Source organism: Patella vulgata, chromosome 7 (assembly GCF_932274485.2).
Source record: "Patella vulgata chromosome 7, xgPatVulg1.2, whole genome shotgun sequence".
Taxonomy (NCBI): Eukaryota; Metazoa; Mollusca; class Gastropoda; family Patellidae; genus Patella; species Patella vulgata.
Window position 1 is genome coordinate 25,567,339 of NC_065885.2, and position 116,624 is coordinate 25,683,962.

A 116,624-nucleotide genomic window follows, 5' to 3' on the forward strand; every position below is an offset into this window, starting at 1 on the left:
CATGTGTCCCAGTTTCTGACAGTTTTTACACTGTCGAATCTTAGGGACATACGGGTGAGTGTGTCTACGCATGTAGACGATGTCAATCGACTCTGGCGTTTTTCCCTTGGGGAAGGTCGGGACGACCGTACCGTGTCGGCAACCCTCTTTGACCTGGAACCTATGGTTCCCTTCGACCTCATATCCACGAAGTTTCGGGTCGTCGAGAATTTCTTCGCCAGAGTATTCTACCGGTATACCGTGGACCACGCATTTCTCAGAGCTGAGAAAGCGTGGTGAGGTAATAGACACTCTTACGCCCGTGAGGGTGTCATAGGAACGGGCCCGTTCCAGATCCACTTCATTCCGGAAAGCCAAGCGTAGCTCTCCGGTTTTCATTATCGTGATCGTGGGGAGGCAAGTCACCTTCCACACATCTCTAATCTCTTTCCCGAGGACGGTGGCCTTCTTGCCCAAGAAGGTTGACCCGTCCAGGGACTTTACTATCAACGGGTGTTGATAGGGAGCGGGTACGTTCCGATGGCGAGAAGCAGCCGGGGGTGGCGTGGTTTTTAATACGTCCGAGAAGGAGCGCTTAAGAGGCGAGACTGGTGGGGGACCCCACCTTCAAGGACCTCTATCCCGTCCATGCCGGTGCTAGTGTTGGACATAGCTGCCGTATATCGTTCAACCAAAATAATAAGTAAATAAATAAACAGGTCAGAGGCAGGTCAGACACAGAAATCAGGCGAGAGTTGGGAACCGTGTTATCCTCGCTATGTAAAATAGGAGGACCCCCGTAAACTCTCGTCTAAGTCTTGCCTGAGAAGCGAGAAGCAGAAAACTTCTCTACCGCCGCCGACGTGTTACCTAAGTATAAAAATAAATTTATTTTATTATAAAAATACGAGTACCCACTCGCTTGAGAAAGATTGGGGGGACCGCCGCAATGAACCACAAATGATTTCCAGAAAGTTAGGATCACTAACTCAGGCAGACAAATTCTGAAATTAATTTGTGAGGTATTCAAGATGGCTGCCGTACCCACGCCAGGTCAAACTCCGTACAAAAAATATAAAAATACGAGTACCCACTCGCTTGAAATTGATTGGGGGATAGCCTTAGTGAATTATAGAAGCTTTCCAGGTAATGAGGATCACTAACTTAGTCCGAGCTGGCTAAGTCCGTTCAAAACCTGTACTAGATTTTCAGAAATTCAAGATGGCCGCCAAACCCACGCCAAGTCAATTTCCGTCCTAAAAGGTATAAGATATAAAATATAAAACAATATCTCGGACCACAAAGAGGTATAATTACCAGAGCAGTAATAAATGCCACTCGTAGGTCGGTATATCCTTGCTTGAATCCAAAAAACACTGATAGTTCACACAAGTAGTAGAGAACACAAAGTTGATCTGAGTACTTCGAGAAAAATCACACAATGCACGAGCTGAACTTCTTATGACCGCCTAGCTTCAACAACCAAAAGTCTCTTGTTTTTGGGAGTTAAGATGATGATGAGTTAGTTGTATTTTACGTCCGCTTCCACCGAGGTGATATCGCAGACAATGACATTATGTTTACAAGGTGCATTAATTTACAATGTGATTAATGAGAAAAAAAAAAGAAAAAAAAATAGGATAATTAGGTTCATATATATGTACATAGGACAATAGACATGTGCAAAGGACGAGAGATGTGCCAGTAGACGTTCACAAGCATGCGAATTGACGGAACAGACATGGACAAAGACGGACATTTTTACAGACATAAACATATTATGTACATATATATATATTTTGGGTCGTTTGGGTTAGTCTGGTCGTTCTGTCCGGTAGAATGGCAGGACGGTGCAACTCTTCCTTGGGGCTTTGTTGGTGAGTATGAGTCCTGGTCCATTCTTCCTTCCATTTGGTTTTGTTGTCCGGTATGGTGGCGTTGTTACATCTTTATTTCTGTTATTCATTCCTTTTATTGTTGGTTCTCTGAAGGAAGAATCCAGCACCTGAAAAAGAAAGCTAGAGAAAAGAGAGTATCTGATCTTACTGCGGTTTTGTGGTTATTTTTATCTAGTAAGGCTTCGGGGGGGGGGGGGGGAATCATTATAAACTAATAATAAAAAATAGTAAGTGAGAATAAAAGAAAATAGAATGTTAACTGAATTGCAGATAAATAATACGAATAATAAATTACTCATGAATTATATTAATGGTAATAATGAGAATAATAAATTACTCATGAATTATATTAATGGTAGATTAATGGTTTTTGGTTGATCATAGATTTAAAAGATACTGGTTGATTCATGGAAGAGACTCAGACAGTTGTCAATCTTCCATGGTTTACCTATGCACTGGAAGGGCTTATCTATCCCATAGTAGTATTGGGCAGTTTCGTCTATCATAATTCGAATCATGTCCAGTAGATTTTGGTGTTCTCTGTCGTTCAGGTGGATCATATCTTTCTGTAGCATCTTTTCTGGGGCCGTTTTCCAATTCTTTTTCTGGTAGGAGTAAGTTCCCTCGTAGTGCAACATGGGGTATGGGGCCAGTTTCCTCAGCATGTGCTGATTTAACTTTTCTTGTATATGAATATACTCGAGAGGACCAGCGAAGTATCTGGGTTTTAGCCTTGGGTAAGAATTTATCCAAATGACAGGAATCATTTTGATTGATGGATGATTGATGTAAACCTTGTCTACAAGATTGCTATCAATTTGATAGCGATGAGTATTCGCTTGTTTTAGACGGGTCTTCCATGCATTTTTAATTTTATCTTTGGCTATGCTTGTGAATTCCTGACTGCTGTATTCTAAATGTTCTATATCAGTTAATGCCAACCCTTCCTTGGCTAGCTTGTCAGCCTGTTCATTGCCGAAGATATTGATGTGGGAGGGGATCCATGCAAGGACTACCTCTCTTCCGTTATTTTTGATTGTTTGAATAATATCCTTAATTTGGTGGATTATGTCTAGTGTTTTACATAAAGTGGATGTTAGACTGACTGGGCGATACGACGTTGTTTCGGTTTTGTCTTTATTGGGCTTATGTAGGGGAATTACTGAGGCAGTTTTCCATTCTTGTGGAGTTTTTCCCTTCGACCATGAGAGATTAAAGATATCAAGGACTAACGCCAGTGCTTTCTCGGGTAGATTTTTCAGCATTGTGTATTTTACACAGTCTAGCCCTTCTGCACTGTCGGTTTTAGTCCGTAAAGCTTTTTTCAACTCATCTATATTAATGGGATTATTGAGATCTGTTTCGTTATCCGCATCTTGGTGTATTATTGGCGGTTGGGTTTTTAAACTTTTGCCAGTTTTCTTTTTTGGCTTGTTTGATTTCTGATTCTGCGGACAGTTTAGCCTCATGGTAGTCATTTTTTGTTTCCTCGTTCGGCCTACGTTTGTATTTTCGTAGTGTCGTTTTTCGGGTGTTGACTAGAGTCTGAAGATTTTCTGACCACCAAGGTTTGGGGGATTTCCTATTGGTTTCTTTAGTTCGGGGGATAGCTTGCTCTGCTGATCCAATTATTGCCTTAGATTATTTGAAAAGGTATCGATATTGTCATGTCTTATTGACTCGAAGTCCCAGCCATTGCATAATTGTTTGTATAGTTCCCAGTTTACCTTGTCCATTTTCCATTTAGCCTGACATTTGATGTTTTCTGAGTTGGCGGTGTAGGCTATGGCGGTGTGGATTGCTATGTGATCGCTGCCTAATGTTTCGTCTCCTACTCCCCAATTGCAATGAGGGAATAGTTTTGTTGAGGCTAGTGTCAGATCAATATGGGTTCCTTTTTTACAGTTTTTCCCTATGAAAGTTGGCTCGCTATTGTTTTCATTGAGTAGTAGAAGGCTGCTGCCTTCTATGTACTCGTACAGTTCCTTCCCATCTGTGTCGCTCGCTGGTGAGCCCCATGCCTTATGATGGCAGTTGAAGTCCCCACATATGATTAGGTTGTCTCCCGGAATTTGTTTGAAAATCCTATCGTAGTCTTTGTTTTTTGTTTTAGTAGCTGGTGGGTTGTAGACATTTACTATGCTTAACGTTTGGTTATTTCCTATAGCAATGTCAATCGCCATTAACTCTAATTTACTTGACTCGAAGTCCCAGCCATTGCATAATTTTTTGTATAGTTCCCAGTTTGCCTTGTCCATTTTCCATTTAGCCTGACATTTGATGTTTTCTGAGTTGGCGGTGTAGGCTATGGCGGTGTGGATTGCTATGTGATCGCTGCCTAAAGTTTCGTCTCCTACTCCCCAATTGCAATGAGGGAATAGTTTTGTTGAGGCTAGTGTCAGATCAATATGGGTTCCTTTTTTAGAGTTTTTCCCTATGAAAGTTGGCTCGCTATTGTTTTCATTGAGTAGTAGAAGGCTGCTGCCTTCTATGTACTCGTACAGTTCCTTCCCATCTGTGTCGCTCGCTGGTGAGCCCCATGCCTTATGATGGCAGTTGAAGTCCCCACAAATGATTAGGTTGTCTCCCGGAATTTGTTTGAAAATCTTATCGTAGTCTTTGTTTTAGTAGCTGGTGGGTTGTAGACATTTACTATGCTTAACGTTTGGTTATTTCCTATAGCAATGTCAATCGCCATTAACTCTATTGTGTGTGTGAGTTTTATTTAACGTCCGCTTCCACCGAGGTGATATCGCAGACAATTACGTGTTATATGTGCATGGTGATAGTATTTACAACGTGATTAGTGGATTAGTGTGGATTAATTAGGTTTTTTTTTTTTTTTTTTAATAGATATATATGTGCAACGAATATACAGAGACGAGACGTGATTTAACAGGTGTAACAAGTGCAAACTGGGACGGTTACAGACATATGGTAGGACAGACATGGACATGGACGAACATTTACACAGACAGAGACATTTGTATACACACATTTTACAGACATGAAGGTGGACGAACATATATATATATCTATTTTGTTATCTTGGTTGGTCAGGTCGTTCTGTCCGGTCGAATGGCAGGGCGGTGCAACTCTTCCTTGGGGCTTGTTGGTGAGTTTTAGGGCCTGGTCCATTCTTCCTTCCATTTGGATATGTTGTCCGGTATGGTGGTATTGTTTGTATTTTGTTTCTATGGTTCATTCCTTTGTTGTTGGTTCTCAGAAGGAAGAATCCAGCTCCTGAAAAGAGAGAAGGAAAAAGATAGTATCTGGTCTTACAGTGATATGTGTGACGGTTTCGTCTGGTTAGGCTTCTGGGTGGTGGGGGGGAGGGGGCTAAAAATAATAATAATAGTAAAGAAGATAATAAGAGTAAAACAAAAATGAAAGTAAGAGTAATTAGATAAGAATAATAATAGTAGTAATTTACTGTAGAGTAAGATGAATCTGGAAGGTAATAATATTGAATGATGTTAGGGGTATTTAGGTTTTTAATACAATAGTAGTAAAAGAGTTTTAAAAGATACTTATTGAGTCATGGAAGAGACTGAGGCAGTTGTCGATCTTCCATGACTTTCCTATGTACTGTGGTGGTTTTTCTATCCCATAGTAATATTGGGCTGTTTCATATATTAATATTCGTATCATGTCCATTAGATTTTGGTGTTCCGTGTCGTTTAGGTGGATTCCGTCTGTCTGGAGCATCTTTTCCGTAGCCTTTTTCCATTTGTTCGTCTTGTAGGAGTAGGTGCCCCCGTAGTGCAGCATGGGGTGTTCGGCCAGTTTCCTGAGCATGTGCTGATTTAACCTCTCTTGTATACGAATATACTTGAGGGGATCAGCGAAGTATCTGGGTAATAGCCTTGGGTATGAATTTATCCAGATGACAGGTATCATCCCCACTCTACCCTGGATGGCAAGCATGACCTCGATGATGTGGTCAGCGAGTGTTTCAGGGTCAGTGCGGGGTCGAATGTCGTTGCCCCCGATATAGACAAGTGCTATATCTGTGGCTCTGGTTATTTGGCTTACCCTACTTCTGCATTTGGCAACTGTGGCCCCACCTACTCCGTAGTTCTGAATGTTGTGGTGATGGTGGATTGGTTGGTTGGTTTTCCTGGCGTACCTCTGGAGATGCGTCATATACGAAGATCCTGTTAGTGCGACGTTCAATTTACTGGCCATGACGATGAATGATTTGCATTTTTTCGTGAGTTAATTTATACCATCTGTTTGACACCCTGGGCGTGATTGATTTGTGTAAGCTGGGTCTCGGCTGTTTGTTTGATTGCCAAGACGCTCGGCTTGCCGTAGAGTTTTTGATTGAGAGATGATAAATCGATAATCACTTGCAGTATTCGTTAATTACTAGTGGTAGTACTAGGGGTAATGAGTTCCGTTTATATAGTCAATCTTTATTAATAGACAATCAGTTACAATATTTGTTAATTACAAGTGGTATAAATCCGTTTTGGCATATATGTTAATCAATATACAATCAATATTTATTTAATCGACATGAAGTAATAAAAAATATGATCTATAAACTAATTTTATTCAAATTTCATAAGGTACAATAAAGCATATATGGTTGATTATTTAGATCTACAATCAATGTTTTGTTTAGTCGAATTAAAATAAAGATGATATAATCCATTGAGTTTTCAGGGTATGTAGCGTTTCCCTCGGTGGGGACAGTTTTGCGCCAATACCCTGCTGCCAAGTATTTTTAGAGGTGTAGAATGAATGAGCTTCCTTCGAGAGGACGTTTTTACTCATCATCCTGCTGTGTGATTTTGTGTGAATGTGCTTGGTTAATTAGTTTTAATGTAATATTATCTGTGTCGTAGAACGATTTGCGCTTCCCTCGAGGGGACATTTTTGCGATTTCGTTCTACTGTGTTGATATTGGTTGGTTTTGTTTGTTATATGTATTTTGTCATTCCTATTTTTTCAACAAAGTCCCAGATAAGCTGAGATGTCCAGTATCTCTCATTAGGTGATGGAGAGAGTAGGGATTTAAGACAGAGAGTTTTTCCCCTCTCCGTTAGTTTTTTGATCATTGGTTGACGTTCATCGTATAGTTGATTACAGTTGATTAGCAGGTGTGGTGTGGTTGCAATTTGTCCACACGGGCATTTTATTGGTGTATAGGTGAAATCTCTGATTACATTTACTGTTTTAAGCCTAGTGATTAGTTTGCATATTTTGATGGAAGGATGGTTGATGTAAACCTTGTCGACAAGATTGCTATCTATTTGATAGCGATGGGTGTTTTCTTGTTGTAGACGGGTTTTCCATGCTTCTTTGATCTTTGTTTTAGCTATGCTTGTAAATTCCTGGCTGCTGTATTCTAAACAGTCTAATTCCTTGAGTGACGTCCCCTCCTTGGCTAATGTGTCGGCTTTTTCGTTGCCGAGAATATTGATGTGGGAGGGGATCCACGCAAGGATTACCTCCCTTCCGTTGTTTCTAATTTTTTGGTTGATATCCCTAATTTGACCGATTATGTCCTGCCTACTTTTTGAGGAATCTGATTCTATGGATTTCACGCTACTCAGGGAATCGGTCAGGATTACGGCTTTTTGGTGCGTTTGCGTGGCTAGCCATTCTAGTGCAGTTTTAATGGCCATCAGTTCAGCGGTGTACACAGAACAGTGTTCTGGTATCCTTTTCCTGATGTTTAGCTTTGCTTTGGGTATGTGTATGCCGTACCCTGTAGATCCCTGTGTGGTATTTTTGGATCCATCTGTGTAGATTTTGAGATGATCTGCCCATTTGCTGTTTATCAGTTGGAGTGCTAGAGCTTTAGCTTCTGTGGGATTTACATGTTTGTTTGTAATGTTGCTTAGGTGCGTGTTGGTGATTGGATTGCTTAGTTTCCAAGGTGGGATGGTAGGATATGTTTTTGTCTGTATAATTGTACCTTTCAAGCTATGTTTGTTTAAAATATCGTTGGACATTTGTCCGAATGTCATAGGACGGGTGTTTTTCCTGAAGCCTATACGTTTGAATTGATTGAGGCACTTGTATGTTGGACATCTCTCTTTTAACATTTGTAGTTTTCCCCAATACTTGAGTGACAGTTCCTCCCGCCTGAGATCAAGCGGGAGTTCTCCCATCTCTTGTAATAGGGCAACTGTTTTGGTTCCTATGGCGGCTCTTGTTATCAGTCTTAGTGCTTTGTTTTGTATTATGTTTAGTTTGTTTAGTTGTGCATCACTTGCATTGGCATAAGCCAAACATCCGTAGTCGATTACCGAGCGGATTAGTGATCTGTAGATTAGCATGAGTGTATTTCTGTCTGCGCCCCATTGCGTCCCTCTGATATATTTCATCATGTTGAGTGTTTTAGATGTTCTGTTTATTAAGCCATCAATATGAGGTTTCCAAGATAGTTTTGAGTCGAATGTCATGCCAAGAAATTTGGCCTCTGTTTTGAATTCAATTCTTGAGCCATTGAGGTTTAACTCGATTATCCTGTTATTGTCTGTTGGATGAAACAGTATTGCTACTGTTTTGCCTTCTGAAATTTTGAATCCCCATTCGTTTGCCCATTTTGAAATTTGTTTTAGTGTGTATTGAAGAGATTTTTTGATTATGCCTAGGTTGTCTGAGGCTTTCCAGAATGAACTGTCATCAGCAAAGAGTGCGGATTCAGTGCCGTTCCCTACGTAGCTAATAAGATCGTTAATCATTATATTGAAGAGTATTGGGCTGATGACGGATCCCTGTGGCGTTCCGTTTTCCATTTTAAATTTGTCACTTAAGCAATTTCCTACGCGTACCCTGATATGCCTATCGTTGAGGAAGTCTTCTATCCACTTGTACATTCGGCCTTTGATTTTTGCATTATGGAGTTTGTGTAAAAGACCATCCACCCATACTAGGTCGAAGGCCTTTGTTAAGTCGATGAAAATGGCACAAAGGTATCTGTTATGTGTAAATGCTCTGGAGATGTCATGTTGTAATCTAATGATGTGGTCTGCTGTTGATCTTTCGGACCGATAGCCGCTTTGTTGCTTTGTGAAAATGTTGTTGCTTTCGCAGTGAAATTTTAGCCTATTTGTGATTATTGTCTCTAGTGTTTTGCATAAGGTGGATGTAAGACTTACTGGACGATATGACGATGTTTCATTTTTGTTTTTGTTCTGTTTATGTAAAGGAACGACTGAGGCAGTTTTCCATTCTTGTGGTGTTTTTCCTTTGGACCATGAGAGATTAAAGACATCTAAGACTAATGATAGTGCTTTCTCGGGTAGATTTTTTAACATTGTGTATTTCACACAGTCTAGCCCTTCTGCACTATCGGATTTAGCCCGCAATGCTTTTTTTAGCTCATCTATATTAATGGGTTTATTTATATCTGATTCATTATCTGCTTCTTCGTGTATTATTGGCTGTTGATTTTTTAAGAATGTATTTTTGGTGATTTTGAATGTTTCATTATGTTGGCTGTTGCTAGAGCCATCAGCATAAGTCTGTCCTAACAAGTTTGCTTTGTGCGTGTTGTTTAAAGCTGTTTCGTTTTTATAGGTTAATAAAGGAATGTTTTCTCTTACTTTTTTACCGGTGATTCCTGATATTTTGTTCCATACTGTTTTTATATTTGATCGGTCATTCAGGGAGGTACAGAAGTTTTGCCAGTTTTCTACTTTGGCCTTTTTTATTTCTATTTCTGCGACATTTTTTGCTTCGAGGTAGTCAGTTCTAGTTTCCTCATTCGGTCTACGCTTGTATTTTCGTAGCGCCGATTTTCGGGTGTTGACTAGAGTTTGTAGATTATCTGACCACCAGGGTTTAGGGGATTTCCTGTTAGTTTCCTTTGATCGGGGAATAGATTGTTCTGCTGAACTTATTATAGCCTCTGTTAGATTGTTTGAAAATGTGTCTATATTGTCATGTCTAATTGATTCAAAATCCCAACAATTGCACAAGTTTTTGTATAGATCCCAATTTGCCTTATCCATTTTCCATTTAGCCTGACATTTGGTGTTTTCTGTATTGGTTTTGCAAGATATTGAAGTGTGTATTGCTATATGGTCACTGCCTAAAGTTTCGTTGCCTATTTCCCAATTGCAATGCGGGAATATTTTTGTTGAGACTAATGTCAAATCTATGTGGGTTCCTTGTTTACTATTTTTCCCTACAAAAGTTGGTTCACTGTTGTTTTCGTTAAGTAGTAGAAGACTGCTGTCTTCTATATACTCATATAATTCCTTCCCATCTGTGTCGCTTGTTGGTGAGCCCCATGTTGTGTGATGGCAGTTGAAGTCCCCGCATATAATTAGATTGTCACCCTGAATTTGTTTAAGTATCCTATCATAATCTTTACTTTTTAATTTGTTAACTGGTGGGTTGTAAATGTTTATTATGTTTAGAGATTGATTGTTTTCTATAATAATGTTAATCGCCATTAGCTCTAATTTGTTTGTTTGTTTTACTGTTAGTCTGCTGTAAGAGATGTTGTTTTTGACGTAAATGGCAAGGCCGCCTCCGTTTGATTGACCCGGTCGATCGTGCCTTGCCATTGTGTAATTATCTAGATTGATGTCTTTGTTTTTGTGAGTGAGCCGTGTCTCTTGTAGGCATAGTATGTCTGGATTGTTTTGATGGACATATTGTTTGAGTTCAATCAAACGAGACCGCAGCCCATTCACGTTGAGTTGAAAGATTGTGAGTGGTTTCGCCATTGTGACAGATAGTGATTTGTTTGTTTAAGGTATTAGTGTGTTTTACAATGCGTCTTCCCTACTGCTTACACTACAGCTGCGTTTGTTTTGATTAGGTATTTCGGTTTCTGTGATCATTGGATTAGCCCCGTGTCTTAGTGAATTGTCTTCGTCTTCTGTGACTACTAAATTTATGTTCCTTTTTGCCGATTGCTTTGTTTGGCTTCTGCTTCTGCTTCGGTCCTTTGTTTGTTTAGTTTCGGAGGGTGGGGGCATTTGACTGTTTGTTGGGGTCTTCTCTGCTTGAGAAGGCTTTCCCTTATTTTTGGGGGTTTGGCTAATTTCAATTATTTTCGATGTGTTCGACACATGGGTTAGAATGCACTTCCCTATCTCTATATTTCTTTCATCCTCGTTTTTAATGCTTCCTAGTTTTGTTAGTTCCCTGCAGAAATTTACAAATTCTTTTGTGTTTTTGAAGGTCGGTGTGAAGTGTTTTTGTTCTTTTGTGTGTACCTCTTTGCTAGGAGGGGTTACCTCTTTCTTTTGTTCTGGTGTGGTTTTATTATTGACGTGTGAGGTCGCTTCCTTGTGGGATATGCCATGTACATATTGCATGGTCAAGATGGATTTTGTATTTATGTATTTAGGGCATTTTGGAGAATCAGCTCCGTGATTCCCTTTACAGTTGACGCATTTTGCCTGTGATGCCCTGCATTCTTCAGTTTTGTGGTTATTACCACATTTGCCACAGATGGCTGTACCCCTACAAAATTTTTCTAGATGCCCTATTCTTTGGCATTTAGTGCATCGTTTTACCTTTGGAATGTAGGGGTGGACAGGCCTTCTTTCGTAAAGCATGTAGATGATGCCCTGCGGGGTATCATCTTTTTTAAATGTTAGTTGTACTGTTCTGATTGCTTTACCCTGTCTTATCGGGTATTGGTAAATTGCTAGGGGATTGTAACCTCCCAGTCTAAGATTTTCCAGTATCTCGTCGTCCGAGTAATCCTTGGGAATGTTGTAAATTATCACCCTTTCAGTTTGGTTGAACTCCGACATGGAGATTTCAACCTTGAAGTTGCCTAGCCGTTGGATGTTGGTTGCTAGTTGGGCATCCTCCATGTTTTGAAAACCTAGTTTTAGGTTTCCGTTAGCCAGTACTCTAATGTCGGGGAGAGCTGCTGTTCCCCATTTTTGTCGTATTTCGTCTCCTATTTTGGAGACTTTTGTGCCCTTGAAGGATTTCCCCTCTTTAGGCGTACATAGCACTATATGCTTGTACTCTCGCACCAATCTTGATGCCAGAGCCGGTTGGGTTTGTCTTGGTGAGTTAACCAAGGCGTTTGCATAGTTCATGGCCATTATGATGATATTCAATACAGTAAAAAATAAAAAAAGGAGAAAAATAGAAACAATAATAAAAATAAAAGGAATAGGAGTGGTATAGGGACAATTAAAGTTGTAAAAAAGGGTGGGAGATTTGGAGAGGGAGTCGAAAGTGACGAAAGTCTGAAGCCTAACTTTGTTGAACAACTAAGATTAGCCCGCCCGCTAACTTGAGTTGTTCAGATGACGAATTATTTAGTTAAATTTTAGAACAAATAACAAATAAGATAAGAAGAAAATAAATTTGACTTACAGTGTAGAGTAATCCTAGTAATCCCAGTAATCCAATAATCCACTAAGCACAGCTAGTTGTTAACTCGCCAGAAGCTAATTAACAATGGAGTCAGTGACTCTAATTTACTTGTTTGATTTATTGTTAACCTGCTAAAAGGGATGTTGTTTTTGACATAAATGGCGAGACCGTCTCCTTTTGATTGGCCCGGTCGATCATGCCTTACCATTGTGTAGCTGTCCAAATTGATATCATTGTTTTTGGGAGTTAATCGTGTCTCTTGTATACATAGTATGTCTGGGTTGTTTTGATAGACATATTGTTTGAGTTCTATCAAACGAGACCGCAGCCCATTCACATTGAGTTGAAAGATTGTGATTGGCTTCTCCATTGTAAATGATAATGATTTGTTTATTTAAGTTATTAGTATGTTTACAATCCGTCTTCCTTATTGCTTGTACTGCAAGTACGTTTGTTTTGATTAGGAATTTCGGTCTCAGTGATCATGGGATTATCCCCATATCTAATTGAGCTGTCTTCGTCTTCTGTAGCAACTAAGTCTATGTTTCTTTTTGCCGACAGCCTTGAGTGGCTTCGGCTTCTACGATCTTTAATTTTAGTTTCGGAGGTTGGGGGCATGACAGTGTTTATTGCCGTTTTCTCTGTTTGGGATGGTTTTCCCTTATTTTTGGGGGTTTTGGTTATTGTAATTACATTAGATGTGTTTATTACATTGTTTAGTATTACTTTCCCTATTTGAATGTTTCTTTCCTCCTCATTTTTTATTGAGCCTAGTTTTGTCAACTCTTTGCAGAAGCTGACAAACTCTTTTATTCCTTTAAATTGGGGCGTGAACGATTTATCTGATTCAGTGTTGCTTAATTTTTGGGGGATTTCCCTATTATTAGTGGCTGATGCTGTTGTTTTTTTTAGGAATGGTTTTATTTGCAACGTGTGCCGTTGCTTCTTTGTGGCTGATGCCATGCGTATATTTTGGACATGTCGGTGAGTCGGCACCGTGGTTGCCTCTACAATTGACACATTTTAACTGAGGCCCTGCAGTCTTTGGTGTTGTGGGAGTTCCCACATTTCCCGCATATGGCCTCACTCCTACAAAATTTCTCAACATGTCCTATCCTTTGACACTTTGTACATCTTTTAACCTTGGGGATGTATGGGTGTACGGGACGTCTTTCGTACAACATGTAGATTATTCCCTGTGGTGTCTCATTTTTATTAAAGGTGATCTGAATGGTTCTTATATTTTTTCCCTGCCTTACTGGGTATTGGTAAAGGGCTAAGGGATTATAGCCCCCTAATTTTAAGTTTTCTTTTATTTCCTCGTCGGAATAGTCTTTAGGAATGTTGTAAACAATTACCCTGTCCGTCTGGTTATGCTCCGACATGGAGATCTCGACGTTGAGGGTCCCTAGGATTTTGACATTGGTGGCCAGTTGGGCATCTTCCATGTTTTGGAAGGCAATCCTAATATTTCCATTAGCAAGGATCCGTATGTCTGGGAGAGCTGCTGTTCCCCATTTCATACGGATTTCATCTCCTATTTTGGACACCTTTGTGCCCTTAAATGATTTCCCATTTTTGGGAGTACATAATACAATAAATTTATACTCCGGCACCGATTTTGATACGAGAGCTGGTTGGGGTTTTCTTGATGAGTTAACCAAGGCTTTGGCGAAGTTCATTGCCATGATGATAAAATGTAGAAAGGAAGAATAATAAAAAAAGAAAAATAAAATGGAGAATAAAACGGAGTGAAAAAAAAAAGAAAAAAATGAAAAGTCAATTTCAAAATAGAAGGTGGGAGATTTGGGGAAGGAGTCGAAAGGAGACGAAAGTCTGAAGCCTGACTTTTGTTGAACAACTAAGATTAGCCCGCCCGCTAACTTGAGTTGTTCAGATGACGAATTTGGCTAGATACTTAAAAACAGATTAGAAATAAAAGCAAAGAGAATAAGAATAACTTGCAGTATAGAGTGATCCTAATTATCCAATAATCCACTAAACACAAAATAGATGTTAACAGGGCAAACGCTATTCCGGTGAGTGAGTAGTAGTGAGTGGGAGTTAACCGTGTCTCTTGTATACATAGTATGTCTGGGTTGTTTTGATAGACATGTTGTTTGAGTTCTATCAAACGAGACCGCAGCCCCTTTACGTTCAGTTGAAAAATATTAATTGGCTTCGCCATTGTAATTGTTAATAATGTTTTAGTATATTAGCTTATTTTAGAAAACTTCTTCGCTGTTGTTTACGCTGCATTTGCGCTTGTCTTGGTTGATTATCTCATTGTCAGTAATCATGGGATTGTTTCCATGGCTTAACGAATTGTCTTCGTCATCACTGACAACTGAACTTATGTTTCTTTTGGTAGGTCTTGAGTGGCTACGGCTTCGATTTTCCTTTGATTTTGTTGCGAAGGGTGGGGGCATATTTGTTTGTTCTGTTTCGGGGGCCCTTTCTGCTTGTGAGGGTTTCCCTTGGTTTGATTTTAGGGGCGTTAGCATATTTTTATTAATTTTAGTGGTATTTGATACATACGTTAAAATGGGTTTTCCTACTTCTACATGCCGTTCATCCTCGTCTTTTACCGACCCTAGCTTTGTCAAGTCCCGACAAAACCGGACGAAATCTCCCGCGCTCTTGAATTGCGGAGTAAAGAATTTATTATTGTCTTTTTTGGATTCTTTCCTGTTGGGAGTGATTGTCTCCGGCGCTTTTTTTTTTGGGGGGGGGGGGGCAGTTTGACGAATCCGCCCCATGATTCCCCTTACAATTCACGTATTTTGGTTGAGCTGTTCTACATTCTTCGGTCTTGTGGGTGTTCCCACATTTTCCGCAGATGGCTTCGCTCCTGCAAAATTTTTCGATATGCCCTATCCTCTGGCATTAAGTGCACTTTTTGACCTTTGGGATGTAAGGATGTATCGGCTCTCCTTTCATAGAGCATATATATTATGCCCTGTCAGGTTTCATTTTTTTAAAAAGTGACATGTACTGTTCTGATTTTCTTTCCCTGTCTGACAGGGTATTGATATATGGCAAGGGGATTGTACCCCCCTAGTTTTAGGTTATTTAAGATTTCCTCGTCCGTATAGTCCGAGGGTATGTTGTAAATTATTACCCTCTCTGTTTGGTTGAACTCCGACATAGAGATCTCAACTTTTAAGTTCCCTAACGTTTTGATTGTGGTTGTAAATTGGGCGTCCTCAAAATTTTGGAATGCAAATTTGACGTTTCCATTTGATAGTATCCGGATGTCATTTGATAGTATACGGATAGTATCCGGATCCGGATATTGTCCCCCATTTCATCCTGATCTCATCACCTAACTTCGAAATGTTGATGGCCTTGAAGGATTTTCCTTCCTTTGGTGTACATAGTGCTATGTATTTATTTTCAGGCACCGATCTTGTTGCCAGAGCAGGCTGCTGCGTTTTTGGGGCGTTAACCAATATCTGAGCGTAGTTAAGTGCCATAGTAATGCGAAAGATTTAAGGAGAATAAAAAAATATACTAAAATAGACGATAAAAAAAGAAAAAAAGAAAACAAAGTAAAAGTAGATAATTGTAGGAGCAAGAGAAGGGAGACGAAAAGTAAACGAAAGTTTGAAGCCTTAATATGTGAACAACTAAGATTAGCCCGCCCGCTAACTTGAGTTGTTCAGATGACGAAATTAACTAAGTAATTTAAAACAATTAATAGCAAAGAACAGAATGAAGTATAACTTACAGCATGAGTAATCCTAATAATCCGATAATCCACTAAGCACGAAGAGGAACGCCCAACTCCCTATATACCATGGCGTTTGGGGTAGATTTCTTGACACCTAACACTATTTTGCAGAATCGTAGTTGAAGTCGTTCTAACAATTGTATATCAGTTTCCCCAGACTTCACAACCATATCGCATAATCAGGATAACTAAAGTATTAAACAGTTGAAGCTGTGTGTCAATATCTAAATACAGTTTCTTTGCTTTTTAAGAAAAAAAAAAAAATTGTAAACATCGCATTACTTTCTTTAACGTACATCATTCTTATTGCTTTGGTAAACTACAAGTAATATCGCTCAATAAATTATTTTCGGCTTGTTTCTAATTTTACCCCTTGAATTAAGGATGACTTTGTTTTTAGGGGTGTTTATGTCAAGTTTCCATATATTACAATAGTCATGCATACAATTTATTGGGGCCTGAAGATCAGCCTCAGTTTCAGCCAAAATAAGTTACATTAGTAGTGTAGGGTGGTTGGCGTTACCCTCTTGGGAACATATTTGCGTTCCATCCTATGTTTTTGAATTGGTATGTTTTTGCGTATCATGTGGTTTTGGTCATACCTATTTTCTCAATGAAATCACAGATAAGCTGAGAGGTCAAGTATCTTTCCATCTGGGGTGGAAAAAGGAGAGAATTGAGAAACTGTTTTTCCCTCTCTATCAGTTTGTCAATCATTGATTGGCGCTCTTTTTTTTATCTGATTGTGCAATCGATTAGTAGGTGTGAAGTGGTTGCAATATGTCCACCCGTGCATTTGATTGGTGTATAGGGGGGTTGGATGACCGAATGGTTAGCACGTGCGTGCTGTATCATACGACCTGTCATTGAGTCAACTGGCGTGGTTTCGAATCCCCGGTTGTACGTGACAAGGAGTAGGGTCGCCTGTCCAACCCCGTCGTTTTTCTCCGGGTCCTCCGGTTTCCTCCCACTAACGACCCCTCGTGATGAGCTTGCATACTTTGATTAGAGGATGATTGATGTAAACCTTGTCTACAAGATTACTATCTATTTGATAGCGATGGGTGTTTTCTTGTTTTAGACGTGATTTACATGCATTTTTTTATCTTTTATGCTATGCTTGCAAATTCTGACTGCTATATTCTAAATTATCTATTTCTGTGTAAATTGAGATGGTCACTTTATCTGTAGTCTAATAATTCCATTGCTGGTGCTCTAGCGTCTATGGTGTTATTGTGTTTATTTGTGACTTGACTTAGGTGTGTGATTTTTGTTTTTTTTTGCTCAAGCAAAGGTTTCGAAAACCTTCTATCCACTTGTACATTCGGCCTTTGATTTTTGCGTTGTGAAGTTTGTGTAAAATACTAGGTCAAATATCTTGGTTAAATCGAAGATGACAGAGGTGTTATGTAGTGAATGTTTTGGAAATATGTTGCAGTCTAATATGGTCTGCAGTAGACCTGTCGGAACGATAGCCACTTTGTTGATTTGTGAAGATGGAGTCTGTAATAATTGTTTCTAACGTTTTGAATAGAGTTGATGTAAGATTGACGGGGCGATAGTATGTTTCATTGTTGTCCTTATGTTTATGCAGGGGAATAACTGAGATAGTCTTCCATTCGTGCGTTTTTTTTCCATTTTGACCATGAGAGATTAAAGGTATCTAGGATTAACGCCAGTGCTTTCTCGGGTAGATTTTTTAAGCATAGTGTATTCCAGTCTAGCTCTTCTGCACTGTCAGATTTAGTCCGGAATGCTTATTCTGTTCATCTATAGTGAGGGGACTATTGAGATCTGACTCGTTGTCTATCTTCGTGCACTATTTTTTTTTCCTAAGAACTTATTTTATATCAACTTATTTTTGTTTACCCTAAAAGCTTGGTTGTGTTTGTTGCTACAGCCGTCTGCATAAATTTGCCCTAGTAAATGTGCCGTGTGCGTATTAAGACAGTCTCATTTTTGTGTGATTAAAGGTATATTTTGTCTTATCTTTTTTCCCGATAATGCTTACACCAGTCGCAATGCACAAATCTTTGTATTGGATGGTGTCAAGTTTACTTAAGAGTTTTGGAGCACAGTTCATGAAGGCCAGCGAGCCGTAATCTAAAACAAAGCGTATTAGACCACGATACACCATCATTGATATAACTCTATTGGCTCCCCATGAATTGCCCGTTATTTTTCTCATTAAGTTTAGGATTTTGGACCATCTTTCTGCAGTCCAGTCGATGTACGGTTTCCAGATCAGCCTTCGGTCAAAGATTATGCCAAGGAACTTGATTTGGTCTTTAAACTCGATGGTTTTCCCGTTCATACAGTCATTCTGCTAATCCCCACTATACATACTCACAAGCATGCCGACAGTTGTCTTGAGGTTTTGAATCCCCACTCGTTTGCCCATGTCGTGAATTTTTTTAAGGGTTTTTGGATGTTCTTATGTAGTTCACAGTAGCTTGTCCCTCTCCTCCAAATTGTATTGTCTTCAGCAAATTTTGCTATCTCAGTTTTGTAGTCGAGGTAGGACGGTTTCTGTATGTCGTTAATCATGATGTTGAAGAGAGTGGGACTGATGATGGACCCCTGAGGCGTGCCATTTTCTAATGTTTGCTCGGCACTCAGGAATCTACCAACACTCACCTGTATCCTTCTATCGCTCAAAGCTATCCTTCTTGAGGGGGAAGAGTCTTATTTAACTTCCTCATAGAAGGGTAGGTTGATTGGTTCAGCCTCTTCATTAGATTCAATTACTAATGAAGGGTGCTGCGAGTAAAAGATTTCCTTCCTCTTCAAGAATTCTGGTGATTGGTTTTCATCCATGCTTGCATCTGAAAATGTTTTAGCAAGTAGATCTGCCTTTTCATTGTCGTTGGTAACGTACTTTCATTTTCCAATTTGGTCTCCCGTTATAGATTTCCCTGATGGTTTCAGCTTGGAGGTTGAATTCTATCATTAGATGATCACTGCCTAGTGTTTCATCTTCGTGTACTTGCGAATCGCAGTGGTTTGCAATACCAGGCGTGCAGAATGTGAGATCCAGATGTGAAGGTGGGGCATTTCCTCCAACAAATGTAGGACTCTCATTCAGTACACATAGGTCGTTCCTTTCTATTGAGCACAGGCTAGTCCCCCTGCAGTCATTCCTCGGCGGCCCCCACTAGAACCGTCCGCCATATGAATTACTACGCCCTGTCATTCCAACTCCGTTACATTGAGCGGTAGCTCCTCGTGAGCCACGCCTACTCGAATGTACATAGCTAGTCCACCGTCTCCGCCTTTTGAGACGCCAGGTCGATCTGACCTTAGACAGTTTAACGTCACGGTTACTCGGACCTAGTTTTGTTTCTTGTGAATACAAGAGGTCATAGGACCCCTTGCTAAGATGGTGACGTAGCTCGGTCGCCCTGGCCCGAATGCTATTTAGGTTAAGTTGAAGTACCGTTAGTTTACCCTCCATTTGAGAGCCGGAGAGAAACTTGGTGACTCAAACAGTCTAAATTTCAGTCCACACCCTGTATATTGATAATGGCCTCAACATGTTGAGGTTTGTCCGAAGGGCGGACCCCCTTCAGGGATGACGTCACCGTCATTTGGAACTGCCTCCGGTGTCGTTGTTTTTGACATAAATGGCGAGACCGCCTCCTTTTGATTGGCCCGGTCGATCATGCCTTACCATTGTGTAGCTGTCCAAATTGATATCATTGTTTTTGGGAGTTAATCGTGTCTCTTGTATACATAGTATGTCTGGGTTGTTTTGATAGACATATTGTTTGAGTTCGATCAAACGAGACCGCAGTCCATTCACATTGAGTTGAAAGATTGTGATTGGCTTCTCCATTGTGAATGATAGTGATTTGTTGTTTTAAGTTTTTTGTTGTGTTTTTTAATGCATCTTTCCTACTACCTGCACTGCAATTACGTTTGTTTTGATTAGGTACTTCGGTCTCAGTGATCATGGGATTATCCCCATGTCTGAGTGAATTGTCTTGGTCTTCTGTGACAACTGAGTGTGTTTCTTTTTGCCGCTAGCCTAAAGTGCCTTCGGCTTCTACTTCGATCCTTTGGTTTAGATTCGGTGGGTGAGGGCATGATAGTTTGTTCTGGGGGCCTTCTCTGCCCGAGACGGTTTCCCTTTGTTTTGGGGGGTTTGTGGTGTTCTAGGCATATTGGATGTATTTGTGACATAGCCCAGTACATTTTTCCCCATTTCTGCGTTCCGGTCCTCATCATTTTTAACAGTTCCTAATTTTACCAAGTCTCTGCAGAACTTAAAAATTCCCCCGCGTTTTTGAAGTGGGGTGTGAAAGATTTATTAGTCATTGTTAGTTTTTTGGGATTCTTCTCTGATGGGAGTGACTGACACTGGTGCTTTGTTTGGTATGGTTTTATTTGTAACGTGTGTCGTTGCCTCTTTGTGACTGATGCCATGAGTATATTGCATGCTTAACACTGATTTTGTAATTTAAATACTTAGGACATTTCGGTGAGTCGGCACCGTGGTTACCCCTACAATTTACACATTTTAATTGTGAGGCCCTGCAGTCTTTGGTGTTGTGGGAATTCCCGCATTTCCCGCATATGGCCTTACTCCTACAGAATTTCTCTACATGACCTATTCCCTGGCACTTTGTGCACCGTTTTACTTTGGGTATGTATGGGTGTACGGGACGTCTCTCATACAGCATGTATATTATTCCCTGCGGGGTTTGATTTTTATTAAATGTAATCTGAATTGTTCTAATGTTTTTTCCCTGATAAATGGCTAGGGGATTGTAACCCCCTAGTTTTAAGTTATTTCCTCGTCGGAATAGTCCTAGTCTTTCCATTCATAGCATTAATCTTCTGCCACACCTCTTTAGAGTTTGAATTTGCATTCAGGGACTCGCAGTAGGCGTGCCAATGTTGGGTTTGACACTGTTTAATGACGTCTCTTGCCGCATACTTTGCCCTTAGGTATGCGGACCACGTGGCCGGGGAGAGGTGGCGTTGGCACTTACGAAGGCATCTACGACGTTCCCGTACTGCGGTTTGACAAGAATCGGACCACCAAGGTTTTCGAGGCTTAACAGATTTGGAGCTTGACATGGGGACAGAGGCCGTAGCTGCCTCTATTATAGCACTGGTTACGTTCGTGGCATACTTTTCAGTATCCTCCGTAACCAGTTCTTCTCTCCACTCACGACAGAGTAGGTTGAAGCTGCCCCAGTTTGCCTTAGACATAATCCATCTTGGACTCCGTTCTGTATCGTCCCGATGTGGCGACTTGCTAAGAGTGATCGTTATCGCCACACTGTTTAATGACGTCTCTTGCCGCATACTTTGCCCTTAGGTTTGCGGACCACGTGGCCGGGGAGAGGTGGCGTTGGCACTTACGAAGGCATCTACGACGTTCCCGTACTGCGGTTTGACAAGAATCGGACCACCAAGGTTTTCGAGGCTTAACAGATTTGGAGCTTGACATGGGGACAGAGGCCGTAGCTGCCTCTATTATAGCGCTGGTTACGTTCGCGGCATACTTTTCAGTATCCTCCGTAACCAGTTCCTCTTCCCTCCACTCGACAGAGTAGGTTGAAGCTGCCCCAGTTTGACTTTGACATTATCTATCTTGGATTCCGTTCTGTATCGTCTCGATGTGGCGACTTGCTAAGAGTGATCGTGATCGCCATATGATCACTGCCAAGCGTTTCGTCACACCTTGTGGTCCAGTCGCAGTAATTTGCAATAAGTGGGGATGCCAACGTTAAGTCTAGATAAGTTGGGTTGCAGCCCGGCCTAAAGTAGGTTGGGCTGCCGTCATTTAAGGCACCGAGTCCATTGTCTTCGATAAAGCTTTGCAGAACACCGCCTTTACGATCAGTTTTCGATGAGCACCACAGAGCGTGGTGCGCATTGAAATCCACGCAAATCAAAATACGATTGTATTTGATTTGGTCGTACAGGATCTGAAATCCGTTATCTACTACCCTTTGTGGGGGTGAGTAGATGTTTATCACAGCTAATCTAAAGCCGCCCGACATATGGATTACTGCGCCCTGTCCTTCCAACTCCGTTACATTGAGCGGTAGCTCCTCGTGAGCCACGCCTACTCTAATGTACATAGCTAGACCACCTTCTCCGCCTTTCCAGACGCCAGGTCGATCTGACCTTAGACACGTGTACCCAGGAAGTTTAACGTTGCCGTTATTCGGACTCAGTTTTTTTCTTGTAAACACAAGACGTCATATGACCCTTTGCTTGAAATTGATTGGGGGATAGCCTCAGTGAATTATAAAGTTTTCCAGGTAATGAAGATCACTTAGTCCGAGCTGGCTAAGTCCGATCAAAACCTGTACTCAATTTTCAGAAATTCAAGATGGCTGCCAAACCCACGCCAAGTTAATCTCCGTACAAAAAAGTATAAAATATAAAATATAGAAGGTTGATCTAAGTACTCAGAGAAAAATCACAATATGCACGAGCTTGAACTTCTTATGACCTCTAGCTTCAACAACCAAAAGTCAATTATTTTTATTGGCCCGAACGTTCGTTCGTTTTGTTTCTAGAGTTTTACGTCCACTTCCACCTAAGGTGATATCGTAGACAAAGATGTTTCCTAAGAAACTTACTGGAGGAAGCCGTAGGGATTAGGCTTTGTCCAGTTTAATTTGAGACATAGTGTCTTAGCAGGGAATGCCCAAGTTAAAAATCTCATCGAAAGGAGAGGAGAAAGTTTAGGGGGTAGAAAAGGAAGGATCGTGAGCGGGCGCAGTCTGGCCCGCTTGGCCATTAATGCTACGATCTTGATTTGGGTAGGTAGGTTGGTCTAACGGTCAGCCGTGCCCTTAAGCCCGCCGCCTGTCCGACCTAGATGTAGGGCGCATAGATGCTGACCTTTTGGGTAGGTAGGGGTAGGTAGGACTGTCAGCCGGACCCCAGGGCCCTGCCGCCTGTCCGACCTAGGTTCAGGGATGCAGCGATGTTTCTGGGCCAGGCATTGAGTGCCGTAGGCCTTGGAACCGAAACAGAAAACGGCCCTCCACAAGATACCGGACGTCCCTTCACGTAGGGACGTCCGACTAGCAGTAGCCCTCGGGATGATCACTTATGGATCCCGTCCGTTGGGGGTTGGGGTGGGCCCCCAAATCTTCAGAGTAGAACACTCTTTTCGTCCCTGCGGGTTCACATCATCATATCTAGGATCGATCTCACACACGAATTCGTAGATTAACTCATAGATTTCGTGTTTGCTTACTTTTGGATACTGTAAGTTCGGAACACTGAGAGCCGTGTTAACCCTTTTAGGGGGCAATTTTTCGCAACTGGTGAACCACTGTGGGGGAATTAATTTTAGTGAATAAATTTTAAGCCAGGATCAAATCTAAAATTATTATATCTTTACAACTATGTTATCAAAATTCACCAAACTTGGTGAGACATATGCTTATACACCACATTATTTGAAAATGCAAAAACTTGGAACAATTTTACCCAGGTAAATACAGGTGTGGCTCAGGTAAAAATTATAAACCAAGATAAAAGTATTTTGTTTTCTCAAAAATTTATTAATTTAAGAAAAAACAACATAAATAATGAATTTTGGAAACAACAAGTTAAAAGTTTAAAAAATAAAATGGAGTATCACGGGTGAAAATACAGGTAAATTGAGGTGTACTAAGAAATATACAAATTGTCACTAAATGTTTCACTAACCATTATAAATTAAAACATTTCAAATGATAATAACTGTAACAGCAACAACAATGGGGAAAACTGCATTTACAGGTAAATACAGGTAAATTCAGGTGCAATGAATAAATAGGCAACTTGTGTATACAATTTCTTCAATTTAAATGAAACCTAACAGGATAAAAAAAAAAATTGAACAAATCAATATTTAGTTGAGAGGATTATTTGATCAAAATTGCATCACAGGTGGAATACAGGTAAATAGACTTACAGTTCAGGTGTATTAAAGCAATTAGCATAGACCTTTATAGCAGTTTCAAAGAAACCAGAAAAATTTACAGAAATATCAACAGACAAATAATACTATTTGATCAAAATTGCATTACAAGTGAAATTCAGGTGCAACTAATGAACACATTTTCAATCACCAATTACAAAAAAATATCAACAATCAATAATATCATTTGGTCAAAGTAGTGTCACATGTGGAAATACAATTAAATTGAGGTGTACTGAAAAATGTACAATTTGTCCCCAATTTTTTCAGTAACCATTTTAAATTAAAATATATCAAATGGTAACAACTATATAATCGCAACAACAATGGTGAAAACTGCACTTACAGGTAAATACAGGTAAATTCAGGTGTAATAAATAAATAAGCAACTTGTGTACACCATTTCTTCAATTTCAATGAAACATAACAGGATAGAAAAAAATCAACTTTTAATAAATTCAATATTCAGTTGAGAAGACTATTTGATCAAAATTGCATCATCTGGTGAAATACATATAGGCTTACAATCCAGGTGTATTAATGCAATTAGCTACATATTTTCAGCAGTTTCAAGGAAAACAGAAGAACCTGCAGAAATATCAACAATCAAATTATACTATCTAATCAAAATTGCATTACATGTAAAATACAATTGCAATTAATGAACACATTTTCAATTACCAATTACAAAACATATCAACAATCAATAATGTCATTTGATCAAATTGCAGCATTACAGCTATAATACTCATACCAGTATATTGGTAATACTAAATGTTTTCTTCATTTTCAGATAAACTATAAGCTTTACATTTAGCAAAATATTGGCACTCTTTTACAAACTGAAGCTTTCAATAATTAACATGTTTACTTTAGTTTAAATGATAACCAGGAAAACATCTGCGGCATAGACCCACTCCACACTCTCGACACCATGAGGTTATACGCGTACCTTTAAACCCTACATCCCTTGATTGTGCACAGCTCACACACTGTTTACACTTTTTATCAGGAATAGATTCTAGGTAATGCTGTATGCTAGAAGGGGGGTTGGATGGCTGAATGGTCAGCGTGCGCGCGCTGTATCATAAAGCCTGTCATTGAGTCGACTGGCGTGGTTTCGAATCCCGGTTGTACGTTACAAGGAGTAGGGTCGCCTGTCCAACCTTGTGGGTTTTCTCCGGGTCCCCCGGTTTCCTCCCACTGCTAAAGACCCCTACGCGCAAGCGAATTATTGAAATAAAATTAAACCATATGTTAGTCCCGAAATGACCTAGTTTGTGTCGAGTGGACGTTAAACCCCATTTGTCTCTCTGTATGCTAGAAAGTACTGTTTTGAGTTGTGAGGCTGGGACGACCAATTTTTCGGCGTGGCTGTTTATAGCCATTTATAAGTCCGTCTACTAACTGGATCATGAAGTTGAGATGATTTAGGTTTTTTTTCCATTTATATTCTTATTGTTCTTATAGCACAAATATGCATTAGTAACTGTTCTGCCTATAAGATGAAAAACAACTTTCCGCCAGCACTTTATTCTCAATTCTGCTGCGTAATGATCTGTCATTTGATCACTGAGGTCAACCCCTCCCATACTGTGATTGTACTCGTTCACTAACTGAGGAACGAGTCTGTTGTCTTTCTTAGTTAGCTTGACATCATTAGCGGAACCATGCGTTGTTAAAAACCTAACTTGTCTGCGATCGTACCAATTGACTGCCAACAACTGACCTTTGCGTACAGCAATAACTTCATCTTTTTTTTTAAAGTTTGTTTGATTCCTGGGGGCAATCCCTTACGGTTTGAACGAACCGTGCCTGTAACATATATTTAGACAACATATTATTACATAAGTCTATACTTGTATAGTAATTGTCTACAATTAAATGATGATACTTTCCACCGTGGTTTCTCAACAATTTATCACATACATCATACGGCTGTCCATATTGTGAAGTTTTTATACTTGATGTGTGGTATAAGGTCTGATACAAATATCCAGTCCTAGAATCAGACAGGTTATATTCCCTTGGTCCCCACTGATGATGTTTTTTAATTCTTATGTAGTTCACAAGATCGTGTCTGCCCTTAAAACCAACTATGCTTTCATCTATACTTATGTTACATGACAGAAGATATGCACGTGCCCAAGACGTATTAAAACGGACTGAAATTTGTAAATGGGATTATAATTAAAAGTTCCTTTTTTCGGCTCCATCGAACTGTCGCTGACATGAAAACAACGGAGTAGTTTAAAACTTTCATACGTGAAAGTGTTTCTAAATATTGGTGTCTCTTGGGATAAGTCTTTCACATTTCAATACTGTTCTAATGTATGCTTTCGTACCAAGCCCATATTTATGATCAACCCGATAAACGCTCTCATTTGATGGACATCAGTTGGAATCCATAAATGCAGTCTATATCTGGGCGGTATATTTTCATATTTATCATATCTATATTGAAAGTATTTGTTTCGTCTACAAAAAACTGCCAAAGAGATTTATTATTTGTAAAATTGGTTGATTCAAAAAATTTATCAAAATACTTCACAGGTTCATGACAGTTCTCTGGATTCCACACAGGACCGGACTCGGCTGTAAGATTTGGGGCCTGTCATTTTGCCTATCATTCACATGTACCCAAATGTCGTCTAATTGGTCTTCTGTACCAAAATATCATCTTGATGTACTACTGTTTCAACGTCATTAGGCCTAATATTTATCGTCGACTCCGTCGAGCATCTTCTTGGGTTTTTTTTACATTATTTACATCTCGTTCTTGACAATCTCGATCTGATTCACTTGAATCTGACTCGTATGCAGACAGTTCATCAATGTCAATATCGCTGCCACTGTCAGACGAACAATTTTCTTCATCAGAAATATGGATCATGTCAACATCGTCTACAGTAAACGTATTAGGGCGAGGACGCTTACGGGGTTTCGTGGCAGACGCCATGTTATTGACAGCCCGAGGCCGTCTGTTTATGTTATCGCTAAGTAACGGTAATATCCGGCTTCAAATCAAAACAATATAAGAGTTACCGTTCTTATAAATTAGATCATGCATTTCTTTCACCCATTAGTTGATAAAAATAGAATTATCTCATACAGCCAATCGTGTACATTGTTACTTTGGCGACTTACGGTGAAACGACATTAATGTCGCTAACCCGTAAAGCGCGTGTGTCGGAAAACGACATTAATGTCGTTATCCCCCTATTAAGGGAACTCAGTTTATCCGTGAGGGGTTTCCTTCCGGCTGTGAGGATATGAGTAGGAGACACGTCCGAGCCACAACTGCATCTTATAGGCTTAAATGTGCGATATCTGAGCGTTTCTTTCACCTTCAGCTTTGTTATTAACCGGCAGATTTTTCTGCTGGGATGATTTACTGATAACTTAGCATTTAAGGGGTCGACACAATCTTAGTCGGGATCTGACAGTGAAATGTATTGAAATAAAATGAAATGGGGGTTTAACGTCCTACTCCGACTGGGTTACTGAAGGCAGTATGCCAGAAGGGAAATTTTCCTCGGTCAGCGGCACGAAATGAAATTTGAACTGTCAAGAGTTATTTTACATGCTCGCCAATGTACTAGGGGCCTGGGTATTGATATCAGCATGCATCCGTCATAGACAACGCTACCGAACATCCAGACAGAATTCAGCGTAGTTTGTTGGAAAGAGATAACAAAAAAAACTTGGCCTATGTGCTCTAATGAATGATGGGTCACACGCATGGTTCTTGACCTTACTACTGGAAACAAACACAGATAGCTTTGCCATGAAGTCAAAGGGCCTCTTTTCTTACAGGACACAGAGGGTCTCTTTTCTTGGACTTGGGGCACTTCAACTGGATTTGGTGTTTCCTTTTAGTTTAATTTTTGGATATTTTCAAATAAAAAAAGTTTAGTACACTTTCCAATATAGGCCTATTTATATAATAAATCTCCCCAGAGAGGTTCTCGCAAGATACTTGAATCGATATTTTGGTGCGTAACATCCACTCGACACAAATTAGGTCATTTCAGGACTATAACTCATTCATTTCAATAATCAGTTTGTGCGTAGTGGTCTTTAGTAATGGAAGGAAACTGGAGTATTGGACGAACAACCCTACTCCTTGCCACGTACGAGCGGGAAATCGAAACCTTGACACTTGAATTATGATGCAATGCACACACGTTAACTCCCCCCCCCCTCCTTTTCAATTCTGAAAATTTAATGAAAGTCAAGATTCTTTTGATTTAAATATTGTGATAATTTCAGTCCATAAAGTATAAATCAAATATAATTACAGGCCTCATTTCTGGCTCTGATACGTTGACAGGTCTGCCTGTGTTCACATAAAAAGACATCATGATATAATATCAAATCTTTATTACAGGAGTAATGGCTTTTCTGGTGACATATATAATTTAAACAATAACTGATAATTAAAGTATGAGAAAAATATCTATTTGATATAAGGTAAAACATAATCTATTACAATCTGATACATGTAATTACAGAATGAGAAAAATATCTCTTTAATATAAGGTAAAACATAATACATTGCAATCTGCTAATTACAGTATGAGAACCAGCGGTTGCCAGGCAAGATACGCCGATATTTTGCAAGAGATGGATTGAGAACAAGCAAAAAAAAGCTATTTTTCATACAATCAGGGGCCATAATCCAGGAAGTTATGGTCTGAAATGCGCGAATATCGACATGGACTGAGATATTTGGGATATATATTTTAAGTTTCATCAAAGTTTGCGTACGAGGGGCGGCCATTTTGTCCGACAGTTTCTATCAGATTTTCAGAAAATTCGAACTCAATCATCATAAGGGCGTAACGGTGATATATTCAAACTTTTTCTTTTTAAATTGGATAAAAATTATGACCTAGAGGGACCACAAGCTAAAAACGAGATTTTTCGTACACTCAAGGGCCATAATTCAGAAAGTTAAGATCCGATAAGCGCGAATATCGAAAGGAACCAAGCTCTTTGAGCTATAAACATGCATTTCAAATTTCATCAAAATCAGATGATAATTGTGACCTAGAGTGTCCACACGCTAAAAAGGTGACTTTTCGTACAATCATGGGCCATAATCCATGAAGTTTCAATCCGATACATGTCAATATCGAAAGGAACCTAGATCTTTTGGAGATAAACCTATATTTCAAGTCTCGTCAAAATCGGATAAGAATTGTTACCTGTATAGTGTCCACAAACAAATTGTGAATGGACGTCCGAACGGACAGGGGTGACGACAATATACGTCCACATGAAAATGTGGGCGTATAAAAATATCTCTTTGATATCAGGTAAAACAAAAACTATTACAATCTGATTACAGAATGAGAAAAATATCTCTTTAATATAAAATAAAACATAATACATTACATTGGAAATGAGGCTAATTGAGATGACATCACGCGCTGGGTGGAAATTCAACAGATTTGAAATTATATTACAAATGACTTGGGTGAAAATTAAAATTGACTTGGGTGGAAATTATATAAAAAAAATATTATAATTGACTTGGGTGGTAATTAAAATTGACTTGTGTGGAAATTAAAATTGACTTGGGTGAAAATTATAAAAAAACAAATTATATTAAAATTGACTTGGGTGAAAATTATAAAAAACAAATATTAAAATTGACTTGGATGAAAATTATAAAAATCAAATATTAAAATTGACTTGGGTGGAAATTATAAAAAAAACAAATTATATTAAAATTGACTTGGGTGAAAATTATAAAAAACAAATTATATTAAAATTGACTTTGGTGAAAATTACAAAAAAAACCCCAAATTATATTAAAATTGACTTGGGTGGAAATTAAAACTGACTTGGGTGAAAATTATAAAAAACAAATTATATTAAAATTGACTTGGGTGAAAATTATAAAAAACAAATTATATTGAAATTGACTTGGGTGGAAATTAAAATTGACTTAGGTGAAAATTATAAAAAAACAAATAATATTTTTTCATGTCCCTTATAAGCCACTGTAGTTACGCTAACGTTCGTTCTAAATTTCGGAATTATCTACTCATTGTGATGAGTGTTGCCCATTTCGACCCTCGTTCCCGAAAGTAGACTTCCTTGTACTTTAATTGGAGTGCACGGGGTTGGATAATTATCCGAATCAAGCAAACGATTTGTGTGAAAAAGCTGTATTTAACGCCGCCTTCTACCAAAGTGATATCGCCGAATTGACATTTTAAGCGACAATAACGGATTGGCGAATATCTATATTTAAAAGGACTGAGATATAAAGAAATTGGCAGAAATTAATGGTGTTGCTTTTATAATACAATTACATGCATATATAAAGTGGGTTTGATTAAAATATAAATTAAAACAAATAAATAGATGGTCTGAACGGGGGATGGCGTATGAATGAAGAAATTAAAAGGGGTTTAACACCTATTTTGTTCTGACTGGGTTAATGAGGACGGGATTTACGAAAGAACTATTGGCTATAGAGAACTCGATTAGTCCAAAAGGAAACCCACTGTTTCGTTAATAGACTAGAATTATCAACAGAAGAAAGGGGAGCGGATGTTTAAACACTTGAATAGACTTATTAAAGCGAAATGTTCAACGAGAACTCTGTCATTAACTCTTGGAAGATCCAAGTACGAAAATGGCCTTTCCGCCCCCTTAGCTACTTTAACCCAATTTTGAAATAGAGCTTCGGTAGGGTCCACGGAGGCTTTTCTATTCATTCAGTAGATGTGATCACCTCGAGGGATTAGGCACTGATCAGATTTACTTGATGAGTTGTATCGTGCAAAACACAACACAACACTTGTGTCACGTGCGTGACCTCACACAGCGAGTGCCATATGACCAAATACCTCCTTATAAAATAGTCCACCCCTTTCTTCGTTAACAGAAATAATATGATAATTATAATAAACATTTTTATCTTAAGTTTATTGGAGTTGACCTACTTGCATAATTTTACTTTTTAATGAGTTAATACCTCGTTATAAAATAATTCACCCTTTCCATTGTTAGCAGAAATAAGCTGATAATTATAGTGTTAAAAGTTTTTATCTAAATTTCTTTTGGTGTTGACCTATTTGCTTAATTTTACTTTTACTTTTTTTTAATATAATGAGCGAATAAATTATATTTGAATACGTCAGGGCGGCAATATGACGATTGCTTCAATATAACATATTTTTTCGTCGTATACAAAACAGTGAATTGGTTGCCGTCTTTGTGAAATAGAGAAATATTCAACCCTGAAACATGCGTTGGGTATAATTTTCCAATGAGTTACGTAGACATTTTATCTAGTTGACTGAGAGCCTCGTTTTAGTTGCGAACCTTCAATGGATAACGGTTACAAAACGGCGGTTCAGAATTTTCAGCTATATATTTTGGAATTTAGAAATGGTCACACCTCGTCATATTGAGTGACGCGTATGTGTATGGCGTGAAAATATCTTAGGGTGGGTATGGTTTATTAACTATTAGGAAGTTATACTTTTTTGCCAAAATTATGTTTTAGATTAGTTTTCAATTTTAACCTTCTGGGTTAGTCACGGCTCTAGCAACCTTCAGCAGACGCACGCTAGATCTTAGTATGTGGAGTAGACAGTACTGACAACTAATGGGGTGACAATTTTAGTAAAACTTGGGATAAACACATGAATATTCTCGGACAATATTTTTCGAGGCTACGGTCTTATAACATAACGGCTAGACGTAAACATTGGTCGTAATATGCTAGAAATTTTCTAAAATGCCAAAATAGAAAAAAAACTACCTAAATGTTAAACCATCGGCATCGAAGACTCCTTAGGCCTGGTTGTTTCTTGGAGTAGCTTTGATTCTGTGGTCTAATGTCAGTGACACTGGATTTGGCACCATTGTGCATTTACAATTAATATTTGCCTATGTCAGTAACATATATTACTGAGGAAGCAATATATTATCTTATATTAATATCACTTATTCGCTTTTTATGAGGGATAAATAATTTTATTGTTGAAAATGATTATATTAAAGATTTAATAACAAAATAAGGAAATGGACACTAATTTGCTTTACATCAACTCGGGTCTCAGAAAAGCGGAAGGAAATTCTGGAGCAGATTATTATATATTTTTTTAACAAAGTTCCGAAATTCCTTTTGAGTTGGTGCCGTACGTCAAATGATTAATTAGTGTGACTTGCCAGTAGTTGTATTACAAGTTCACAAGTAGTTTATATTTCGGATGAATGATAACATTTGCCAAGATTGAATGTTTTATGTTTACATGTAGGATTGCATTGTGTGATTGGTTGTGATTGAGACTGGTGTAAAGATACATTATTGGAGATTAGATAGAGAGCTGGTAGTTCTCACTACGATAGTAAAAAACTAGATAATGTAAAGGGAATTTGCTGAAAATTTCAGTCAAATTGATCCACTCTGAACCGAGATTTTTGCGATTGAATTTTCGGCCTAGCCTCGATCATTACTAAAGTGGGTACAATAAAGTTCCGATTATCCATTTCATGATTAAATCGGAACCTAATCCAATAAACATCTCAGGCTAGCGATGACACAGAGAGTTGAGTTGATAATGGTCTGGATAAGTTCATTAATGTCTAATTTAGATAACTTTTCAGGCCTAAAGAAATACCTGTAATAGGCAGATTTAGCTCTTGCATAATTTATGTTAGGTGGTGAGATATGAATTGTTTTTATCACTATAATGATTGTTGAAAAGTTTGTCATTCATATATGTATTAAGATTTCAACTAATTTGTTAGACGGTCATAATTATTATAGTGATCTTGCTGGGTAATATAATAGTTTATCAGTTCTGTGATTATTCTATGATTTTGAAATGTTGATATTATTGGAGATGGAGGATTGATTCTTTAGTTATTTGTTTTAAAATTGCATCATATTTTGTATAATCACAATAAAACAAATAGGTCACCAATATGACCATGTTTAATTCATCTTGTAAAAATGTGCAACGGGGATTCGTTTCATCGTTATCTCAGACATAAAAATGGATTGCGTATGGTTTCGTGTATTTTGGCGTAAACTACATTGCAATTAAACAATATATATATGTCATGTTTTCCTAAGTATTATTTATTGTATTATATTTTCATAAAAATATATTTAAAGTACTGTAAAATGTGTTTTTCTTTATGTGGGTTAAATAAGTCCGTCGATTTATCCAAACAGAGCAGAAAATCCAATTTTGTCGCACATGTTTGTTTAGTACTATGAATTTCTACTTCTTACTGATATAAAATTTGAGAGCACTAAACAAAGCCTGTTTTACTGGATTACTGAACTTTGCAGTCCTCGTTTACCGTCCTCTGGCCTGAAATAAAGAAACGGGACATCTCATTACGAAAATCATCCGATACTACAATAAAATCAAAGGTTATAATTCCCAACTATAGTTTTGGTTTTCTTCTGTGTTACACCGCTCATGACTGAATACAACAATTTTTCCCAATGTTGGATTATGACGCTTTATGATCTAAAGCATACCCATTAGACCACCGACCACCCGAGTCACCCCGTACATTTAGAATGTAGTGTTTGAGGGATTTATTTTAATCTAAATCGTTTTAGTTATAGCATTCGATGTTTAGTGGGGTATTTTATTTTGCGCTCGGTGGTCACCGTGGATTCGGATTAAAACTGGTTCGGTGACAAAACCTATTAAACTTTCGAACAGTAAAGAAAGCCCTGGGTACCTATCAGTCAGGTCGTTCATGGGGGGGGGGGGGTAACATTTATGGATAACGCAAACAGTTATGCGACCTTCCAGGATACTAAATCTGAGCAGGTTTGTTTCTTAAGTGCCCCCCCCCCCCCCCCATACACACACTCCAACGAATAACCAGCGGCTGCCAGGCTGGATATGCCCGAATTTTGCGAGATATGGATAAAGAACAAGCTAAACAAAAACCGATTTTTTGTACAATCAAGGGCCATAATTCAGGAAGTTGCGATCGGATATGCGCGAATATCGACAGGAACCAAGATCTTTGGGTTATAAGTTTTCATCAAAACCGGATCAAAATTCTGGACTTCCAGAGGGTCCACAACCTTGATATACCATATATTTACACTACATAAGTACGAGGGGTGGCTATTTTGTCCGGCAGTTTTGGTCCTATTTTCTCGAAATTCAAACTCAAGCTTCATTGCAGTGTAACGGTGATATATTCGAACGTTTTTTAAATCGGATAATTGACCTCTAGAGGGACCACAGCCTTGATATACCATATATTTACACTATTTGCGTACATGGGGCGACGATTTCGTCCGGCAGTTTTGGTCTGATTTTCACGAAATTCGAACTCAGCCGTCATTAAGGTGTAACGGTGATATATTCAAACTTTTTTTTTTAAATAGGATAGAAATTGTTACCTCTAGAGGGACCACAAGCTAAAAACGCGATTTTTCGTACAATCAGCTGCAATAATTCAAGAAGTTACGATCCGATATGCGCAAATATCAAACGGAACCAAGATCTTTGCGTTATAAACATGCACTTCAAGTTTCATCAAAATCGGATGAAAATTGTGACCCAGAGTGTCCACAAGCTAATCCACGAAGTTATGGTCCCATATATGCCAATATCCAAAGGAACCGAGATCTTTGGGAGATAGACCTATATTTTAAGCTTCGTCAAAATCGAAAAAAAATTGTGACCTGTAGAGTGTCCACAAATTGTGGACGGACGGACGTCCAGTTGTGATTCTGGCTATAAAAAAATGTAATAAAAATACAGCCTTCACGCGTCTGTCATCGTGAATCGGGTTAAATGTGTTCAGCGACAAAATTTGTTAAGTTTTCGAACAGTGAATACTACTGAATCAGTTGAGTCTTTCATGTAGAGGTTTAACATATCACGCAATCTGTGTATTATGTGAATTTTCATCTGTCCTGGTTTGTTTCGTGTCCTCAATCCCCCCCCCCCAACAGCTTTCACATGCCGAGTGGTAGCACATCGGGTCAACCTAGCTGAAAATTGTACAAATTTTCTCCAATCTGATATCAATGCATGCATATCTGGTATCATCAGAATGTAAGTCTGCCTGGTATCTGGCGGTGGGTGTGGTATTCCACGCCCAAAATGCCATGCCCCCAACTAGGCTAGATTAGCTCAAAAGTGTACCACATACAGCAGTATACCGTACATGTTCAGATATTACAAAAACACTGACAGACGTTGAAGTTGTTCAGTACAACTGCCAGACAGTTTGTGCAGTGGGTTACCACACAGGCACTTGAAGGGATTAAAATAAAATTTGTTACAACTGTTTGACTTGAAGGGATTAAAATAAAATTTGTTACAACTGTTTAACTATATATTACAGTATTAAGAAGGTGCATCACCCGACATTTTGTTTTGACTTGTTGACGGCATTTCGTCTGCTATCATTTCACAATACTTACTAGTTCGAGCGCTTCCCGTCGTTTTTATAGCCATCTAGACTTCATTTAATCCTTATACAGCTTCCAGTGTATTTAAATTTGTCATTTTACAACGTTACAACGTTATTAATTACAAATCAACCCCGAAGCGCTATCACATGGTCATTTCAAACTTCGTTGGACCGGAAATTACACGAAATGAGATCTCTGATGTCGCGTTGGGGAAGCCCTTATTCTTGATTGGTCGAGACGTGTTACTAAAACTAAAATTAACATTCATAGCTGACCGTGAATTAGGAATCTCAAAATAACAGCTGAATACTCTCATTAGTATGCACAATACCTGTGAAAATTGAATTGATCTCTCGTTTAGACAGGTAGTGTTAAAAAACTATATAATATTTTTTTGGAAAAAATATTTTGCCTTTTAAAATTTTAGTCAGCAAAATGAAGCGTAAAAAAACGATGTGTATAGTGCCACTCTAGTGTAGTCACTCTGCTTTACGCCCGCATTTTTTGTTTGTATGCACAGACAGCAACAACACGATGACGTTCCATTGCAACAAAATTGTGGTCAGTTTTTATAACCTCAAAAGCCTGGCTTTGCTCTGGAATTAATACCTGGCATTTTCACCCGACAAACACGCGGGTTTGTGTCTTGGTGCAGTCTGGGTCATCCAGTCCCTAGGCAAATTTCGCACAACGGATAGGTTAGTGAAGGCACTGGGTGAAACAGACTTACTAATAAAAACAAAAGGAAATTCTTTTGACCTCAATTCGTGCAACTTTCGGTCCAACGAAGTTTGAAATGGACATGTGATAGCGCTTCGGGGTTGATTTGTAATTAATAACGTTGTAAAATGACAAATTTAAATACATTGGAAGCTGTATAAGGATTAAATGAAGTCTCGATGGCTATAAAAACGACGGGAAGCGCTAGAAGTAGTAAGTATTGTGAGATGATAGCAGACGAAATGCCGTCAAACAGTTGTAACAAATTTTATTTTAATCCCTTCAAGTGCCTGTGGGTTACCATTACCAGACTCGCTCAAAGTGCCACGTCCCCAACTAGGATATATTAGCGGGCACAGTTCCCGTCGTCCAAAATTGTGCCAGGATGCGTAGAATGTATATATCTAGCACGTCTGGAAGAAGCGATAAACTGCTGTTGCGGGAACTTTTATTTTCAAAAACGCATTTTTAGCCCCAAAAACCGTTTTGCCCCAAAATAATTTCTTGCAACCGCAGTTTATTGCATCTTCCATACGTGCTAGGTATCAATATTCTACGCATCCTGACATTTACTTTTTTTTAGAACACGGGAACAGTGCCCGCTAATCTATCCTAGTTGGAGGCCTAAGTTTTTAGGGCGTGTCTGTTAGGGGTAACCCACCGCACAAATTGTCTGGCAGTGGGCATTCATGATTCCTGTGGTGATACTGAAAAACCCCAAAGCTGTTTTAGGTGGTACAGATTTCAGCTAATCTAGCCTAGCTGTGGTCTGGAAATTAGATAACTCTTGTCAGGGATACTCCCCCACTACAAATTTCTGGCAATTACATAGCTTTGTCAGGGGTACCCCATCACCAGAAATGTCTAAGTGTTTTTGTAATACCTGAAGATGTACGGTACACTTCTGTACGATTTTCATGTGGTACACTTTTGAGCTATTGTAACCTAATTGGGGTTTCTTTTTGGGGGGGGGGGGGCGTGGAGATGTCATTTTAGGCGTGGAATACCACGTGACCACACCCACCACTAGATACCCGGCAGACTTTTATTCTGATACCAGATATGCATACATACCATATAGGAGAAAAATTGTATACTTTTAAGCTAGGTTGACCCCCTGGGTTCCTGGTCTGAGTTCCAATCGGATTATAGATGCATTAAGTGTAGTTTAATGGTGAGTGCAGACATTAAGTAATATATTGATTATTGCACGAGTGCGTTTAGCTCGAGGGTTATATCTATATATATTACACACGAGACCATTAAACAACTTAAAATACAGCCACTATCCAGCACGTGCATTTCAATGAAATACGTCACGCGGGACCAATATTTCAACTAGTATAAATAATGTACCCTTGGCACATTGCCCGTACCATTATGTGCAATAATGGTACGCCATCAAAGGATGACGTCACATCTGTATTGTAAATTATCAGATTTCCCAGGGTATGTATAAAGGACAACATTGGTGTCAGTCATTACCACATATGATAGAACTGGTTTAATAGTTCCAAATATAATTTTAACAGATCATTGCTACGATGCGTAATCAAGGTTTCAACAAACGGAAGTGACGAAAGCAAAAGGGAAACAAGAGTTATCCTTCTATATAACTGACTGAAGTGACGAGTGATAACAGATACACGGGCGAATATCTGCTCACTAATAATTCCTTCGAAGACCAAAAGTTGTTATATGAGACTGTGAGAGGCTATAGGACAATTTAAAACAGAAATTGACTGCCACTAGAAAAGAAACTTTTAATCGTCCAAGGAATTATTAGTGAGCAGAAATTCGCCCTTGTTATCCCACTCGTCACTTCAGACAGTTATATAGAAGGATAACTCGTGTTTTCCTTTTGCGTTCGTCACCTCCTTTTGTTGAAACCTTCATTACACATCTATCGTAGCAATAATCTGTGTTACAAATTTATTTGGAACGTGTTTAACGAGTTCTATCACATGTGTGATAATTACTGACACAAATATTGCCCTTTAAGGTGTGGGCCAGTTCAAAATTCCCTTTGAATAAAACTGTGGAAATAAAACACTAACCCCGTCCACTTCTAGACCGTAATCTACGCTCGATACGCTGTTCACACATGGGACACTTCGATATCTTTAAAGCACATCTATCACAGACACACGTATGGTCACATGGCGATAATGTGATATCTGCTACTTTGGAAAAACAACTGGCACATGGCATTAGTGTCTGGTTTAAAAATAAACTGCGTGAAACTTGAGTAGTGGACCTGTGAATAATAAAAATAAGAACTCCTTTTTATAACATATTATTATTCTGGAATGACTTGTTTCAGCAAAATTGATTTCAACATCCATGACAATTTTGTTTTCAACTGTATCCGTTGTTATATTCCGCCTAGGGCACCTTTTATGCTCCATTTAGAATGTAATTAATGAAATAGAATGAATCTATTTCTATTGTCGGACATTTAGCTATGATTGTGTTCCTTCGAGGTTAGTAAGGTCACCTAGTGCAATCTACATATCATGACTAATCAGAAGAATAAACTAAAGGACACTTAAAATAAAAATAAACAGATCCTTATGTCAAGAACTAATTTGGAAAATGTTAGCAGGTATTAACTACATTGTGTACAGTGTAGCTTGTGGGTCAATCTGTAGTTGTATATGGACCCTACAAATGAAAATGGTATAACCGAGATAACCGGTATTTTTAATCTTCAGAAATTAAAAAAATTATACCTTTGTCGTACAAAATTTCTAACTCTGGCTTTAACCACCTCATCATTGCACAAATCTAACGGCGTTCTGCCAAATATATTCCGTTTTTCCAAAGATGCACCTTTCTGTATTAACAAACCAGCAATCTTAATACGATTCTCTCGCTTAGGTGAACCAAGACCCAATAATCTCTCAAGCTGTGAAAATAATGAGAAAAACATTATTTCCTGTTAAAAGATAGCCACATACGGTGTGAAAATGCACCCACAAAACATCTTTGTCTTAAGAAACAAGTCATTAACAGCAGCTTATCCGAAAGTAAAACTGGGTTGTTCATCAAATTTGACAAGAAGCCTTTATGCCTTCTAAAAATGTAGCTCGTGTCCGCGAGCTTATCGGAGGAAAAAAAGGGGGGGGGGGGGTTAACTCTAGAATTGAAGGTTACGGGTAGGGTTCAACCTTTCATTACTTCAAAACAAATTTGAAATTAGTCCGTAAAAACTGTTATCCATATCCCATTCTAAGTTGTCGCGGGAAAAGAAGGGCACGCAGTTCTGAATATCGACATGGTTTATCCCCCCATGACCCCAATGATTCATACCAAATTTGAAGTAAATCCATTTAAACTGTAGTTTCTGTCGCATTAAAAAAAATATTGAGTAAGTAACGGACAATATAGCAGACGCTATATTGAATAGACAGTGGTCCGGGCCACTTTTTGTTCGGGTGATATTTCGTGGTCATAAACACGACAATAATTTACTGCCAAAGGTCACCAAGAATATTAAAGGACAATATTGGTGTCAGTCATTATCACATATGTGATAGAACTAATTAAACACGTTCCAAATATAATTTTAACAGAGATCATTGCTACGATAGCTGAGTAATACAGGTTTCCTGAATCGGAAGTGACGAACGCCAAAGGAAAACACGAGTCGCCCCTCTATATAACTGACTGAAGTGACGAGTGATAACAGATACATGGGCGATTTCTGCTCACTAATAATTCCTTCCAAGACCATTCTTGTGCAAGATAGACTCGCGGGAACACGCCAACAGATAATTATTTAAATCTTTTTTAAAACAGAAATTATATGTATATATAGTCAATATCCATGGCTGCTGTGTCAGGTGAATATATGATAAAGATATTGTGACGTACCAGGTCTTCTCCACTGTCTCTGGAACTTCTATTTTCATGCAATGCCATGTGAAGAGGAGTGCTACCATTCATGTTCGTTGCATCAACTCTTGCGCCTTTTAATTAAATAAAATCGTTTTCAAATCATGAATGTCATATGAAAATATATAAGCCATTCTAATGTCTATTTTTTGCGGACATTACCGAAGTGGGCTAAAAGTTCTGTCATATATGACCAACCTGACCAAATATGCACGCCCCTACCTTAGGACTCATAAGGCTTGTAGTCCGGTCGCCAAACCCAATTTTTCGAGTGAACCTGGAAATTATATACAAAGTTTTTTTTATGATTGATTTTAGTAGCCTATGGTGTCATCTTTCAGAATCTGCCGGGTGAACCTCGGTCACCCTTGAGCGTTTTGAGAAATTCAAGATGGCGTCCAAGACGGCCGCCACATCAAATAATCCCCTATAGCTCCCATAGTATTTATTCTAGGATGATAATTTTGGTGTCTAACCGTATGTTTTTGGGGTCAAGGAATACACTGAAATCATGTATTATGTTGTGGGGTGATTAGATGATATTAAAACCAAACAAGCCAGAGAATATGGCCCTTTTACTAGTTAGCGGCGGTTGGGGGCAATTATTTCACCGAACCAAACTATATCAGGAGATAAACTATATATTTCTGGACATAAGAGCGTATGAGTGATAGGATAACACCACATTCATCCCTATCAGGGCATTCAGGGCCACATGGGTCGGTCCTGAAAAGGGAGGCACAAGCTGATTGTTTAAAATTAAAAAAAAACAAATTCTACCCGCAAAACAGGAACGTAACTTCCACAAAACTAGATAATATCCAGTTTAATACTTTAGTCGTGTTTCTGGCTGCAACCTGTGAAAGCACAAGCGCAATTATTGTATATTCTAAGCCCTCCCTAGTGCAGCTACAAGCACACGTACTACATGAGCTGTCACTATTGCATCCACATCTGATGAGCCACATGGCAGACTCCGGACCAAGTTTACCGGTTGTGATGTTTTCAATTTAGTGTCCTTCTCCCAGCAATACAGTTCCGGATCAAGTTCCGACGGATTCCGATCTTCCAGTGAACGCCACTCAATAGCTTAGCGATGTCGTATTGTTATGTTCATTGCAAATGCATCATTCGTTGGAGCTAGACTACATGATTTAGGTGGGGATGATGTCGATACATTTCCAGTTTTAGATGCCTGATACCTTCCAGCGTGTTTTAAGTCATCGGTTTGCAAGAGCTCGGTCCAAAATCACCAATCCAGGAAAGAACAGCAGTTGACATTGGTCAAACTACGGAGAAACACATGTCAATTATCATTGAAATCCTGCCAGCTCATTCTCTTACTGGATGTGACACGGGTACATGCGGCTACGTCGTGTAGAAATCAACAGTTTTTAAAGTGGTTAGAGCTTGATTGTATTCTCTCTCACCCCACTCGTCGGAGTAATAGACACTCCAATAGAATCATTGCTCACACAGTTACACAGGTCACTGTATTTATGTCAGCTTTTTTATGAACAGAGTTCTAAAAATCTGTCTGAAACACGCTGGAGGGTGTGGACATCTAAAGCTGGAAATGTATCGTCATTATTCTCCACCCAAACCATGTAATCTTGCTCAACGAATGATACATTTGCAGAGAACGTAAAAAGAGCTCATCACCAAGCTATTGTGTGGCGTTCACTGGAAGATCGGAATCCATCGGAACTTGATCTGGAACAGTATTGCTGGGAGAAAGATACCAAATTGAAAACATTACAACCGATAAACTTGCTCCGGAGTCTGCCATGTGGCTCATCAGATGTGGATGCAGTAGTGACAGCTCATGTAGTACGTGTTCTTGTAGCTGCACTAGGGATGGCTTAGAATATACAATATTTTGCGCTTGTGCTGTCACAGGTTGCAGCCAGAAACACGACTAAAGTATTAAACTGGATATTACTTAGTTTTGTGGAAGTTATGTTCCTGTTTTGCGGTTAGAAATAGTTTTTTTTAAAATGTTCAACAATCAGCTTGTGTCTCCTTTTTTCAGGACCGACCCATGTGGCCCCGGAGCCCCTGATAGGGCTGTATTTGGTGTTATCACTCAAACGCTCCTATGTCCAGAAATATATAGTTTGTCTCTAGATTTAGTTTGGTTCGGTGAAATAATCGCCCCCAACCGCCGATAACGAGTTAAAGGGTCATATTGTCTGGTATGTTTTATTTTAATATCATCTAATCACCCCACAACATAATAAATGATTTCATTGTATTCCTTGACCCCAGAAACATACGGTTAGACACCAAAATTATCATCCTAGATAAATACTATGGGAGCTATAGGGGATTATTTGATGTGGCCGCCATCTTGAATTTCTCAAAACGCTCAAGGGTGACCGAGGTTCACTCGGCAGATTCTGAACGAGGACACCCTAGGCTACTAAAATCAATCATAAAAAAAAAACTTTGTATACAATTTCCAGGTTCAATCATAGGTCTGCCTGACTATTGTCAAAGATGTCTCATGTATCCACCCCTTCCGCCACATGGGCATTACCTACGATGGAACCATTGATCAATGGTTTAAATTCCCGGCGATAAATTCTCAAGTCAAAGTATTGGTTTCTCAAGTATTGGTTTGTTTGTCAAGACATTACTAATTAGAGAGAAATGGGGTATAACGTCCACTCGACAAAAACTAGGTCATTTCGGGACTAACATAATATGGTCCAATATTATTTAAATAATTCTCTTTAGCGTTGGGAGGAAACCGGAGGACCCGGAGAAAACCCACAAGGCTGGACAGGCGACCCTACTCATTGTTACGTACAACCGGATTACTAATTAGTTTGATACCTTTCTCCAAGAAAAACTGAACTATATCTAACCGGGCTTCAACACACGCTACATGTAATGGAGTTGAGCTCGCATTATTTTGGCTATTCACAGCACCTCCCTAAAAAAAAAATTAAATATTTTTGTATTTACTGTTATTAAAATATTAAAACAATTACTGAATTTCAATCGTTTTGAATGTGTTTGCGGGCGTGTTATACCGCAGAAAGGCAGATAAAATCAGAAAGAAATGTCGACCTACACCCATTACTATTATAACCCTTCACCTCTGAACTGCGTTAAGGTTGTAGAGGTACCAGAGACACACACCCGATTGGGTCTCCACGGACCTGGACCACGAATTTGCTTTTTGCCCATTCACCCCCTTGGTCTTCAACTGATCATTCCTAGGAAGTCTTCTAGGAATGACATGGAGGTTGAAACACTACTACTGCTACAATAGTGTACTGCTACTACTGTTAATGATTTAAATAAAAGGAGAAGAGAATCACCGACGAAGCATCGAACTAACTAAATCAATGTACCAGACACGAATCATAGATCCTGTTTAACAAATATTAACTGTTTTTATTTGAGTTATAGTTGTTAGTGTTGCACAAAGCTACAACCACCATCAAAGAGCACTAACGATACATGTTAAAATTATTATTTAGTCTTATTACCTTTCTTACCAATATACGAGCACAATCCGTATGATTATTGGCGGCTGTGATATGTAAAGCCGTAAAACCATCTACTGCTTTAGAATTTACCACTCCCGGTTTCTTTTCAAGGATTCTTTCAACAGCTCTAAAGAATAAAATTTTGAAAATGAATATGTGACCTTTTTTAAATTAAAATAAATGTTAAAGAGGATCTTCACAACATTCTGCATTAGCTACATTTTAACACATCTGAAAGTTTACCGTTATGCCAATAATTTTAACGGTACAATCCTCGTCAATGTTGCGATATCACATTTCCAGTAAACTAAACCTGTATTCTCGGTAGTCTGGATAAGCGAGATTGTTCCCAACAGACGGGTATAATATATACTAAATTCAGAACAGTTTATTGGAAATGTTTCAGCTTAATACATTATCAAAATTACGTACACGGGGCGGTCTTTTAGCGCAGCAAGATGGAGAACGTTGAAACCCTTCTTGTTGTGGAGAGTAGCATCATAATTCTCTGATTCACACAGGGATCTAACCGCATCATCACATCCTTTATATATTGCAAGGTGCAGGGCCGTATCGCCATCGCTGTCCTACAATTTATTCAAAAAGGAAATATATAGAGAATCTCCTACCAGTCTTTTTTGATATCAAAAAATATCAACATAAGTTGATAAAGTAACAAAAAACGAGGGCTCTGCCGATTTTTTTTTTTACTTTATCAACGGGTGTTGATATATTTTGATATCAAAAAAGACGAGTAGGAGATTTTATTTATCACCCAATCCCTTCTTACATGCACAAATATAATTCTTTGACGTAGATTTCACTTTTACTGAACATTACGGCGTAGTGATACATCATTTTTTGACAGCAATTCAACCATTGCAAAGTCCTTTATATTGACCCAGTGTTTCCATCAAGGTCAATTGAATAACTAACAACAGTTCATTTTTAATAAAAAAAAAGTTATTTTTAATAAGAAATGATCTGTTCTTTGAAAATAAAATAAGGAGTTCCCTTTCAACTGGCCAAATTCACGTAAAGCGATATCTCCTAAGGATTATGAAATATATCATTATAAAATATATCACACAAGCGATATCTACTGTAGAATGTATTATTGGGTGATAAATCACCGTTACACCATTCATGAAAATCGGACCAAAGCTGCCAGACCAAATATCCCTGATTGTACGAAAAATCTCGTTTTTTGCTTGTGGTCCCTCTACAGCTCACAATTATTATCTGATTTAAAAAAAACTGTTCGAATATATCACCGTTACACCGTAATGTTGGTTGAGTTCGAATTTTGTGAAAATCGGACGAAAACTGCCAGACAAAATGGCCGCCCTTCGTACGCAAATAGTGTAAACATCTGGTATATCAAGGCTGTGGACCCTCTAGAGGTCACAATTATGATCCGATTTTGATGAAACTTGAAATACATGTTTATAACCCACAGATCGTGGTCCCTTTCGAGATTTGCGGATATCAAATCGTCACTTCTTGACTTATGGCCCTTGATTGTACAAAATTTAGGGGTAACAATTTTGATCCGATAAAAAAAAAACCTGTGATCTTAGTTCCTTTTGATAATCGCGCATATCCAAACGTAATTTCCTGGATTATGGCCACTGATTGTTCGAAAAATCGCATTTTTAGCTTGCGTAGGCTATGGCGGATACAACCAGGGTGGTGTAAGAAATTACGGCGCACTCAACCAAGCACTACCGTGGTCATTGGTTGATAAGCATAATCAGAGCAATAAACCATAAAATGAAATGGGATTTAACGTCCTACATACAGTGTGCTATGAGGTAAATTTTGCCCGGACAGCGGCACTACGGCCTACTCTTATATCGAATTCCAGCTGTCAAGGGATCTTTTACGTGCACGCCAATGTGTACACGGGAACTCGGTTTCTTGTTCCATCCGAACAACTTGTCCGGCCCTCCGTCCTGTATCACTGACAAGGGTGAACCACGCCGGCTGGATGAACGTTCTCGGCCAAAGCAGGGATCGAACACCCAACCTCCAGAATAGCGAACCAGCGTCTTACCCACTTAACTGAATGGAATGAAATGGGGTTTACGCCATACTAATTAAACAAACGTAATCGCCCACCATATTACTTTGAATCGTTGAAGATATTTCGCCTGCTATCAGCTTCAATGAAATACTCCACAAAATCCTCTGTTGGACACAACGTGAATGTGCTGGGTGAACTGTACATGCGCGAGGTCGGATGTTCCCCCTAAACGTGAAAATTTAAAAGTTCAACTTAAATTATGTACACTATACATTTAATGACTCGGGTTACACACCCACAGCCGAATGTAAAGCTTCCATAAAGCTGTCTAGTGAATCCAGTTGGGGAACTTGGTCCGATAAACGATTCCAATGAGCGATTACGCGTGATACGCGTTAATTTTACAGTGGTATGGTATGAACTTTCTACTTTGACGAACTGGTGGATCTGGTAGTATAAATGTTGGTACTGCTTATGCATAACTTTGTACATAAGTACTAAGTCCGAATATTGTCTACGTTGTTCCAGAGATGGCCAATTCAGGTGCTGTATCATAAGTGTAACACTACTAGGGTTTTTATAGTTATATGGCTTCCTAAGTACGGATGTAGCTGCATTACGTTGGATCTGTTCTATTTGTTTCACTTGTGTTTATTGTTGCGGGTTCCAATTGTTAACTATACTCCAGCTTCGGTCGTACTGATGTCTGATAGGCACGTTCCTTCACGCCTTTTGGACAGTTTCTAAGATTACGTTTCAGGAATTCTAAGACACTTGAGGCTTTTGAGGTTATGTTGTCTATATGTAAATTATATGGATGGTTTTTGACGACTTCCAACGATGTTCCTTCCATTTTTGGAATCAAAATGGGAAACTTTCCTTTTTGTTACGTTCATGACTGCACATTTGTACTGCATCTGCCAGGTGTTACTCCATTCTACCAGGATGTTTAAATCTTTTTGAAGTGATAAGTGATCTTCTGGAGATGTTATGTGGATGTAAATTAATCAGCCGCAAATAGGCGAATGGCACAGGAGGATATATTAAACGCAATGTCGTTTATAAATACAGCGTGACCGGAAGTAGGACGAAATGGGGTCAAAGGAATTCCCTTTTGTTTTTGTTTGCAGCAGTCTGGGGTGTTGGATGGCCGAATGGTTAGCAATGGCCGAATGGTTAGCACGTGCGCACTGTATCATAAAGCCTGTCATTGAGTCAACTGGCGTGGTTTCGAATCCCCGGTTGTACGTGACAAGGAGTAGGGTCGCCTTCTAACCTCGTGGGTTTTCTCCGGGTCCTCCGGTTTCCTCCCATTGCTAAAGACCCCTACGCGCAAGCGAATTATTGAAATAAAATTAAACCATATGTTAGTCCCGAAATGACCTAGTTTGTGTCTAGTGGACGTTAAACCACATTTCTCTCTCTGCAACAGTCTGTATCATCCAGTCCCATTTATTAACCTATCCGTTACTGGAAATTCGCAAAGTGACTGGCTGATTCAGACTGCACCAAAACACAAACCCGCGTGTTTGTTGGGTGAAAAATGTCAGGCTTTTGAAGTTATAGAGTGGCACTAGACACCGTTTTTTACACTGATTTTTATACGCCCACAATATATTGTCGTCGCCCCTGTCCGTCCGTCCACAATTGGTTGTGAACACTCTAGAGGTCACAATTTTTATCCGATTTCAACGAAACTTGAAATATAGGTTTATCACCATAAGATCGCGGTTCCTGTCGATATTAACATCTATCCGACTGTAACTTCATGGATTATGGCCCTTGATTGTACGGATTGTAATTTTTATCCGATAAAAAAAACTGTTTTAGTATATCACCCTATGGATGGCCAAGTTCAAATTTTGTGAAAATCGGACCAAAACTGACTAACAAAATGGCCACCCATCGTTCTCGCATAGCGTAAAAATATGGTATATCAAGGTTATGGACTCTATAGAGGTCACAATTTTTATCCGATTTTTTTGAAACTTGAAATGTAAGTTTATAACCCAAAGATCTCAATTCCTTTCGATATTCGCGCATATCGGACCTTAACGTCCTGAATTATGGTCCCTGATTGTACGAAAAATTGCGTTTTTAGCTTGTGGACCCTATAGCGGTCATCTCAGTTCCTTTCGATATTCGTGCATATCGGATCGTAACCTCCTGAATTATGGCCCCTGATTGTACGAAAAATGGCGTTTTTAGCTTGGGTTCGCTCTAGAGGACACAATTATTATCCGATTTAAAACACCGTTTGAATATATCACCGTTACACCATAATGAAGGTTGAGTTCGAATTTCGTGAAAATCGGCCCAAAACTACCAGACTAAATGGCCGCCCTTTGTCCGCAAATAGTGTAAACATCTGGTATATTTCATTGAAATCGGATAAAAATTGTGACATGTAGAGTGTTCACAATTAATTGTGGACGGACGGACAGGGGCGACGACAATATACAAAATTGAAGTAATGATCGATGCCCAAAAAATCTATTATAACAGATATCGGCCGAAACCTGAGATGTTCGGTTTATTTCTTTGTTACGGGCACTTCATTTTTGCCTAATAAAATGCAAAATATTCCCCCCTCCCTTTCAAAAAAAAATATATTAATTCTGTATTACTTTACATGACTACTCGAAAGATATGCCCCCCCCCCCCCCACCACAATCACACATACACACACTTTTACGTCTGCAAGTTGCAGAAATAAAAAAAATTAATTATAGATATTATAGATATTTTCCTAATTCTGAGTTTCTTAATTCGCGATCAGCTATGAAGGTCAATTTTAGTTTTAGTAACACGCCTCGATCAATCAAAAATCGGGGATTCCCGAACATGACGTTGTTGACCTCGTTTCTTCTTACTTGCGGTCCGTCGAAGATACGAATATCCAAGTGATAACGCTTCAAGTTTGATTTGTAATTAATAACGCTGTATAATGATCAAATAAAGTCTCGTTGGCAAAAAAATGGCGGAAAGTGTTAAAACTAGTGAGTATTGTGAGACATAGCAGACGAAATATATTCAACGATTCAAAACAATATGGTGGGGATTCACCTTGTGTTATTAGTAACACTAGTCAAACAGTTGTAAGAAGTTTTATTTTAATCCCTTCAAGTGCCCGAACCAACGACCTGCGGCATATTTCTATCCTCTTTCCCCAACGAACAAAAATTCCTGTGTCGATGGAGGTGCTAAAAAAAATAGACTTATAATAAAACCAATCATGTCAATAAATTTGTAGGGATAAGAACAAAAGCTCCGCCAATTTCAGTTTAGAATATGTGTATAGTACAAGACAAATACCTGGATGTTCATATCGGATCCTTTCTGTAATATAAGTCTAACTACGTCTCCATAATCATGTGCAGATGCACAATACAGGGCTGTTTTCTTATCCTCTGGAACAGTTTTTACATTAATTCCTCGAGAAATCAATAATTTAGCAATGCCCCTCTCTTTTCTGAAATTATCAAGGTTAAATCTAAAGATACACCAACATACTTCTTCAGATCAGTGCTTGCATTGCCTATACGTTAAACCCAGGGATTATCCTTCCCTAGAATATTATAGATGAAATGAAATGGGGTTTAACGTACTACTATATTTCACCAACCGGTATAATGAAGATGCCCCGCCCCGTAAATAGCAAACATAATACCGATACAGAACCATGCCAACGGGTCCATTGATATCTTAAATGAGAAGTGTGAACATTATTTTGTAATTAATAATAAAGTGAGCTATATGGCATAATGTTCTAATGCTCGCCATAATAAGATCAATCATTTCTGGGTTCAATCCCGGGTGTGTGCGGGACAAAGTCGGGTCACCACCCTACATTCAAGATTTTCATTCAGGTATTCTCCTTACGCCTAAAGACCGCATATTCCCCGACTTCATTTGACCCATGCGCAAAGGTGAATTCTTGCGAAAATATAGCCCAGTTTATGTCATAAGGAATTCTAACCCCATTTACTTAACAGTATCTGGAAATTGCTAGATATTTCCCATTGTTTATACCTATTTTAAGTTGTTTTGATACTCCATGATCAAACCTTTCGAACATTAGCATATTTGATGGTTTATCCAAACATTACCTACCCAACTAATGCTGCTATCAGGGCCGTGTTGCCTTTGTGATCTAATTTATTAATATCAGCACCTTTGTTTAATAATTCGTCAACAACACTTGTAACTCCTTGGTGGCAGGCTAAAACTAATGGTGTCACGCCTTTAAATTCAACATTTACCTAAACATATTACAAGAAAAACATGAACCTTAAACATCCACGGGTTAAAAGATACACTGATGGGTTGATAAGAACTCCAGGTTAAAATGATTTACAATCGCCAGTTAAAAATGAATGAGAGAAATGATGGAAAGTTTGTCTGGACCGTAACACCCGCATACTCTCTATCGAATTCCAACTTTTGCGTGTGCGGCAACGAGTACAGATGGACCTCCGGTTTTCTCCGCAGTTGAAATGCTTAAACGGGAATGGAATTTTCTCGATCAACACCGGGATTGAACCTGGGACCTACTGGTTAGTGATACAGCGACATACTACTGTCAAAATACTGTTTGTAGCTCTTAAAGTAAAGAGTGCAATTCAAAATAGTATCCTATTTATTCATCGGGTCAACCAAAACAGTGCTTACACTGGTCTGTTGATCACCATTTTCATCTATTGCGACATAAGTTTCGCGCCCCCTGTGAAAAAAATTGTCGACCATAAAAAATAGATATATGTACATATGTAGATTGTCCAATTTTAAATCACCCCTGAGAACATTTCCCGGACCCCCACCCCGCACCCCCCGTTGCTCTGAGCTAGTTACGGCCCTGGATTAGTGTCGATTAGTATTTACGGTTAGAGCTGCAATAAACTATTTAAGGTAAAAAAATATTTAAACATTTATCTTAAAGGAGGCAAGTCTTTAACTCAATATCATCCACAGTCTTCGACATTGCAAACACGACATATTGGTCAACTGGTGTTATCTTACCTTGAAAAGAAGGACGTCTGATATCTAATATTTAAGACGAAATGAGAATTTTAAAATTGGCACACGAATCGCGTGCCAGAATGATTTCGAGTGCCATTACCAAATATTCTGCGTCTGCCACTGTATACTAACAGTAACAGTACAGTCAAATGTATAGTGAATACCAACATCTACCCCCGTCGCGAAAATTATTCGCCACAAGCACCACGACCAGTGCGGCATGTGATCTTATCTTAAAACAGTCTTACTGCTTTTAGTTAATATTTTGCCATATGTCCTATCTTACTTACCACTTCGGGATGCTTCCGTATCAAACTTATAGCTTCGGATGACTTATTTTCTGATATGGCTCTGTATAGTGCATTGCTCATTAAGGTGGAACCAGAACCACCTGTCTGTTGTTGACCAAATAGACCTCCCATTAATCTCAATAAGGCATTGTTTAAATCTATCAAATGTAATGTTGTAGAATGGTTAGTTTAAATGATTTCTAAGTTTATTAGTAATCTGGCAGAGTAATATCACATAGTACTGCGATGCGAAAGAATAAGAAAAACCCGTGACGTTCAGATTGGACGTTAACGTGAAGACTGTTCTTCCGTATGGTCAGCTGAACAATACCATGTCCGTGAAAGATATGTTACCAGGTAACAAAACATGATCTTCGTCACCGTCGCAGTTCACAAAGGTTGTCGCATATTTATTATTTTATAGGTGACATGAGATTTTACAAAACATTAAAGATTGACCAAGAGTAAGAACCCATGAAGTGGTTAATAATATGTACATTTATACCGCGCACAGCTCCATGCTAATATGCATGCTTAAGGCGCTACACGGCCAGGGTGCCATAATAGGTCATAAATAGATGAGGTTTTAAATTAGTTCAGAATGTGTCTAGGCTGGATGATAGTTTAACGTTCAGGGGTAATGAATTCCAAAGAACTGGCACACTGAATGTGAACACACTATCTGTATCCAAATGATTTGGGTTTATATTTTGGGATTTGAGTCAGCTATTTTCAAAGTTGATGTACATGTTTCTCATTTTATAGTGAGTGTTTTGATCAATCATGGTTAACATATTGGTGGACATCCAGCTTTGTAAAGTTTGGTCTGTTTTCATTAGCCCAACCGGAGCAGAACAGTAGGACGTTAAACCCCATTTCACTTCATTTCATTTTATAGTTTGTGTGCATTTTGATGTACGTTAAAACATTGGTCAAAGTCACATGGATAAAAAGTATCGATAATCTGATTGTCGTTGCCATAAGAATGGGGTAATAGGCTGTGTTAGCTGATAATGAGATTCCCTAGTTGTGTACAGAGTACCGATCCTTGGAGAACTCCCCAGTTTAATTCAGCTGTATCTTACTTAGCATCGCCAATCACATTTGATTGGATTCGATTGATAAGGTATGAGGCGAACCATTTTAGACAAGGTATTGAATGCCGTGCTGCGTCTCGAGAGTCTTCAACCTTAAATGTTTTCTAGATCTTCATATATCGGTAAATCAATATGCACCTTCGTCTCGTGAGCCTTACCACTATGTATACATTTCACGTAAATTAAACAAAACATTTCTTTCTAAAGCATCTACAGGCATTTTCAAATTGATAAAGGTCAACAACGTCGACAGTAATAAAGAGAGGTCGTTAGAAAAGACTTTCTATTCGGGTGAAAATAAAAATTGTATGTGAAGATGACGTCAATCGAGAGATGACTTTAGCCCGTAAAGCGTATTTCAAATTCGTACTGGGCCATAAGTTTGACTGTAATTATCGGAAATCGTTGAACAGATATTGTTGAAAATATATGTTATTGCTATGATGATGAACATTAAAACTGTATTTGAATTTTAAGTCGGACGAATGATACTTTCAGCTCCAGTGTGTCCACAATATTTTTCAATTATCGGAAATCGTTGAGAATCCAGAGGCTTCTTTTTTATGAACTTAAAATACCGTGTGTATATATCAGGTCAATCGGATAACACGTTTTAGTTTTCAGAGCGTTCCAAGATTTTTCAAATTGATCCAGGGCGACAACTCCGAAAGTAATTATCGGAAAACGTTAGATAACAATCCCATAATAACTATTAGCAATTGTGGATGAGGAAAAATATTCTTAACAAGTTTTAGAAGTCGAACTGTTTATAAAATGAAAACTTTAGTGTATATGTAATACCTGACATGTCAACAGTATCATCATCGTCATCTTCGTCATCATCGTCATCTTCGTCATCATCGTCATCTTCGTCAACTTCATCAATCAATTCTCCTGGCGCAGGTGTACAACAAGCAGGGTTATACACCCAAACTCTTCTACCAAATTTTACTACTACGTCACCATCTGAATCTATCTTACTGACTCGTCCAACCTTACCTAGATACTAACATACAGATAATCATTTTATAAGCAACCTCCATTACAGGTGTAACATTTATTATAGTCTGCAATAAAAGTTTTCTTTGTTATAAAGGCACGATTCTAAACCACTTAAACACCGCGAAACGATCGTCAGAAAGTAGGAGCAAACCAGATAGTGTAACAACAAAAAAGAACAATACACTGTGTGTTCAGTCATTGTTTAATTACGAAAGATAATATTCGATAACGAAAAACATAATCCGTATTGCGATTTGCCAAGAGACCAGCGAACGTCCTTTGTGGAGTTTTGTGGAGTGGGCCCTTTGGTCTACTTGTGTAGATATGACCGGTATAGTACCTGTGTGATTATCTGTATATTCCTGATAATATATTTATCACACCATTAAGGAAGGATATGTTTAGTATCGTCGAACATCTTATATGTACAGTATCTAATTCAGATGATTTCACGTTCGGAATCCCATTTTAGTTCGGTGGGGAAGGATCAATTATAATATCGAAATGTAGAAATGACAAATTACCGATTTCATTTGAGGTTGGTATCCGCCATGATTTTCCAATAAAATCTTCACCTTTTCCTCGTCCGAGAGAATGCGAACAACATCCCCAGCATTAACGTCATAAACCTTAAATATGCAACATGATACATTACATCATTTCATATATAAATCAAACGAAATAAAACAGAAACTAACTTAGTCAAGAGAATACAAAACAGAAAACTATATTCCAGCTAAACCAACTTTGTATTGACGTCGATTTACTGTGGACTAAAAAAGCATGCGATAAAATCACTCACCTTTTTCAGTACCCCCGGATAAAATCGAAATTTACAATCCCCAAATTCAACTAGAGCATGGCCATTTGGTGCAAATCCTTTAATTTCACCAGTTTTTCCAGCACACTAAAATGAATAAATAATAGGAATATTAGATTTAATGGTAGCTTCATAAATCCACTATATGAGAAACAATGCAAAGTAAGTCCAAAGAAAGAGTGAAACTAAATTTCTTTTACAAGTTTCCCTATTTCATTTGAAGAAAAATTATACATGTATTTCATCGGTCGTTACATATTTTTTTAAAAATGGGTTCTGTTCTCACAATTTTTAGTACTAGATCCTATATTTAAGTTTTGGGAGCATGCAATCAATGACTTGATGCCGGACATCACCAAACCTCTGTATTTCCTTGTAATGTTACACACAGTTGCGTTTGGAAACTGACTAATGTTTTCTGATTAGTTTTATTTTTAATTACAATTTCAATGTTTTTAAAACTTACGTCTAACATGCTTTTAGTAAAACCCCCATGCCGTTTCTGTAGTTCTTCTATTTTTTCAGTTGACACCATTATACACACAGAATCGCCTTCTTTTAAAACCTCTTCATTGGTAACTAACCCGCCTTTTTCAGAACTCGCTTTTGGAGTAGTGACCTCTTTCTGTTTTTCTGTAGGTATATATAAGTTACATATATTATAATCACCGTGAACTCCCATCTAGGTTCTTAAAGCATATATCGCATAAGTAGAAAAATAAATGATAAATGTTAATCGAAGGTGTTAGAACTGAAGTAATCTTTGTTATACAGGTAGATTCGAATACACGTTTGTTACAAACAAGCATATGTAGAACCCGAATAGTTTTACAACCGACGTGACAACTAATCTGTTTAAATACATACCACAAACAGGGAGGTGATCTCGATAGTAATATGTACCACGTGATTCTTGAACAAACTGTAAATCTATTTTACCACCTTCAGCTCCAAGTCGGTAGACGCTACTAATACCAGACGACCACTTGACGCTTATTGTATTTCTAGTGGAATTTGAGGAAGTGTCGTGTTCAGTGGCTATCACTTCACCTGTACTACCATCGCCTCCTATACGTAAACACAAAATATTTGAATAAAACGTTATTTAGGCAGAGTGCACACTTATGTGTGTGAATAAAAATAAAATGTCGATATTTGATTGAAATTGATACAATATCGTTTTAATATATATAGTAGGAGGATACCACTTCCATATGTTTAACGAAAAATACCAAAATGTCAATATAGTAAGAGATGGGTGGAAAAAACAAAAATCGCTGATGTTTGATTAGGTTTGGTAGAGTGCCGCTTTATTTGGGGAAAATAAACTAAACGTTGATAATAATAGGATTTGAGGTAGGGTAAAGGAACTTCATCTCTAAAAGAAAGCGCAGCTTAATTTCTCATCAAAATACGATTCCAACCACACGATATGCACCCCGCCCCCCCCCCCCAAAAAAAAAAGAACAGTAGCAAATGGTATCAGTTTTTCGAGACGGATTAATTGTTGATGGTAATTTTTGGGCTTTCAAGATGTGCTCACATCACAATAAACAGCTGCAAGCCAATTTCCCTAATGTGAACAAAGTTTAATACCGTCTTGATCACCCCATTTCCAATCATTTCCTCTCTTAACAATGGCTCCGGCAAAAATACCCATGGCTTGAAGTTTAACACTTGTTGCTCGTTTGCGCACCAGTGTCCTGGAGGAGAAACGTATTAATATTTCATTACTTAAAGATATATTATGAAAGATTAGATAAAGAGCTGACAGTCCTCACTACAATAGTTAAAATCTAGATAATGTACAGGTGATATGCTGAAAATTTCAGTCGAAGTGCGTCACTCTAATCCGAGAAAACTTTATTTTAAAATCACTATAGCCTCGATTGTCATTGTTACCGCTGTCACGATAATATTGACAAAGTCTCGATTATCCATTTTTGCGTTTTATCATCAAAGAGAGTTGAACAGAAGATCGGATTCAAATCCAAAGAAAATCTGATACATAAGATGGCACCAAGAGTTGATTATAGTCTTTTCTTTTTAATAAATACCTAATTAATAGTTTATATAACATTTCATGCCTAAAAAAGACCCGCAATAGGCAGATTTAGCTCGTACACAATGCATGTTTAAAAAGATCATTCAAATGCACAACACAAATTGAATGTCTACGTATATTTGCTTTTCTTCATAACTCGAAAATAGGCGTAGTTATCGAAAATATAAGCCCACATTATAGCTGTATGAATTCAATTATCAATTTATTTTATTTCCGAATCAATTATAATTAAAGAAATATTGCTGATGTCGCCTTACCCTGGATCATTAGATGTGGTATATCTTTTAAATTCATGCTGTATAGTATGTTTGTCAGTAACGTAACACGTATGACAAAGATGACACTCTTTGCAGACGTTACAGGTCCATCTCATCCCAAATATTCCTCTTTCAGAACATACAGTACAATTATACTGCGTATGCCGAACACCTTTTAAACAGTAAAAAAAAAGTATAAATCGTAAGCCATGGCACCTCAGCTACAAGAATCCTAATGAACTGTGTTGATTTGGTTGCAGTTGTATTCCACATACCAAATCCGATTCAGGCAATAGTTTTTCAAATATTTTGAACGAATACAGTCATATTCCTGAGGCAATGGCCCGAGAAAAATCCCTCCCTAGCCTCTCTTAGACTGAAAACTTGAGTTTTTGACGGAGTGTGTCCATTCTCATCGGGGGGGGGGGGGGGGATGGCTGAATGGTTAGCGTGCGCGCGCTGTATCTTAAAGTCTGTCATTGAGTTGACTGGCGTGGTTTCGAATCCCTGGTTGTACGTGACAAGGAGTAGGGTCGCCTGTCCAACCTCGTGGGTTTTCTCCGGGTCCTCCGGTTTCCTACCACTGCTAAAGACCCCTATGCGCAAGCGAATTGAAATAAAATTAAACCATATGTTACTCCCGAAATGACCTAGTTTGTGTCGAGTGGACGTTAAACCCCATTTCTCTCTCTCTCTCACACCATTCTCATCGTACAATCAAATCTCTCCTGAGTACAGTAAAATAAAGGGAATTTCATGACTGCCGCTTAACGGGGGTATCCGCTTTAAAAAAAATCCAGTGTTTGTTACTGCTGATTTCAAGAAAATTTTTACCCTGGCCTTGGGTGTATCGTGAGCAAAAATCGATACTCGCATCGGTAAATTTGGCCGTCGCTGAAACTCGCTATTGGAACGAAAATTCGTTGACCCAAATCTCCGATTTTAAGTATTCGCTAATATTTATCCATTTTTGTGAAGAAAATATATGAATTATTTATTTTATCAAAAAAGCACATGTAGGCTATTTCTGTCCAGCTTATTGGGTGAAACACAATACGTAACATAACAGCCCTTCTCTTTGATCTGGGGTCTTCGGACAGTTGATTAAATGTATTAAAAATTGTGAAAATTTTGTTCGTCTGGTGTGTGCTCCAAGAAATGATAAAATGATTCCACGTGCTCGGCGATTACCCAATGTTTACATTGTAGCTATTTTGGATAGCCTCGTTTATCACACAATTAGTTTATTTGCAATATTCTGTTATGCACTAGTTAATTGAGCGTAATACATTTCGCGCGTTATGACGTAATGTAGCCGCGATTGTCATCAGACACTTTACGGCAACATATTTAGAGCTGGTTAAGCCCGGTATATTTTGTCACGTAGTAGTAATGCATTGTTTGTTGATCAGACTGTTGAACCAATCATAATTTGGGGCAGAAATTTGCGGCGAGTAGGACAGAGCTTGAGTGGGGTTAGGTCTAATAAAACGAAACACGCGAGGAGGAATATTGGATGAGTATTAAGATTCACCAGTATCGTCACTGGCTTTGTGGTTTGATTTATATTCACTAGTATCGGCAGTGGTTTTGTGGTTTGATTCATATTCACTAGTATCGGCAGTGACTTGTAATTTTTAATGGATTCAATTGCAGTGTTATCTATGTCCAATGCGAATTCCAATGTGGGAAATGTCCGATAAATGAGTCAAAATCGTTACCTGTTGTAGCGTTGTCTAGGATCAGGAGGTCATGTTTACCATTCTGTCCAATTCTACAGTTGTTGCGTTTACCATTATCCCAAAGAACTTCGACTGTTTCTAAACCACCCACGCCTACAACAGTACCAACATGTCCTTCACCGCCATCTACATCACCTGCAGACCAATCAGGTCCTCTGATAACACGCTGTCCAAGTATTGACATCCTCTAAACGCATAAACAATATTGTTAACACATCTCAACACAACACAATACATGATTGGTGACTGGTGTGTGCCGAGTAGAACATTCGAGATTTCGCAAGCGCTGATCTAACTTCTTAGTAATGGTGTCCACGGGGTCTGATAGCGAAAGCATGTCTTTGTGAAAAATACAAATGGTCCCGTGTGCAGATTGGATGTACCCGTAAAATATCCCAGGGCGGGCGGCTATGGTGGTGGTGGGGGAAGTTGTAGTGTCCGTTAAAGATCACCTAATGAAAGTCTCGACAGGACAACTAACCCCATTTCATGCTATTCTTGGTTTGCCCCCCCCCACCCACTCATTAGCCATATAAAAGTAACATTAACAGTTACAGTTTTTATTTACAGCAATGGTAATAGCATAGAATATATATAATTAGTTATAAGCAGTGGTTTATATTAGGAAACAATTCAACGTCCATAGGCTGTAGATTTTAATCTATATCCTATTTCATTGCATGTTTAAATAGGCCCTTATATATATATATATATATATATATATATATATTCGAAATAAAGATGTTTTAGGGAAAAAAAACTAGGTTTTTGCTTCCTAAAACATCTTTATTTCGAATATCTAACACCTAAGAGTAGCTTTAACTATAACCTTTTACTATATATATATATATATATAGTTAATATGGTGGTGATAATACAAACACATAGGGTATTAAAGGGCGTATGGCTTTATTATTTCGAACTTTTAAAACGACGAAAATGGTCTAAAAGCACATATTAATGTAGTATGAATGAATATAAATGATTTAATTTCAACTTTTAAAAAAACATTGTGATTTCTTTTCAATTATGTTCGGTACAATACGCGAAGAGTCCAAATAAAACGGCAGTCGTTTTCATCTGCGTAGTGCATTCAACACATATTTTATTATCATTTTATGATTACCAATTACTCCGCATTGCCTTGTAGGGCACGTTATGTTCATTACAAATGGCACTCGAAGCCATAGAATACACGAATCGTGTACTGATTATAATCGTTCATTTTGTCTCAAATATTGGAAATTAGGATCCCATATTTCTCAGGCAAGATAACATCATTAAATGAAATTGATCAACACTGAATTCTACGTCGTGTTTGGAATTTCGAATATTATATAAATACCGAGTTGGAGGTTTAGCTCCTTTAAAGCTGGGCATACCCTGAAATAGTTTCCTAGTAGAGCCAAGTTTCGTCCACTGAAAACCGAGTTAAATGACATTAAATTGTGGAAAACTAATGGCAAACTGTTTTAATTCATCGAGAATCAATTACTAATAAATTTACTACAGATTATCATATTTAAAACATAAACAAGAGTAATATATTCATTTTCGTTGTCATAAACACGCTTTGGCACTCATATGGCAAAGGAACGTTTGATAGTTATAAGGTCTAATAAATTAAAAACTAGAATAAAGAAATCAAGCTCGACTCCCTTAAACCCCGGAATCGAAACTTGTGACGAACATGGAAAATGAAATACTTACTCGTGAGTACGAAGAGAATTTTTAATAAGCGAACAAATAAAAAAAATCCAATTTCATTCCCTAAAACTTCATCTTTAAAGCAATAGAAACTGGTGACGAACATGGAAAATGAACTACTTCCTCGTGACAATGAAACTACTTTCGTAAGCCAGCAAATATTGTTTATTCTATCAATTTTTGTTACGCCCTTTTGTATTCTATAGTGCAAGTACTAGCTATTTAGGAATCGCCCATTTTGTGTGCTTTTGTGGAATGTTCTGTGGAATAGTTCTGAATCTCTATCTCATATAAATAAAGACATCATAACTCGAATCAAGGTACAAAGATCGTCTAATCTAAGTATTTATCAAAGGTTTAATATACAACTTACCTCGTTTTTAAATTACTGTTCCTGCAAATGTTAAACTTTTAAGCTGATTAACACCAAAGACACAATATTGTCACTTTTCTTCTCAACAAGGACTATAATTCTGGGAAAATCCCTTTTAAACGACCTTGCCCTTTCATTTATATCCAGTTTCACAATACGGACTAAGACTAGTATACTTTCCTCAACTTAACCTTCTTCCTTCAGATATAAGATCTGGAGAGAAATGCCTGGAGCAAAACTGGAGGAAGAAAACTAGAAGCCCGATAATAGGGTGGGAGGGTGGGTAGCAAAATACATATAAACTACTAAAACATAAAACCGGGAATATTTCTATAAACCATGCAGACGTTGATGGGCAAGTGACAAATACAGTCATGTCACGTGTTCCATACTTCCGGGCGTAGGTCAAAGTTGTGAACAGTATACTTTCCTCAACTTAACCCATACCGCGGTATTTCATACCATCCTTTCCTAAAACTGTTTGTCCCTGTCAATCCCTCGGGCATGCACCAATAGCAAAAATGAGAAATATCCGATGAACTTTCCCGCTCAACGTAGGGGACCTCCAGATAAGCGATCCATCGTCTTACTGAGTCGCCGTTACCACCCAAACCGGCTTAGTTCAGGACAATCCAATATATGTAATGGGGTGCCATAAAAAAATGGGGTTTAACGTCCACTCGACACAAACTAGGTCATTTCGGGACTAACATATGGTTTAATTTTATTTCAATAATTCGCTTGCGTGTAGGGGTCTTTAGCAGTGGGAGGAAACCGGAGGACCCGCAGAAAACCCACGAGGTTGGACAGGCGACAAGACCTTTCGAAGAACGTCAAAATCACTAAAAACACTGAGATAACTGTTCAAACACGAAGTGGGTTCTGTTAATATTATTAATTCCAACGTGGATGTATAGGAAAATACAAGACAAAGATTGCGCCAAATTAATCAAATTTCGAGATATATCCAAAATTGATGCCCCAGGAATTGAAAACACTTTTATATCATACATATTAACAATACTACGTACACTAGAATCCCCTATAAGCAACATTGAATGGTGATGTAATACTGGCGCCCTAAAGAAAACCGAACCGAAATTAAATATATTTGTCTTCCGATTTGGAAAACAAAATCTTACAATCCACAAATTCCAATGTAAACCAAATTTGTCTTTTCGGAAACCCCCCTTACTGGGGTATAACAACATGTGTCTATCACCTTTATACTCTAATACAACTACCTGGTTTGCAAAAGAAATTTGTGGAAACCAAACTGGGATAGGGGAGGTAGCCGGAACAATCAAGGTACAATTTATTTGTTTCTGTTTTATAAAATTAATAATGGCTGAAATCATATTAAAAGGGGGGAACTTATCGACTGTGCAAAAACATTTATACCTGAAGTTTTTGGAGTTCTATACGGGGTAAAATGGGGGAGAGTGACGGCATCACTCCCCTTCATAGCGTTACAATCAAGAGACATGAGGTCAACGGTATGTGGTCCGAATATTAAATCAACTCTTTTAAATGCTAAATCTGAAAGACATGCATCCGATTTAAAGAAAACCCTAGAAGGGCCATCAGCAGGATTATCTTAAGATGGGATGAAAACTAAATTCATATGAATATTTAATCCTTGCAGAATAAAAAATATGTCCTTAAGAATGATATTTAAATTTAAAGACCGACTGCCTTGTTTTTTCCAGCTATCCAAAAGCGGTTAATTATCAATATTAACATCTAGGCGGTAATCTTTAACATCATGCGTAACACAAGTTAAAGCCCTTAAAAGAGCTAAAGCCTCTTTTATCATGATTCGATAATCAATTTCAGATGACCGCCAGTAGTCCCCGAAATACTGTTTCTGACTGTTGAAAATAAACTCAGCACCCCATTTGAAATTTGAAGCATCAGTAGACAAACATAAAACTAGGTGCTCCTCCTTAACCCATTGTTTAGGACCCTGCCAGTCAGGTAGAAAACCCCAAAATACAATTCCCTCCCTCAATTCTAACGATAAAAGACATACATCTTCTTTCGACGTCAACAACTTTGAAATCGCGTTAAAACATTCCGAAGCAAATAATCTCGCTCCTGGTACTGCTAAAGAAAACCAAATTATTTTCCCAGCAAATCTTTGCAAAGATAATAAATTTAAACTGTTAGATTCTAATATAGATTTCCTAAGGGCCAAAAATTTACAAACTTTTTCCTCGCTTAGATGAAAGGTCTGCTTTTGCACATCAACCCACATTCCTAAATAAATTAAGCATTGCGTTGGGATTAAAATAGACTTCTGCAAACCAATAAAGAAACCAAGACGAACTACAACTTCACAGGAAACGTAAATGGCGATTTTCGCGCGCTCTACGTTTGGCAATGGCAAATTAGAATTTATCTGCTCAACGAAACGGTCATCGATATAAATTAGGTTATTTACGCCAATAGACCGTAAATAGGAAGAAACATGAGTATTTAAGGTATTGTATATTTAAAAGCAGAATTCTTCCACCCGAATGGAATAGTGTTGCATACATAGTACACGTTATTCCACTGAAAACTTAAAAGTTTCCGCGAGTTTCTGGAAAAAAAACATGGTCATATCCACTCTTGTCATCTAATTTTGTTACAAAAGAAGAATTAGTCGCAAATCTAGGAATATCATTTGATGAATCTAAGGAAAAGGGGCAATCCATCATCCAGCAATTAAGATATCTCATGTTTATGTTTAAACATAATCGCGTTTTGGCAGGCTCTACAGTTAATGGAGAAACTACGTAAGGCGGGGATACTTCATTTACTTTACCTCAAACAGTATTGGCACCAGTGGCAAGACGGTTCTTAATTTCCGTTGTAATAAAATCTTGAAAATTTAGACAAGAGTTAGAAAACACTTTAGAAGGTGGATAGCTATGATCATATTTTCTATTTCAATAAAACCCGTTAAAATGAACTACGAAATTTTCCACATTAACCCCGTCACTTAACCAATTCAAAATATTGATAGAATCCGGGGATTCCAACAAAATATCCCGCCATTTATCAACATGCGAGTGGATACTTCCTGCCCTAAAGTTATTGGGATCCCTAACAACTAAATTTGTATAGAGGCTTCCAAAGGGTTATATAACACATATTCAGCTGCATTGACTTCTTTCCACTGACAAGGTTCTCCTTCATAGTCTACCCAAGCGTTACATATTTCCTTAACACTCTAGAAATATATAAAGCAAACAAATTATTTATTACATTTAGCTATAACATGGCCCATTTCCCCACATTTATAACATATAATTTTTGGACTTTGCGGTATAAAACGGGGCTTTTGAAACCTTTGTTTTGGAGGTTGATCCCCCATGCTTTAATGAACTTCTGTTCCTTTTCCATTAACTGATATTCTTTTTTTGGATGAAAGCATGAACACAATCAAAGAGCCCACATTAGGATTATGTTTGTTCGCTAAGAAACGCTGGAGAATAAAACCATATAACTCCGCACTTTGGTCGCATGACTTCCTAGCTTTCTCGTCAAAAAGAATGAGTTTTTGATGCAGAGTATCAAGGTTTATGTCCGAATTTCTAGAGGCATATTCTTCTCTAACCTCAACCGACTCTTTCTCTTGTTTATGTTTCTGTTCTTCCAGTTGTTCTTTTAACTTTTTAATCTCTTGTCTAGCATCAAACTAAAAATATCAAATAAAATCTAGGACTTTCCAATTTGATAGAGTATTCTCAACCTCGAGGACTTGTCTGCCAGAGCTAACATTCAGTTGGGGGGCCAGTAAACCAACGGTATTCCCCTGTTGCAACACCGAGTGTTGAATAGTATACTCCTCTAGCATGGAATTCGTTCTCCAACCAACGTGAGATAAAATGTCTCTATCTGAAACACCCAAACTCTTCAGACTAATAGCACACCCACTACGTAAACCATGTGGAGTTTCCCCATTGAAAAGCTTGATAGCCGACAAATGTTTTTTTAAGCCGGTGATTCATACCCGAGGAGGACACGGGTGCATCTTTTACGCCTACACCTCCAGAAGAACAAGGTCTGAACAAGTAACCTGAATTGAGTTCTATTCCAAGTGAGTCGCACACTCTAATGTAAGATTCCAACTCCGAAACAGCACAAATTTCCTTGTTTTCCACGAGAGGAATAATTAACCTTCTTGGCTCCGAACTTAAAGATTTTCATTCAGACATGTGAATATATAAACCATCACCATTTGGTAGTCTTCTAACCTGAGAAATCTTCAACCTACCCAAATCACCAGCCCTGTTACCTGAGAAACACAATAACTTAAAATAAGCCTTATCTCTAGCTAGATACATCAACATCAATGGCTCTACACATGAGAGTGATCTTGTCCAAAAATACAGGTTTGGCTTTTTTCTTGCAAAGTAGCGACCTTGCTTGCTCAATGCGCACCACCTTAAGGTGGTTCTTTACTGATGGTGAGGCCAACGGATTCCCTACCCCAAGCCTAGTGTTCCAATCCGAACCTCTACCATGGTCACGAAAAATCGCTCTTAAACGACCAATCAAACTGTCGACAGTAGATGGCGCCATCCGCCTAGGACAAGCGCACAAAGAATATTTGAGTACTTTATACTTTTTGGGACATGTTTCGTAATGAATTTAACTTTTACCACAACTTTCCTTAAACACTAAAAATTGCCTCATAACAAAAGGTGACGCATCATCTAAAGATCTCAGAGGATTAAGTAAAGCCAAAAAATGTTTTAATTCTTCGCTTAACTTCTGCTTCTGTTTCGAATACTTCGTATTTAACACGAAACTATCTAACTCCTTAATCCTATCACTGATAGATTTTGCATCCACAGTATATACCTGAAGGGGGAGGGAAATGAAAAATATTCATATATAATCCAAATTTTAAATAAATAAAATGAAAATTGGTAGAAATATCAGAAACATTTTTTGGGACAACCCTTTGCATTTTACCCCTTAAGAGTCAAAAGGAATGCCTTCTTAGAGTAATATATGTCAAGCATCTCTCAAATTGATATAGAGACGTGCATAATGCGAAACCCGATTAGATTCACAACATTTTTATTATATATCAGCATTAACGCGTATTCGATGATGACAACTGTACAATTAGTAGCACTTGGCAAATCACCTACAAAGAGACATTAAATCCGGCTGATAAAACCAGACATCAGTCTCGGGCTGACTATAACTAGGTATCATTCTCAGGCCGACACTCTGCATGACTAGGTATCAATCTCGGGCTGACTAAACAGTACGACTAACGTATCTATCTCAGGCTGATAAACCCAACAACTTAGTATCACTCTTAAGTTCACAAAACCATACAACTAGATATCAATATAAAAATCAAAAACCATAAACTAGATATCAAGAAGGACGAACTTTGTCACTATTATCTGATAAAAATATATCTAAGGAAAAAAAGGATGATCACATTCGTCTACAACGAAATGATGGGGAAATGAAATGAATGTGGTGGAGCGTCCTACTTTAAATAACGGGTGATGAATGTGGCTCTTAAAGTCTTATACATTCTAAAACATTTATTTTTTTCTGCAACAGTTATTTATATCCAGAAATATATTTAATTTTGATCTCTATCTATAAAATGTTGCTGTGGTCATTTATATGATTCTATAGCTCCTTTTGTAATACTCATAATGAAATTGCATTGAATCTTTAATGGTAATCGTGCTATTACAAAAAAAAAATATTTTATTTATTTTTTATTACTAATTTTTTTTTTTTTTTTTTTGCGCTATCCGAAATTATATCCAGATTATCACCCTTATTATAACCTATGAAGTTAATCTGCAGAATATCCCTAACGAAGAACATTAAGCTAAAGGAGAAAGAGAAGCTAAGATTCAGTTTCACAATTCATGGTAACCGCTCTTATGATGCCCAGTATTCCTAATGTACTTTACCCTAAAGCAGATGGACACGATATATTCGATTTCGGATGAGATCCGTAAGTAATCATTCAGAGGGCGGGGGCACCGGGTGGCCATCCAAACATGAAGTGGAAGGGAACTCGGCAGGCCCTGGAAGGATCTAGGACACCTGTCCCTGGACAATTACCCCCCCCCCCCTCCATCGTGATAACTAACCACAGGACAATTATCACCTAAATATTTTTATCTTATAAATAGTTTCTTTCTTTTAAAGATAGCCACTCTAAGCGTGGAAATACGTTCACATAACAGTTGTGTGTCTCAACAGCAACTTATTCGAAAGGTAAACTTGGATGTTGAACAAATTTGATTCGGATTTCCAAAATCTTATCTCCATCGTGATCACAAGTTTGAAGAAATCTGCCCAAAAATGTTGCCTCTATTGCGTTCAGTGTTTTCGTAAAAGCGGTGGTGGTGGTGAAACTCACGAATGGAAGGTCGCATAATGCAGAATATTTAGAGGGTTAATTCTGTCATGGAGAGAGAGAGAAATGGGGTTTAACGTCCACTCGACACAAACTAGGTCATTTTGGGACTGACATATGGTTTAATTTTATTTCAATAATTCGCTTGCGCGTAGGGGTCTTTATAAGTGGGAAGAAAACCGGAGGACCCGGAGAAAACCCACGAGGTTGGACAGGCGACCCTACTCCTTGCCACGTACAACCGGGGATTCGAAACCACGCCAGTTGACTCAATGACAGACTTTATGATACAGCGTGCACGTGCTAACCATTCAGCCATCCAACCCCCCTAATTCTGTCATGACCCCAATGCTTCACACCAGATTTGAAACATATCCAGTAAAGAATTGGGCGTCTATCATGTTGCGAAAGGGGGCGTAACTCTGGAAGAAAGGTTGTAGAACGTTAAATATTGACGGTGTTGCTGACCTCTATGCTCCACGACAATTTGACAAAAAACGAGAAGAACTAAAGTGGCTATTGCTTTTACAAGGTTTATAGTAAATGGGAGGTAACTCTGGAATGATTAAATTGATGGAGTTCATACTCTTCTGATCACGTTTCGTTTGATTAGACCTAATCCCACTCAAAAACTCAAGCACCGTAAATTTCTATCTCAAAATATGATTGTTCACAGTCAGATCAACAACCAAACAATACATTATAGGGTAACAAAATCAATCGGAATTAAGCAGAGATATATAACGTCAATGGCGGCTACATTACGTAATAACGCGCGAAATTTATAACGCGCAATTAACCAGTGCATAACGAATTATGTGAGAAAAGAGTCTATTCAAAATAGCTATAACGTAAACATTGGGTAATCGTTAAACATCGTGGGTTTTCTCCGGGTCCTCATGTTTCCTCCCACTGCTAAATATTAGTCAATGATTGATAAGTAGATCACATTTTATATCGACCTTTTTTATTCGCCAAAGTGACACGATTGTCCACAGTGCCTGCAGCCATCTTACATTTTGTGGTGACTTCTAGTTTTCGACTTGAGCCATCTGTCGAGCGGAGTGAGGCAAACAAACTTTTGACCTTTTATTACGACTTGTCCGAGATTGTACCATGGGAAAAGATTGTGTACTTGATTTAGACTGTTGTTCAAAATCCGTAGGATTTTTTTTGTTAAACTCTTAGGGTCCTGGGGGGTTGGATGGCTGAATGGTTAGCGTGCGCGCGCTGTATCATAAAGTCTGTCATTGAGTCGACTGGCGTGGTTTCGAATCCCCGGTTGTACGTGGCAAGGAGTAGGGTCGCCTGTCCAACCTTGTGGGTTTTCTCCGGGTCCTCCGGTTTCCTCCCACTGCTAAAGACCCCTACGCGCAAGCGAATTATGTAAATAAAATTAAACCATATGTAAGTCCCGAAATGACCTAGTTTGTGTCGAGTGGACGTTAAATCCCATTTCTCTCTCTCTCTCTTAGGGTCCTACAAACGGAATTCTCAAGATTATATTTGCTGATATCAATTACTTTGAATTTAAGTTATTTTCTGTGATTTGAAAATTTCGGCATCGTCTAATTATCTACAAAGCATATAGCATGGCGGTATGTTCAGAGTGACAAGCACACAGTTAAGAATAATAACAATGGGAGTGATTTTATCTATATGTATAAAGGGCGTATACGAGTGTGTCGTAAATGTAGGGTTATTAATCTATGTGTGATAATCGAGTCTATCTTATACGGTATCACGACCTGTGTTTGGTCATTACGGGCGCGGAACTGAATACATATCTGTGTTATCGATTTGTTGATACTGTCTACATTAGTATTCAAAAGTATGTCAGTCATGTTCATTGCTCGCGTCCCGGGTTACAAATTCTACATCGGGTGAAATTTCGCAATAACACTTTATAATACGTTAACGTACGTTGCTGATTCAGTAATAGTCAGGTGGCTCGTAGACAACCAGGAAGGTTTTTGTGACTTGTATTATATACAACCTGTGTACGGGGGCTCTCTGCATTTCACCACCTGGCAAATAAAATGGGAAAACTTAAGACATTCATGGTAACGTTAGCCAACACCCATGCTGTGTTTTACAGTGGGCAATTTATAGATGGACAAGTCATAGTTGAATTGAACGAAGAAATGAAGATGCGTGGTAAGGTAAAGCTTTGCTGGAATATAGTTAAACGCAAATACATTTAGATAAGCTAGAGATAAACTGTGTAAGTTCTCGTTAGTAAAGTCAGTGTTGGAATATTGTGTATTACACTGTTATTGCTTGGTTTTAGATATTACTACTACTTTTTACCTTTAAAATCCGTAAAATGATCCTGAATATAGTGAGTAACCATAATTAATAATCATGATCTATTCGCCCAGAACAATTAAATATTTGAATCATGTTTATTCAAACATTGTCACTGTGGCTGCTATATTTAGCGCGAGCGAGCATTTCTGTTTACTCAACCATTTTGTAACGCGACTGACTGCTATACGGAACGCCATAGCGAACATTATTTTCTTCTTTTTCATAAAAAAATGTTGTATGAAGAGAAATGAAAAGGGGAGGGGGGGGTAACGTCCCACTTTTTTTTTTTACACCGACAGGGTCAATGAAAATGAGTGTGTGACGAGATCCCGGTTGACTGTCACAATTCATGATACATAATGACGATCCATGTTTTACTTCTCGGCCAAGTCTACTTCTTGTCCGAACCTACATGTACAGTATGACAACCGGTAATTGCTGGAATAGAAAACAATTACATGTATATTAAAATGCACGCAACCTAAGTAATTTACAATTAATTCCATACATGGACTATATCCTCTTGGCAATATCTACCGTTAAATGAACAACCACACCCATTAAGCAGTCCACATAAAATTATTTGTCTTCAAAACAAATAACTCTTTAAATATTGCATTAAAAGGGGAACATTATAAAACGGCTTACTGTCGGAGCCATCCTAAAGATATAAACTGTTTTTGTTCCGTATTAATAAAAATGTTCTCAAAGGTAAATGTTTAAATAACCATAATCAAAAGTAGTTTGTTCATACTGTATGTTCCGTATGAAAACAAACTACTTAATTAAGGTTACTTTACAACTTACCTAAGCTATGTGTTTGTAATGTAATCTTCCCCGGTTAAAAAAAATATATATTGCACAATGAAATATTTCAACGAATGAAAAAGTTCTCGAAGGTAAATGTTTAAAATAACCACAATTATAAGTAGTTTGTTCAGGGTCGCAGTAATTCACGATGGTATATTTTTATGTTTAGCGTTTGGTCTTTCGGTTACAATAAAGCAAGAGAATCATGTTGCCTTTGATTTTCATGCCGTAACCCAGTGGGTGAATAATACCACAAACGATAGTTGTAAGAGAGAGAGAGAGAGAGAGAGAGAGGGAGGGAGGGAGGGAGGGAGAGAATGGGGTTTAACGTCCACTCGACACAAACTAGGCCATGTCGGGACTAACACATGGTTCAATTTTATTTCAATAATCGGAGGGCCTGGACAAAACCCACGAGGTTGGACAGGCGACCCTACTCTTTGTCACGTACAACCTGGGAATCGAAACAACTCCAGTTGACATAATGACAGACCTTATGATCCAGCACGCACTTGCTAACCATTCGGCCACCCGATAGTTATTAAGGTGCTAAGAAATATTATAGCGTATAAAGGAATGTGACACATGAGCTTGCTTAATGGGCGAATTATATGTTATCTGAGCGACATGTCGAAAGTACACTAGGACTCAGATTATGTGTAATGGAGATACTATAGGAATTACATAGATCATATAGTGACGATTAGCTAAAAGATGTAAATGTTCTATACAGTGATGTAGTTTTAATTAGTGTTCTTATATGCTGTTGTTCCTTTCTATTATCTTTATAAAACTGCTCTTGGCATATCATTAAAGCAACTGATCACTAATTGAGGAATTTTGAATCCCATGCAACCACATTATTGAATTCAGGAATATCAATCCATAAGAGGTTAACTCTGTTCAGTATTTACAAAGACATGTGAATTGAAATTTTCGCATTATTTGACATCCTCTGCAGAAGATAGAAGCAAGCCAGCGCCACTTACAAGTGTTGGGTAAAACCTTTGATGGACCCCTTTTTAATCCTATTGAATCAATGCCCGGAGATTATATGATATTTTGGTTTTGATTTCTTAATTAAATGGAGTACATTTTAGCACGGATTAAGCCGTGAAAAAATAGCTATATACTACATAATTTACTTCTGATTTCAGGAATTCGTATAAAGTTTGAAGGGCACGCACATGTTCAGTTTAGAGATCGTGTTTCCGAACACCACGTTGGTGGTCGGAAGCACGGCGCCAATCACGGAGGAGGACATACTGAAATGAGAACGTTTACTGGGAACGAAAGTTACTTCGAGCATGTGGTGGTTATCGTTGGCAAAGGTAAGAACATGGCTGCTGACACTGATGGATTACGCGTTAAAAGGCAGCTTCGGTTTCTAAAAGGTTGTTTTTGTAGTCGAGCGTTCAGAGCACACAGGTGGTTTTAAAGAGCGGTTCTGGTACTACTGAAGGAAAATGTGCCTTGTCCTTGATACAAAGCTATCTGGGTAAAATAGCTACTGTATAGCATATGGCCGTCTTCATTAGCCAAGTCGGACGTTAAACACCATTTTTTTTCAGCTTATGAATTCCAAACGGCAAGTATGGTATGTCTATTCGTTCTAGACATATACTCATTTACTAGTTTTATATTAGTAACATTCAGATCTGCCTACAGTTACCGTAGAAATATATACGCTTGTAATTCGTAATGATCGGAGGCCCTCTAACTTGCGGGGACCACTAGTTCGCAGTGCATAAAGGCCGTGCTTTAATCCGGTTCTGGTGACAACGACTTAAATTTCTGATATTGTTTTAGTCTCGTGATATTGCCCAATCGTTGATTCATCTTTATGATATTGCCCAATCGTTGTTTATATGTTCATGGTATTACCCAATCGCTGTTTAGATCATGATGGTATTACAAAATCGTTGTTTTATTTTCGTGATTTTGCTCAATCGTTGTTTTATCTCCTTGGCATCGTGTTATACCCGGACAATGTTTTATCTTCATGGCATTGCCCATCCCAGCTGACTTTTGTTTACAATTTACTATAGCTCTGACTAATACTGCCTAATGATATTAAATTATTTTACCTAACTTCGTTATCTAGTATTGCTTCAAATGTGTACTATTTCAAGGTCCTGGACAGTCTGGCGATGACATGGTTTTACCCGCAGGACAATATGTCTATCCATTCAATTACCAACTCCCTGCAGGATTACCATCATCTTTCGAAGGTGATCATGGACGTGTAAGATATTCTTTTGTTGGGGTCATCGACAGACCATGGAAATTTGATCACACTTGTAAAGGAGCTTTTACTGTAGTAGATCCACTGAATTTAAATATGGAGCCAACAGCAATGGTAAGTCTACGTGCATTTCTATTTAGATATACACTGGGGATAGCATCGGGTTTAAAGAATGGAGATCCGTAAAAGATATTAAAGGAAGAGATGCGCCCCAGCTTGTTAGCCTATATGGTGGCTCAGTCAGCAAGTCGATGGCTCGATCCCAGTGTAGGCTGCGACAGTTCCACGGGATCTTCCAGTGTGGTTTTCCCTTGGCCCATGGTTTTCCCTTGGCCCAGGCTGACAAGGAGATCGTCTAGTTGTTCCGAATGGGGAGGGGGCGAATGGTTGCATGACAAGGTCTGTCATTGTGTCAAATGGCGTGGTTTCGATTCCCCGCTTGAATTTGACAAGAAGTAGGACCTCCTGTCCAACCTCGTGAGTTTTTCTCCGGTTTCCCCCCACTGCTAAAGACCCCCTATGCGCAAACGGATTATTAACATAAAATTGAACCATATGTTAGTCCCGAAATGAGCTAGTTTGTGTCGACTGGACGTTTAACCCCATTTTATTGTTATTAACTCATTCCATTTGGAGACTCGCTTAAAATAACAAAGACGATCAATCAAATAAGAACTTGTCTCTTAATGTGTATACGTTAAGACTGTCTTTGAATTCCTTTTTTTTTAAAAAATATATTTAGTCTTTCGTTACATATTACAAAAGGGACAAATGACTTTGAATAAGAAATATGTACAATCTATTAATATTTCAAGAACACAGACTGCTTTAGGATAATGGGAAGAAATTACGAATCCTTTTTTTGTTACACAATTTAGTGGTACTACAGTTTATATTGTATATATTTATTTGAAAGCAACCAGCTGAAGGACGAAATAGTAAAACTTTAGGCTGTCTGTGCTGTACGACTGGTCCTATCAGTGCCGTATTTAGACTTGGAAGACTTGGTTATGTACCTGGAGAATCAATCGGATTATATGGTGAAGTTAATAATGGGAGCGACAGATTAATAACCAGTTCATATATAGAACTAATTATGGTATCTTTTTTGTCTATATCAAAGTTTATTAAATCATGGTCTATAATATTTCCTAACCGAATTGGATGCTTTAATTGTTAAATTGATGAATCTGATGATACAAAAGTACTACAATATGTCAGATATGTCCAGTTTAAAGAAATGAACGTAAATGGGTCGCAACGCAAACTGATTTACATTCAATCGTTTCTGTTTTTACTGTCATTTCAAATCAGTTATGTTCGGCGAAATACGCGAAGAGTGCAAATTGAATGGCAGTCTTGGGCGCCTGGTAGTCCGGTAGTCTTCCCTTGTTGAATATGTTTAGCCTCGTTCATCCAGTCTCTTCATTGCAGATGACACTCTAAAGCATTCTGGCAAGCGATTCGTGTGTCAAGTTTAAAATTTTAATTGTGTCTTAAATACTGGACACGAGAAGCCCATCTTTTTACCGTAAGATGACAACATCAACGTTGATTTAAATTGATCAATAAGACGTGTTTGCAATGTCCAAGACTGTGGATGATATTGAGTTAAAGACTTGTCTAGTTTAAGCATAGCTGTTAATAAAGTTAAGAATTTTAGTTCCACTTTATTATAGATTGACAACCTTGGCGTATATGATTTTAGATCACAGTTAATTACCACGCCAGAATACAGTAAATATCTCTTTGTGTTATAACTATATTTCAGACAGTTAATTACCACGCCAGAACTCGAAGTAAGAGTGTTACAAAATCATTAGCTAGAGTGCAGCATGGGTCCATCGATGGTGGGGACACGGATGTTTGGAATGGTGATTTGTTACACATACCGCCTTTACCACCATCTGGATTAAGAGGGTGCCGGATTATTGATATACAGTACACATTATCAGTAAGTTTGTGTGTACAACGCGTTTACTTCTCATGCGAAGATATGAACTACTTTTGAACTATTGCATTAACTTATTGTCCCCCGCCTTTCGAAGAAAGCAAGGGACTTTTAAAATGGGTCTGTCTGTCTGTTTGTCTGTAGGTGTTTATTAGGTCAATGCATTGATGGAGTTCGAAGATGAGCATTTTCTGCTTAGGGTAACCGGAGATAAGCTATTTGATTGGCGATGCTTTGGGGCATGATAACTTTAGTTCTAATTAAGTGAGAGTAATGAAACTTGGTGTATAGTTTCATTATATCAATACCTTAACTAAGTTCAATAATGAGCATTTTCTGCTTAGGGTAAGCAGAGCGATAAGCAATTTGATTGGCCGAAACTTTGGAATACAATAACTCTCCTTTAATTGAGGTAGAATGTTCAAACTTTGTGTAGGTGTGTGTTAGGTCAATGCCTTGAGGGCGTTCGAAGATGAGCTTTTTTTTTCGGAGGGTAAGCAGAGATAAGTAAGTTGATTGGTCGATGCTTTGGGACACGATAACTTTAGTTCTAATTAAGTAAGAGTGATGGAATTTGGTGTATAGTTTTACTACATTTACTACATGTTCTGCTCAGGGTAAGCAGAGTGATAAGCAATTTGATTGGCCGAGAATTCGGAACACAATAACTCTCCTTTAATTGAGGTGTGAGAGAGAGAAATGGGCTTTAACGTCCACTCGACACAAACTAGATCATTTCGGGACTAACATATGGTTTAATTTTATTTCAATAATTCGCTTGCTTGTAGGGTTTTTTTAGCAGCGGGAGAAAACCGGATTTAATTGAGGTAGAATGTTCAAACTTTGTGTAGGTGTGTGTTAGGTCAAGGCCTTGATGTTGTTCGAAGATGAGCTTTTTTTCGTAAGGTAAGCAGAGATAGCCAATTTGATTGGTCGATGCTTTGGGAGACGATAACTTTAGTTCTAATTTAGTGAGAGTGATGGAATTTGGTGTATAGTTTTATTACATCAATACCATGACTAAGTTTTATCAAGAGCATTTTCTGCTCAGGATAAGCAGAGCGATAAGCAATTTGATTGGTCGAGAATTTGGAACACAATAACTCTCATTCTAATTGAGCTAGAATGTTCACATGTAGGTGTTTATTAGGTGAATGTCTTGATGAAGTTCGAAGATGAGAATTGTCTGCTAAGGATAAGTAGAGATAAGCAATTTGATTGGTTGATGCTTTGGGACACGATAACTTTAGTTCTAGTTTAGTGAGAGTGGGGACACTTGGCGTATAGTTTTACGAGCTTTTTTTCGTAAGGTAAGCAGAGATAGCCAATTTGATTGGTCGATGCTTTGGGACACGATAACTTTAGTTCTAATTAAGTGAGAGTGATGAAATTTGGTGTATAGTTTTATTACATCAATACCTTGACTAAGTTCGATCATGAGCACTTTCTGCTCAGGGTAAGCGGAGCGGTAAGCAATTTGATTGACCGAGACTTTGGAACAGAGTAACTTTCCTTGTAATTTAGGTAGAATGTTCAAACTTATTGTAGGCGTTCATTAGGTGACTGTCTTGATCTAGTTTAATGATAAACATTGTCTGCTTACGGTAAGAAGAGATAAGCACTCTGATTGGTTGATGCTTTGGGGCACGATAACTTTGTTTATAATTAAGTGAGAGTGATTAAACTCCGAGTATAGCTTCATTATATCATTACCCTAAGTTCGATGATGAGAATTTTCTGCTTAGACTGAGGAGAGATAAGCAATTTGATTGGTTAAGACTTTAGAACATAACAAATCTGCTTTTAATTGAGATAAAATGTTTAAACTTGATGTGAAATGAAATGAAATGAAATGGGTTTTAACGTCCTACTGTTCTGCTCCTATACTGGGCTAATGAAGACGGGCATACGCCATACAGTGTGCTATGAGGGAAATTTTGCCCGGGCAGCGGCACCATCGCCTACTCTTATATTCCAACTGCCAAGGGATATTTTACGTGCATTCCAATGTATACACGGGACCTCGGTTTTTCGTCTCATCCGAAGGACTAGACAGCTGTCCTTGTCAGGCCCTCTGGTAGATTTTCAATAGATGAATGTCTTGACTGAGTTCAATGATTAACATTTCCAGTTAACGCTAAGGAGAGCTAGCTAAGCAATTTCATTGGCCAATGCTTTAGGATAAGATAACTTTGATTCTATCTGATAGAGATTTATGAAACTTAGTGCATAGTTGATAATCAGTTTGATTGCATCATACTTTTGAAAAAATAAATGTGCGTTAAATTAAAATGTGTCATCTATTTATTTTGGGGTTTCGGCGGGTGACATCAGCCTCGCTGTTGGCTTGTTTCCTTCTGGTTAGCTGTTCATTGGAAACGCATTACAGGTTTGGATGAACTATATTATACTCATTATTGCACCTTTTCAACTTTACAGTTGACGGTAGACCCTTCTGGTCCATCTATGGACTTGGTGGTTCCTATAAATATTTTAATTGGTTCCATACCTCTACAAGCAGCTGTAGCACAATATGGACCACCAGCACCTATGGGACCACCATCTGATGGCAATATACAAAATCTTCCATCAACTGTCCCCTCCGCACCCAGTATGCGTAAGTATATAATATAGTGCATATTACATTTGATGAAATCCCCAGAACATGTCTTTTTATCTCATTTGTAACATCCATATATATTTATATAACATTGTATAAATTTATAAAGAAAGAAATATAATAGAGATAAAATGTGGTTTGACGTCCACTCGACAAGTGTTGGATCAAAACAATGCTAATTGAGACAATGCAGAGAGAGAGAGAGAGAGAGAGAGAGTCTAACGTCTTACTGTTCCGCTCAGACTGGGCTAATGAAGACGGGCATACCGCCAAGTGATCTTTTACGTGCACATTAACGTGTACACGGGACCTCGGGTTTTCGTTCAATCCAAGCGACTATACATTGTCCCTTGCCAGGCCTGCACCACTGACAAGGAGAAGCCACGTTGGGAATAACCGATGTACTTTCTCCGCCAACGCAGGATCGAACATGGGGCCTCCAGGTTAGCGAGCCATGCACTTTGGCCACCATACTTAGTGTCACAGACAGGCAGGGACTCGAGACCTCGCCAGATCTTATGATATAACGTCCACGCGTTAAATCATTTGGCCAACCAAGCCACAACATTTATATGGCATTTTATCGTAAGGAAATTACAAATTTTACCCAAAAACAAGCTTGTTACCAAGGGGTTACTAGCTACGAAACTCCCAAACCGTAAAAGTGATAAAAATAAACATATCTGTGAAATATGAATCCGAAAAGAATGAAATTCGACTTCTTCTTTTTTCAGCACCACCATCCTATGCAGAAAGTGCACTTGGTAAAGTAGATATTCGGACAGAAAACGACAATGAACACACGCGTGGAAACATGGAGTTTGCACCTGTTTATACCTATTATAACTGGAACCGACAAACTCAAGACAATACACGGACGTAATTGTATTCCAAATGAACTTGAGCACGTGTATGAAGTTTAATAACAAATGAACATGAACATGTGTATGGCGTGTAACCACAAATGAGCTAGAAGACGTGTATGAAGTTAAATAACAAATTAACATATTTTCACTATTTGCATAACCAGTTAGAATCAACATAACACAAAATTCCAGGTGTTTTTTCATTTACTAATGCAAATTATTTTCTGGGCCGGGGTATTTAGCAGTTACAATACGGGTAATCGTTTAATACACTACCAGAAAGTATTTCTCTATTACTTTTTCAATATATTAGTTATTCACTTCCCTGGCACATTAATAATTATAGGATTAGTCATAATCGTTTAGGAATAAATTTTCTGTGTGACTGATTCGATCCAAAATTAACAACTGATTGGAAAGCGCGTTTTCCTAAGATGGCACTTCATATTTGTGTTTTAGGTGTACAAGGAAAAACCCAAATCCTCAGGCCGATGACTCGGACATTCGGGAAAAGTATTTTGAATAGTTGATTCTAGATCACTGGAACCTGTAACTTTGAAGGGGACGAATGGAATAACCCGCCCCACTTACCAGAGGCGGATCCTAATTTTCGACAGTGCCCTTTTTTACTGCTGAAAGTGCCTTTTCTCAGACCCAAATATGTCTGTTCCCAACCCGTTGCAGGAATCCCAAATGACTCAAACCATCGACTCAACACACCAGTTTGGTGTAATTAATGCTTCTACTTTCAAGCGAATTCTTGTTGTTTAGCTGACGGTGCCCTAATCCTATAGAGTGACTATAGACAGAAATGAAATGAAATGGGGTTTAACGTCCTACTGCTCTGCTCCTAACCTGGGGTAATGAAGACGGGCTAATGAAGGGGGAAATTTTGCCCGGGCAGCGGCACTATCGCCTTCTCTTATATCAAATTCCAACTGCCAAGGGATCTTTTACGTGCATTCCAATGTATACACGGGACCTCGGTTTTTCGTCTCATCCGAAGGACTAGACAGCTGTCCTTGTCAGGCCCTCCGTTCTGCATCACTGACAAGGGGGAACCACGCCGGAAAATCTGGATGAACTTTCTCGGCCAATGCAGGGATCGAACACCCGACCTCCAGGCTAGCGAGCCAGCGCCTTACCCACTTAGCCACGTGATCCCCGACTATAGACAGACATCAATGATAGCATCTGGTGAAATCGGCGGCGTATACACTCATGCCTATCACCGAAGCGCATGAGTGCAACTTGATGTAGCATTGTTTCATGTGTGGACAGTACACAGTACACGTTCCCAGGCTGAAATAGTGAAGCGGCTAGGGAATAGTCTCGTCTTTTTTTGCCTCACTCGCCTTGACAATTTTCGAGTCGCATGTTCAACTGGCTTTTTTGCTCGATTTTAAAGCCCTTTTTTTCAACGATTTCCGAACGTTTACTTAGACGAAAATATCAGCCGAATAGCTCTTGGAATGGCTACAGATGCAAGGAAATGACGGATAATTTTCTTGCCCCCCCCCCAAAAAAAAACCCCCTCTCAGCGGCGTGCCCCGTCTCCGCGGTCAGTGCCCTAATTTTGCGGCGCCCCCCCCCCCCTTTTCAAAATTCCTAGATCCGCCCCTGCTTACACTCGTTTTCATTTATGGACGGCGTACGGGAACGACATAGACCTATGATGTTGGTGTAGTATATTCTCAAATTACGACTCTTTCACCAAAGACAATAAAGGAGTTAAAAATAACTCTAACACTAACCCGTAGGGGTTAAAAAAATATCTGTCCAAGTCATTTATTACAAGACTGGTGTAAAACAGCAGACCAAGTATACGTCCAGTCTTCCCGAACTGCGATTTGAAAACGATTTGCCCCGAGTTATGCAAATCTCTTCATGGCGGAGTGGGGCAGGGAGGTTCTGCCACTCTGTCCATTAAAACCAGATTTCTATGGGCGGTTTTTACATGACGTTTTCATCGTCTGGACGTACACACTAGACGAATTTTGGGTGTTTTTCAACATCCTGAACAAACATCATCCATCTGTCAAGTTAACCGCAAATGTAAGTCATAACAGCATAGATTTCCTTGACACTACCGTTTTTAAAACTAGCAACACCAAAATCACGGGCCAATTGGAAACTGGAATATATTTCAAAGAAACCGACACACGTCAATTATTGTTCAAAAGCTCCTTTTATCCAAAACATACGTTCTCTGGCATCATAAAATCTCAGATTCTCCGTTTTCATAGGATATGTACTCAGAAGACCGACTTTGAGTCAGCATGTACATTTGTATTTGGCAAACTAAGGGAAAGGGGATACTCCAAACGATATCTCCGACTTATAAAATATAAAACTCTAGCTAAACTTGCCGCCAAAGAAACAAATAATATGCAATCAGCAGTTAAAACCAAAACCTGTGGCCACCCAAGATGCCAAACGTGCAAAATCATAACAAAACATCTGGCACACAATTCCCAATATTAGATCAACTTTCATGCAGTAGTTTAAACATAATTTATCTAATTTCATGTAGACAATGTGGCAAGCAATACGTGGGGGAGACACAAAATGCACTTCGGGAAAGTATCAACGGTCACCGGTTAGATATAGTCACCCCAAAAGACAAACCGGTCTCAATTCACTTCAACCAACCAAATCATGACATTTCTGATCTCATTGTCACGCCAATAGAAATGGATACCATTTCAAGTCATTTATTACAACACGGGCGTTAGAACAGAAGACAAAAACAAAGCGTAAAATTTGAAAATAACACAAGTGTTATAGGCTTTTTTTATTTTCCACCAGTGTTAACACTGGTATTCGACTAGTTTAGACACTGGTGTAAACACTAGTGCTAATTCGAGAAGCTCAGGTTAAGGCACTAAAAAGAACACCAGTTATACACCATTACATCCCACTTCTACTCGTTGCCACTGGCAACCTTTTATAAAACTGTCCTGTTTATTTTCAATACATGCTTAAAAGTATCCGTGTATCATATATATACAGAAAGAGTACTGTTCATTTCTGATACACGGATACTTTTATCCTGTTTTAGATACCTATCAAGCAATAAGTAGCGGACGTTTAGTCCGACCCAGATAGCAATTGATAACGATGGCTCTAATGCACAAGAATAATGTACATGAAACAACTAGTCAAAATCATAGTAACAAAACAAACCGGGGGGAACGACATGGCAGTTCAAAAACATATACAATGACATTAAATTAACATGTCAAGATATTACAAAAATCAATTATTATACATATCGATTGGCATCTATTTCATAATTTGGTTTGATTTATATTAATATGCAAAATATATAAATTAGAATATTGAATAATTATTTTAATTAATTGTGATGATAGAAGGCGCAGTTCTCTTGCTGGACACTTCACGGGCATTGAAAATAAGCAGGATGAAAAAAAAAACGCCTAGAAAGTCACAAACTTTATTACAAATAAATTTCAACGGAAGAACCATCCGCCGATGCATACTTTCACCAGGAATGACCCACGTTTCGCATTTCCTTTACACTACATTTAATAATATCGCAGTCCTCTACGCCATAGACAAGTTGTTTTGACGATGTGGTCTAAAGAAACACGTGATTGTTTTACGCTCGAGTATCTTAGCAAGACGCACGTGTAAATACTACTCAGGTCGTCTCTCCACTGCGAAATCATTCTACGATGAAATGTAACGTGAGGCTCAGAAAGGGATAAATGAAAGAGCAGAAAGTATTTGTCACTTTTCGTTTGAAACGACTCGATAATAAATACTATTTTTCACATTTTGCTTCACAATACTCGATAGAAATGTGATGTAAGTAACTTATTAGCACCTTTCCTCGGTGTATCGGCGAATATCAGGACAGTTTTGGTCGGGAGCTGCCTCGGCTGGGCCCCTCGACCAAAACTGTCCTGATATTCACCGATACACCTCGGAAAGTGTGCTAATAACTATTACTTACAACACAACGCATTTTTTTTAATTCACCGCGTATTTGACAACCTTATCGGTTATTTAAAAGGAACAGAAAGATTTTATGATATACGTTTATATACGACCACATGGAAATGCAGTCGTATATTGCAGTCGCCCCCGTTCATCCCTCCGCCCGCAGGTCCGTATGTCGTCCACAATTTCCTGTGAAAACACTCTACAATCTGATTGTTTTGAAATTGATGTATGTTGTTTACATTAGTGAGATGAAAATTCCTATTTAATTTCAATAATTTCCATTAATTTCTTATGGCCCTTGTTTCACTTTGTTGAACGTCGTGAACGATCTAACAACAAAAGGTATCATCCAATCTGTATGAAATTTATATACATCATTCAAATTTGTGAAACAAAGAAGCCTATTGAAGTTTAGCAATTTCCGTTAATTACGTCTAGATTTATGGCCCTCGTTTCACTTTATTAGACCTTATGCATGCTCGAACGGCAAAAGTTATCATCAGACCTGTATGAAATTTATATGCATCATCTAAATGACTGAAATGAAGAAGCCAATTACTTCTAGAGTAACCTTCTGAACCCTCAAACACCGAAAATTAGAATGTGAAGCTTGCTGAGGGGAACGTTTAAGCGAGAAACGGTGACTCTGACCTGACCATCCCATCCTTGACTACCAGTGAAGGCATTACCCTCTCGGTTCACCATATTTTTTGTGTGAGTGAATGGGGCGGGGGAGAGGAGGGGGTAAGAATTTTGTTGAAGTTCGAGAGGCGGCAACCGTTTACCTTCTATGGGCAGTGGCGGTGCCAGCCGTCGGTGATTGGAGGGGCATAGCTGGGGCAAAGTCCAAGGTTAAGGGGGCAAAGGCACGAGGTTCCCCCAGAAAATTTTGAAAAACAGGTTGCGGAAATGCAGCCTGGCAGTATTTCAGGCACTGATCGATGAGGTAAGTGTCAAACGAACGGACTTGCGAATCACGACGAAGCCCACTCACGAACGTCAAAGTAGGGAGTCCTCCCCCAGAAAATTTTGAAAAATAGACTGCCGGAAATGCTGTCTTACAGTATTCTGTCAGGCACCGATCGTCGAGATCGCCTGATCACTAGTTTATCCGAATAGAGAACAAAATGTCAAACGAACGGACTTGCTCAACGAATTCCCCTTGTGAGCGCCAAAGTAGCGAGTCCATTGGGGACCTCGCCAAGAAAATTTTGAAACATAGACTGTCGGAAATGCTCTACAACATACAAGTTTATGACTGAGTGGGGATGTGGAATTTATTCACCGTAGAAGGTATTGATTACCGAAACGTATCACGAATACTTTTTTTATTTTCTAAAATTATTGGGGGGGGGGGGGCAATGAGAAGGAACACCAAATTAATGGGGGTGGGGGCAAATTTCCCGGCGCCGCCACTGTCTATGGGAGCTGGAGTCGGTATCGTGATCCCACTCCTTGGTGATCGCCTGGCAAATACGCCGGGTCTGATTGACATGCTGGGTCACGGTATAGCCACGTCGGGGGAAGACCTCGGGGAAGGCCGCTTCCTGCAGAAAGTTGGCTAAGTGCCGAATTGCGGTCGCCGTAATATGTGGCGGGGTAGCGTCGTATAAGGCTTTGTGTAGCTGCAAGGCGCTTTGATCGCGAGCGCGTTTTTTTCTACCTGACAATAACAATGATCTTAAAAGTTTTAGACACTGCCAGCTATGCAAAGGTTTGAATTTAAACGACAACTTAGTTATATATATATATATATATATATATTGTACTACTGTTACCTCTAGGTGAACTCGCAACTGTTGAAGGAAAATTACAATGATCCTAAATTATGACAGATTATCGAAGACAATGAACCCCTTCATCTCTTTGAGTAGCCGTGTCTTTAATGAAGAGATCTAATTGTAGACACAGTTTTTGTTATAACGTTTATTTATGTAGAACTATAACAGATTTGCATGCTCAGTTTGGGGAGTTCATATTCTAAGTTCGCATGCCCAGTTATACTAGCACGGGAGAGGCTTTCAGGAATGATGTGATGCATGTATACACTCATGAGGGATTGCTTAAGAGACTTAGAGCTGTTTAATTCTTGTTAACTACTTCATTCCCGTGGTGACCGATGTTAAAAAAAGCTAATATTTACAACTACCATCGTCTGATTGAATATATGCACAGCTATATATACTCTTAAAAAATAGTAGTGGATATTGAAATGCAAATACCTATGCATGTTGTGATATGATACATAGTCATGGACACGTTACATGCTTTGAGAGTATGTTTATAGATGAAGAACTTATTATCGCCCCAACAGAGGGAGGGGTTCATTGTCAAATTTGACACTTCAAGGGAGGGTTAATAAAAACTGTCGCGTGCTGGTTTATCATATCCATGTTTGCTTTCCATAAGATTTACTGTTTAGCGTATCTTTGCTTTAGTTTAATTTGAAATGAGACGTCTTCAACTTGATGAACGTCTACGTGCTATTGACATGCTTCAAATGGGTTCTACACAGCGAGCAGTAGCCAACAGATTCGGGCGTGGATCTGTTAAGGTGTGGGGAGGAATCACCATGACTGGCAGAACGGACTTGCATTTTTTTCAAGGAAGGGTCGCTGGTGTGTACTACCGTGACCACATCCTGGCAAAGATAGTTCTGCCATTTGCTCAACGTGCCGGTCGACGTTTCATCTTTCAAGATGACAATGCACATGCCCATCGTGCACGTGTCGTGAATGGCTACCTCCAGCGTCACCATATTGTCCGTATTCCTTGGCCAGCCATGAGTCATGACCTTTCCCCTATAGAGCATGTCTGTGACATGATCGGGAGACGTGTTTGTCGACGTGAAAGTCAACCGACAACTCTGCAAGAGAAGTGGATCAGATTGCCCCAAATCGCGATTGGACGGTTGATTAGGAGCATGCCAGAACGAATTGCTGAATGTCTGGGGATTGGTGGAGCAATAACTCATTATTAAGACAAAAATCAAAAACGTCCATTTTCACTTTTGACAGTGTATCTCTTTGCGAGTGAAATGGGCCGTCAGATAAGCCGCCCATATCAAATGTTTTATGTCCATGTGTAGGCAATTGGCCTGTTATTAACATACACTGGTTACCTCTAATAAAAACAGCAGTGCAATTCCGATATTACTTTTTTTGAAGAGTATATTTGAATTTATTACTAAATCCTGACTGTAAACATAGAAAGGGAGGAACCCCCTTTATCGATTATATTAGGTAATATACCGAAATTAATAGCTTGGCTCCGTTTTCTGCGATGTGCTAGAGTGTGTACAGGTTATGAAACCTTTCTATCTAGAGGGGTATTATAATATATTGGGACATTGAGAACTGCATTCCAATGATCATGAGGTCCTCACCAGGATATTGTTGATAATAATCGGTCGTTGCTGTGGTGTTTCTGTCTTTACCCTTCATGAAGCCCCATTTTTATCTCTTTGCTTTGATAATACCCGTTATTGTCCCACGTTCCTCTGTCCACATATTATTAAAATAGCACCCGACTTAGTATCAGGCTGTCATATGGTGCAGGATGGATGACATGACACGGAACAGCATACACATTGACGCGCATGTAAAACAATTCCTGGCATTTGGAATTTGAAGAGGACTAGACTGTATGTTGTATGTTCGACATCGTTAGCCCATTGATGCAGAAGGGTAGGACGCTTAACACCATTCATTTAGGATCTGTGGCAATATGACTTATATAGCAAGATATCCGCAAGACAACTTCACCAAGAAAACTCCACATAAACGAAAGAATGTTTCAACCATCTCCTGAAAGGAGTCTTGTGTCTTTGAACCTGATATTTCATTGGAAAAGTCACAATTTTATCTAGTTTATTTGAAATGAGGTTTAACGTCCCACTGCTCGGCAGTGACTGGGCACCTTTTTTTTTAATGCGGTTTAACGTCCTACTTTTCTGCTCCTATACTGGGCTAATGTAGGCGGGCATACGCCATACAGTGTGCTATGAGGGAAATTTTGCCCGGGCAGCAGCACTATCGCCTACCTTATATCGAATTCCAACTGCCAGGGGATCTTTTACGTGCATTCCAATATATGCACGGGACCTCGGGTTTTCGTCTCACGCGAAGGACTAGACAGCTGTCCTTGTCAAGCCCTCCGTTATGCACCACTGACAAGGGGAAACCACGTCGGAAAATCTGGATGAACTTTCTCGGCCAATGCAGGGATCGAACACCCGACCTCCAGGCTAGCGAGCCAGCGTCTTAACCACCTAGCTAATGAAGACGACTAATACGATTTACTATTACTGCATGATATTGATAATACTTGGATAGTGACAAGTTTTAGTATCCAGAATAGTGTCATGGATAATATGTAATATTATAATATGTTACATATACACAACGAATGGCATATGCAAGAATTCAAAATTGAGATCGACAGCTAAACGCACATACAAATCCAAATTTAAATTACCCCTTTTACCATGGTATGTTTTTCCGCTTATAGCACATATTTTGCACTGATTCTCTTTTTACTCTTTTTAACAAAAAACCCCACGAATTTCTAGAAACTTACGAATTAGAAAAGGGCCATTCAGTTTTAAATTGACCCTAATTTCCGGGGATTAATTTAAGTTTGGATTTGAATGTGCCTTTAACTGTCGATCACAATTTTGAATCCTCGGATGCGTAGTGTATACGTAAACCATACGTAATGTCAATGAAAAAATCAAGAACTTATTGGTAAACTTTTTGTTATATGCGTTGAAAGTAAGGAATATAATGCTAACTTACGGTTGTGTTTTATTGGTTATTAGAACCAAGAATGTTATTATTATTACGGCACATTTACAGTGCGCCCTTTCAATGTAATCATAAATAAACAACAAGATTATGGACATGTTAACAGTTTTTTTTAGTCAGTTAAAAGCCTGATTAAATAAATGTGTTTTAAATTGTTTTTGTTTGAAAAAAAAAATATAGAGATGTACAACATCTTAAACTAAATGGTAGATTGTTCTATTAAACAGGTGCTTGAAAACTAAAAGAGCTCTGACAATAACAATTTGGTCTGAACAATGGGGTTGAACTGTTAGCTATCCACCACATAAATTTTGTCCAACAAATTTCAATCGTTTGTGCATAGTCGCTTTGTTCATTCAGGGCGCTGCATGAATAAGGCCTATTCTAGAGAAAATGATAACACGGTTATGTTTGAATTCAGAAAAGATATGAATTCACGGATAAAATTACATGTAAATGTTAAGATGCGTTATCTATGGAAGCCTATAACTACCATTCATAATTTCTACTTTTCGCCTCTTCAGAACGCGAAAGTCGAAAAGTAGAAGTTACGACAAAGTGTGAGGCGACAACACGCTATACAGGCCAAAAATCAACTCGAAAATAGGAAATTAAGAAATAACACACAGCGATAATAGCGCCCCTCGTTTTTTTCCTAATTTCTTATTTTCGACTTGCATTTTGGCTTGTATACCGTCTTGTCGACTTTCGACTCAGTCATATTTTTGTATTTTTTGATGTCAGTAAGAAGGCGCCAACACGCTATACAAGCCAAAATGCAACTCGAAAATAGGAAATTAAGAAATAACACACAGCGATGATAGCGCCCCTCTTTTTTTCCTAATTTCTTATTTTCGACTGGAAAATTGAAACTACAACAACTTCCGAGGCGAAAGTCGAAAATTCGACAGTACGACAGGAAGCCAAAATGATAGGTCGCTAATAGCGCGGTGTGTTAATTTCCTAATTTCTGCCTTTTGAGTTGCATTGTGGCTTGGTATACGTGTTGGCGCCTTCTTACTGACATCGATAAATACAAAAATATGACTAAGTCGAAAGTCGACAAGACGGTATACAAGCCAAAATGCAAGTCGAAAATAAGAAATTATGAGAAAACGAGGGGCGCTATTATCGTTGTGTGTTATTTCTTAAATCCCTATTTTCGAGTTGATTTTGGCTTGTATACCGTCTTGTCGCCTCACATTTTGTCGTAACTTCTACTTTTCTACTTTTCGACTTTCGTGTTTTGAAGAGGCGTAAAGTAGAAATTATGAATGGTAGTTATAGGCTTCGATAGTTATCTATAGCAGATGTCAAAAAACGTGAGATTTTGAAGGATGGGGCCAGTGGATTAGAAGCTGGGGGGGGGGGTAATATCACTCTTTGTTAATTTCAGGTACTTTTAACTTCTTTAATGAATTCGCCAGAGAGAGACAGAGTGAGAGAGAGAGAGAGAGAGAGAGCGAGAGAGCTGGGGGTTGGGACAAAGGGTTGTGGCGCGGTTTAGAGTCCGCTCGACACACACCACAAAATTTTGGGACTCACACATGATTCATTTTTTTTTTTTCATTAATTCACTTGCGTGATGGGATATGTAGCAGTGGGAGAAAACCGACAAGGTTGGACGGGCGATCGTACAAGCGAAACCATGCCACTAGACCGAACGAAGGCCCTGGTGATCTAAAGCGCGCGTGTTAAATCATTCTGACACCCAATACCCCTACTGAAATACGTGGGGAACACCCAGTTGTAATAAAGGTGAATTTGAGTAATATATATTTGAAGAGCCCAGGGGAAGAACGATCTAAGTGACATTTATGTCTTTTCGCATAACAGGCAAAACAGACTGTTGGACAAGAATGCTTGACGCGAACAAAACAACGATTGGGTTTAATTACAACTTCAAAATGATGTTTAATACGATTACTAATTACCAGAACAACAACTGACTTCACTTTTCAGCCAAATTAAGGTCAAATAACAAGGGTACGATGAACTTGTATTTGTCCGGGAGGCCATTTCAGAAGGGCCTTGGGTCGATGTGACTCGATCGTCTTACCTGAAATTGATTGTTCCACATTAAGCCTGTAAAATTTGCTACCAGATGGCGCCATTAACTGGGGTCCGTTGAAAAATTGACTTAGATCGTTCTTCCCCGGGGCTCTTCATTTGCATACCAACACAAACAGACATTGTTAATGCTGACAAAATAAGACGCTAAAACCTATTTCATTTCATGTCAGCACATCTTTGTCATCTTCTATTTCAAATTATGTTCCTTAAATTCTCTTTAAAATAATTATTTTTGTGCAGTTTCTCTTTTATTCTCATTGAAATTATTATTTTTATGCGATGTCTCTTCATTAAAATATGTATATTTATGCAGCGGCCCTTTAAATATGTATAATTGTAATTTTTAGCGATACCCCCTTAGTGTTGTACAGCATCTCTGAAAATATGTATAATTGTATTTTCTAGCAGCATCCCTTACTGTTATTAAAAAAGATAATAATATTGATGTTTGGCGCTTTAAGGATACAGCTATTTGTTTTTGTTATTGAGATCGAAAAATGTCGATTGTTTGTCTAATCTAAGATAGTAGCAATTCTACCCCATTATTATCCACAAATAATCTTTTTAATCTTCAAACATAATCAATGAATCGTGGTATGTGCATTTATTGTGACTTGTATTACATCTGTAACACACACTGTGGATTATACAACTGTTAGGACAGAGAAGTGAGATACTAGTGTATAGATTAAAAGTCCAGTGAGTGGATGGACATCCAATACACACCAGTTTACAAGAATGTGAATTATTCGTGTTGACGTGTAATTGTGAGTTTCTAGTGTGAAATTGTAATATTAGTGCGTGGATGGAAATTCAGTACAGTTTCGAATGTGAAAGATTCGTTTTGACGTGTAATTGTAATCAGTAGATTTGTATAGTGACGGGGGAGGCGTATTGACATGTTTTGATACCAAACACGTGATTGTAATAGAGAAATAACCTGAAAAGACATTATATATATATATAAAGAATGATAAAGGTAAGTATTATAGTATATAACACGAATGATAAAGGTAAGTATTATAGTATATAACACGATGCCACTGGCTGATATAGGTTAGCATTTTAAACCAGTGTTGAAATCAGTTTTGTATCGTTTGTCGTGTAGTAAAGTAGTTCAACTTTACCGTTGTGCCAATACTTTAGGATATCAGCGGTATTAAGTTATATCATATAACATAATACAACTGATTGACATATTTGACATATCGTGGACTGAGGATTAACTGGTTCTATGTCCACTTTTTGTTCAATTGAGAAAAATGGGTTTGAAGTTTGGCATCACTGTATTTTGAAATTCTATGAATTTCTACCCAAATTTTTCACAGCTGTTGACGCTATCAATATAAAAAGCTAGCAGAGTGTGTGGTGTTTCATGAAGTGTGATTCAATTTGGTCTAACTAAAATACGATAAATGGAGATAGGTCTTTGTGGTTTACAAAATGTAATGACTTTGTCAGAAACATGGAGACAGAACTTTGTACCCCAAGAAGGTCTGAATCACATAGATGTAAAAGAGGTGTTTTTCATAAATCTCATAACATTCTGATAAATATAATATCACGACTTTTCGGGACGAAAACAACGTTTTTGGCCTAATTTCATGCCAATTTGCGAAAATTCTGAAAGAAAACGAAAGTAAAAAGGCAAAATGAAAGTCAGCGGTAGTTGGAATTAAACGCACAGCCTTTGTAGTTAAAAGTAACTCTCCGCGTTTGGCGTTCTAATGGAAATAACCTGTGTCTAGAACTCTCGACGTCCGGCACCAAAAGGCAACCCACCTCCATGAACATTTTACATGTACATACAATACATGTTTTAACGAGAATTAACTAGTACTATCTCAAACGACCCCTTAAAACCAAATAAAAAAAGGGTTTCAACAAAAAATATGTCGTCTTAGGCTGCCGTACAAGATTCCATTGTCGGACAATATTCTAAGCGCCTACCGATGACTTTTCTGCCCTGGACATTCAGCTATGCTATTTTCCTTTTCGGCCATTTTGTCATAAGATCACATGACACCAGATCCAGGAATTCTATTGGTGAAAGTGGAAATAGAACTTTGTGAGAGGGAACGGACCCAGAATTAAAACAAAGGCCTATGTGTTTTTTGATAATTTAACCTAGAAGGCGTTCCTGTATTAATTCATGCTCACAGGACATAACACCTGTTGATTCACAGATTGTGTTTATGCAAATATCTCACTTTTAGCGAAAAGTGGACATAGAACCAGTTAATGCTCAGCTCACGATAGGTTAGTATTGTATTCATTAATGGCGTTTAGAATCGGGTTTTCTGTATTATGGTGCAAGTTATAGTCAATATTTTGCTACATTATAAGTTGGGGGTCACGGTGGCTAAGTGGGTAAGATGCTGCCTTGCTAGCCTGGAGGTCGGGTGTTCGATCCCTGCATTAGCCGAGAAAGTTCACCCAGATTTTCCGGCGTGGTTCCCTTGTCAGTGATGCAGGACGGAGGGCCTGACAAGGACAGCTGTCTAGTCATTCGGATGAGACGGAAAACCGAGATCTTGTGTACACATTGGCGTGCACGTAAAAGATCCCTTGACAGTTGGAATTCGATATAAGAGTAGGCCGTAGTGCCCCTGTCTTGGCAAAATTTCCCTCATAGCACACTGTATAACCCCATTTCATTTCATTTCACATTATAAGTTAATATTGTTGTATTATGGTACATGTTAGTAAATGTCTTGCTGTATTATGATACAAGTAAGTTAATGTCTTCAGTTTTTGTATTATGGTACAAGTTAGTCTATGTATTGTGTTGTTATATTTGGTACAAGTTTGTGCGACCTAGATGATGATATTTGGCACTAGCTAACTAACCAGGTGGTACCGGGTTCGAATCCGGTTTAACCGTGTCAGTGTTGCAGGTATGGTCCAAGGAATACTGTCTGGTCGTCCATTCGTTGGGACAAAACCCTATGGTGACGTTAATATCATTAAATTGCAGCAGGTTAAAGATCCCCTGACAATTATAGATCGAAACTAGAACTGTGATGCAGTAATGACGGGTTTTACCGGTGTCATGTTACGCTTGAACTTCTGTCACTTCCGGTGCCAAGTTTCCTTGAACATATGTCACCGTACAACAGATTTCCACATAAGCATTGCACACGTGTTATAAAATGGACCCAGAATCAACCAAATCAAGCGATATCAATTCCGTTTACACAGTTCTACCGTGTGTTACATATATCAAAAAAGGGATCCTGACAATTTTTTTTACTAATTTACCGCTATGTTAGCTGACTTTCTTATGGGAAAATAAAATGCGAAAAAAATCTTACAAAGTGTTGCTGACAAAATTGGTTATTTCTCGACAAGAGAAGCAATTTTTGGACATCTGTATGATCGCATTGATCCAATGTATATATCCACTGGATTCAAATATCATAATGTTAAACGAATAATAAATATCACTCACTTCAAAAAAATATTTTGCCAAATGACATTACTTCCGGTGAAAATGAAAATATTAAATTAGTTCTATGAAATCATAAATCGCGTAAGGTATCACATGATGAAAAGTTTATGAAAATCGAATAATAATTGACACTTTTATAGACCAAAAACCTTGAAAGTGTCTTGTAGAAAATTGTCTATTTCCCTGCAACCAGACAAGTTAGAAACCATTTTGTGGTATCTGTATGGTCGTATGGGTTGGAATCAAATATCATAATTTTAAAATCTTTAGAAATGAGTCTCATTTGAAAAAATATTTGTTTTGAAGGTTAAAAATACAGTTTTTCTCCAAATGACGTCATTTTCGGTGACAGTGAAAATGTTAAATTGGTTTGACCTATTATCTTTATTATCCCGAATGGTGCAGAAAATAAGGACGTTAAACCCCATTTCATTGATAGTTGTTGAATTTTATCAATGTGAGCCAAAATATTTTTTTGAAGGAAATGAAATGAAATGAAATGGGGTTTAACCTCCTACTGTTCTGCCCCGATTTGGCTAATGAAGATGGACATACGACACACAGTGTGCTATGAGGGAAATTTTGCCCGGGCAGCGGCACTATCGCCTACTCTTCATCCAATTCCAACTGCCAAGGGATCTTTTACGTACATGCCAATGTGTACACGGGACCTCATTTTTTCGTACCATCCGAACGACTAGACAGGCTCTTGGGCCAATGCAGGGATCGAACACGCGACCTCCAGGTTAGCGAGCCAACGTCTTATCCACTTAGTCACTTTATTTGAAGGAAATGTCACATTTCTATAGTTGTTGATAAAGGAGCTAAATCGCTATTCTTTGGCACCTAGAAATGGACACAAATGAGCCGCAACGCATATAATAATGTAATTTGAATATATATAAACTGATTTATATCCATTCGTTTCCGTATTTACTGTAATTCTAATCAGTTATGTTTGGCGAAATACGTGAGTCTAAAATGAATTTCAGTATTTGGCGTTTTTTATTATAGTCTTCAATGGTAGTATTCTCCTGCAGGGGGCATTGTAACCTCGTACATCGAGTCGTTTCATACAACTAACACACGAAAGCAATCTGTCATACGAATCGTGCGCCAGTTTTAAAATATTAATTTTGTCTTAAATATTGGATATCAGAAGCCCAACTTTTCAAGGTAAGATAACAAAGTCAATGTTGATTTAAATTGACCAGTAAGTCGAAGACTGTGGATGATATTGAGTTAAAGACTTGTCTCCTTTATAAAGGTAAGTTTTGATATTTATAGAACTCTAAATTGATACGGCGTCCTCAACAATGTCAACATTGTGAAATATGTTTAGAGGATTCGGTGTGAACAACAGTTGATTAAGGAATTAGTCTGGAGGGTGGTAGAAACCTTGCAATGTTTAAATTTATGAGAATTGGTGACGTAGAAATATCTCTAAGACTACCAGCCTGGGCCCCAACGGCGGTACGAATCCAAACAAATGTAGTTGCGATCATCCACGCTATTGATTATCTTGTCGAACAAGACTATAAGGTGATGACAAAGTAATGTGCCCCCGATGACGTCAGCTTATGTGACCGGAAATTAATTTACTAATCATTATGTATTAGTTATTCTGGTTGACGAAAATGCAATCATTTCTATTTAAATCTAAGATGAATTTATAGATTTTGCCGTATAATATACATGTCATCTCGACAATTACAATTTGAGGATACCGTTCGTTCATAATACCTTGTACGTCACAGGGAGTAGCGCCGCCGACCTAACATCGTTTCCGTCGTGTGTTACTCCCAGCACACACAACAATTCGTTTGATTGTGCGTATATAGGGGTCTTTAGCAGTAGGGGAAACGATGAACACGGAGAAAACCATTCCGTGGGTTTGAGTTTGAAACTATGGAGAACGATGTTAGATATTGCCACGGTATTCGTATGTTATATTCATGCCTGATAAAACCAACTATTTAGTCATAACCAACAATTTACAATTCTACCGTGTCCAGATCAACCGGTTCGTGTATCAAAATAGCACTAACGCCACATTAACACCTGCATCAAAACAGAAATTGTACCGTGTCAAGATCAACCACTCGTGTAAAGCCCCATTGACACTGGCATAAATACAGAAATTCCACTGTGTCAAGATTAACGTACTCGTATTGTCAAAAATGCTTTAAAGCCACATTGACACTGCCATAAATACCGAAATTCCACTGTGTCAAGGTAGACGAACTCGTAATGTCAAATATGGAACCTCATTTTTCCGACCCATCTGAAGGACTAGACACTGTCCCTGGCCTTCGTCCTGCACCACGGCAAGGGGAAATGCCAGTACGTTCTCTCGACCAGCACTGCTGTCGATCCCCGGGCCTCCTGGTTAGTTAGCCAGTTACCTACCTATTACCCACCGCGGCTCCAAATGAATTAATAACCGACCTAGGAGCCATCAGATAAAGTTAAATCGGTTCAAAATCAGTCGTTCGAATGAAGTACCTTTCGAAGGAAACTAATGGTAAAGGAAATGAAGGTAAGTAGGGTTCATCGTGTTACTTTTTCCACCCGTACAGTTTCTAGTCAGTTAGATGGGGAAAAAATCTAAGGCCCCGTGTACACATTGGCGTGCACATAAAAGAAAACCCATCAGTAGTTGGAATTCAATTTTAGAGTAGGATGTAGTTCCTCTGTCCGGGCAGATTTCCCTCAATGCACACTGTCCGTCTTCATTAGACCAGTCGGTGTGGAAAAATAGGACATTAAATCCTATTTTAGTTTTAACTAAAATAGGATTTAATGTCCTATTTCAATGTTATTAAAATAACATTTCGTCCAACTTTTCTGCACCGACTAATCTAATGATCACACGAAGAGTATCCGTCTTCATTAGACAATTCGATGTGGAAAAATAGGAAATTAAATCCTATTTCGTCCAACTTTTCTGCACCGACTAGTCTAATGATCACACGAAGCCTGTGTGAATCGCGCCTGAAAGTAATAGAAAATAATTTTATTTATAGGGTTGACATCAGACATGTATGAAAAATCTGATTTTCTCATGTTCTTTAAGAGAATATTCATGTTTTATTCTGACACGCGGGTTACATATATTTTTTTTGATGAATAGGATTAGAAACAATCCCCTGCCCTTATGCAATAACCCATCTTTCTAATAAACCATTTTATTCTTCACCTTGTTGGCGTCCATATCAAAATAAAATACATCACCTTTCGTTCAGTTCATGTCGTGTATGCAAGATCGTATAGACAACTGTTTTATATATTGGGTGTGGGGGATATTGCCCAGGTAATATCCAGTGTAATATTTAGTGTTTGGATGATGCTGATGCTGGAGATGCTTAAAATCGGATCCACCACTGGTCCGATATTATAAACGTTATTCCGCCCTTGAAAATGTTTTCCCGCGATGTTGATTTTTAATTGGGCCAACGTCATTTTAAGTACGGTCCGGGACTGCTTTGTCAAGAACAGATTTAGATATTTTTGACCTTTTATTCCCTGCCCCACTCTATAGATTACAGCCAAAATTGTTTGATAAATGGTTAGAGATGTGGCCCGAGTGATGTTTATTCAGACGATGTCGCTGCTTGATCCAATTAGGAATTGTTCAAAATAGAAAACATATTTGCACTAACTATAATATAGGCGGTGATAAATATTCGGGCGATCGACATCAAACAATGTATGATATTGGCGAATGATGTTGGTCGCAGCTCGGGCGAACGTCGCAGGTCCAGACGCACTAGGTTAAATTCGCCCGAATGAGTCGCCGCAACTCGTGTGTCCTATACACACTCTTAACCGATTAAGGCCATAGGGTTTCTTTTCCTCTTATTTTGTTGTTATCCCTATAAAGTGTGTCATTTATATCAGCTTTTACGTAGCTATACAAAACCCATTTATGTACAAAACCCAGCAGTGAGATATAAAGAAATACGCCTCTGATTAATCATAATAAATATATATTGTCTTTTTTAAATGTTGTAATAAATATATGTATTGTCTATTTGTGAAATATATTGAATTAGCTTTGTCTGTTATCCTGAGAAAAGAACAACCCACTTAATTTGTGTAGTGTAGGCAATTGGCCTGTTATTGACATACACTGGTTACCTCTAATAAAAACAGCAGTGCATTTCCGCAGTTTTGTATTGTTTCTGAATATCCCCTAATTTTTTTTAAAGAGTATAATAGGACGTTCATTTCCTTTCATAATCTAATCTCTGTTAACTGTTCTAGTTCTGTCATCTACCATAGCTCTACATATTTTCGTCAGTCTTATCATTCACCTCTCTTCGCATCTTTGTTCTGTGTGTGTGTGTGTGTTGGCAGGAGGGTGGTTAGGGCGTGTGCGTTGTATCATAAGGTCTGTCATTGAGCCAACTGACGTGGTTTTGATTACCCAGTTGTCGGGTCGCCCGTCCAACCTCGTGGGTTTTCTCCGAGTCCTCCGGTTTCCTCCCACTGTTAAATGACCTAGATTGTGTCGAGTGGGCGTCATTATTCTTTTTAAAGATATTGCCATTTATTTCTATATTTTTCCGGAGAAATTCCTATCTCTAGTTTAGCATTCAGTAAAGAAGTTTTCATATTTATTTATATTTAGTGTTTTATTTTGTAATACTAACACTTACATTGTGTACGTTCTCCTTACTAGACCGCTTGCGGGGATGGGCGTATGAACTTCAGATATTTGATTTTTCTGTGGGGATATTCAGTTTTATTTACAGTGTGAGATTTGATTTCATGAACATTGTAACATTTGTACATTGATTTTACAAGAGAGAGAGAGAGAAAGAAAGAGAGAGAGAGTCGGTCATTACAATAATTCACTTGATCGTAGGGGTCTTTCGCTGTGGGAGAAAACTTGTTGGACATCATTCCAGGATTGGTATCTACTACCATGTACTAATACTGCTGTTTATATTCCAGGGTTAATATAAGCCACCGTGTCATAATACCGCTGTTTATATTCCAGGGTTGTTATTTATTACCGTGTACCAATACTGCTGTTTATTATATTCCAGGGTTGTTATTTATTACCGTGTACCACTACTGCAGTTTATTATATTCCAGGGTTGTTATTTACTACCGTGTCATAACACTACTGTTTATATTCCAGGGTTAATATTAACTGCTAGTTAATAACTAGAGTTTACTAATAATGACGAACAGGGAAGACTGAAAAACACCCAACTAAATGGCGGTTTTAAAAGAAGACAAGTCGAGAAATAGTATCTACAACATAATGAAATTGTATATATTCTCTTGTTTCTAGGTACGTTATTTTATATATTCATTATTACACTACTTTATTTATTCACTATTACACTACTTTATTTATTCACTATTACACTACTTTATTTATTCACTATTACACTACTTTATATATAGGAGCTTAGGTGGCTCAGTGAGTAGGAAGTCGGCTCGCTAGCCAAGAAGACAAGTCGACAAATATAATCTACAACAGAATGAAATTGTGTATTCTCTTGTGTCTAGGTACGTTATTTTATATATTCATTATTACACTACTTTATTACACTAGTCTTTATAGGAGCTGGCTCAGTGAGTAGGACGCGGGCTCGCTTTCAGTGTCTGCCCGAGAAAGTTCCTCGGGATATTCCCGCGTGATTTCCCATTGTCAGTGGTACAGAACTGATAAGGAACAGTATCAATTAGTTCCGATGGGACGCAAAACCGACGTCCCGTGTACACATTCGTGTGCACGTAAAGGAACCCGTGAAAGTTCATCGAAAGAAGAGTAGGCCGTAGTGCCGCTGTCCGGGCAAAAAATATCTCTCATAGCACACTGTATGTCATATGTCCGTCTTCATAAGCCCAGATTGTGCAGACAAGTAGGACGTTGAACCCCATTTCATTTCATTTCAATTGCCCTACTTTATATATTACAAATAAATTAATTCTCCAGTAACAAACTTGATAAGACTGTGTAGAGTATAATTATTAAATCCAGGACGCGTGTCGGACTACAGCCATTCCTCATCTGCTCGAGGATTAATTTATTTGGATTATTTACTGGGATTGTTTCCCTGCTCTTCCCCAGACTTAACATGCACTGTTCCACGGATTCTTTCACCTTTCTACCCCTTTCAGTGAAAGCTTTATGCGTCACTACATTGGAACGTCATATATTTTGCTATCTAATACATATAGAAATACTGACCATCACTGTCAGACAAACATGAATTGTGTAGCCCTAAGCATTCTTTCTTTACAAGTTTCTACTCCTACACTTACCGCGTTAACTAAGTCGGGCATACGCCATAAACGCGTTGGGTTTGTTTACGTGCAGGCTAACGAGTATACGATTGGACCTCGGTTTATTTTTTTCGTTCCACCCGAAAAACCAGACTAGACATGAAAATCCAGAGGAAGACAAGGATCGAACCTGTGACCGCCTGGTTAGCGAGCCAGAGCCTTAACCATCTTCAGTCTACATCAGGAGTAAGAATTCCATGTCTCGTGCACAGCACTCATCACAAATTATAGCTACCAGAAGCAAAGGTTTGAACCCAGGAAGCTACTGAATTGTTTGATTATATTTTTGTTTCAACCTGTGGAAGTGCAATCTTCACCATATCGAGCATTACAATGGAACAGGATAGAAGTGTCTTGTTCCAGGATAGAACTAATATTCTGGATGCATCTGTGATCTCCTTGTATTTATTGATACCTGCATCCTGCATTAAATGTCACTTGAACTAGTTCATCATCTCCTATTAGTAATTCTCAGATCACTGGAATATCAGACAATCAGCTTTCGGTGTGGTTTAATGACTAAGAGCGAGATATTGCGGAATATATATATTAATGATATTGCACAATGCCATGCTCTAGACCATTAAAGAACCTAAAACACAGACATTATTCCGCGCGTGCATATCAATAAAGTCGTCATCCGAGTTCAATATCTCATCTTTTATTAATAATGTACGATAGGCACATTGCCCGTAGATTATTTGAAATAATGATATGCCAACATCAAAGGATGATGTCACGTCTGTATTTTAAATGACCGTATGCTACAAAGTGACATCTAAGACCCATACCTTAAGTTCTCTTTATCTCAGCCCCACGGTGAAAAAGCAAGAGGGTGTCCTTGATAAATGATAGTGCGCCCTGTAGGGTTATCAAGAATAATATATTTTGCAGCAAGCAATTGTCAGATGACATATTGGCATGTTGTCCGTTTGAAAAACAACAGCGACATAACTACAACATACTTTGATAATCAAAGTATAAATCTTTAGATATGAAGATTATTATAGAGTTGTCAGTTTTATTGCCTAAATTTGGTAGCAGCGGTGCCGAATTGTCAATGTAAATATTATGTATTGGTATCATGTCGTCATGTCGCCTTATTAATAGAAATTTCAGTATTAAATTTCAAAGTTCACATTTGTTCTCAGGCATTGTTGGGCCACGGTGGCTCAGTTAGTAAGAAACTGGCTTGCTAACCTGGAGTTCCCGTATTCGATTATAGTATTGACCTTGAAAGTTAATTGGGATATTCCGACGTGGTTCCTCTTTGTCAGGACAAAGAGTCTGACAAGGGACAACGCATAGTCGCTCAAATGAGACTAAAAAACGAGGTTCCGTGCACACATTGACGTGCAATTATAAATAAGAGTAGACTGTAGCTCACTGTATGGCATGTGCTCGTCTTCATTAGCTCAGTCGGAGCAGAGCAGCGGGACGTTAAACCCCATTTCACTTCATTTCTCAGACATTGCCTAAAAGCCTTGCACGCTCTATAATTTGCTAGTCTATAAATCTGATCATGTAATAAAGGAAAAGCACTTTACTAACCGACAGAGATAGTGTTGTAAATTATTTTATATTGATAGAAACTATATACATTGAAAGTGTTGAATAAAACAATTCTAGTTTTTTTTATTTATCATTCATTAAATTTATTACATCTGTATATAAATAAATGGACAAAATCAAGGCATGGGCATCAAACCATTACCATTAAAACTGTATTTATTCAGATAAAAAAAATTAATTGACAAAATTCAGCCACATGCATCCAACCATTCAAATCTTAGTTATATTCAAAATAAAAAAATTATTGACCAAAATTAAGGCAACCATTACCATTAAAATCTTAGTTATTCAAAATAAAAAAATAAGGCATGGGCATCCAACCATTACCATTAAAATTGTATTTGTTTAAAAAAAACAAGAGCTATTCTAAGGCTGCATTATACATCCACATTCCTGCTTTGAGTGAAATGGTAGGTTTTTTTTAAAATGAAATATGAAATGGCTGCAGTGTCTGTATTATGGCAACCCTGGTGGTTCAGGCCTGCGCAAAAATCAATAGGTTCCATCCTTTATTTGAAATGAATAATCATGCCTATATGAACAAATTCTGTTAAAAATCGCAGTCTGTAGAGTGTTTACAGACATGCACAAAAATCAAAAGGTACCCTCCTGTCTTCAAAATGAACGATAAGGCATAAGTATGCAAAGTTGCAAGATGATCCATTCAGAATTGTGACCTGTAGGCGATACACATAAAAATTTGAGCGGGGCTAACATATTGCTCAATATTATTTCAATAACTGGCTTTCGCGTGCAGGGGTCTTTAGCAGTGTGAGGAAACCAGAGAAAACCCAAGAGGTTGGAAGGCAACCCCACTCCCTGTCACGTACAAGCTCACGCTCGAAACCACACCACCTGACACAATGATACGCTCGAAACCAAACCACTTGACACAATGACAGATCTTAAAATCTAAAGCGCACGCTTTAAACCATTCGACTATACAACTCCCCTCCAAACACTAGGGGCGATGGCATAATACATCCACATTATGAACGTGGACGTATAAAGATAATTGACAAAATTAAGGCATGGGCATCCAATCATTATCATTAAAATTTTAATTATTTAAGATAAAAAAAAAATTGACAAAATTAAGGCATGGGCAATGGACATACAACCATTACCATTAAAATTTTAGTTATTCAAAATAAAAAAATTATTGACAAAATTAAGGCATGGGCAATGGGCATACAACCGTTACCATTAAAATATTAGTTATTCAAAATAAAAGGGGGGATCACGGTGGCTAAGTGGGTAAGTCGCTGGCTCGCTAGCCTGGAGGTCGGGTGTTCGATCCCTGCATTGGCCGAGAAAGTTCATCCCGATTTTCCGGCGTGGTTCCCCCTTGTCAGTGATGCAGGAAGGAGGGCCTGACAAGGACAGCTGTCTAGTCATTCGGATGAGACGAAAAACCGAGGTCCCGTGTACACATTGGCGTGCACGTAAAAGATCCCTTGACAGTTGGAATTCGATATAAGAGTAGGCCGTAGTGCCGCTGTCCGGGCAAAATTTCCCTCATAGCACACTGTATGGCGTATGCCCGTCTTCATTAGCCCAGTTCGGAGCAAAACAGTAGGACGTTAAACCCCATTTCATTTCATTTCATTTCAAAATAAAAGAAATATTGACAAAATCAAGGCATGGGCATCAAACCATTACCATCAAAATTGTACTGATTCGAAATAAAAAAAAAACAACATTGACAAAATTAAAGCATGGGCATCCAACCATTACCATTACCAAGCCAATAGTGAGGCCGATGTCCCCCGCCGAAATCCCAAAATAAATAGATGACACATTTATTTTTTTCAAAAGTATCAAGCAATAAAACTGATTATCAACTATACATTAAGTTTCATCACTCTCTCTAGATAGAATCAAAGTTATCTTGTCCCAAAGAATCGACTTAACTCGGTCAAGACATTCAGCTAATTAACATCTACATCAAGTTTAAACATTCTGTCATAATTAAAAGCAGACTTGTTATGTTCCAAAGTATCAACCAATCAAATTACTTATCTCTGCTTACCCTAAGCAGAAAATGCTCATCTTCAAACTCCATCAAGGCATTGACCAAATAAACATCTACACCAGGTTTGAACTTTAATGATAAAACTGAAATTTGACATATTTTCTTATTGTCCTTGGATGGAGAAGAGGAAATTCAGCAGTTCTCAGATACTCATAGTCTTCTGGTGACATAAGGTGAAGGGATATCTCAAAATCTCTCTGAGTATTCTTTAGTATCTTTCTTAAACAATTCCCATGACATGTCTACAAATAAATTAAAAGACATTATAGCTACATGTAGGATACCTGCATAAGAGATAGAAATGGGGTTTAACGTCCACTCGACACAGACTAGGTCATCCCGGGACTAACATATGGTTTTAATTTTATTTACATAATTCGCTTGCGCGTAGGGGTCTTTAGCAGTGGGAGGAAACCGGGGGCCAAGGAGAAAACCCACGAGGTTGGACAGGCGACCCTACTCCTTGCCACGTACAACCGGGGATTCGAAACCACGCCAGTCGACTCAATGACAGACTTTATGATACAGCGCGCGCACGCTAACCATTCAGCCATCCAACCCCCCTGATACCTGCATAAAACTCATGGGGAATTATATACATGTATAAGCTTACATATAGAAAACAATGAAACTTGATAGAAAAGGTTATGCTGAAGGAAATGTTAATTATTCATTATCACAATAAAAGTATATCTTTTACCCCCAAAAGTGTCTAATTTTGTTTTCAGTTCAATGTTGATGTGGTTTTCTGCATACAGGTTATCTGTTTGTTTCTTGTCAGATGTTTTGGCTATCTGCTTCCTTTTTAACAGTATTTTTAAAATATGTTCGTTATGTCATCTAACTTTTCTTCTGTGTCATACAGTTTACGTTCCCACTTCATTGGAGATGCTGAATAATTGTGATCCTATGAACAAACACAAAATAACTTACTTTTATGAAAATGAGGTAATCTTATGAAGTATAGACTACTGCATGGACAACTCACGGGCAGTTTGTAAAGCTTGTAAACTAGTTTAGTTCCTCTGGATTTTTCCGGTGTGGGTTCCCTTTGTCAGTTATGGACGAAGGGCCTGGCCAGGAACAGCATCTAGTCGGTCAGATGGAATAAAAACAACATCGGCATGCACGTTAAAGAGCCCCTGACAGTTGGAATTCGAAATAAGAGTAGTTAATTTCCCTCATCATAGCACACTGCATGGCGTAAGCGACCTCTATTGGCTCGGTTGGTGCAGAACAGTAGGACATTAAATCCCATTTCAATTTCATTTCATTAACTAATTTAGTGCTAAATAACATATCTTGTCGGCAAGATAGGCTATTGTATTGGGATTTCTACAATGCCCGATATTGGCCGATATACTATACAATATATATTAGCTTCAATATTTAAATAAAACATTCGTACAAGAAGCTGAAGAACACACTATAAATATAGGCTATGATTCTACATGTTCATCAGGTTTCAAGCTTCGGGCAGTTTCTTCTTGAAAATCTTTTGTGGCCTTTGTGTATTCTCTCACCTTCAACGAATTTTCAGTTTTTTTACTCTTGGAATCTTAAATATAAAAAAAATAAATTAATTAACAAACATTTTTTTTATCTTTTACTGAAGAATGATAAACTGGCAAAATTGTTTTTTCAAAATCTAAGTTAGTAAGAGCAAAAAATAACAAATAAGGTATGAATTGTTTTTTTTATCTTTCACTGAAGAATAATTAAATCTAAGAGCAAAAAATAACAAATAAGAGGTTTAACCTGAAGATGAGCTGGAATATTAAAGAGGGTGGGCGTAGCACCATCCCTCAATCGGACAATTTGACCAGTGCGGTCAAAATTATCCTCTGTGAAGTGGTCACTACACAGAACAGACCCAGAACCTGCCTCACGTTCCCGACGACAATTAGTCATCCAAGTTTTAAAATTTACAGGATGTTTTTTCTTGTCTGGAAATCTGGAATAAAAAAATTGTTTATTAAACTAAAATTGTATTTGTATAGACACTGCCAAAATTCTCAAAACATGAAGTATTTTAACAGGTAGCTGGTGGAATAAGTATGTCAGTGATGTTCAGAGACATTAACACTAGAAGTTATACGTGTATAGACCTACATGCATGCAGTTTGATAACCCTAGGCCTATACTTTACTAGGCCTAACCCTGTTCTGTGAAATGTAACTTCATCGATAGATACATGTGTTAGTTGCCCGAAGTGGCAAAGTGATCCCAGACCCTGGTCCACTCGATAGCCCTACATGATTCAGAAACTGGAGCGAGTAGGCCTGACATAAACATCTTCGATCCATAGGTCCGCCAGGCTAGCTAGGACAGCAGACTGTCTTGGCCCATCGAGATTATTATTAACTAATTATTGCTATAAAATTTGAAAAAGTAGTTACTTACTTGTGAAATGATAATCCCTGTAGTTTAGTGAATTGATTTCCATAATTATGCGTAACACTGTGTCCCTTTGCATTCTTTGACAGTTCCATTGCCATTGGACGCCATATTTTGACAACTCATTTGTCCAATATGGCGGCGGGGAATGCCTTCTGTCCGTGACGTCATGTCGATCTAATCTTTATAGGATATCTATGATTAAAATAGATCAATGACATTAACTTCCCGGCAAATGGTCGATTTATATGCATTTGACATGCCCCCATACACATATAAAATGTGCCGTAACTTTAAAAAACGCAAGAATATGCAAACAGACAGAACAATTGTGAGAGCGCCTGATCTTAAAGTAGCTCGTGTCTGTGTTGTTTACTAATTTGTAAATAAATAAAATGGTTTCAGGGTAGGAGCGAAATTTTCTATATTAGGCCTAATAGCATTCTTCTCGAGAATATGTTTTTCAAGGATTTTCTCGGTCTTTCAATGTAGGAAATTCCGTCGAATAACTCTACGGTCAGCCATCTTGTTTGAAGCAGAAACAGGTTAAAGTTGGTAAGCAAGCCGTATACCTTGCATGGGACTTATGGTTGGATTGACAATGCTTAAGAACGAAGTTGTGCGTTAAGTTTATTCTTGGAACACATAATAATGTGCATGTGCTTACACTGAAGTCTACTTAAAATCTAAGCACAAGAACGTTCTTAAGTATTTTCTGGGAACACAAAATAAGATAAGTTTACTTAAATGCAAAGTCTACTTAAAATCTAGGAATCGGGCCCTGGTTTGTGAGTCACTATGGTTTCGTCCATGCTATAAGACTATGTAATGGTTGTTGTTGTCCGACGACGCTGGCTCCCGTGTTGGTTCCCCGTGCAGGACGAGGGGCCTGGCAAGGGACAATGCATAGAAGTTAGGATGGGACCAAAAACGGGGGTCCCGTCTACACATGGGCGTGCATGTTAAAGAAACTTTGACAGATGGAATTCGAAATAAGTGTCACTCATAGCACACTGTATGGCGTATAGGACGTTAAATCCAATTCATTGTTATTGTGGTGTGGTCTTCCTGTGTTTAATACCCCAAAATGATTTCTGTTTCAGAAAGTATATTATAGAATGTATGACAACACATCAAGACTATATGAAACCGCCACGAGGTCGTGCTCTATGGGAAAATGTGTATCACTTGGAATAGACCAGTTTACAGAATGTATGTCCAATCCTCGAATTTATCAAATTGATGGCTGTTCATTGCGATCGTGCTGTGACAACGGGGACATGTGTAACTCTACGGCTAAACACCTGGCCCACCAGTCCGTGATATTATTAACCATCTTATTGACTGTGTTGTTTATCAGGTTTCAATGAGAAATATTGCCTAGTTTTGTGCAGGTTATGTTCCTGTTTTGCGGTAAGAATTTGTTTTTTTAAATGTTCAACAAACAGCTCGTGTCTCCATTTTCGGGCCGACCCTGATAGGGATGTATGTGGCGTTATCCTATCACTCATACGCTCCTATGTCCAGAAATATATAGTTTGTCTCTAAATATAGTTTGGTTCGGTGAAATAATCGCCCCCAACCGCAGCTAACGAGTTAAAGGGCCATATTGTCTGGCATGTTTGATTTTACTATCATCTAATCACCCCACAACATAATAAATGGTTTCAGTGTATTCCTTGACCCCAGAAACATACGTTTAGACACCAAAATTATCATCCTATAATAAATACTATGGGAGCTATAGTCGGTGAGCTAAAATCGGTGATTCAACAATAACATCCTCTCAATCATTTAAAAATCTTGGAGTTTACTTTGATCACGATCTTAAAATGAAAAGTCACATCTCTACTACCTGCAAATCATTAAATTTTCATCTTTACAACATTGGTAAACTTCGACCATTTATAACGTCAAATATCGCTAAAATGTTAACTAACGCTTTTGTTCTCTCCAAACTAGATTACTGCAATTCGCTTCTATACCAATTACCAGCATCAGATATAAACAGACTCCAGAAAATTCAGAACAAAGCTGCACGTATCGTTTCTCTAACTAAACAATCTGAACACATTACTCCAGTACTTCAAAATCTTCATTGGCTACCAGTTTATCAACGAATTAATTTTAAGATTGGTCTTTTAACTTTTAATTGTCTAAATAATAACTGTTCCCCACAGTATCTTAATGAACTTTTAACCCCGTATAAACCATGCAGGAACCTACGCTCTGCTGATAAAAACTTACTTCATGTTCCTACAGTAAAAACTAAAACTGGTGAACGGGCTTTTGTTTACGCCTCTGCTAACGTGTGGAATGAATTACCTAGACATGTAAAAGACTCTACTAATGTTGCTGTTTTTAAAACAAATCTTAAAACCGAACTTTTTAAACGTGCTTTTAATCTATGAACATGTTGACTTTTTAATGTTTTAGAACTATTTGTTTTACATTGTATTTATTTTAATTATGAAAGAGCCGCGGAGCAGTTGTTAGCTGGAGCACTCAGCGCTATACAAATTGATTATTATTATTATTATTATTATTTGATGTGGCGGCCGTCTTGGAGGTCATCTTGAATTTTTCAAAACGCTCAAGGGTGACCGAGGTTCACCCGGCAGATTCTGAAAGAGGACACCCTAGGCTACTAAAATCAATCATAAAAAAACTTTGTAAACAATTTCCAGGTCCACTCGAAATATTTGGACTGTAAGGGGAAACAAATCTTTTTAATTTGTTTAGGAATTGACCGTTTAATTTGTTGTCAATTGATTGGATTTGTACGAATGGCGTCCAACGATGAATTACTATCCAGCATTGTGTAAAGCCTTTACACAGGGTGGGGACGAAAAGTCGGTCCGATTTATACCAATATCTACACGTCTATAAAAATCTATTATTGTAGATTCTGAATAGCAGTAATATTTAACTTTTTGGTTATTACAGCAGCTTTAGAAATAACGTTCGTTTATTTTTTAAATTGCTTTATCATTAACTATACCGCTAGGAGTGGCATCTTTTGGTTTAGTACAAACGCTCAGGTTAGACAAGAACATGATACTAGGAGTGGTTTCATTTTACTTTTACAGGGTTCTTAAAACAATTGTTGAGTTGTCTAACGTGCGTGTTTCTAAATTCAATTTCTTGTTCCAGCTTTCTGTTATGTTTCGTAAAAGGTATCCCGGCCTGTCAATCAGACGGAGAATGGTCGGTAGACTGATTAAGCGAGACTAATTTCAAAACAAGAGCACGTAACCTATTTTTTACTCAAAAGTGCCCGGATGTCATGGCCGACACTCGTACTATTTTACATTCTATTATTTATGCATGGTTAAATGGTCGCAGCTTATTAAGTACAATATGGCCGTTTATATTGTGACTATAAATGTACGAAACTGATTTAAGACTTTGTATATATATATATATATATATATATATATATATATATATATATATATATATATATTATGGTGTAATTGTCAAGATATTTGGAGATATTCGTTTATGGTGGGTCACCCTACCATCTCTTAAAACCGAATTCTTCCATATGATTAACCAATGGTGAATGTCACATGACTTAAAGATAGTATAATTTGGTTTTGAAGTTCTATTAGAGGCAAAGGACAAACGTCTGGTGACAATGTTTGACTTTTCTAAATATCTATCTAGTGTTTCGAACACTGTTCATAGCTTTGTGTACAAGAAATTGTATTGATGCTGTATTGTCGAATTCACTTCAGAAAATATGTGTTTAAATGATACATAAGTTTACCTATGGAGATAAAGCACTTTGGATGGGAAGTCTAGAAGGGATAAATAATAAGACTTGCAACAAAGATGGAATAATAATCACTCCTTTCATCCGAAGCGGATCAACGCTCCGACGGTCCGTGTGCATCTCGTTTGAGAAACTAGACCTATATAAACAAACAAAATTTTCTGTAGGTTTGGAAATATTTAGTCTAATATTACAATGAATATCAATCACCTGCGACAACCAATGGATGCTCATACAGCCAAAATTAATATTTAGAACTTCGAGGGGCTGTTATTTCTTGAAAGAACAGACAATATGCTTATAACTAAGATTCGCTTAATTTCAGCCATGAACCATGTCATCTTTATTTAACATCTAAACTAAGAAATAAAGCAATTTCAAACTCTAGCACTCTAGCCAATGGCAAGTTTCTAGTTTGGTCAACCAAGACAATGTCTATCAGTTCATAACTGTCTATTTTGTGAAGAAAACCAGTGCTCGTTCGCACTGAAACCTATCATCTAGTCGCATTTATCGCAGTGAACTGCTGGAGGGGCAGATCATTAAGTTTGGACGTGAACTGGATCTTTCGGTTGATGTATTTGAAACCATCGTACTAAAGTGAATCTTTGAGAGCTACTTCTACATTAGGATTATGCTACATTCAACCTGTTCTTGGTGAATCAGTGTGAGCATTTCACACAACCCTTGTACGGAAGAAAGACAATTTTCGGGGAGAAAATCAACAAAACCTATTTGAAAATGAAACAGAAACTCACCTGCCCGCTGAAGTTTATAATGACTTATATGGAACTGTCGATGATGCCGTAATGCGTGATACATTGACGAAATTAAGTTATAAACTGTCGTCAAATCTGTTGTGGGCCGATTAGTTGCTGAAGATGTAGGCAGCTACCTACACTGCCAATAGGGCAATCCACCTCTGCCTTTCATCTTATATCTCAGATAATCACAATTTCATTTAATGTCAGTTTTCATCAACTTCAATGATGCCTTATCAATGAAAACACACAACGAGGAAGAGCATGAGGCTGGATTTGAAGAGGTACAACCAGTCATAGAACTAGGCCTACATCCTTCATGTTCACCAGCATTTCATGGCATACCTAGGACAATGTTTATTACCTGACGACACATTGCTCTATCATCTATAGTATATTTTCCTGTCAAGAATCGAACATGTGACCCCAGGCAGGAAATCCATACACTTCTACCGAGTGAGCCAAATGGAATTCCCCAGGACAAAGTCGGTAGCAAGTGTATTTATCTAAACTGGAGACATCCCTAAATATACGAACAATCACGCAGTACACCACATATTTACACCCCGGCCAGAAACAACATAACACACTCTTTGGCCAGACTCTTAAAGACTTTCTGCCAAAGTATATGAAATATTGTGAACCTGGTCATTCAGCTACACAGCTACAGCAATATTCACGACTGTAACAAGAAACATGCAGTCCTCTTGGAGTGATGAATTGTCGAAAATACTGTATGGATAAGTTACCATTATTCAAATGATAAGGTTATCCAAGAGATATGTAGACTCTTCCATACTTCTACACTCTAAAGGTGTACCATTTTCAAAGTTAAGTATCTTTTGAACCACGAAGATGCAACATATCAAACTATTCTAACATCTGTCCCATAGTACACGTCATTTTGCGTCTTTCATATTATTATTATACAATTTTATTTTAATAATTCCCTTGCGCGTATGGGTCTTTAGCAGGAAATTGGAGAACCAGGAGAAAACGTATAAATTTATGAGGTCTGGTAGGCGACCCTACTCCTTGAGCTTGAGATCCAAACCTCACCACTCGCCCCAATGACAAACCTTATGATCCCAAGCGCATGTCTTAAACCACTCGACCGCGCTATTCCCTTATATGTAACTTTTATTTTGCCTTCTTGTAAATTAGGGATACAATTACCAGTTTCCCTCAGTAGGACGTTAAGCTCCATTTCATTTCATTTCACCAGTTTCCTTAAAACAGCTGTAATTAATTAGCTTTACTTATCAGTATTTCATCGAAAAATAATACTCCAAGCTCAGATACAGTTCATATGCATATGATATAAACAAATGAACAGTTGATGGTCACTACCATAAACAAATATACACTGTGAAACATTTGACCTCATTTTTCTCAAAACAGAGTAATGGGAGATAGACCAATAAATATGGTTTTCGGGCGACGATTGGTCAAATATATTTGCAAAAACAGAAATAATTTTAAATGCATACATTTAAACCAAATTGGGCTGCACACTTTAAGCACACGGGAATCGCAGATCTAAAACTGTTGCGCCTGCTCGGAGACCTGAGATTCAATCGAATCTCGGAGCAGATTTCGTCAGATTGCAAATCCGAAGTAAACGAGTAGTCCCGAACGGTAGTGGATGTCCATTCGTCTCGGTACAAAAATGTCGAATTTAGTTAACCAGAGAATGTAACTCTGTTTACACTGAAAAACCAAAGCAAATATGTCGCCCCCCCCCCCCCCCTGCACAAAGTCAGTCTATTTTAACGGACATTCAAATGGATATTTCACGCATGTACATTTTCTTGATACCTAATAATAGAGGATCATCTAGGGTTTTTTCATATATAGATATAGTTCCATAACTGTAAATCCGACAGAGCCTGAAGTGGACGTCGTTTGAACTAGAGCGGTAAAAGTTAATGAAGTGTGACGAATTACTTTATAAATTGTGTTGTAAATCTACTAATGTGACTGTGGACATATTTTCTCTTCGATATACTATACTTGGATAATATTTATTATGGATGACGGAATAGATGTACGGAGAATGCAAATAGGACTTTATTTTCATAAAATGGTGGCCACGAAGCATAGAACAAAGTTTCTGAGCACAGGTAGTTTCACTCTTTATACAATATTACTCTTAACAATACTGTTAATGCTTGCAGGAGATGTGGAAACAATCCCAGGCCCCAAACCAGACAAGAACAAATCTCAACTACAGGACAGGTTGTCTATCCACCGCAACAACCCAACAAAAACGTGGAGATTAATGAGATAAGTGAACTGACAATACTGATTCAGTCTTTAAAATCTGATATTTCGGCGCTAAGAAATGAAGTGAAAGACATAAAGACAGAAACGAAGGAACTTAAAATCAAGGAAGAAGTTTCAAAAATTAGGGACGATGTGACTAGTTTGATATTAGAAAACGAGGACATCAGAATTCAGTTAGACAATATTGAAAATATGTCAAGACAAAAGAACATAATTATATACGGGGTCACAGAAAGTGATCACCCCGAAGACAGGGAACAAATAGTAAGAGATCTGCTCAGTAATCTTAAAATGAACGGTGGTCACAACGAAAGGGTTCTCTGTATTGAACATGTGCATCGAATCGGAACTAAGAAACCATCAGCCAAGACCGTTAATCCTTGTCATGTCCAGTCTCAAAGATAAGTACTTCTCGAAAACAGTTGAAGAAACCGGAGTCGGAAATTAGTGTGTCCGATGATTATACTGGCCGCATTAGAAATATTCGCAAAACACTAGTCCCGCATCTCATTAAAGCAAAGTCAGAGGGGAAAAAGCTTTCCACCGGTATGTTAAATTAAAGCGACAATTTCATATTTACTAAGAAAGTCAAAACATAATTATTTCTATGCCTTTGACTCAATAGGTTATCAACTCACTATTATACGACCATGGGCATTATTTCCCTCCCTTAAAAATCATTGACACAGGAAATAATAACACAATTACCTCCCTTGTTTTTCTATTGCCTCCATGCATTAGCTACCTTCAAACGTTGGAATTTGAAGTTGAAAATGATATTTTTGCCAATTTCTCAGCTGGCAATAGTGAATTATCGGATTAATAGGATTATTCTTTAACAAGGTAGGACAGTTTATGGATACCATCTATTTTAAGGCTTTATTTTAATAAATTTTAAAAATATAACTTAAAAATATGAAATTGTAGCTTTAATTATTGACAAAGATACCTATGAAATTGACCTGACGACAAAAGAACTAATAAAATCTAAAAATAGAAAATAGCAATTAAGTAACTGTCAAATGGAATATACCCATACTCTACCGCAGTATGTCTACAAAGACCCAGTCTTTATCTTCACTTTGGGGATCACGTGGCTAAGTGGGTAAGACGCTAGCTCGCTAGCCTGGACGTCGGGTGTTCGATCCCTGCATTTGCCGAGAAAGTTCATCCAGATTTTCCGGCGTGGTTCTCCCTTGTCAGTGATGCAGGACGGAGGGGTTGACAAGGAAAGCTGTCTAGTCGTTCGGATGGGATGAAAAACCAAGTCCCCCTTTACACATTGGCGTGCACGTAAAAGATCCCTTGACAGTTGGAATTCGATATAAGAGTAGGCCGTAGTGCCGCTGTCCGGACAAAATTTCCCTCATAGCACACTGTATAGCGTATGCCCGTCTTCATTAACCCAGTGCGGAGCAGAACAGTGGGACGTTTAACCCCATTTCATTTCATTTCTAAATACTACCATGATAAAGACTCCTCAACACTTGAATCATTAGAGGAAATCCTTGTGCTATGCCAGTCCGATTTCCCACAATGTTCCATATTACTTGCTGGAGATTTCAATTGCAGGGCTAGACAACTAGATGACTTTACCCATGATGACTCTTTGAAATATATACAAGACGTCAATGACGTATATGATCAAGACACGTTCAGTACACCTCGAAACAACCTGGACAAACGAGCGAACAACTTTGGGCGAGAATTTATCAGGTTGTGTAAGGTGTTCTACGGAGACCCCTCGCCAATCCAAAAATCTGTTCCGATGAATGGATGGCATACTTTCGTGATTTCTTGAACTCTAATAGTCCATTAACCGACCACTGGTACCAAGAATCTTTAACATCACATGATGATCATTGTGATATTTGTGAAAGTGATACTCCCGAAGAATTAAATAAAAAAGGCTAAAATGTCTACCTGTGATAATCGAGTTGCAAAATTCAAGGTTCGTCCAGTGTCAAGGTTTCCGTTGAGGTCGCTTTCTCACTACATCTGACAAGATAAAATGTCTACCTGTGATAATCGAATTGCAAAGTTCAAGGTTCGTTCAATGTCAAGGTCTCCGTTGAGGTCGCTTTGTCACAACCTCTGATTGGACGCTACTGTTCACATATCTGTAGATAACGTAAGCTATAAGTTCAGGAATTGAGAAGTAATCTAGCAACGTCCAGATTTTGTCAAACTTGCAGCCGTTGCTTCAGGAGACAATTCCTTCCGCAGAGACAAGGTGCTGAACTGAACTGCTGATTGACATTAATCAATATCTATTTGGCAATTAAGTCATGTCCATCTTTAGAGGCATTGTTAATACATATTGCTTGATTTTGTCATAGGTTACTGTGGGATTCATTGGTGTCAAGTTGATACCTGTTACCTGTAGTGCAAGTAATTATCTAGCCTATAATATTTGTGTACTAAACATAAAACGAAAGACAAGATACTGGATCCAGTGTATTCTGGCATATGAAATGAAATGGGGTTTGACGTATTACTTTTCTGCACCGACTTGCCTAATGAAGACGGAGGTGTGTTGGCACAACGTCAAGTGGTATGGTTTCGATTCCCCGCTTCTACGTGACGAGGAGTAGTAGTAGGGTCGTCTGTGGAATATTGTGGGTTTTCTCCGGGTTCTCCGGGTTTATCCGACTGCTAATGCTAATGACCCCTATATTAATCCCGAAATGATCTATTTTGTGTGAAGTGGACGTTTAAACCCAATTTCCTTCTTCCTTCTCATTAAGCAGTAGACGTAAAAATCGAGAAATGAAATGAAATGAAATGGGGTTTAACGTCCTAATAAAAAAAAATCGAGACAACGAAGTTAAACAAAGATACAATTTATAAATCTGATATGAAAAAATATGTCAAATTTGTAAAGCAAATATTGATTAAAAGGTACAAATGTTAATTTTAGTATACAAATTTTGAAATACGACAACAAATGAAGAAATAAGAATTAAGGACTGTGAATTAAGAATTAAGAAAATCAAGTAAAGAGCTGTCTGGCCTTTCATATATATGCGACTAACTTTCTAAAATATTCATATTTTACCACCGTAATGCTAAAATAGGTTATTTCTACGTACTTTAAGCTTTTCCACAAAAATAGAACCAAACACAACAAATGCCTGTAGCCTTAACATTCTCCCGGATCTTTAGATACCGGACCTTTTTAAGTGTCCCGAATAATGCATTCTACAGAAGAGAAATACACATTATTAAAGTTGGACCATTTAATAGTTTTTTTCTTGCTGAATCTTTACCAGGAAGTAACGTTTATTCTTTATTCTATAAGTTGGACAGTTTTCTTTTTTTCAGGAAAAGAAGAGAACACAATTACTTTAATTGATATAACATTAGAAAAATGCCAGCTTTGTGAAAGTCCCAAGTATATTTGAACTGTTGGGTGTTGCTATTGAATTTATCACATACAAATTATACCTTACTGTGACAATTTGAATATCCCTTTACAATATTAACCATCCTGTTTTTCTCTTAGTTGTGGACAGTTTTGTTCTTGTTAACTTTGGGACAACTATCACCACATTAACATTTGAAGACTGTAAAAAGGGGGTGTTTCCTATTATCAGTGCGATTCTCGGGGACGTTTACGCATGTCCAATTGAAGAGTGCCCAAGTTTTGGTCAAACGCATGTTGATTAATCTTTGAAGGACAATAATAAACTTTTTCAAATGATTTATTCGGATTTAAATTGTAATGGTTATCAGTATATTTCAATTTGAACAAATAATTGAACGTGTGCAATGAAAATAAAATGAAATTTAATATAAGTCTGGCCAAAAAAGCTCCCTGTCTACTCGTTTGTTTTAAACGCAACTGATTTTTTTCAAATTGTAATTCCGGGCCCGTTGATCAAGCGAGGTAACTGGAACATCGAGACATTGGCCATCACTTATGCTGTACATTTTTGTCAATTTTTCAACGAAGTAATGCAATTATTTATATAATTAAACATACATTATGCAAGATCTAAATCTGCCCATTTCATGTTTTTCTCTAGGCCTTAAATGTTATCTAAATTATTAATTAGACATTAATTAACTTATTCAGGCCATAATCAACTCTCGATGTCATTGCTAGCCTGCGACAGTTTCACAGTGGATAAATTCGACTGAAATTTTTTAGCAAATTCCCTTTCTCGTTCTTAACTATTATAGTGAGAACTGCCAGCTCTTTATCTAATCTCCCATAATGTATCTTTAAAGTATTCTGTTACTTTTTCACCAAATTAACAGGAAAGTATACGACACTTGAGGTTCATTGCTGAGACATAGAATGTGCGGCAGGATTAGATCGCTGTTGCTGTTGGATCATAGGCGTGCGGGTCAATGAATGTTTTAGGGGGCAGAACCCGAAATGCCCTAAAAACTCTCCGCGGAGCTTACTGTATAGGACCCCCCACCCCCACCCACTCCAATAGAAAATTTGAAAAATTTGATGGCCGCAAACGCGTCTTCCTTGCGCGAATCGTGATATTGGCAAGCTAGCGTATTAACATCTTCTATTTCTATGTAACACCTCACTGGTTTGCACGAATAAAATAAATAGTCAGACCTTGTATGACCCTTATCGCCGTCTCATGTCTAAAAATAAAATATACAGATATTTGAGTAACGTCCTCGTTGAATAAGTATGGCAATAATAATATACTAAGCAGCAAAAGAAACGTCAGGTTGGTATGTTACTCTGAATAGATGCATTGCATAAAACTTGCCAAATGTTTGTCACCACATCTCCAACTTTACCTGAGCAATTATGCTCCTTCCAAAACACAGAATTGAACCCAGGAAATGTTGTCAAAAACGCAAACCTGACTTCTGAGATAGTAATGTGTTCTCCATGATTTTCATGTAACGCATGCTGCCCGTGCTGAATACCGGGACCAGCTCTATAAAATGCACCCCCCATACCTGGTTGAATCATCCACACTACAACGTCAGCAGCATGCCACGACTCACGACAGCTCAGAGGAACCAAGCGCTTGGAAGATTCGGCGCTGGCCACACTGCCCAAGCTGTTGCCAATCACTCGCAGGTCACCAAAACCACGGATGATCGCCCCCGAACTGGTAGACCAAGGGTTACCACAAGGCGACAAGACCGCCATGTTGTGCGACAGCACGTGCAGAATCCCTTTACACAGAGAGAACATCCATTGCCATAGACCTTACCTTGGACCGATCCTCATCCCTCGCCATCGACGTGAACGTCGACAGTTTGGCCAAAAACGCCAGAACTGGCGACACATGCATGGGAGAACTGTTCTGTTGACAGATGGGATTCGGTATTGCGTATCAACTGCAGATGGCAGGACGAGAATATGGCGTCGACGTGCCCAGCTATATTCTGATGAATGTGTCATTGAACGAGACTCATGGGGAGGTCCAAGAATAATGGATTGGGGTGGAATCGGCCTGAACCAGAGAGTGGGTCCTGTGAGAGGAGGCGGCATCACAGCAGTGCGCTACATCGATCAAGCTCTCAGACCCCACGTCATACCACATTTAGCACGTCATCGAAACAATGTTTTCCAGCATAACAACGCCCGTGCCCACACCGCCAGAGTTACTCGTGACTTTCTACAGCAGAACGGTGTCAACGTTATGCACTGGCCAGCCCTTAGTCCGGACTTAAACCCGATTGAACATCTTTGGGATGAAATGCAGAGGAGACTTTTTTATAACGTCGTACCGAAACCAAGCACAGCCGATTGATGGCGCCACGCTTTTCTGAGAGTGTGGTTCCAGGTGTCAATGGCGTTCATCAATCGTCTGGTCCGCTCAATGTACAGAAGCTGCGCTGCTGTTATTGACACTCGCGGTGGACACACTAGATTTTGATGTATAGACTTTTTACAGATAGACTCTAAACCTTCTCGTAATGTCTTGGAATTGTGATGAATTAATCACTAATGTGTCAACATACTGTTCACAAAAAATTGTTTTGATCCATTTAGTAAGTCGTTTTCTAGAATGAGTTGATTAATGTGCCCCTCTGATTTTGAAATTGTTCTGACGTTTTTTTTTTGGTTTTTTTTTGTGTTGTTTAGTATATATAATATAATAAAGGCGGTGTATGAAATTGTATACGTATTTATAACATCAATGATAAATAAATTAATTATTTATACATTTGGATTATGACGGGACT

At 38.3% G+C, this 116,624-nt stretch overlaps 2 protein-coding genes across 4 annotated transcripts; one reads left to right on the forward strand and one right to left on the reverse strand.

The window, feature by feature from the left end:
* Positions 1–28,232: 28,232 nt before the first annotated feature.
* LOC126827432 (E3 ubiquitin-protein ligase MIB2) lies at positions 28,233–59,985 on the reverse strand. 2 transcript variants are annotated; one of them, XM_050556742.2, is made up of 19 exons: positions 59,816–59,985; positions 57,715–57,922; positions 55,994–56,165; positions 55,268–55,374; positions 54,539–54,721; positions 54,138–54,304; positions 53,654–53,758; positions 53,376–53,480; positions 52,651–52,855; positions 50,753–50,910; positions 49,557–49,705; positions 48,759–48,915; positions 43,850–44,004; positions 43,418–43,544; positions 42,756–42,855; positions 39,897–39,991; positions 38,753–38,928; positions 38,078–38,277; positions 28,233–33,216 (listed from the first exon to the last, which is right to left on the reverse strand). In XM_050556742.2, the coding sequence occupies exons 2-19, from the start codon at positions 57,917–57,919 to the stop codon at positions 33,179–33,181; spliced, it is 2,604 nt and encodes an 867-aa protein (XP_050412699.1). In that variant the 5' UTR covers positions 57,920–57,922; positions 59,816–59,985; the 3' UTR covers positions 28,233–33,178. The 2 variants fall into 2 exon arrangements, with proteins under 2 accessions (XP_050412699.1, XP_050412698.1); XM_050556741.2 differs by having other exon boundaries at positions 54,539–54,739.
* Positions 59,986–67,964: 7,979 nt separating this feature from the next.
* Positions 67,965–77,358, forward strand: LOC126827438 (arrestin domain-containing protein 3). Of its 2 annotated transcripts, none has more exons than XM_050556755.2 (7): positions 67,965–68,374; positions 70,490–70,663; positions 71,465–71,691; positions 72,494–72,676; positions 73,349–73,531; positions 75,968–76,145; positions 76,883–77,358. In XM_050556755.2, the coding sequence occupies exons 2-7, from the start codon at positions 70,603–70,605 to the stop codon at positions 77,029–77,031; spliced, it is 981 nt and encodes a 326-aa protein (XP_050412712.1). In that variant the 5' UTR covers positions 67,965–68,374; positions 70,490–70,602; the 3' UTR covers positions 77,032–77,358. The 2 variants fall into 2 exon arrangements, with proteins under 2 accessions (XP_050412712.1, XP_050412711.1); XM_050556754.2 differs by having other exon boundaries at positions 67,965–68,369.
* The last annotated feature ends 39,266 nt before the right edge of the window (positions 77,359–116,624 follow it).

Bases quoted from the DNA above. Each gene is read 5' to 3' on its own strand.
- LOC126827432 (XM_050556741.2), bottom strand. From the start codon at position 57,919: ATGTCAATACTTGGACAGCGTGTTATCAGAGGACCTGATTGGTCTGCA. The intron at 54,740-55,267 runs GTATTAAACTTT...GTTTACGTATAG, and splicing joins GAAATGGGGTGATCAAGACG to GAGGCGATGGTAGTACAGGT. The intron at 39,992-42,755 runs GTATCAAACTAA...TTTAATTAAAAG, and splicing joins TCAGTTTTTCTTGGAGAAAG to GCGCAAGAGTTGATGCAACG.
- LOC126827438 (XM_050556754.2), top strand. From the start codon at position 68,252: ATGGGAAAACTTAAGACATTCATGGTAACGTTAGCCAACACCCATGCT. The intron at 68,370-70,489 runs GTAAGGTAAAGC...TTCTGATTTCAG, and splicing joins CGAAGAAATGAAGATGCGTG to GAATTCGTATAAAGTTTGAA. The intron at 70,664-71,464 runs GTAAGAACATGG...TACTATTTCAAG, and splicing joins GGTGGTTATCGTTGGCAAAG to GTCCTGGACAGTCTGGCGAT.